This window comes from Choloepus didactylus, chromosome 3, assembly GCF_015220235.1.
Source record: "Choloepus didactylus isolate mChoDid1 chromosome 3, mChoDid1.pri, whole genome shotgun sequence".
Taxonomy (NCBI): domain Eukaryota; kingdom Metazoa; phylum Chordata; class Mammalia; order Pilosa; family Megalonychidae; genus Choloepus; species Choloepus didactylus.
The window spans coordinates 150,338,048-150,482,226 of record NC_051309.1 but is presented as its reverse complement, the minus strand read 5'-3'; the positions used below and the strand labels follow the sequence as shown (position 1 = coordinate 150,482,226).

The 144,179-nt window shown below is 35.1% G+C and overlaps 1 protein-coding gene across 3 annotated transcripts; it reads left to right on the top strand.

The window, feature by feature from the left end:
* The first annotated feature begins 28,681 nt into the window (after positions 1 to 28,681).
* PCDH18 (protocadherin 18) lies at positions 28,682 to 97,533 on the top strand. 3 transcript variants are annotated; one of them, XM_037830672.1, is made up of 4 exons: positions 28,682 to 31,680; positions 32,498 to 32,586; positions 32,676 to 32,839; positions 97,447 to 97,533. In XM_037830672.1, the coding sequence occupies exons 1-4, from the start codon at positions 29,203 to 29,205 to the stop codon at positions 97,452 to 97,454; spliced, it is 2,739 nt and encodes a 912-aa protein (XP_037686600.1). In that variant the 5' UTR covers positions 28,682 to 29,202; the 3' UTR covers positions 97,455 to 97,533. The 3 variants fall into 3 exon arrangements, with proteins under 3 accessions (XP_037686600.1, XP_037686599.1, XP_037686598.1); XM_037830671.1 differs by lacking the exon at positions 97,447 to 97,533 and adding an exon at positions 39,852 to 41,233 and having other exon boundaries at positions 32,501 to 32,586; XM_037830670.1 differs by lacking the exon at positions 97,447 to 97,533 and adding an exon at positions 39,852 to 41,233.
* The last annotated feature ends 46,646 nt before the right edge of the window (positions 97,534 to 144,179 follow it).

The window sequence follows — 144,179 nt, the reverse complement described above, 5'->3', positions numbered from 1 at the left end:
TAATACAGAGCACATGTAGCAGTTAGCACAGTGCTAAGAAGCGTATTAAACATTAAGTAAAGGTTATAAACTCTCCTTACTTAGTAGCATTGTTAAATAAGAATTTATTATTGCTTTACACTTATGATCATTCATTTGATTTAAAACAGGGATCCTAGTTATGAAGCCCAAGTTTCCCAGTATGAGCTTTATAGTCTTAGGCAAGTTATTTCTTAAATCCCTCTTCTAAAAAACTGTATCAGTCATGGGACAGCCTCTCAGGCAGAGAAATGGGGACAGAGAGGATCTGGAGGCACAAAAGAAAATAATCAGCATGAGGTCATTATCTCAGTTTTACAAATGAGAAGACCATGGTGAGAGATTTCACATAATTAGTAAATACTAGAGTCAGAGTTCAGACCCAAGCACTCTGAAGCCAAAGTTCATGATAGATCCTAATTATATAACTTCCTCTCATTGCCTGTGCATCTTAACACATTAAATTCTCCTTACAGTAAAATTTAAGGCTAAAAACTATATAGCTGACCCTGCATCCAGTTAGAAAACTTTGAAAGTTGTCCACGTTTTAGGGCAGCAGTTTTCCACCAGGGGTAATTTTGCTCCCCAGGGGAAATTTGGCAAAGTTTGGACACGTTTTTTATGGTCACAATTTTGGAATCTAGTATTTAGAGACCAGGGATGTCGCTAAATATCCTAAAACATTCAAGATACCAACCCCCACCCTCCATACACAATAAAGAATTACCTTTCTCAATATGTCACTTGCACCAAGGCTGAAAAACCCTGCATTAAGATAATAAGGTGATAAATATTGTATTAATGATAGAGGAAGTAGTATATGAAACAACAACAAATTATAAGCAAACTGAAGGAGGTGAGATAAAAGGATTCAGGAATATGTAGAAAGTAGTTTCTTAAAACATAATAGATGAAAGTGTGTGTTTTCTCTGGAAGCTATAATCTATAAGAATGGTAGAGGGATGGCCTCTATAAATAACTGTTTTTTGATGTAACTCACTCTTGGAAATACAATATTGCTTTCCAGAAGTCATAAGAGGAAGGACATAAGTTTTAAGACCTAGATATTTTGCAAATCTGCAGTTCTTATGAAGAATTTTTGAGGTATATGATGACAAGTAAATGACAGATCAATGAGTTCTTTTTCAGGAATGAGGGCTAAAAAATTCAGAAGGCCTACATTAATCTTATTGATATATGTGTTTCTGATTAGGAGTTTGAAAAATGCAGTAATTCAAAATCTTGTTTCAGTCCTGCAATGGTTTTTTGTCAGTGTTTTGGATACCCATTATTTAAAATTTCTTCCTATGCCCTTATATTTTGGCAGGACATCTTTTGGAGAGATCCATCAATTTCAGATTGTTGTGGACTATTAAATGACAGAGGGTTGGGTATTGAAAGTTGATTGACTGTACCCAAACTTGGAGTAATAATAATCTGCTTAGGTTTCTGGCAGAAAGTAGAAAGAGACCCAGTCAAAATGAACATCAGTTCAAGTCATATTGAGGCATGGTTGAGAACCTGGGCATAGGAGCCAGATTTTCTGGATTCAAATCTAAATATAGACTTTTACTGGCTGTGTGTCCTTGACTTAGTCACTTAAGACAGTTCAGCTTCAGTTTTTTGAATACTAAAATGGGCATTAAAAACAGCACTTATCTCATAGAGATTTTGGAAGGAATATAGTATGTTCAAAGTTACTAAAAGAGGATTCAATAAATTTCATAGTATTATTTTTATGTAGGAGTGAATAGTTGGCTAATTGGACAACCGGTGTATTTCAGGTGTATTTCCAATGCAATAGCCCAGGCTGAAGATATTACTCCATATATGGATGAATCCAAATTAAAGTTACTGTATATGTTACTTTAAGAATAGCTAGTCTGATGAAATTCAACTGCATATTTATTAATCCAAATAGAAAATTTTTTCTAACCCATGGAAAAAAAAGTATCGTTAAATCATAATTGTTCTTGCTTTGATATAATGGTTACTGCCAAGAACAAAAGTACTATGGTCATGGCTGATTTGAAATCTAGGGCCCTTAGAAGGAATGATACCATGGGCAAAAAATGACCAATAGCAAACTGTAATATGGACTCTTTTGTAGGCTCCCCTTGTGCACAAAATGTAGAGTTCTTTCTTCTTTGAATAGAGGATATGAATTTGGCCAAATAACAATCATGTTACAAGAGACGCCTTTTGGAAAGGTATTGGACTCTTCCTCACTTACAGGTAGGAGAGATTATGCTTTGGAACAGGGAGAAGAGAGCTGTCTTAAGAGGCAAAGTCTAGAAACACTTGGGGTGGAAAGGGTTAAAGATTTATTATTTCTTCTTGATTTGGGAAGCAATTTAAGTTGTTCACAATAGTTGAGTTGGGTGAATAAGTATTCCAGTGGTTAAAATGCAGGAGTTCATGGTTAGCCCCCTTCTTACTCTTTCTTCCTTTGGAAAGGGTCATGGAAAATTTGTATTTTAGTTTCCTTGGCTGCTCAAGCAAACACCATGCAATGGATTGACTTAAACAATGGGGGTTTATTAGCTCACAGTTTGAGGCTAAAACAAAATCCAAATCAAGGTGCCATCAAGGTAATGCTTTCCTCCTGAAGACAGGCATCCTGGGGCTGACTGCTGGTGATCCTTGGTCCTTGGCTCATCTGTCACATGGCAATGCAAGTGGTGGCCTCTCCTGGCCTCTTCATTCTCTTCCAGGTTCTGTTGAATTTCAGTTTCTTGCTCCTTGTGGCTTTTTCTCTATCTGTCTGAGTTTCATTCTGCATACAAAAGACTCCAGTAATAGGATTAATAACCATCCTGGGCCATCTTAACTGAAGTAACCTCATCAAAAAGTCTTACTTACAATGGATTCACACCCACAGGAATGGATTAAGTTTAAGAACATGTTTTTTTTCTGGGATATATAAGCTCTAAACAACCACAGCTGATCTAGGAACCTAGGATTTTAACTTGACTTGGACGATTATAGAGCATTGGCTCTTTAGTCTTAGTTTTGCCACCTGTAATGGGAGAATAAGATTTTATCCAAAATGTGAATCAAAGTGGCTAGCAGCAGGATCAATAAGAAATTAGCTGAAAAGGCAGACAACTGAATTCTGAGAGGAAATAAAGGGACAGGAATGTGGGAGAGGTAGGTTTGTATACAGCTTGTTAGCAAAGGTAAGAGCAGAGAATCAGAACCAGTCCACTGGATATGGTACAACAAGGCTACATGCTTGATTTTAGCGTTTACCCGGTGCATTGGCTCACATCTAGGATGAGTGTAAAAGGTTCTGACAATAGCACGGTAATGAGAGTACGACCAATATAATGTAAGTTATTTTTCTTTTGAGTTCCTCTGAAACAGAAAGAAAATAAGAATGAGCAGTCACTCTATGATGAATCACAAAATCACTTCCCATCTGCTAGCTAAATAGACAAATAAATCTTTTAAATGATAAAAACAAGAAAATGAAGTACATATATCAAGAAAAGTCTTTTGACATCTCCTACCAGAAAACTAAGAGGAGATATTTAATTTTTAATGTGTTGATTTTTGTAGTGAAATTAATGCTAAGTTAACTTAAAAAAAAAAGTCATTATTGATTGAATGGAATAGTTCCCCTTTTCTCTAATCATGGTGCTTTCTAGGATAGATATTTTAATGATTGGCAAAATGTTTTTATTTCATGGTTATATTGATAACTGTAAACAATATAACTATTTATTTTTTAATAACTATTAAAAGTTTACACTGCTCCTTTTCTTAATCCACAGTGTTTTTTAAAGTCAGTTTTATTGAGGTTTAATTTCAAACAGTAAATTTCACCCTTTTTAAGTGTATATGTCTGTCAGTTTTACCAAATATATACAGCTGTCTTTGGTTAACATGTTAATACTGGTTTCTAGAATCTTTAGGGAGAAAACTGTCAGTAGAAGACAAGATTCTGAATTCACAGCTTTTTAAAAAATTGACTCTGAGTACTGCTTGAAAATTATTTATGAGAATTTCAAAATCGACCTTGGAGAGATTGATATACATATATTGATGTATGTAGGTTCTCATAGAATATATATGTATATATACAACTTACAAATATTAAAATCATGATAGGAGCACCATCACTAGCAGAATACTTAGTAAATGACCACTAATTATTAGTAGCGATAATGGCTTTTTTGACTTTCAATTTTACTCATTTTTTGAATATTTGATACTGCCAATGCGTGTTATCACATATTTTTATAGTGTCAATAATTTGATGTTTTAGTTGAATACATGTTGCCATCTCTAAGAAAATTGTCTTCTTTTAATTAAGTAATGATCAACATTGTCCAAGTTTACATGCTAAATATTCAATGTATGTATGAATAACAAAATAAAATATTAATGTCTTTCATAGCCTCCTGGTTTTAAAAAAAAAACACATTCTTTATTAAGATCCACAAATGATAAAATTGATAAATTTTTCAAATCTTTTTAGGTTGGTTGCACAAGAAAATAATAGTGGTAATGAAATGATATCAGAATAATGTAACATATTAGGGCAAACTAATAACCTCCAGGGTGCTCAACTTCCATGAAATTCATTTCATATCTCATCTTTATGCAGGATCTATGAAAAATAGTTTACCATTCCCCTTCTGAGACATTTGGCAATTCAGGCCAGGCTCATGAAAGCAAAGTGATTAGATATTGTCATTTTCGAAGGGTAAAATCTGTGAAAACTGTTTTCTAATTCAAGAAATGTCTGAGTGATAAAAATCCCTTTATGCAAATAGCATAGGAGTCATTTTTCTCTGCTTTCAAGATAGATATATTCCTTTCCTTTTAAGCAGCCCACTTATCAGAGAGGCTGTGTATAAATACACACACCGAGGGATATAAGCTCATATAGTTGATGTTTACTTCTTAAAACCATCTTCCCTTGGAGTTGTGCATCCCTTTTCAGATCAAGGTCTTAATACTTCACACAGCCTAGGAAGTAGCATCACAATTTTAAGTTCGTGTGCTGAGAATTCTAGTTGGTGATGATGAGATTCATATGGCACAAAGAAATTGCACTTTATCATAAAGTTGTACTCTTAGACTCTTTCCTATTTTTGTTGATTCCCCATTGCCTACAAAGCAGGACTCATAACTAGGGCACATTGATGGCTCAAGGCCTTATGTGAAACCCTGCAACAGTCTGCAAAATAGTATCTCAATGTGCAAATGTGTATGAGAAGCAGTAGCTTGCATTCGATCCTCACAAGGGCTTGTAAGCAATACAGTACAAATGACTTTTCACATGGCTTTTAGAAGGTTTTAAAACCTTTCATATTTTGCTTTAGCCTGAATAGTCCATTTTGTATCCATGAATGACACCTGCCCTGGAACTTGTCCTTCATCTTAATATTCCTGGGCTTCTGCTGATTCCCTTCTGTTTCATCTCCTCACATATTTTATATAATTTTGCATAATCCTTGAGGCTCAAATTATATGTAATTTCATCTAACAAATAATCTGTGATGTTCCTAAGAAGAATTAGACTTCTCTGCTCCTATAGCCTCATTTTCCACCTCTGGCACTATGTAATGCTGCGTTCTGTTAGTCTTTCATACAGATCTCTTGTTACAGTGAATGCTGTATGAAGCCTTGTTCATTTTGTTTCTCCGAAAGTACTTAGTTCAAAGCCTTGCACAGAGTAAGGACACGTGCATTGACTGAAATCATACTGACTTTCCTGTTTATTTCAAACTGCTTACACTTCATGTATTTTATAATGCAGTACTGGGAGGAAAAGGAGTAAAATAAGGACCACTTAATGTGAGCAATCCCCGTTTACCAAACTTTTTCATCTTTTTTTCTGTCTTCATCAAACGATTCACTTTTTTCCCTCCTCCACTTTCTCATTTGGGTGATGGTATTGGACAGTTGGTTTTGCTGATTTACCTCACTATTTCCTATCTTCCAGTGTCCTGTGTGGGACAACTTATTTCATGGAAGTTTAATGTCAACAGTTTTGTTTTTTGTTTTTGTTTTTTGTCATTCCTTGAGTTCAAAATGTAGCTACATGATTGAACATGCCATAGTTTGGTTTTGTTGATTTTCTTTCAGAATCCCAGCAGACGTGAAAATATGAAGAAAATAATACAGAGGTGCACAGCCATTTGTGAATATTCTGTCACTTTCACGGTCACAAAGGTGACACAAAAGGTCTTCCTTCTAACTGTGTATTTCTCCATGTGCTATCACTTATGTTTCTGGGCTTTTCTTTCTTTCCATGTTTGAAGATCACCATGTAAAAACAACAGAATACTTCTAAATAAGTAATTCTCATTTGCTCCTCACAATGAAAAATCTCTCCTGAACCAGCTCTTTCTCCATATCATCACTTTATGTTGTGGACTTCCTTCTCTGGCATGCTCTTCCATTTTTTTTTTTTTTTTTTTTTTCCTTTTATCTGCTGTCCAACCCCTCAGCATTGCTCCCTACACTACCCTCTTTATCATAGCCCCCTCCCACCTTACAAGGAAATAGCCCCAGACATTTCATAGGATGATTCATGGACTTCCTTGGCATAACTAATAATTGCCTCTCTCTTAAATTTGTTGATTGTTTTACAGATCCCTTGAGTTTGGAACCCTAATTCTCCTGTTTCTCAGGTACATTTGCATTAGTAGATAGTCATGATATTCTCTTAGATCCCACTGGCATTTCCACCCCAATAGTCTCCCACTTTTGACAATCCTTTCCTTCTTTGAGCTTTGCCTCATTTGATTATATTATAAACTTTTATAATAATGTCTCTCTTTGTTGTTCTATCTACAAATACTCCAGTTGCTTTCCATCATTCACTGAAATCCTCAGTACACTGAACCTTTGATTCTTTTCTGCTCAAATTTCTTCCATTATTATATTGGTTTTTATGTCTGTATGAAGATCCTCCCAATACTAATCTCAAAGTCCCTTGACTTTCGTTAAATCTCTGCTCCACTTTAATAAACTGGTTTCTTCAAACTATAAGATGGTGCTATTCTTCGAGTCCGAGCACCTGTCCTTTCATTCTCTATTCACTGTTGTGGAAGTATATATGATTTTAGGTGGTTCATTGAAGAACTTTGATTTTTATCTCAATAGTTATATGATTAATTTGTTGAAATTGCAGCCTAGACAAATCTAAGTCAATATCAGAGAACTAATCTGAAAGTAATGGTGTCCCGCTATTGAAATGGCACTGCCTGAGACAATTTGGTCTCAGGCATTCTGAAAATCAAAATTCTGAACCACAAAATTACCTTGAAAACCCCTCTCTTACCTAAGAAAGTAGATGAGGCCTTTTAAACACCAACAAAGTATCTCAAAACCATATCTAATTGTCACTTATCAAATCCAAATCCAACACCATCAGCTGTGAGGAAATGTTGACAAAGGAGAAGAGGTGATAACTCTCAAAATTTATAGAAATATGCTTCCCTCAGTTTCTTTTTATTCTCTAATTTATTTATTTCACAAAGTATATTCAGCATGTATTGCTAGGTGGGCCTGATATTACTTGCTGGAAATAAAATGGTATGCATAACCATTCATAATCACAGTCTTCTTGAAACTTAGAATCTAATGGATTGGGCTTAGCTAAATAATCACAAAAAATGTTAAATCACAATTTGACATGCTTTAAATAGGAAAACCTTTCATAGAGCAATTTGATTTATTCAGGGAGGTCAGAGAATACTTTTTTAAAAAAAGAAACTGCAACTAAAATGTAAAGATTAAATAATCAATAACTAGGTATAGAGAGGAAAAAAGTGCATCCAGATAGAAACAATGATATGTGCAAAGGCCCCGTGCCAAGGAAGAGTGCAGGGAATGGATGACATCCAGTTGCCTGTGAAAAAAGAGAGTGAGGGGAAGCATAATGAGAGAAGACAAAGGGCTAACTAAGGTATGAGCTATGCAAGGTCTTATAAAATCCATGATATGGGATATTGGTTTAATTATTAAGTTATTATAAGACATAACATTGTTTTTATTAGATATTATTAGATATACATGTTTTTAATATATGGAAAGTGATTTGATTTTCCATTTGTTTTCTTCTACCACTCTTTATGGCAGTGTTATAATTTTGCCTTTCTAAACTTTTAAGTGAAAATATTTTCAAGTGAAGAAAAAATTGGTAAATAATAGTGTAAGTAGCATCCATATAGCAAAAACCCTAAAGTTGTTATAGGAATGACTAAAGTTTGTGAAACACTATTTTAGCCTAATGTTTGCTTTTTGAGAAGGGCAGAATTGAGATTTTCAGAGAATGCTTATTATTAGGATTGGTATTTTCATTTCAATTAGGCAAACATGTTGAAGTAAAAGAAGATAATAACTGTACTATTAACACTATCTTAAATACTGTTTTAGAACTTCAGTTTTGTTTTGTTTTGTTTTTCAGAAATTTCATGTCTAATGACATATGAGCGACGGGAACAAATATAGGCTATCTCTGTGTTCTTAAAGACACCTTTTTGCGTAACGTACGTTCCAACAGGAGATATTTGACAGAACTCTCATCCGAAGGTTCTTGCTTAGGACAAAACTGAAGAGCAAATTTGATTAGGTATGCTACTCCTAGGAGGGAAAAAGAGTTCACAGACTTCTGGACTCTTCTTTAGAGCATAAGTGGTTTGGAAAATAATTTTTCATACCTACCAATTATGTTCATGAAAATAATGTTTCATGCCTACTAAATCCAAGTAAACAAAGGAAAACAAATTGAGGTGTCTCCTCAAAAATTAACCTCCTTCTCCAAGTATTCTCAGACTCTATATTGTGCTCTCTAGTCATTTATTAGAAGAAGCCATGAACTAGAATATTCATCCTACTTTACCTGTGGTATCACTTGCTGAGGGCTGACAAGGTGCCAGAGACTGTGCTAAAGTTTACAAATTCATTATTTCACTTCAAACACACAACAAGACAATAATGCTGGAATTTTATTATCTTCATTTTAAATATGAGAGAATTGAGGATAAGTATCAGTAACTTGGCCAAAGCTGTATGACTATGTATGACTAGTAAGTACCAGAGCCAGAATTGGGAATCAAAAGCAGGAAAATGTGACTCTGGTTTCTTTCCCCTTAACCACTGTGAAATGGACCTCCTGACTTGCCACACACACACACACACACACACACACACACACACACACACGATTTCACAAACTCACATAAGCACATAAAGATACAAATCATCATGAACATACTCTTATAGGCATTTATAAGAATATCTAGAAATGATACAAAGGAATGTATTATAAACTCATAACCTCAGATGATTAAATGAAGAACATAAGAAAGGAGATTGATAATGAATACGCTTCAGCTATCATTTATCATTCAACCCTCTTTTATAATAGTTATTATGGGATCTATTCCTCATCTAATAATTATACAATATCAAACATTTATATTTCTACCTGACCAAAACACAAACATGGGAACCAACAGCCTGGAGATTACTTAGTAACATATAAATCAATAGGAGATTTTAAGTTTCTAGTACTTTCAAGTTGTATGTCAGATTCAGGAAGGAATTGCCAGTTGCCAGAAAGCCACATTGCTTGGAACAATTTCTGAATTACTGGCACTAGATGTTGTCATATTGATTTATTGATTAAAACAGCAACAAAATAACCTACAGGCTTGAGGTGCATCTGAAATAAGTGAAAAATTTTTGTTGTTAATTGTGCATGTGGAATTTTTAAGTATAAATTTCCACACATTATTTAATTATTTTGGGGTGCTTCTTAGAAAAACCCTAAGGGTTGAAGTGATGATTGATTTTTAATTTTTCTAAAGAAGAGTCTTTAATTAAACATAGCCAGTATACCCTTATCAATCTAAAAAAAGTAATTCTTTAATATCACAAACATTTCCCAATTGCTTTATCTTTTTTTTTTTTCAATTTTATGTTTTTCATTTGAAATGTGAACCAAAATAATGGTCATACTTTATGAATGATTGTAATGTCATTTGAGGTAGAGTTTCCTACTTCATCTCCTTCCTTTTTTTCTGAAAATTTTACTTGAATAAAACAGGTTGTTTTTTCCTGTAGAGTTTCCCACATTCTAGGTTTTGCTGATTGCATCTCAGCAGTGTCTTTAGCATGATTTTCTTCCCCTGTAATTGCTAGTTAGATTCAAATGATTGATCAGATTCATTTTGAATAGTTTTGGCAAGACTACTTTCTAGGTGGTATTGTATATTTCCATTAGGAGGTGCATAAGGTCCCTGATTGTCTTTATATATATAAATATAATATATACATCAACCATCGATGATCATTGCCTGGATCCTTCATTTCATTATGGACTTAATAATGGTGATATTCTAACTTAACATCCTTTCTCTGCTAGCATAGTTCTAATGGAGAAAAGCCCCCATATCAACTATTTGGTTAACTAGGGGTATAATCTCTTTAGCGTATGTAAGGTAAATACCATAATATTTCCTTTAATTATAAGCTATTTAGTTCTCTAGCCACCTTAATTTGCTTTTTAGTTGTATCATTTTATTACCATTATGAATGCAAACATAGTGTTGTTTTAATGTATTATAGTTATTACCCTTAGCAGTGCTCAAATAATTCCTTCTTTGGCCATGAGAGTGTATTCTAATTTGCTGTTGAGTCCTAAGGACATAATCCTTTTAGACTGCCAGCTTTTTGCTTCTGAGTACTTTGGACATAATCCTTGTAGGATTTGCTGACTTTTTTTTGCTTTCTGTTATGAAAAGATGATCCAACATAATCTTACACATTCCCTACCTCAGACCTGATAGCAACCATTTCTCCAACGAATCCTAGACCCTTTTAATGGAAAATGATATTGAGAGACTACAATTAGGGCACTAAAGGAACTCATCTCTATTGGGCTAGTTATGAATTTAAGTCTTTTCAGTGGCAAGAAATAGGAAATACATGTATGAGTGAGTGTCTGCATGCACTTTTTAGAAATAAAATACCTATTTATGCTCATTTGTTTCATGTTAAGTTTCATTTTTAGATATTTTTAACATTTATTTTGTTTTATAATTACATGGATTTTTTACATTTTTTGATCCCAATTGATACAATTACATGATCCCAAAGTTCAATTTATAAATAGGATATATGCAAAGAAATTCAGCTTATTTCCTTCTCATCTCCATCCATTCTCTCCTTTCTCAAGTAAGATTTTAAGAACTATATGGGTTATCCTTACAATATTTTTAAGATAAACAAATACACCTTCACATATTCTGATAGCCAACCTTCCTTAGATATCCTGCAACATATTTTATATAGTTTTCCCCACCCTGTTTTTTTTCCATGTAACAGTATGTCCTGAGGGTCACTTCATTCCTAGAATGGCTACTCTTTCCAGCTACATAGTTCTACATAGCATGATTTTTTTCTATAGTTTATCCAAACAGTGCACTATTGATGGATATTTGTTTTCATTTTAAAAGTTTCTCATTTTTAGTGACCATAAATAGTGCTGCAATGAACATCTTTCTCCAATTTTTTTTTTGCATATTGCCATTCAATTAAATGATTTTTATAATAAACTCCTTAAGATGAATACTTTGTTTAACAAAGAAAGTTCATAAGTCAGAAAATGAAATGCTCAGAAAAGAAGTTTGATCAACTGATTAGTCAAGCCAAATAATTGCAATACATACTGGTGAAAGAATCTGGGATGTGGAAAGGGTAAGAACTCTTCCCATGGAATGTGCTGACGGTCACACTCCAAATCAGTGGCAGAGCCAGTGACACCTGAAACCGCCCTCAGGATGGCGTCCATCAGAAGGCTCCCTGGCCAGACTCCTATCTCCAGTCGGCTGGTATTATGCCTGTTTTCATTGTGTTCATCCATTTTTTTCTTTGTTTAACACTTGCCCCTTGCCCTTTCCTGTCAATTGTAGTCTACAATATATCTTTTAAGAGAAAAATTAATGTTTAATAATTTCAGTGCTTGAGCTATAGAATGAGATATTCAATTTCACATTACTCAAGTAACTTGGCACACATTTGAAGTATTAAATAGTCTTCCAGGCACTCCCCAGTAGTGATGGGAAAAGAGAAATCTCTTTAACTCTTTATACCACTACCTCTGCCTTCCCTGTTCACCTGGCCTAGCCTAGATAGCTCATCCTCCCGACAGGGATAATTCAATCCACTTTCCTCAGAAAACCATTGAGCTTCAATACCTGTTTGATAGGCCCATGTTACTTCCCAGTTCACCTCAGAGCATCTTTATTTGTTCCCTTTCACAACTTTTAAGATTATTTAAAGGATGATATTTGTATTGCAAACCATCTATCAGTATTCCTCTTGATTACTTTTCAATTGACAGTTCATAATTCAGAGAGAGTGAAGGTGACTTCTAAGCCAGAATCAAGGCTCCCCTGGTTCTTATACTTTCTGTTTTTTTCAGAGTTGCTGAATGAAAATGTGGGAAATCATATATGAATCTCTGAGCCCTGACTTCTCCTTGTCAAGAAGCAACTCATTATTTCTAGAGAATCACCAAAGGCAGGATTTGTTTCCAATTCATAGTTTGTTTGTTATTTTTGTAAATAAAGCAGCAATATCTGTTTCAATGCTGGTGTTTTGTTGTTTCTCCCCTTCTAATATGCTTTCTTTTTGTACGTAATTGGTAATCTGATGTAAATCACATGAAGATAAAGAATTGAAAAGTAGAAAAAGGTTGAGGTAAATGCATTTATTCATCCTATCCCTGCCCCTCTCATTACACACAAGCTCTCTCTCCCCACTGCTCTAGCCTAGATGCTCAAGCCCCACCCCCTTCAGTTTCCTCACCATGACGTTTCCTGGATGAGCCTCTTTCATTGCTAATCTCAAGTCGGGAAACAGATATGCATAATTTTTATAATCAAATCATAAGTTGGTTACTTTATGCATAACACAGATATATTCTTCTTCATAGTCAAATTGCATGTTTTTAGAAAGATTCTAATAAAGTGACTCTCAACCTTGACTACATATTATAGTCACTGGGCGAACTTCTAAAAATGCCCAGGATACACTCCAGACCAATTAAACAAGAATCTTTGGGATGGTTCCCAGGCATCAGTAGTTTTGCATGTATCCTCAGGTGATTCCAATGTGCAGTCAAGGGAAGAGAACCAGTGATAAAATATATTCCTCTTAGGATAATGCCTTTGCTGTTGAGAATCACTATTCAGTGATTAATGAGGGGGGTTGTTGGGACCCTAAGCAGAAAAACTTATTTAAATCAAGGTCATCAGTTCTGTGAAACAATTACTCACCAAAAACCTCATTAACCAACATATTATTTACAAAGTAGCTAAGGTCAAATAATATTTTGAAGAATAAAAAAAAAACTGTCTCTAGATTTTTCTTTTAAGTCAGAGTAAAGCACCAGTATTTCAACTACGTGCTCAAGTTACAGAATGAGATTCAGTAGGAATGATATTAAGCTTACCTGAAATTTTAATAGTGTAGAATTCACAATAGTTATCCTCTAAATCCATTTAGACTCATAGTCCATTTTATAGAGTTTTACATTTATTCACATATAAACTTTTTAATAGAAATTGCCATTATACCATACAATGCATAGCTGATGTATTTTACATTTTCTTAACAGCCTTATTCCATGATTTAAAGGGACTATTGTAAGGGCAACAGTCAAACAATATCTTAATAACATGATGGTTTAAAAAGGGCATTCAAAGGTAAAATGTGAATATGACATTTTAATATTGATTAGTAACATGAGTATCATGCATATATTCTATCTGAAAACAAAATTCAGCACATCAATTTTGTTAGTGGCATAAACCGATTTTTCCTTACTGAGTAAAGGGCAAGATTTTACTTTTTATAAGGAAAGTGATTTTTTTAGCACATGAGGAATAATTTATATTTATATGTATGTGTAGAGTTTAAAAATTCAGGTAATTTTCAATTCTAATCATGAAAATATTAAAACTTGTGTATTATTCAATTTGTAAGAGGTGATACCAGATGCTTCATTATGCATTGTGTATACTCAGGGATTTAACTCATGTGCCTGGGAGCATATGCTTTTTAGAAAACATTTTAGTAAACATTTGGATGGTGTCGTGGTTATAAACCTGGAGAGTAAGTGCATGCTATTATTTTAATTATATTATAGAATGTGGTTGTACATCACTATATTAACTCAAAAAGTTGTGTTGATATCTGGCTACTATATATAAATATATAATGATGGTATATATGTATAAACACACACATATATATGCATGCATATATACATACATATCAGTGTTCTTAGAGGAAATTATAGCAAATATGTTTTCTATGATGGTTATGCCCAGTTAATAATTTCTGTACCATAATAATGATTTAACCACTAATCAAGTTGAGTTAGTTGAAATTCCCCTACATACATATATATCATTACATATATATAATGATACCTGAAACTTCATTGATACGATTCACAAAGTAAAGCCATAATTCGTTACATTGGGAGATCTAATTACATTAATAACATATATGCTTGTTTTCCACTATTTTAACAATATTCCATGTAATAGGTTTCTGCAGTACCTGAAATAGAATTTAAGTAGTTAGAATGTGTTCACTTTCTATGACGATCACATTTTCTGTAATACATTAATAAGCAGAAATACTACTAAATCTCATTTGTATTACAGGCACAGGCATAGACAACCATGACAAGCAAAGCTTGGTTAACTGCATGAGACAGCAAAGGCAATAGGGGACAGTGTCTGTAAACAAAATCTCTTGCAGAAGGAGAGCAAATGCTAGGAGACTCATATAGAAGCATTGAAAGAGGGATCAATGTAGTGGGTAGAACATTAGAGGGTCTGGCAGCGGAGAACAAACTATCACTCAATGAACACTTTAAAGAATAACATGTTATTAATAACATCACTTAACGAATACTTTAAAGATCAACATGTTAGTTGATCTCATGGATAGGTGGGGCCAAACAATGAGGTTTCCAGGGGAGATTCCAAAAAGCAAGTCAGCATTACAGAATTTCACCAGATGGTCTAAGGGAAACAGTTCAAAAATTTGGAGTAGGATTGAGAAACTTAGAGTTGGAATGGTGGGAGGAAAAAAAAAAAGCTATCAAAACCAAGGATCATCTGAGGATCAGCTATTGGAATTGTGACAGCGGATGGGGATGACACAGAAGGCAAAAGGAAGAAGTGCAATTAGAGCTATGGAATAGACATAGAATCAGACTCAATGAGAGCACTGAATCATCCTTCCTGACTCAGATCAAGTTTGGTTCCATACACACTAGGGCAGAGCCCTGAGAGGAGAAAGAGGTGGTTCCAGCGTTCTGGGATGAGAGAGATACAGAAGTTGTGAATCAGCCAGGATTTAATATGGGTGCTGAAAATCAAGAAACAAGCAGAAAAACCTTTTCATCCCTATGGACTCTTCCAGAAAAATCTGTAACCATACCTCTACAGAGTAAGGAGCAGTCAGGATTTGGGTTTTATAGACTTACTGCAAGAATCCTTGTGAGCACAGTAAATAATCAGAGATGATTATACTAGAGCTCTAAGATAAGAACCTAACAGAAATAACTTCAAGGTTTTGTTTGGTTTGTTTGGCTTTCCTTAAGCTCCCAAGTAATTCTAGGTGCATGGAGTCTCTTAATGAAGTTGATCATTTATATGAAAACAAAGTGATAAAGAACTCAGATATCCACCTTTATTATATCAAAAGCAGCCTGTGAGCAATGCATTTTCTGAAGATTTAAATACATATTTCCTATCCTCCAGGAATAAATTATAACAAACTATAAGCATCAGAATCTCTAAAGTGAAGTTTTCTTTTTTTTTTTTTTCCTCTAATCACATGTTGGTGAGTTTGAATTACATCACATCCCAAACATTTATTTTATTTTCTTCTGTGTTTCATTGAGAAAATTTGTATTTTCAAGGGCAAAATAAAACTGTATATAAAATTCGGTATTTTAAAACAAGTCATAATTTTACAGATAAAGTCTTTATTCCTAACATCAAATTAGCAAAAACATTATTAATGAAACTGTGTGTTTTTGACTTATGGAATTCAAAGGGAAAACAGTTCATCAGAATGAATAAAATTGTCTCCCATTTCTTTGAAAATATAAAACTCAATAAACGCTAAATTTTCATTAGAAGTATCACAAACATATCTTTTTCTCACTGTAGTTATTGGAGTAAAGTTTTACTTATTGTAGAGAGGCAGTTTCATGAACTTTCTCTTTCATGACCTAATTTTCTCATGAAAATACTAATTAAAATTTTCCAGTCTTTACCATGTAGCACTGATTCCCTAGCTTTAAACAGTCTAATCATTCTTGCTATTTCAAATAAAGAAGCCTTATTCCATTTGAGCCAGATTGTTTTAAATGTTTCTTTTTCAAAATTTAGTTTTATCTCTAAAAGAAAGTGCAGTTTTTATAATACTTATTTACTAACAAGGAAGGAGGCTTTTTCTAAAACCTCTTTGTAGTCTACATGTCAATAAATGACAGACTTCTGCTATGTAAGTTAGAAAAAGTCATATATTACCACCTCTCTCTGGTTCAACATAAACCTCGTAATAACTGCAGAATATTAATATTTATCATGGGGTAATGTGGTTAAAGAGAGAGTATAGCTTTAACTTTCAGGTAATATTTAGTTTATGCGATTTAACACTGATCAATCAGACTGATTTGGGCTTTAAAAATATAGGCCTGCACAAATTTATGTCCTTTTTAAACCTTCTCCTTCTTGCATTTTCAAATGCTGTTTAATTTCTATTGAAAATGCCTCAAAACTCTTTTGGAAACAGAGTTTCAGTCTTGGCCAAAGCTTCCACAGGATGCAAAATTGGAACTGGAATCAATAAGATGGTGTAAATAACTATTTCTATTAACTGACCATAGTCTTGACCAAAAATGTTAGAAGACCAATCATGTGCCTTTGAAATATGATAGTCTTGAAAGATGTGCAATGCTTTTATAAAATAAAATAAAGTTCCACATTCCAGAGACTGAGTTCCTTTCAGATGTTGGTTTTAGGTCCTTAGCTACTTTTCTGTTCCTTCACTCTTCATATCTAGTGCTTTCCTATGAGTGATCTATTTTCCTGGAGAAAACTTTCCACTGAGCAAAAGCCTGAGAACTCTTAAGTTCAGATGAATAAAATGAGCATTGTCAAAGAGGCAGTAAAACTGAGTCCTTGGTTCTGGCTGCTGAGCTGAGAGCCACAGGAGTTAATTGTGTGAATGGTAATGAGACCAGGGAAGCAGCAGATGCTCGCGTGCCTTTACAATCCAAATCCCACCAACAAATTCCTCCCACAGAAACTTTGAGGGACATCTTGGCACCCTGGAGATGGAGAGAGACCCAGACATAGCCACATGCCACCTGCTAGACCTATTGTCAAAAAAAAAACACAAAAAAACAAACAAAAAAAAACTGATTACAATAACAAAGTTGTTTGCTGTCTTTTGCAATGACTTTATGGCACTGGTTTTACCACACTAGAAGAGTTGAAGAAAAAGGAACATCTGATTCTTTATAGAAAAACATTTGCACCAAAAACAGTTAACCACTTACATGGGAAGACTGATGTTCAGTATAGGATACTTATTGTTCTAATAAAACATGCCTGCCCTTTTCTCTTACAACTACCTCCCCCCCCCCCCAAGGCCATTTCATCTGCAGCATATTTACAAGACTGTATTTCTGGTGACTTTAGATAAAGGGGGACATTTTTGTCTTATAGAAAACTCAAAAGAGGAAAAATATTCATTTTTATTTTATTCATTTCTAAATAAAAATAAAACCTCTTGAACTTTTAAGTTGTGTTAGTCAAAATGCTCTGTGACTGATCTGTTTTTGTCCAGCTTCAGTTGTGTTGCTCTGATCGTGTTGTCATTTTACTTTTTAAAATATCTAAGGTCAGAATGCCCTGTCTTAGGAAAATGAATTATCATCATGGAGTCAAGCAACATTAGAAGTGACCATCATACCCTGATTGTTTTGGGTCTGTGTAGTAGTGCTTCCCATATGGCAGTTTAGGGCTCTCCATAGGGAGAACAGAATGGAAAAAACAAAACAGAGCAACCTCTGCTATTATATATTAGTTACTTACATTTTTGAAGATGCATATGTCTGCTTTTTAGAAATCCTGGTATCATGTGTTCCGGGAAATTTTATTGTAGGAAAAAGTGAACCTATTTATACTATCAGAAAATATATTTTGTTTAAATGATGATCACATGTATATTTGTTATATTTGCACTGCCTCAGGAGAGACGCTTGATGTCTCAGTCTAGTTTAAACAAAAGCTGCTTTATCCCGCACTTTTTGTTCAGCTTGTTGACCCTCATTATTTTAAAAGCAATTAGTGAAGCTAGAATTCCTGAATTCATTGTGAGCAACCTTTGATGAGTCTTGTATTAATAATACAGATTTTAGATAGAAATATTTGCACACTTGCTAAGTTTATATCATTATTATCAGTTCAGGTTTTGGCTGAATAAACTCTATGTGCTGGATTATTCTGTTTGTAAAGACCAAAGATTCTATGGTAAATAAAAAACATGTTCTTTTCATAACAATGAAATATGTGCATCTGACTTACTGTGAAGTCAGATATGGAAGCATGTGGGAACAATACGTAAATGCCAAGCAAGCTGTTTATACGGGGATATGCTTCTGCATAATAATCATAATCCAATCCCAGCAGAAACCTTTTCAATTTAAAACATTGTAGAGTTACAACAAAAGAGAAAGACCCACAGCAAATGCTTTAGTTGCTGATTATTTGTGAGAAAACTCAAATATGTTTTTGGTTTCTTGTGTTGGTTTTTTTTTCAAAGCAGGGATTTCTTTAAGTTAAACACCATCTTGTGAGTTTATTTTTAAACTATTTGATTTTGCGTTGGTGAACCCCTCTGAAAAATAAAGGGAGAGGGAAAATCAATCTTGAGGTTTGTTTTTCTTTATTGCTGTTATTGGAAGAACACATTAAAACACGCACACACAGCCATTTTGACTGAGAAAATTCGTATTTGGAGTTGTAACAGAAATGAATATTGTTTTATTATTTCATTAAATTCATGTTAGAAATTCTGAAATGTGGTGCAGACTTAATGCTGTGCAGACTTTATATGCTTTAATTCATATTTCTTAAAATTTTAAGGAAGTGGTTTTAGTTGTTCATTTGAATGGTTAAATTTAATACTTTTGCCTGAGCAAGATAAAGTGTGCTCACTTAAATTATTTTGTCTTGTTTGCCAGGAATGTTAGCATCTCTCATTTAGATTCAAAACATAAAATAGAGCTCCTAGAAAAGTTTGTCAAAATAAATACTATACCCTTGATTACTCAATGTAAATAGGATATCCAGGTGCACATTTATGTCTTCCTCCCAAACTTAGGAGTCAATCTTTTATGCAAGTATACATTTGGGGCAAGTAACTTATTACTGTGAAGACTGGTGATGGTACAAAAAAAGATAACAACATCAAAGTGTTGTTGAGTGGGAAGTAGATTTCTTTGATCTCAGGTCAGCATCCCTTGTACTGCATCATGCTACTCCCTTGTGTCAGTCCCCTCCTTGGCTTTTGCTCAGACTTGCAAATGTTTCTGATTATAACGTAAATACTAATCTTGATGTCTATTCTCTATGTTTCCCACTGACATTAAATTTGCACCTTTTAATCTACGGATAACTCAATTTTGTTTCCTTCTAGATGAGCCTGAGTCTCAGAACAAAATCGCATGTATGTGATTGTGTCCTGAGGGGTCTGAGGTATTTACAGCCAGTGAGAATGTACATCTACCTGTACCTCTTACGTCTTTCCCATCCCTGCTTGGGGATCACTACAATTAACTTTGTAGCATTAGCAATTTTCAATGGCATCACCCAAAGGACAAAGTAGAGATGGTTTTTGTTGTCGTTCTTGCATAGGTTGCAATATTTTTCCACAAGACAATTAACCTTGATGTGTATTTATGTTCTTTCCCCATAACATCAGAATTTAGAATTCTAAATGAGACAGTATTTTTAACGTAATACCTAAAAAACAAATGGTTGCTACTATATTTGAATTACATTTAGAGGCAGACATAGACATATAGATTTAATATCTGCTATATATTAGTGTGTGAAAATCTGTCTTAGTTTCTTTATATGCAAAACAGTGCTAGGATTAATGTGGCAGACACTTCTTGCTGTCTACCCAAAATCCACTTTACACTCCAACTTGTTAATGAGAGCCTGGTGTTTTAGCACTCTGTGCAGCCCTAGCTGAAGAAAAGGAATTTTTCTCTTGGCCTTAGACTAAAACTTTATTAGTCTAGGTCAATCATGATAATGCCATTCCCCAAGATAGTGATTGGTTAAGGAATGGTCATGTGATATAATTTAGACCAGTGAGCCCTAGGAGGATTTTAGGGGGGAGGCTCTTGGAAATCATTTTATTTTTGATGAAAAAGGATCTATAAAGAAAGTACTGCCTCTTTGCTGTCTGTTCTGATTTGCTAATGCTGCCAGAATGCAAAATACCAGAAATGGATTGACTTTTATAAAGGGGGTTTATTTGGTTACACAGTTACAGTCTTAAGGCCATAAAGTGTCCAAGGTAGGGCATCTACCATAGGGCACCTTCGCTGGAGAAAGGCCACTGGCATCCAAAAAACTTCTGTTGGCTGGGAAGGCATGTAGCTGGCATCTGCTTGCTCCCAGGTTGCATTTCAAAATGGGGTTCTCCAAAATGTCTGTGTAAGGTTCCAACGGCCATCTTCAAAGTGTCTGTCTCAGCTGCAGCTGTTCTGAAGTCTTTCTGTTTGTAAGCCCCTTTATAAGACTCCAGTGAACCACTCAAGGCCCAGGCTGAATGAGCGGGGCCACACCTCCATGGAAACATTCAATCAGAGGTCACACCCTAACCAAGGTGTCACTCACAGTTGGGTGGGTCACATCTCCATGGAAAAAAACCTAATCCAAAGGTTCCAACCTAATCAAGACTAAATACATCTGCCCCCATAAGACTGCATCAAACAATATGGTTTTTTCTGGGGGACATAACATATACAAACCAGCACAAGATTGCATCAAAGAATATGTTTTTTTCTGGGGGACATAATATATACAAACCAGCACACTGTCTCTATATTCATCTTGGTAGGGAGATATTTCCCAGAACTGTTATAGCTATCTTGAGATCTTACAGGAACCCAAGCAAGGAGGAAGAGCCTACAGATTGAAGACCCAGGAGCAGTGGCTGGGAGGAATCTGGTTTCATGATGACATTATTGAGCTATTAATCTTAAGCATTCTTGGAAATATCCTGACTCTGTGTAGCTTGTGTTTTGAGATAAACACCTTCCTGTTGACACTTTTAGCTGGGTTCTGTTTCTTGCTGCCTAAGTGTTTCCAACAATTATAAACCTTTTATCAAGAGTATAGTAAGAATTAAGTGGGGAAATATATGTAAAGCACTTGATACATAATAGGTGTCCAATAAGTGTTAGTGCCTTTATTTTTATTGTGTTTCAAGATCTTTAAATTTAAGTTCTATGTGAGATGTAATACAATCTTAATGCAAACTCTTAAATTTACCCTCTTAATTACATTTTTGAGTAGATATTTTCTAAAGTAGTTTTATGGCTTAAATGAGAATCTTCTTTGGAGATTAAATTCCTTTGGCTACGGAATATCAGATATATTTGGTTAATTTAATATAACTAAATTGATTTAAGCAAATTCAAAAATAAATACTAGACTGTAATAAAGGGATTCTATAGCTGCCACAAACAGCAACCTGTTCTGCACATTATAAGGAATAGGAATTATTTTCAATGAAAGCCTAGCAACTTTCCTCTGTTTTTGTTCCAAATGAAATATTTTATATACAGTTCATATACATTCAAATATTTATTATGTAGAAAGTATGTGCACACTGTTTATTTCCCTTGTAGGTTGACAAGGGAATATAAGCACAAGCATATGCAGACATATCATGTATGTATCTAGATATCTGCAAAATATTCTAAACCCTTTAATCATTTATTTCCTTTATTTTGTAAAATTTTAATTACTTTTGATGAAAACTACTGTTTGATTGAATATCTTGAACTTTTTCTGGTCCTTCTAAAATTAAGCATCCCTCAATTTGAGAACATTGCTGTTTTAGTTTCCCAGCTCGTAAAACAAATACCATATAATGGGTTAATTAGAATTTATTGGCTCAGGGTTTCAGAGGCTAGAAGGCTTGCTTCCTCCCAGGGTCTGTATGGTCTGGCTGACCGGCAACCTTTGGGGTTCCTTGGCTTTTCCATCTCATGGCAATGCACATGGTTATGTCTTCTCCTTTCTTCACCAGGAAAAGAAAACTTCTGGTTCCTCCCTGTAACTTCCCTTTCTGTGTCCACTTTTCTCTGTTTCTAAGGACTTCAGCCATATAGGATCAAGGCCCACCTCATTTAATTTGTGCACACCTAAACTAATAAGATCTTCAAAGCTTTTATTTACAAACGTGTTCAAACCCACAGAACCAGTGGTTGGGAACTGAACATACCTTTTGTGGGTGACATGATTCAATTCTCAAGAACTTCTATATCTGCAAGCAAATATCTTAGACGGCTCCTTATTCTAAGTGGTTCAATTTGTGGATGGTAACTGTAAAGTTAGTAATTTCCTGAAAACTGTAAGTAAATAAGCAATTGGACCCTGAAGTCACCAGTTAACCTAGTGTGTTTACTAGCAGTAATTTTTTTACTTAATTACAAACCTAATAAATGCTAATTATGTAACATAATTAATGCTAATGTTCAACTAACTGATTTAAACTTAACTCCTCTCAAAAGGTTTTAATCTAATATGTCCTAAAATATTGTTGACTTGACTTTCATTATTTAAGTAAATGCTCATATTTCTATGTCATATTAGTCCATTTTATCTTTAGAGTAGGTACCAGTCTATGAACAGTGGGAGGTCCTTGCTAGAAAAATGGTTGAGTAAATTACATATTTATTAGGTGCTTCCAGAGTTATTGTACATGAAATGGATTTTAACATAAACACAAAAGACTGAAGGATTGGTGATTAAATTTTTGCTGCATTTCAATTTGCTTTCTTTAATCCTGAACTAGAAGTAGTTAAGGATATATGAATGGTGTACTCAAGATTTTCTTTCCCACATCACTGCATGATGAAAAGGTGTTGGCATGAGGAAACCATAAAGCAACATTGTGATTTATATATATAAACTTGACAGATACCAAACACTTATCCAGAGATTCCTGAACACATACATACATACAAATACACATATATGAAATGGCCCTGGAAATACTTTCCTATCAGAAATAGCTCTTCAGGAAGAATTAGATCTCCTTTTACGAAAATTATTTCCCTCCCTAATGAAAACTGGACTGCATAAAGAGAGGAGAACAGGGTGAGAGCTGGTATAAAATGTCAGATTTAGGAGGAAGGTTAATTTCTCTTCTCTTTTATGAAGTTAGCTAAAAAGAGAGGTTTTCTTATATCACTTCTACTTAGGTTCTTGAATTAATGATAGCTAAGCCCAAGCCCTTTCCCTAGCAATCTTCACCGTATGTCATTTGTCTCTAAACTCCCTGAAGGAGCAAAATCTTACAACACATAAGATTTAAGTGCCATCATGTTAGAATTTCTACCACTTCAGACAATTGATTACTTTTCACAGCAAGGTGTCTCAGACTTTTATATGCATAGGAATCACCTGAGATTATTAAAATGCAGATTCTATGTAAGTAGGTCTAGAATGTTGTCTGATGCTGCATTTGTAACAAGCTTCAAAATAATCCCAATATTGCTGGTCCGTGGACTATATATTGAGTAACAATGTTTTAAGCTAAGAACTGAGACTCAACTCACATAATGGCTTACCACCCAAGTCCCTCAAATCTTCTCAGCTCAGACTCTTGAAGTAGTAGTTGTAAGCTTTGTTTTCTGCCTCAGAATATTGTCCTGATCAGAAAGAATTTAAAGGATTCTATAATAGTTTGGATGGTTAAACTGCTGCCATCTACTTGGACTTGGTGATCTGGTCTCAAATTTTGATTAGGTTCCTAATATGTGCCCATGTGCAAATCACTGGAATTCTAGGTACCCATCATGTTTTCCCTATTTGAATCTCTAATTTCAAAAATCATAGGGCTGTGATGGCTTGACGCCTTAACATGAACCACAATTCACCTACATGCCTCTCATCTGGAGCTCAGTAAATTTCCTGTTGCCAGGCCCTAAGTGACCTGCCAGAAACTGGCCTGCTACCTTTAGCAGGACCTCCCAGATACTGTCTGCCCACTCATACAAAATTGACCAAACACCTGTCACTATTTCATGGACTCTGACTCTTCCCGATCTCTTCCTTATGCTGCTGCCTGGTACCGAACAGCAGTGCCTCCGGGCGTGAGCCCCTTCTGTAGGTATTTGGCCCTTTCAATTTTGATCAGAATTCACCTGAAGTCTATTTCAGTTCTTTAAGTCAAAGGATAAGTTGAGATCCATTCTCATTTCCCAATCCTTGATCTTGTGTTGATAAATTTGTTCCAATATAGTGTTCATATTGTTGGGTGATTTTTCATCATCACATTCTTGAATAGATTAGTAAATGGAATACAGAGAGACAACAGCATAGAGAGATGTGATGTGATTAATAAAGGGTCTAATGGTACTTTCAATGAAAACTGTATTTGAAGTTTTATCTTTCCTTGTCATTTCCAAGACACCATATCAAATTATATACTTTTTGTCTTCCTATTACAGTGCAATGTGGTGTTTAAAAAAATATATATTTAGCTCAAACTCTTTGAGAATAAGCAAATACTCAATGCAAATCCTCCCAAATGTAAAAGACAATCAAGAACCTGGCAGAATTAACTACTAGAGTAGATCTCAGGGAATTTTCTTCAGTGAAGTATCAAGATTCCTGGGGCATCAGATGTCAGTACTATTAGTTTTGTCTGTTATGTTTCATGGGTGGATTTCATAAATCAAAAATGGAAAGAGTGTCATCCTTCCAGCATAAAAATATATACACATCTAAACCAAAAATCTGAAAAGCACCAATCATTGAATTCTTGCAAGAGTTCTTTGTAGTAAATTATTATTATTCCCTAGTCACAGAGGATTAGATAGAATCAGAGAAGTTAAATCATTTGTCGAGGGTTACAGAGATACGAGCTGGTGGCCCCTGCATTCATACACTTGTTGGGCTCATAATAAAAAAAGTCAAATTCATCTTAAGCAGTTCTAGTACATTGGGATTCCTTTGCTTAACCAGCCTTTGTCTGGTAAAGCTTTTACCATTATCTAGTTTTCCAGGGTACAGAGTAGAGTAATTATTTAGGCTTGCTACAACCATATGATGCCAAGCAGAACCATGACTTCCCACTACAAGACATTTCACAACAAATGCTAAGAAGGATGTCCATAATGTGAGGCTACCTTCAAGAGCATTGTGAGACCGGAATTATTCTTTTGATGGTGGGAAGGATATGATATTGCGACATGGAAGAGTATATTAATTCTTCAATTTTGTTACCTTTCATAAGTCTTAATAAAATATATATTAGAAACTGAGAATTTTTGAAAAAAAATCATGCACCTGTTTTTTAAAAAATTTTAGTGGTTTTAATTTTGTAGTCCAATACCAAAAGAAACACTATTTTCCATATAATGGAGAGCTATTTGAGGTTTACAATAGGGTACCAAATTTCTTCCTCTTCTGTGGGAAGGAAAACATTAAAGATTTAGAATTATAAACCTTTATTTTCCTAAAAACAAATGTAATAAAAATAAATTACATAATAAAAGCATTATGAGGGGTGACAGGATGTATCACAAATGGCAGCTGGTATCTTTTCTCTAGGTTTAGCAATTCTCAGCCAAATTAGGCTGAAGTAGTAAAGGAGCTTTGTGGATAAAATATGCACTACAAGATGGAAAAAGCCAAGTTTCTCCTCCAGAAGCTTAGAGGCACTTTGCTTACATGCCACCATCTCCTTTCTCTGTCAACAAAGACTGCCACTTTAAAGGTGAATGGACTTCAAAGAACATTCAATCAATACTCCTTCACTGTATATCTGAGAAGTTGTTTAAGAAGATCTGCCACTTCACGACTTTGTAAAATTCCAGAGGAATGAGACGGTTCAATTAAATCACCACGCGATGACAACCAACATACGTTTATCAGGCTTTCCTCTTGATACAAACCCAGTCCCAAATGCAAATAATTCATTTTTTTTTTTTTAATGTCTTTTCTTTTTAGGGCCACCAAATAAGAACATTTTTGAATTGCTGGAACTAATCAAAGGTGCAGAAGAAAGATTTTTCCACCCTGTAATTTTTTTTTTAAGTGTGAAGAACGGAACACTGTGAACTAAGCAGACATCAAAAACATAACACAATCAAGTAGGTAAACGTAATTTCTTCTGGAGAGTTTGGTAAATTGAAAATGAAATAATTTTTGGTAAGTATGCTATTACAAGTAAAAAAAAAAATCCATTCTTCTTGAAAGTAGTCCAAGTTCTTTGGAGACTTTCTCACAGAAACACATTTTGAATGAGTGTATATTAATTTAACATCTATTTTAAATACTTCAGTAAGTTACACTGAAGCTCTTTATCACAATGATTAATGCACTTTAAGTTCTTATTATTTTTATTATTTCTAGCATCAAAAAATGTCCTCTACATTAGGGTACTCAAATCCACTGATCTTGGAGTTTTGGGGGTAGACTTATCAAATTCACAATGAAAACTCTCCTACAACAAATGCAATTATATTACCTTTGAATGCTCACCCCAACTTTGAATAGTCACCAATTCCTTTGCTCTTTTGGTATTTGCAAACAGATTCACTAAACCCTGAATTGTTATAACTATTGGCACAGATCGTTAGAGATCTAGGCCAGATGGCTATGGGTTTCTAAAGTCCCAGTTGCTTCTGGTAGTTTTCCTAGTTTTGCCTATAGGGTTTGAGGACCATCAATTAAAAAGGGCTACAAACTTGTAAAACCATATTATTCACGGGGGCAGAACGTTTATCAGCGTGACCCAGTACTAAATACATTCATTATAGGCATTTTCATTCTGTACAATTTGCCACACAGCACTGGTTTCTGGAAGGGGGAAAAGACAATGGCTTATAAAATGCTTTGGAATACCAAAAATGAAAGTGAGTTCAACACTGAGACTACTCTGCTTTCTTTTTTGGAAAGAAACATCTTGCTGACTTTGGCTAAGCTCTGCTGAGAGTAAACAAAGTAGAAAAATCACAAAATTGCTTTCTTAAAATATACTTCTGGGGGGCAAAAAAGGGAGTGGGAGAAAATGGAAAAAAAAAAAATGACTGAGATTATGTGAAACAGCAAATATGCAAGTGGCTGAAGACAGCTGAGGAATAATGCAAAAAGGTATGAAAAAGTCAGCAAGCATAGAGCCACGATGATGAACTAAAAAGGAACTGCAGAGCAGAAAGAACATCATAAATAATCATATTATTCAAATAAGAATACCATATCAGTTTCTGTGACCTGGATTGAGCATGAGCTTCCCATGATATTTCCTTACATTATGATGCAGAAAAAAATGCAATTTTCAGCTCAGGCATTTTATTCTGCAATGTAAACAAGATTTGGGTTTAAAAAATACATATCTGAAAAGTCTTTCCATAAATAATGCATGTATTGCAAAAATTTCACTTGGTAACTATTGAGTCCATGTCCCCCCGGTATTTATTGTGAAGACTCACCATATATAGAAAGTACCCTGTGGTAGAAATTGGCATGCTAGAGCATGAAATGTCTTTTACCCAAGATAAATAGGAGTTTTTGAAGTGCAAAAGAAAGAAATATAGACAATTGAACCCAGACTCAGGGAGTGATAGAAGGCAGAACTATATTGTTAATTAGCTCCAAATCCTGAGGTGTTCCTTTAAATCTTAAGCTAATTAAGAGAAATGAAGAGTGGGAAATAGCCTTTTTCTTATCTTCAAATAACAAAGATGAAAGAAAAACAGAAAGGAAATCTTTTTACTCGTTCTGTTCTTTAAAACAGCCCCTAGAAAAGCCCCTTGTACTCATAGGAGAAAGACCCAAGTACTTATTGGGGGTGGAGGGATGGGGGGTGGGAAGGAGGCGGTTTGAGAGGCATAATTAGAAGCAAGCTTCAAATTTTATTAAATTCTCCACCAACAAAATGCACTTAGAGGTATTTTAGGTTAAACCACTACTTATAGCCTATGAAAAGCAAGATGATTGCATTTTGTGGAAAAAGAAAACAGCAATTAAGAAAACAAGAACAATTTAAAGTGCCATATAAATAAAAGCTACCAGAAGTTGATTTAAAGTTTTTCTTCTGTAATTTGTCTCCCCTTTGTCGTGGCACGCTCAGAGAAAGTGAATGTAGTAGAATGAAACAGGGGGGAGTCTGTGGGGAGGAGGAAGGGAAGGGCGGTAAAGGAACTGCCCCCCATCCGCGTCCCACAGCCCCCACCAGCCCTTCCCCCATTCTCTCCCTCTCCCGCCCCCAGACCCCGCCCTCCTCCTCCTCCGTCTCCTTCCTTCTCCCACCCTCCCCGCTCTCCCTCCCTCGCTTTGGTGACTCCAACAGCTTTTGATTTGGACGTACACTGATTGGCTGGAAGCGATTCAACACACGCCGGGCAAGAGCTTTGTCTGAGTTAAAGTGAAGTTGTGCAGATTTTTGACCGGAGTCAGCGATCGCGAGTGTTTAGTCTGCAGCCGAGCAGAGAAAGGAAGAAAGAATCGCCCAGGAAAGCTACCCTGCAGACTCCGCCGGCACCCTGCGATAGATGGCTTCCAACTACACGAGGGGGAAAACGCGGAGGTGACACACTTCAGCCTGGAAAGAGGACGAACAGCCAAACGAACGCAAGGATTGGATTCCATGCTGATAATATCTGGAAGCCGTGACACGGTGTGTATAAAACAAAAGTTTGCGAACTGTTAATTGTTGTGCTGTGTTATTAAGAGACGCTTTCAAGTTTCAAGTACCAAATGCAGATTAGCTTTAAGTTGTCAAAGGAAGTTGGGAGAATTGCTTTGCTGTTTTAACTTGCTCTGTGAGGGGAATCTCATTAACTGACCACTGCACCAAATGGATACTAAAATGCACTTTATACGTGTTTTTGCACTCGTGATGGTATCTTTCAACCTCGATGTACTGGGCAAGAATTTGAAATACAGAATTTATGAGGAACAGAGGGTTGGATTCGTAATTGCCAGACTATCAGAGGATGTGGCTGATGTTTTATATAAGCTGCCTAATCCTTCTACTGTTCGTTTTCGAGCCATACAGAGGGGAAATTCTCCTCTAATTGTGGTAAAGGAGGATAATGGGGAAATCAGCATTGGGGCTAAAATTGACCGGGAGCAACTATGCCAGAAAAACTTGTACTGTTCCATAGAGTTTGATGTGCTCACTCTACCCACTAATCATCTGCAGCTTTTCCATATTGAAGTTGAAGTGCTGGATATTAATGACAATTCTCCCCAGTTTTCAAGATCTCTCATACCAATTGAGATCTCTGAGAGCGCAGCGGTTGGTACTCGTATCCCTCTGGATAGTGCATTTGATCCAGATGTTGGGGAAAATTCCCTCCACACGTATTCTCTCTCAGCCAATGATTTCTTTGATATCGAGGTACGGACGAGGACTGATGGAGCCAAATATGCAGAACTGATAGTGGTCAGAGAACTGGATCGGGAGATGAAGTCAAGCTATGAGCTTCAGCTCACTGCCTCAGACATGGGGGTGCCTCAGAGGTCTGGCTCCTCCGTCCTTAAAATAAGCATTTCAGACTCCAATGACAACAGCCCTGCTTTTGAGCAGCAGTCTTATATAATACAACTCTTAGAAAACTCCCCAGTTGGCACTTTGCTCATAGATCTGAACGCCACTGATCCAGATGAGGGCGCTAATGGGAAAATTGTGTATTCTTTCAGCAGTCATGTGTCTCCCCAAATTATAGAGACTTTTAAAATTGATTCAGAAAGAGGACATTTGACTCTTTTCAAACAAGTGGATTATGAAATCACCAAGTCCTATGAGATTGATGTTCAGGCTCAAGATTTGGGTCCAAATTCAATCCCAGCTCACTGCAAAATTATAATTGAGGTTGTGGATGTTAATGACAATAAACCTGAAATTAACATAAACCTGATGTCTCCTGGAAAAGAAGAAATATCATATATTTTTGAAGGGATTCCTATTGACACCTTTGTTGCTTTGGTTGGGGTTCAGGACAAGGATTCTGGGCTGAATGGAGAAGTAGTTTGTAAGCTTCATGGACATGGTCACTTCAGACTCCATAATAGTTATGAAAACAATTATTTAATCTTGACTAATGCCACGCTGGATAGAGAAAAGAGATCTGAATACAGTTTGACTATAATAGCTGAGGACAAGGGGACACCCAGCCTCTCTACAGTAAAACATTTAACTGTTCAAATCAATGATATAAATGACAATCCACCCCACTTCCAGAGAAGCCGATATGAGTTTGCAATCTCAGAGAATAACTCGCCAGGGGCATATATCACCACCGTCACAGCCACAGATCCTGATCTAGGAGAAAATGGGCAAGTTACCTATACCATTTTGGAGAGCTTTATCCTTGGAAGTTCCATAACTACATATGTCACCATTGACCCATCTAATGGAGCCATCTATGCCCTCAGAATCTTTGATCATGAAGAAGTGAGTCAGATCACTTTTGTGGTTGAAGCAAGAGATGGAGGAAGTCCAAAGCAACTTGCCAGCAATACCACAGTTGCGCTCACGATCATTGATGAAAATGACAATGTCCCTGTGGTTATAGGGCCTGTACTGCACAACAATACTGCAGAAATTGCCATCCCCAAAGGGGCCGAAAGTGGCTTTCATGTCACAAGAATAAGGGCAATTGACAGAGACTCTGGTGTGAATGCTGAACTCAGCTGCTCCATAGCAACAGGAAATGAGGAGCAGATCTTTGTAATTGATCCACAATCATGTGACATCCATACCAATGTGAGCATGGAATCTTTTCCTTACACAAAATGGGAGCTCTCAGTTATCGTCCAGGACAAAGGCAATCCTCAGCTGCATACCAGAGTCCTTTTGAAGTGTATGATCTTTGAATATGCAGAGTCAGTGACAAGTACAGCAATGGCCTCTGTAAGCCAGGCATCTTTGGATGTCTCCATGATTATAATTATTTCCTTAGGAGCCATTTGTGCAGTATTGTTGGTTATTATGGTGCTGTTTGCAACCAGGTGTAACCGAGAGAAGAAGGACACTAGATCTTACAACTGCAGGGTAGCAGAATCAACTTATCAGCACCATCCAAAAAGGCCATCCAGGCAGATTCACAAAGGTGACATCACATTGGTGCCTACATTAAATGGCACTCTGCCCATCAGATCTCATCACAGGTCATCTCCATCTGCATCCCCTACCTTAGAAAGAGGGCAAATGGGCAGCCGCCAGAGTCACAACAGTCACCAGTCACTCAACAGTTTGGTGACAATCTCATCGAACCACGTGCCAGAGAATTTCTCTTTAGAACTCACCCATGCCACTCCTGCTGTTGAGGTAAGATCATAAATTGCATCAATTCACTGATAAAGTCATCTGTTAGTGTTATGAAGTTGTGTATGTATTAGTTTAAATGTTTTCATAAAACTAATGTTTGCATACTAAGGCTATGCAAATGAAATACACAAGCTACAAGTTAAGTTGTACACATGTAGCAAGTGTACACACATTAGCATACTATTTTCAGTTTTTCTTAAATATCTTACTTGCATGTAGCATGTATAATATGGAAAAATAAAATGTTATGCTTTAAAGGGACTATCTGAATTAGAATCTTCTTACCTCCCAAATTAAGACTCTGGAAGCCAAAATATAAAGGCTTTGTCATGATAATTACAGTCTCTACTGACAAGATCAAAAACTGAGGGCTCCAGAATCTCATCTCAGTGCACATTATACTTACTCAACTTTTGAAAAGTTTCTGTTATTATTTTAATTACATGTGTTAGGATGTTGTATTTTACAGCATTTTTCATGTATTTTTTAAAACTGATCACTTTAATCTTCACTGTAAACTAAGGGAAACAAATGTTTATTCAAAAAGGAATTCTCTTTCAAAAAGACCCTGGTTTTGTTAGTTTCAGGCTAATTATCAGGCATTCTTTAAGATCTTTGTCCTCACTGGGATATATTTCGGTTATATTTGGTGGCTGGCTGTGCTGTTTGCCATGGACCAATCTATATAAATCTTTAAAATTGAGATAACATGTCCAGTTGCTTAGGGTGAAATAACAAGTAACTGCTTCCTGGCTTAAAGCTTGTGAGTATTTGGGGGGTTGTTTTCAGGAATCAGTTCTCTCTATTTGGTTTCCAGCAGGTTTCCCAGCTTCTTTCTATGCTTCATCAGGGGCAATATCAACCAAGGCCAAGTTTTCGAGGAAACAAATATTCCAGGAGCTATAGGTATGAATTATCCTCATGTTCCCTCTTAAGTCCCAAATAACTTGAATACTGAAGAGAAAAACTATCATTTAACTGATTTATCTTTCTAGATATGCCCTTCAAGACATGGACAAATTTAGCTTGAAAGACAGTGGCCGCGGTGACAGTGAAGCAGGAGACAGTGATTATGATTTGGGACGAGATTCTCCAATAGACAGGCTGCTGGGGGAAGGATTCAGCGACCTGTTTCTTACAGATGGACGAATTCCAGCAGGTAAGAAGGTGGGGATAGAGAAGTCTTTATTTTCAGATATACCATGTAAGTAAAGTGAACAATTTCTTCTGTTACATTTCTTGTTTGTCTTCCACACTTAACTATTTGTGATCTGTACACTACTGGCCAAAAAACATCAACTGATAGACTTTAAAGCTATTTTCTAATAACTCCTATTAAGCAGTTGTTAGAGAAGGAGGGTAAGCATGAGAACACAATAGGAGAAGAAGGAAGGGTGGGGAATGAAGAACAGAAAACCAAACCACTTCCCTCCCCTTTCTAGCCATAGGACACTCTGAGCAGCTTTTTATAAAATTACTAGGTGGCTGTTTTTCTTCAGACTGCCTGTTTTGCTGCATAGTGGTGAACTGGGCTATAATTTGGAAGACACATTTCCTGTAATGGAAACCAACTCATAGAATCAGAGATTAAAATACTCTAGAGATGGTATACTTTAAGCACTAGAAATAGGAGGAAAGAATGCAGGTGGTTTAAACACACAGGGTTTTTTGTCACCTTATAGTGGAAGAGGAACAGGAGGGAATTTATAAAGTATACAGCTAGATGGAGGAGATCTTATTAAGTTATGGGCCACATTTTCCTTAGTGTCTATTCCCTCTAATGGTGCAGTAGAAACTCTCTGAACCAGCTGGGTAAATACTTGCTGCATTATTTTAGAAACCCTATTACCAAAGAACTGTAGTATTAAATTGATCCTTATGAACACATAAGTGTTCCTCTGACTGCTTATATTTCTAAATTCCACTGAATGTGGATCAGAGGACTGGCATTTGAAAAATGGAAGAAAGGTGGAACAGCACTGAATTACCTGAGTTCCACCAAACATCTGTTTTCAAATACAGATAGGTAAGAGGGTTTAGGAAATAGTCATGAGAGATCCTCTGAAAGCCATGATATTCAAAAGAAATTATAAATAGAAACTCCAGCTCTTGTAAATAGTAGTGGTGACAGTGGTATCACCAGGAGCTGTCTTAGTATTAGCAGCAGTGGCAGTCACTAGCGATGTCCCAGGGCTTACTCCAAGCCTAGCCCCATGCTGAGTTCTGAACCTCCATTGCCTCATGTGACATTTTGACGTAGGTGTTATTTTTAGTAGTGTGGGGAACTGAGTCTTCCATGTTGCCTGAGGCATATCTGGGGTGGTGGCTTAGAACCCTGAGCTGCAGGCCTGCATAGAATGCCATGCAGGCCCGCCCTGTAAAGATGTGTGTCTTGTGACTACCATTGTCTTAAACCTAGATTGTATACACCTAATGCAAATTATCCCTTCTGATATACACCTAAGAACCTTTAGCATATACACCTGATCTTCTGAAATAAATAGCTGGAGCAAGGCTGCATTGTTGTCCACTTAGCACGAGATGCAAGTGGGCCCCCTGCTCCCTTAATTCTTAGCTTTGTGTCCGTGTCTCATTCCTGCGTCGCCCTGTCAGCAATATGGTAGTAGTATTAGCAGTGTTCACATTTTCTCAAAGGTAGAAACTTACACAGGCTAAGATATGTATCCAAAATCACAGAGCTTGTACATGGTAGAGCTGAGATTTGAACCAATCTTTACACTTTTAAACACTAATCCATCAAGAGTAATATGAAGCAATCGTTTTTTTTGGTGGTGTTGTTGTTGTTGTTGTTTTGTACTTTTTAACAAATGGCGCAACGAATCTGTTCTTCTATTCTAAAGAAAGGACCTCTAGTGGCATTACAGCCTAAAGTCTACATGACAGTCTATGTTTGCGCATTCATCTGCAGTATCTTCTTTTTGTTGTTTTGTTTTAATTCCTAGACTCCCTAGACCCATTTTAAGAGAAATTGCTGAAAATCTAATGATAGTGATATCCTCAGTCAACTCACTCCTGTGCAAGGAAGGAGCTCTCTGAATTTCTATAATTCTATGATATTGAGGAAAACCTAGTTTTGAATACTGATCCCTAATTTTGGATAATGTAATTTCTGTTATAAAGCAGAAAAATAACATAATGAACATAATACCGATATAGTAATAAATATGTAATTTTAAAAATGTATGTAATCCATTCATTGACATTTTAATATGTTAGCATAGTTACCAAGATAACAACTTCCCCCATTTAGATTATTTTGCCATTTGTGAGACTAAATGATGACTAAATCCTTTTAATGCTGACATTGCATAATCCTAACAGCAAATCATGAATCTAATTTTTGAAAAAGGTCAAGACACCTCTTTTATATTTTCCTATATTTTAAAAGTTACCACCACCAGATATGTTCATTGCAGGAGAGTTATCCAGCAGCTTTCACTTTAAAAAAAATGTTAAGGAATAAAGACACTGAAGGAAAATTAGGTAGAGATGGATAAACTCTAGAAAATAGTTGGGGAAGCTTGTTTTATGAATGACTTGGGGCCTCTTCCGAGTTACATTCCTTTTAGTTGAAGCTCAAGTCTGTTCTTTTTCTTATTCTTAGTAACAGTGCTTAACCTGTAGACAATCCTTTAAAAACTGCCTCCATATTTACACGCTCATACTTTATCCAGGTGTATGGTGGGGCAAGCACAATGCCATGTAATACATGTGGCATTGTATTACAACAAATTGTACTACAGTAAATACTTTTCAGCCTCACCGCTGCCTGCCTCTGTGGTGGGTATGGTAGGAGCTATTCTAGAGGCATAGAGCACCAAGAAATCACCAGTGATCCATCAACTATTTTAAGCTGTATTCATATCTACTGTTTGGCTGATGTAGACTGAAATGTGCATATATGACTATCTGTACAGAGATAACAATCCCTGAGTTATGAGTGTTCATTTGAATGATGCTTTTTCTTATATTCTGTTTTATCATTCACCCTGGCAGCTTCTGCAGGCACAACAGGGTCTAAAACTTGTGCTCTGTAAACTTCTATTCCCAGGAAGTATTTCAAGTAGGAAAAAAAAAAAAAAAAAGTCCACATCTGAATGCCATTAAGAGAAAGCAGCCCAGTTTTCTAAAGCATGTATATTTTTAGGATGTAAGTGACTTATTCCAACTGGTTTCCTACATTAGTCTCTGATCAAATATAGATTATGTTATGTTGCATTGCCTGCCAACAGGGTCATTTCTGGCCATTCGTTCTGTTAATTCCCACACAAATATCCTGTGTTTCATTCTGAGCAGTAAAATCAGCATGCATTTTCGTCTGTTGGCTCATGTTTGTCAAGATACTTTCTTCCTTACTCATTCAACTCTGAACTACAATACTACAGATATGCCAGTAAAAATCTTCCTTTTTCCAAAGTATGAGTTTCACCAGGATGATTTATAGAGGCTTTTGATTTTATTTTGTGATACTCCCTCTTCTTGAGTCCATTCTATTTTCATTGATCTGTCATCTGTGATTATTTATTTATACACAGCAATAAGTTTAATTGTTAGTTCTCTCAATTCTCATTGCCAGTATACTAATTCTGGCCTTTATTTCATTAGCCGGTTTACTGTACCAGCATATAAGATAATATTTGGTCTAATATCTCCTCTCGTCATCAAATAGTTCCATCAAACATCTGCAGCAGCAACTTTCTTAAAATATTTTCACTTACACTCTTTGGCTCACAAATTGATAACTGGCCTTTGCTGTCCACCAGCAGCAAATTAAAGTACTTATCTTGGCATTCAAAGGCCAGTGAAATCTTCTCCTAGCCTATTAATGCTCAACTTTGGCATTTTTGTACCTTTTGCATTAGGCAGAGCCATCTCTTCACCAATCCTTTGTTCATGCTGGTATTCCTACCTGAAAAACTGGCTTCTCCTCAGTTTTTCTATCTAAATCCCATTCATCTCTCAAGGTTTGGCTCAAGTTGCCCCTTCTTTGACTACTGCAGCCTCCACTCTCGACTCTTCTCCTAAAGTGTCCCCATTATCATATAGTTTGGCATTTTAAGTAGTCATTTATGATCACACGTGCTACCCCTGACTCTGAACTGGACCTTAAGTCATTTGAGGGCAGGGAATCACCGTAATACTTCACATATGGCAAGCTCCTATTAGATAATCGATTGATCAGCCAGTGTCTGGTGGTTTGGTAGAAGCTAAGCATGTGTTCTTCTCCATAAATGCAATGTTCTACTTCCTGCCTTACCTATAAGGTATATAGTCGTGTAGTGGGACTCTCCATATCTCCATTCCCCATTCCCTGGAAAAACTTAACCACCTGCCAGAGCTTTTGGGCAGCTACAGAAAGGTTAGTTACTTGTACCTCTTGCCACCTGGCCTTGGTCACTTGAAGATGATGTGTAACCTTTGCAGCAATGAATTACATATACATTGAAAATGTTTCAAACAGTTGAGTCTCCAGGGCCAATAAGCAATGAAATTGAGAGAAATGCCCTCTTCTTACTATTATTCTTCCTTCATCTCCATTATTTTTGCCATCCATTAGTCTTTACTTTCTTTAATTTTTCATATTTTCTTAATCATTTTGTTTAAAATACATTATCATCTATACTTAATGTCCTGTTTATTTATTGTGGTGAGGTTGTAAAAAATTCTTCACAGTTTAATAAATTCTTGGTGCCAAATTATTGTTTCTTGCCTTAACTGTCATTTTAGTTACCCAGATTGTATTGATTATATAATATTCAGATTTCTAGAAAATTTGATTGTGGCTGAAGACTAGTACAACCTTAAGCGCTTTTCCTTATTTCTCTTTTATTAAATATTAAAACAAAACAAAGCCAGTCAAACAATCAAGCAACAAGTGAGTCTTTCCTAGTAGAAAACCACAGAATTAAGGGCCAGAAAACAGATGAAGAGGTGTCGGTGTCATCAAGTCTATTTCCCTTCCTTCTGACAGGATGTGAGTAAGACATTATAGGCAGATACCTTTTCCATTTTCACAGATGTAAGGAATTAGAAAAAAAGAAATCGTTACCATTTTGATAGTTACATCACTGATGAAAAAATACCTCATTGCTATTAATGTACTCGTTTCTTTCATCTACTTTTTGATTTGCCTACATTAGATGAAGAAAAAAATACTTGGAAAATATTTCCAAGAAGTAATAATGCACGAAATCAGCACCTGTAAGCATCCTTTTATTCTTAAACCATGCCTACTTCCTTAAATTTAACCTTTCGTCATAGCAGAATTACACAATGATTCTCCATGTTTGCCCTTTTTCTCTTATCCCACGATCCACATGGCATCGTTATTTGCCCTTGTCTCTGTTTTGGCCAGTACTTCCTTCCCATGTCTAGCTCTCCTAACAATCAGACTTTTGCCCACTTGCAGCACTTGCTCTCCAATTTGTTTCTCAGTTGATCCCCATCTCTGTTAAGATTTGAGGACCAGAATTGATGATTTGTAAGAGAATTATCCTAAAGGTTCAAGCCAGAGGAGCAGTGATTTCTGCAAGTTTAAACAAAGACCATTCCTTCTCATTTTCTGAATGCCAACATTGATTTCTTCATTTTTCATTCAGAAAGTATGTAATGACTGCTACTCTGTGTAGATACTTTACTGCATGCTGGGGATTCAGCAATAAACACAATAGACAACTTGTTATGCCTGACAAGGGAGTTGGCATTCTTTAATGAATGGGATTATCCTTTTTAGGCAGCAATTTAGGAGGAAGAGAAATCTTTCTTAATTACCCAAATCTACAGAATTAACTCTGAGTATATAGGTGTGACTGATATGAATCCTCTTTGCTTTCCCTTCTAAGAGAATTACTTTGCATTTTCTGCATTCTGTTGTTAGATCCAAATTGAAATCATGATATTGAAGAAGCCTAATGCTCACTGAAAGAAATAGATGCTTTGTGGAATATATTTTACATATTTCCATTTTCTGGTTATTATGTACTTTAGTTACTGTATTTGCCAGATTTAAATATTTTTTCCTTTGTATTTTGCTGTTTTTCTCATATCACCTATTATTTTCTCTGAATGTGGCCACTCACATTCCAATAGAGCATCATAATATCTGGAAGAATAAAGCAATGGATTTTTCATATCTTAATCTTTTGATGATTTTTCCATGTATTTGTGTATATTTCAACTCTGAATGAAGACTTCTTAACCAGATAACTGCAGATGCCAAGTACTTGAGGATACTTATCACTGCTATTTTAAGTAACAAGTCAATAAATAATATATAATACCTCTAAGAGATTAATGCATGTAATCACCTGATCACTTATTACATTCTCAGTGCTTCTAATAAAAGTAAAGTAGGTCTGATAAACGTTAATATCAAGAAAGTAACACAAAGGAATTACTCAAGGATTATCTGATGGCATTCTAAGGTTATGGATTTCAACTTACAACTCTGTTTTTCTATTTTTACAAATTAATACTTTATTAGAGCAATTTTAGGTTTAGGAAAAATAAAGCAGAAAGAAGAGAGAATCCCCATATTGTTCCCTCGCAACCCTCCAACCCCCAGTTTCACCTATTATTAGCATCTTGAATTAGTGTCATATATTTGTTAAAATTGATAAATTATTGATACATTTTTATTAACTGAAGCTCGTAGTCAAATTAATGTTCACTCTTTGTGTCATACAATTCTGTGAGTTTTGACAAATGTGTAATATCATGTATCCACCATTATCTTATCATACGGATTAGCCTCACCAGCCCTATTTTTCAGCATTCATGGTTGGCATTTATTTCATGACTCACACCCGAGCTCTTTTTCTATCATTTTCATGTCTGTGTTATCCATTTTCTCTTTACTTGGGTGGCAGTCATCATATTTCTGAGGAGTAGGTGAGCTGATAACCCTGCTTTCTTTATTCAATTAAAACAAAAACAAAAACAAAAAAAGACACCAGGTGAAACACAAAACTGGTATCCAAATTAATACCCATAACTGTAGTCTTTCTAAGGTGTATAATAGATGGGTTTGCATCATGGCAATAATTTAAAACTGTCTCAATCTACTTTCTTTTTAAAGGAAAATTACATTTCTTCCATCATTTTGAGTCACGCTAAGTATAACAATAGCCCATTTTTTTCCTTGCACGTAGCTATGAGGCTTTGCACGGAGGAATGTAGAGTCCTGGGACACTCTGACCAGTGTTGGATGCCACCACTGCCTTCACCATCCTCCGATTATAGGAGTAACATGTTCATTCCAGGGGAAGAATTCCCGGTGCAACCCCAGCAGCAACATCCACATCAGAATCCTGAGGATGACACCCAGCCTGCAGATTCTGGCGAGAAGAAGAAGAGTTTTTCCACCTTTGGGAAGGACTCCCCAAACGATGAGGACACTGGAGATACCAGCACATCCTCTCTTCTCTCAGAAATGAGCAGCGTGTTCCAGCGCCTCTTACCCCCTTCCTTGGACTCTTATCCTGAGTGCAGTGAAGTGGATCGGTCCAACTCACTGGAACGTCGGAAGGGACCTTTGCCAGCCAAAACTGCGGGTTACCCACCAGGGGTAGCAGCCTGGGCAGCCAGTACACACTTTCAGAATCCCACCAACATCTCTGGGCCCCCGGTTGGAACTCACTCCAGTGTGCAGCCTTCAAAATGGCTGCCGGCCATGGAGGAGATCCCTGAAAATTATGAAGAAGATGATTTTGACAATATGCTCAACCACCTCAGTGATGGGAAGCATGAACTCATGGATGACAGCGAGCTAGTGGCTGAGATTAACAAACTGCTTCAAGATGTCCACCAGAGCTAGGAGATTTTAAAGAAGCATTTTTGTTTCCGTATATATGGAAATAGGGGACACAAAAATAACCCTGAAAGAACTGGCATTGCCAAATAGTTGCATTTATCATAAATGTGTCTGTGTATATTGACTATTAAATACTGTATTTTCATATGTACACAATGCAAGTGTGGTTATTTTAATCTGTATTTTAAAAATACATTTGTACCTTATATTTATGTGTAATTTAACAGACAAATTTTATTTTTTTACTCTCATGACAAACATGTCTTTCCTAATCATTTGGAAACTAGCCACTATTCAAGTCTGACAAACTATTCTACCACAAAGTATAAAGGCACTGCTTAGATTAGTTACATTGGGGAAATCAATGTTATGCTGTAGGAACAGCCCCACTAAATCATTATACAATTATTAGTTCCATTAAGTGATCCAACTTCTTTTTCCAGTATTTTTAAAATTAAGCACCATTAAACTGTTAAACTATTGTTTATTATTATTATTTTCCCTCCTCTTTGCTGCTCAACTCTAACAGGCAAAATTGAAAAATGCAGGAAAATTTTTGTTTCAGGACTGGGAAGTACCTCGAAGGATATTTATGACCTTAAGTTCTCAAATGACCTTTTTACTGACAATTTAAAAAAAAAAAGACTAGTGTCAGTTCCTGAATCCCAGGCTCCTACAATTCTAGGGCATTACACTGGCCTGTTCTTGAGACTATTTCCCCTAAAGTATTCTTGTTTATTTTAAATTAAGGTGAACAATAGATTTCATTCCATCCCTAATAATAAGAGGTGTGCCAAGAAAAGAGAATCTGTCCTTTAAAATAGATAACAGTATGCATTCTAACTGTAAAATATATTAATAGACAATTATGGTTATGTCAGCGTCTTTCCTGAGGTAGTAAATATAATTGATTTGTTCTGAAACCATCCTATGAATTTTTCCCTCTCCTCTCACAATACTTGAACATTCTTATTTTTTGCAATGTTTTTATTATACCTAATCACTTTTAGCTTTAGTCTCCAGCGCATGACCTCATATTTTTGCTTATATTTTTAGTATAAGATCATTTATAAAATCACATTTTTGTTGTTGCAATTCTGTTTTACTTTGTTGCCTGACAAACGACAAATTCTTTATTTATTGTGCTATCTCTGTGTGGAATGCCTTGGTAAGGGAGTTCGTTATTATGACTGTTATCATTTACAACCAAGTTTCTCTCAATGTTATTTCTATGAAAACACTATCTTGATTGTACTCTCCAGAAAAGTTTACTGTCAATGAAAATAAAAGGAAAATTAAAATAAAGCTAAAGAAACGTCCCTAATTCAGACACCTTGTTCCCACATACATGTTCAAAAGCTTTTCACTCTTAACCTTTGTGACAATGATTCAGTGTTGGGTGTCAAATGATAGAAAGGGAGCTGGCTTGACAAAAAAGAATCAAATGGAGAAAAGAATGATTTTTTTAATGGGACAGAAAGTAGTCTACCATATTCCAAAGAAAGTAAAGATTTTAAATGCGTTTGGAATGTAATGGAAAAAAAAAAAATGAAACAGTAACTGCTTGAATATTTTCCAAATTAAAAAAAAAAAAATCTTAGAACATTTTGTCTTAAGTTTGCGTCAGAAAGAAATGTATCCTTAAAATGTTCCCAAGGGATGAAAATATTATCCTCCTTGGCTTCGTAGTAGGGAATTGAAATATGGGGAAAGTTAAATAACTTAAAAGAGTCTAAAAGTCAGATATTTAAATTCCCAAATGAGTACCACATTAAATAAAATGTGTTATCTCTTTCAAAAAGCACATTTTCCTTTATGAGAAGGATTGTAATTACAAGTGAAATTTCAGTTTATTTTTCAGTAGATTACACACACAAATGCTAATCTCATTTAACTATATTTTGCTTTTTCAACTTCACTTCCTTTTAGTATATATTATCGTTAAGAAAAAGACTTCCTTACCCTCACTGTTTTTAATTTAAGCATCCACAGTAATTTACAAAGCAAAGCTTGAAAGAAATAATTTGAATCATTTTAAGTAAATAAAAATGTGATGCTCAACACCCAAACATCAATGGTCCATAAACTGACCATCCCATGTCTCAGACTTCTTGCTTCCCCAGCCTTCTCCACTTACTACTGCTTCCCCTGTCCATTAGTTAAGTCAATACTAGCATAATATAACTTCTTTTCACTCATATTGTTCCTTTCCCAATTAATGTCATCTAACATTTCTGGAATATCTGGTACTATTAAAGCAGCCCAACCTCTCATTGTTTATATCTCCTCTTCTTTGCTACCATGTACCTCCTCAGATTGAAAGAAAAAAATAGACACTTAAATCAAGGAGATTTCTTTCTCCTTTCATTATCTCTTTGTCACTTTGGCTCTATTGGATTCCTTTAAATGTTCTTCCATGATTATCATCTATTAAGGGAATCATCTACCAAAAATATAATTTAAAAATAAATCTGTTTCTTTACAAGTACTCCTTTTAAATTTTTGGTTATAGGAGGATTAGAATTGGAATTCTCCAACTTCTTATGAGTTATTAGCATTGATATTCATTTCTCCTTTGTTTCTTGTGGCATGAATGGCTACAATAGTGCATCATGGGAATACAGATTCAGGGCACACAAGAATCTTTTAGCAAAAGATCTCTTTATTCCTTGTACAGTATACAGAGTCCAGAAAAGCAAATAACTGTTACGTTCACAGTACAAACAGTCTAAAATAGCAGGAAAAGAAGTCCCATCATGGCCCATCTCCCAGGGTGTCCAAAACTGCTCTGGGTAGGGTTTAGTAGATGGCAGCTCTGCACGCCCCATTTTGTGGGAGAAAAGAGAGACAACTCTATACTGCTTGAGCACGGTGTTATCCACCTCTGGGGGAGGGAGCCCTGTCACTGAGAATTCCTGTTCTGATAAGCATCTCTGGCAGCTTGTTCCAGGTTTCAGATTTAAGGTCTGCCCCAGGTTGTGGAATGGCATACGACACCAAAGGAGGTGGGGGTGCCAAAGGCCACCAGATGGCCACTTAGTGTGTGTTCATGACTTCCCCAGAGAAAGAAATGGGGAAGGTGAGGTCAGGGCAATGGCCACTTACCAGGTATCTGTGACTTCTTAACATTTTTTCCTTAGTATTTAGCAGGTAGGGCCTACAATGCTGTTAATTATTTAAATTATTGCTTCTCCTGTCACACGTATTCACACATACATCAGATTTACCAGGTAGCAGTAGATATCTATTAAGGCAAAAGAGAGGTAAGTTATTGTCACTTTTGAAAATCAGCTCAACACCCTGTTTCATTACTTTGATTTGTTTAATGTTAGAAAGTATTTAAAGTTGAATTTGAATTATTGGCACATTAAAAATTCAAATTGTGAATCTGTTTTAAAAACAAGTAATTTCATACTGGATTAGTTGAAGGGGTAAACAAATGCACTGTCTGACATGGCAGCTTTCAATCCTGCAGGAACTCATAGAACTGATCCAAGACAATTTAGGCAATTTTCCAAACTATTGATAGTATTTTATAATTTCTGCTACAATTCAGTTTCTCTTAATAATGAATCATCACTATCCTAAATATTAGGGATATACTCAAGGTGAATAGATCATAAACATTGCTATAGAAAAATTAAATAAAAACAACAGGTAAGTTTTACAGACTTAAAAACTTGATATCAGGTTTTAAAAATTAAGAACAGTATAGGCATTTCAAAAGCATGTTAGAATTTCTTAATTGCAGCAAAGTTCATAAAACAAAGCTGCCTTATACCTATAAGTTTCCTTAGACATTGTGAAAGTTTAAGATGTCATACTGATTGTAATCATTCATAATATATTAGAATGATAGAAATAATTCTATTCGGTTATATAAATTGAAGCTTTTATTTGGTAAATTATATTATTTGGGTCACTGAAGATTCATTTAAAACATCTGGTTTTTAGAACAAACAGTAAGTCACCTTTTTTTTTTTTGAAATAGCCAAGTGATATCGAGAGCACTGCACATGTGACTGAAAAAAACTTTATTATCAATTGTGGTTTCATTCTTCACCTATTTAACTGATATCATATCAAGTGTCTACACTCTGAACACCAGAAATAGTAGGGACTTTTCATATACTATAAACCAAAAAATCATTGAATAGATAGGCACTGAATAATAAACTTGAAAATGATAGCCAGATACCTCCCATTAATTGCTAATTTTAATTATGTATTTGCTTGTACAACTTGTAGAGGAGTTAAAAGAATTTTATGGGGAGCTGGCATTGCAAAAATTGTGAACAAAATTTACATAGTTCTTGATTTTTAAAAATGGCAATAACACATTGTACCCTGGCACTTTAAAATAATAGTTTTCTATTTCCTTTTATGACTTATGCAAGATGACTTTAATTCTTGTTTGCTTTCTCAGATTTTATCTCTTCAATTTATTTATTTTATGGTATTCCTCCTTGATAATTCATCTAACTGTCCACACTTTATAGCACTCCTCTCCAAATTTTCACATGTGTATAGCTCCTTATGTAACCATCGAGACTGTATCAGCTTTTCATGTCTTTTCTTTGTTATTGAAACAACAGGGATCACATTTTTGGGATATGAAGCTAATTTATTTTCATTCTCAATAAACCTTATTCCTCTGTTTCATTAGTTTAACGGAAGGATACATTCATACAATCCAGAACAAATGGGTCATTTCTTTAGCTTCTTAAGTAATAAATTAAACTTTTTGAGTGCCTAGAAAGACACTAGTATAGAAACCTTGGCTTATTAAGGGGGGAAATGTTTTTTTCTAAATATAAAAATCTTCTCTTTAGGTATTAAAGGTCAGGATTGGAAAGTGAGCTCATAATTCTACTATAACCCAAAGTGAAGTGTAGGAAGAAAATAGAATATTAAGGAAAGTCCCTTGCCAGAGAGTAGGAAAACTTAGCAAATTACTGGGAGCATAAAACTCTCAGAGTGAATAAGTTTTGAAGGGTAAATATCAGCTTTTAATTTCTTCTTTATTCTCCCTCCAGTGATACTTACAGGAAGTTGCAGAAGCAACAAAGATATGCCCTTGGGAACGATCCCAAAGACCGTTGCCTTCATTTTCCCCAACCACTGCTGCACAGGGGTGCAGACATGGAAGGAAGTGAGGCTCCGGGGTGCATGCCTCTGGGATACCACCTCATGTCCTCGCTGCCTTTGGATGGACTGTAGAAGATTCAGGCTCCCCTACTTGCCCAAATGGGGGAGGGGCCATTACTGCATCACAAAGTACTTTTATCTAAATGAAGGCAGGCTTTCTCAAAAGCCCATGTACTTTCTTGTTTTATTAAAAGATACATTCTGCAGCTTAAAATAGCTAACCACTAAATATTCCAGACAGAAAAAGCCTAAGACCTTTCCCTTGGAAGTACAACTTTATGTTAAACAATGTTTTAGGTTCCAAATAATCTATGCAATTTCCAGTAAATCTTGTTACATGAGATGTAAGAAATCCAAAAAAAAAAAAAAAAAAGTCAATTAAGAATGTTTTATGAATCCTAGCTAGAAAATATTTTGCCAACCCCTGCCCTGCGATTTGGATCTCTTCTGCAACATTATACTTAGAGGCTGTTAGGGTGGATTTTGTGAACTTTTTCTATAGATTGTTGGTAATTGCTAAGAGTGGTGGGTGGCAAATACACCACAGGGCCACCTGGTGAGGATCTAAGTGTCATTGTAGGAAAGGGCTGCAGAGGACTAGCTGCCACAACTGACTTAGTCCCTCACTGCTTTTTCTCCCCCTCCCCCCCTTTCTCCTTGGGTGACATCTGAGCAAAGGGTCAAACATGTTATCATTTATCCAGCAAATATTTATTGTGCACTTACTATGTGTCAGACACTGTTTTACATGTTTGAGATACATTGATGAACAGAAAAAGAGATGAAGAACAAAGACAGCAGGAAGTAAGCACCAAGCTGTATCTGGGATGACAGAACAGGTCATGTATTATGACTTGAAGGTAGACACTTCACATCAGAGGCAAAGAGGAACAGAAGGACAGAGGACTTTGCCATGGAGTCCCAGTGTCCAAAACAGTACCTGGCCTATTATAGACACTCAGTAAATAGTTTTTGGATACATGAATGATTGTATGCTTCTTTTTGAACTTACATGTCATCTAGGGAGAAGAACTGACAACAGAGACTGCATTTTTACCACAAAAATGAGTTATTACCTACACATGGTTAAGTGAAGAACCAAGATAATAATAACTATTAACTGGTGACATTCAATGTTTTCTGACAGCAGCAAGAATTGGAAATCAAGAAAAACAGAGACCAGTTATATGTTTGTATGATTATTTCTTTTTCACTTTTTCTAAGGAGCATTTAGGTACTTGGGAATATTTTGTCCTTTTCCTTGGACATTTTATTTTTTCTAGCTCAGATGGCACAGTCAAAGTCTCACAGTTGATTTCCCATGCTCCACCTCTCTGGCGGTCTCACTAAAGTCACAATCAAGTGAACAATTTGGTCTCCATTTGTACCACAATGTTAATAGTAGTAGTAGCACTTTATTTACCTCAGAGGATTGTTGAATGGGTCAAATCATACAAATAGTGAAACCTTTAAATTACAAGATGAAAACATTTATAACAGAGACAGCCTGCTTTTCTTGTGTTATTTTTTACAGAAGGGCTCATCAGCTCAAGTGGATAAATAAATAATAAGATTATTCCCTATATGATTCTACCAGCTGGACTGGAAGGAAAGAAACAGCATCACAAAAAAGAGAAGTTATGGTCCATTTCTGAATAGCTGGGGAAGGTTAACCATTGTGAAAAACAGACTGAAAAGTAACTTCCCAATTAAAACAAAAGTTATTCTCTCTTCACATAACAGTCTTAAGTGAAGGTCAAATCCTGAGAGGGCAGCCCTCCTCCATAAGGTCATTTGAGTGCCAGGCTCAGGGAGACTCTACCATCATTAACCCATTGTTTTCAGGGTTACTTCAGGAAGGACCTCCTTTCTGGTCAGAAAAAAGGAAATGACGATGGAGCAACTCAATGAGGAATTTGTTTGGGACCAGGCCTGGAAGTGTCACATGTCACTTCCACTGATAGCTGATTGGCTAGAAACAGTCACATGGCCTTAACTTAACTGCAAAAGAGGCTATGGAATGCTGCCCATGTATTTTGCTGAGCAGCACTGTCTCGGCCACACAATTTTTAAGCATTCTAATACCCTCCATATGTCACTCTAAGCCATGCATATACTTTCTACAGTAATTTTCCCTTTACTTCTCCAAATTCCACTCTAGAATAGCTATACCTTGACTGCAGGGAGTGTATATTTTTATTTTAAATTTATTTTGTGTCTCCAGAGACTAGTATGGTTTTTGACCTGTCAAAGTTACTCAATCTCTGAATAAGTAAATGTATAGTAATAAAAAAGAGAATGGCATTTAAGACCTACAAGATAATCCATAATTGCTAGGGGTTAGGAATATAGTACGGAAGGGTTTGTAGATACAGTGATTATCAGAATCTATCTTTATAGGTACCCTCATTTGAAAATAATTTCTACTCCTCATAGAAATGTACTGAATCTCCAAGATATAATGAAAAAGTCTTGATTTGTAAGCAACAAAATGGCTAAGTTTAAATACATAGGAATAAATTTAATGAAAAAATATGTATATATATATCTATATATATATATACTTAAAACTAAAAATCTGTAAATTTTTAAAAACCTATTAAAATTGAAAGAAATATATTTATCAATAACAACTACAATATTTTTCAAATGTCTTTCCCCCCAAACTTATCTATCAATTGAATCCAATTGTTCCAGTTTGCTAATGCTGCCATTAAGCAAAATACCAGAAATGGATTGGCTTTTATAATGGGGGTGTTCTGGTTTGCTAATGCTGCTGGGATGGAAAACACCAGAGATGGATTGGCTTTTATAAAAGGGGATTCATTTGGTTACACAGTTAAGGCCATAAAGTGTCCAAGGTAACACATCAGCATTCGGGTACCTTCACTGGAGGATGGCCAATGGCATCCGGAAAACCTCTGTTATCTGGGAAGGCACATGGCTGGCATCTGCTCCAAAGTTCTGGTTTCAAAATGGCTTTCTGCCAGATGTTCCTCTCTGGGCTGCAGTTCCTCAAAAATGTCACTCTTAGTTGCCCTTGGGGGTGTTTGTCCTCTCCTAGCTTCTCTGGAGCAAAAGTCTGCTTTCAATGGCCATCTTCAAACTGTCTCTCATCTGCAGCTACTCTCTCAGCTTCTATTCATTCTTCAAAGTGTCCCTCTTGGCTGTAGCAAAGCTTGCTTCCCCATCTGAGCTTATAATGCTCCAGTAAACTAATCAAGGCCCATGCCAAATGGGCAGGGCCACACCTCCATGGAAATCATCCAATCAGAGTCATCACCCACAGTTGGGTGGGGTGCATCTCCATGTAAACAACCCAATCCAAACATTCCAACTTAATCCCCACTAATATATCTGGTGCACAAGATTGCATCAAAGAACATGACCCTTTCTGGGGGACACAATACATTCAACCTGGCAGAGGGGATTTATTTGGTTACAAAGTTACAGTCTGAGGGTCATAAAGTATCCAAGGTAAGGCATCAACAATCGGGTTCCTTCATGGCAGGATGGCCATTGGCTTCTGGAAAACCTCTGTTAGCTCGGAAGGCATGTGGCAGGTGTCCACTTGCTCCCAATTCGTGTTTCAGAACGGCATTCTCCAAACTGTTGCTCTTGGGGCATTTTGTCCTCTCATAGCTGTAGCTGCTCTCCAAAATGCCATTCTTAGCTGCTCTTAGGTCCTCTGTCTTTGAACTCCTTTATATGACTCCAGTGATCCAATTAACACCCATCTTGAATGGGCAGGGTAACATCTCCATGGAAATGTTTCAAATGTTTCACTCACAGTTGATTGAGTCACGTCTGCATGGAAACACTCAATCAAAGAATTCCAATCTAATAAACACTAATACGTCTGCTCCACAAAATTGCATCAAAGATAATGGCATTTTGGGGGACACAATACATCCAAACTGGCACACCAATCCTAATAAGAATTTCAGCATCTTGTTTTCAAATTATATATTTAGAATATATATATATTCACATGTATGTATATTCAAAGGACTTAGAAAAGCCAAACACATTTGAAAAAGTCAAAGAATTCACACTACCAAATCTCAAGCTAATTTGTAATGCTACAATAATGAGGAAAGTGTGGTACTGGTGTAGGTTTAGACAAGTAGATGAAATAGAAGGCAGGAGAAAAGAAGGTTCAGAAATACACCTATATTGATTTTTGGCAAGAGCTCCAAAATAACTCAAGAGACAAAGGATAATATTTTCAACAAAATGGTCCTGGAACTGCTGGATATCCATGTGGAAAAAAAAAAATGAACCTTGACACCTATTTCACACCCACCACACATAAATGTTAATTCAAGATAGATCATAGACTAAATCATAAAAGCCAAAAGTACAACACTTATAGAATAAAACATAGAATAATATTTTCATAACCTCAGGATAGACAAATATTTCCAAGAAAGGAGTCTAAAAGGACAAAACATAAAAGAAAAAATAGATAAATTGGACCATATCAAAATTTAAAAGTTTTGCTTCTCAAAATAAATCATTAAGAAAAACAAAACTCAAGTCAACATCTAGGAGCAAACACATAGATCTAACAAAGGACTTGTACTCTGAATATATAATAAATAATAAAATGGCAAGCAACCCAATAAAATGGGCACAAGAAGAGCATTAGTCATCGAGGAAAGACAAATTAAAACCTCAGTGAGACACCACTACACACCCACTAATAAGGCTAAAATTAAAATGACTGACTCTAAAACTGGAACAACTGGAGCTCTCATACATTAATGTTGACAATAAAAAATGGTACAGCCCCTATAGATACTGGATAAATACTCCTAGGTATTTATTCTAGAGAAATGAAAACATGCCCACAAAAAGACATGCACAAGAATGTTCATAGCAGATTTATTCATAGCATCCAGAGACTGGAAGCAACCCAAAATGTCTATAAACGAGTCAGAGTACAATAACAAATTTTCGTGTATTCACACAACAGAATGCTGCTTACAAATAAAATTGAAGAAACTGGTGAAACAATAACATGGATGAATATGAAAAGTATCATGGTATGATGACTAAATGTAATATCCCGAATTGGATCCTGGAACAACAACAAAAAAAGACTTTAGACCTAAAACTAAGGAAATCTGAATAGTTTATAGATTCCAGTTAAGGATCATATATCAATATTTGTTTGCTAATTGTGATGAATGTACCATAGTAATGTAAGATGTTAATAGTAGGGGAGACTAGATATAGACTATATGGAAACTGCTTATAATATCTTTGTAGTTTTTCTGTAAATCTAAAACTATGATAAAATTAAAAGTTTATGAAAAACGTTTTGCTGAAGGAAAGAAGTAAGACACATAGTTTTATATACTGTATGAATTGTTTTGTGACATCTGTGAATAGGAAAAACTAAGCTACAGTTATAGATATCAGAAAAGCACTTCCCTGGGTGTGGGGTGAAGGGTGATTACCTGCAAAGCAGAGTGAGGGAACATTTTAGGGTGAAGGAAGTGATCTCTCTCTTGACTGTGGAGGTGCACTACATTTGTCAAAACTCATTAAAATGTACATTTAATACATATGTGTTTTACTGTGTGTAAACTGTATCTCAATAAAAATGGAAAAGATCAAAGCCGCAATTTTAAAAATACAACTAAAAAGCAAAAGTTTAGAATGATATGGGGGCTGCTCTCTGAATCAAATCAAGTCTTTAAACATTTAGCTTCTCTAATTAAACAAGTGAGTTCAGGGGAAAATCTCCAGCAAGACATTTTCCCTGATGTTGCTTGCATTGACAGTGACCAAGTTCTGTAAGCAAGTCTTTGTCTCTCTGTTACAACTTAGGTTTCTTAAGGAAGAGAGCATCTAATTGGGCCTGCAACATTGACCTCTGCACCATCAGTTGTACAAGGGAAGCAGGGCTGAAAAGAACTATCATGAGCCCTGAAAACTAAACTTTATTTAATTATTTAGATCCTTAAAATATTTGGGAAAAACCGTGTGATGTTGTTTTGTTTTGAAAGAAACTAAGATTGGTTCCTGCCACATGGGGGAGATGATATCTGTGTGCATTATTATCAGGGTAGCAGATATTTTGGAAAAGTATATATACACACACACACACACACATATATATACATATATATGTATATCTATCTATATATATATATGCTTTTTATTCTTTCATATATATGTGTGTGTGTGTGTGTGTGTGTGTGTGTGTGTGTGTGTGTGTGTGTATATATATATATATATATATATATATATATATATATACTTTTTTTTTTCTTTCTGAGTTTTCTGAAAGCTCTTTTGGAATATTTAATGTCTGCTATAATATATGACAAACCTGTGACTTATCCAGGAATATTCTATGGAGATTTTGAGGAGCAACAGGAATACTGCCCCCAAATTATATTAATGAAATAAACTGAAAAGCTGTCGTTTTGAGCAGCACACTCTGGCCTGTCAGTTTAGAGCTTACACAAGGTGTTAGGCATGCAATTAGCCTGAATAGAATATTAGAGATGCTACTCAAAAGTGTAGCATCTCCACACTTATTCTCCATTTTGGAATGACTTATTGAGTGAGTCAATGCTGAAGGTTTATGGCTCACAACATCAGTTCTTTTATGAAAACAAACAAATAAACAAATGGAAAAATAAAACAGATCAAAGCAAAACAATACAATCTCCATCTCCATAGCCCTCATTTTTATTATAATGAGTCCAGCCTGATTAAAAACAGACATTCCATACATGAAATGAAGTTCCCACATGAAAGAACACATAAAGAAAATGACTTACTGAATGTCTGGCCTTAAATAGGAAGACTCTCTCAACTCCATAATTTCTTTTAATATGATCAGATGCCTTCTGCTCATTTAGCACTGAAAATCTCCATTGACAATTAATCCTCTGAATTTTGAAACATCGAAATACCAAATCTATTCATTACGTTCTCATAGTTTTGATGGTGGTTTAGAATGTGGCTCAGAATAATCCATTTTATTCCATAATAGAACAACTTTTCTTAAAGAAGTTACGGTTTTCATTCATTGTTCTTTTTCCTGCTAGTGTGTCTTAAAAAAAGTTAATCACTCTTCAAAATCCTCATATACTGAATATTACTCCCTTTGTTTTAATCCTACTTTTCCTCTACTCTTCACACTTTCCTCATTTTATTTGGTCCTAGTTTAGGAAAAATACTGCTGCTGATAAATGTTTTCCTTCATATGATATATTTTTTTGCACAGTTCTCAACTGTTATTTTGCATTAAAAAATCTTCTGACTAAACTATGTAAATACTGAATTATATGATTCTGAGCTTTTGGTTAGTTTCAGATTAAATAAAATGAATAATAATAATGTAAAAAGTCAATGCCTGTAGTGCTTATAGTGAATCAACTATCTTCTCTTCAGTATCATGCTGTTTTAATCACTGTAACTTTAATATTATAGGGCTGAGGAAACATAATTCTCTCTCTCTCTTTCTCTTTCTGTCTCTATTTTTAGGACATTTCTAGCTATTTTATTACTATTTTAACTTTGGAATCAGCTTGTCTAGTTTCCAAAAATATACTGTTGGTATTTTTACTGGGATCACATTAAATTTAAGAGACTATTGACATTCTCATGATGTTGCAATTTCTTTTCCAAGAACGTGTCTTTTTTTGTGTGCTAAAGCTTCTTTTGTGTTTCTCAGTAGCAAGTGAACTTTTCTTCACAGAAGATTTATGTTTCTTGTTGTTCTGTATTTCAGCTTTTGCAGTTTGATTTTTTATCTACCTATTGTCCATATGCAAAGTCCATTTTCCTATGTATCAGTTTTGAACCAGCCCTGTAACTGATTTTTATTATTATTTATAAGTCTTTCATTGGATATTTCTGAATATCCCAAGGAAAACAATTGTATTATTTTCAAATAATGATCCAATTTTTATTTTTCCAATATACTTCTCAAACCCACTGTTGAATAGCTCTGGAAAAATTAATAAAGTAAATGTTGATTTCAAATTTTGTTGCTTTATTATTAATTTTAAGGAAAATGTTTCTACTGTTTCCTCACATATATATTGCATATACTTCAAAAGCATAGTCATGTTAAAACTTTCGTGTTTTATTGTGATTTTAAAAATCATGAGTAGACAATGGATTTTATTATTTTCATTTTTTATTTTTATGTTTAGAGAATTTATGACTTATGGTCATAAGTCATAAAGGTTATGACTTAACCTTTTTGATTTTCTAGATTTGTTGATTTCTATTTATAGATATCCTAATATTCAACCATTCTAGGAATAAATACTTGGTTTGTTATGTATTAAATGTGCTGAATTTTACTAGCTATTTTTAATATTTTGGTTTAAATATACTTGAATAGCACTGTTCCTTAGTTTTAGTTTCCTTCTCTGTGTGTACCTTTAACGGGATTTTATCAATGTGGTGTAAATTTTCTAAAAGACATAGGAACTTTTTCTTCTTTTTCAAACAATTGAAATTCAAATGCAGTTACATTTTACATACAGTTTTAGAAGAATTCCCTGATGAAACCATCTGAGTCTGGTGCTTTTTTTGGTAATAGCTGTTGGACAACTTTTTCTCTTGAAGGGTTAAGTAGTCTGTGTAGTTTCTGAGACTTACCATCTGGAGTCAGTTTTGATACCACACATTTCATTCATGTTATAAAACCGACTTGCAAAGATTTTAACAGTTTAATTGTCTAGAATTCTACTAATTACTAAAATATCTATGGTTATTTTATCTTTATTGCCATTGATAAGGTTAGAAAACAGTTTGAGTTTTTTATTCATATTGATTTTATTCTGGAGAAAGAGCAATAGAATTTATTTATTGATAAATTCACCTTGAACTGCTTATTAATAATTATTTTTTTTTATTTTACCATTATTATTAACTTCTTTCCTAACATTCATTTTATCCTTTTACAACTATATTAAATTGGATGCTCACTGTATTTGATTTTATGTATTGTTTCATATGAGCACTATTTTGGTTGCATATCTCATAGGTTCAGAAATGTATGTTTTAATTGACATAATTTTATAGATAATTTGAAATTTGGTTTGATTTTCTCTTTATCCAAGGGATTTATAAGAAAGAAGTCTTAAAATTCCAGTGGAAAATTGTTCCCCCTTTCTTATTATTAATTTTTAATATGTTGCATTATGCCAGTTTGAAGCTGTTACAGACCCCAGAAAAGTCATGATTGTTTAATCCAAATTTTTTGGGTGGAAACTTGGATAAAATTATTTCCATGGATGGCTGAACTCGCTCATTCAGGGTTGGTCTTAATATCACTGGAGTCCTTTAAGAGAGCTCACAGAGGGAAGGAGCTCAGAGAAGCTGAAAAAGATATTTTGGAGAGAAGCTAAGATATGAAATTCAAAGTTTGCCCCTGGGAAAAGCTAACAGAGACCCAGATACTTGGAGATGCAGATAGAAAGATGTTTGGAGATGCTAAGCTAAGAGATGAAGCCCATAGTGTGCCCCAGAGAAGGTAGGAGAGGATCTCCAGATGCTTAGAGAGAAACACCCTAGGAGAACAAGCTTCTGTACAGAAGCTGAGAGAGAGAAGCTAAGAGAGACAGAAGCCCAGAGACATTTTGGAGAAAGCCATTTTGAAACCAAAACCCAGGAGCAAAAGACCAGAAGATGCCAGCCACATGCCATCCAGGTGACAGATGTTTTCTGGATGCCATTGGACTTTCTTCAGTGAAGGTATCCTCTTGTTGATGCCTTAGTTTGGACATTTTTATGGCCTTAGAACTGTAAATTTGTAACCTAATAAATCCCCTTTACAAAAGCCAATACATTTCTGGTACTTTGCATAATGACAGGTTTAACAAACCAGCACAGAGTTTGGTACCAGAAAGTGGGGTGCTGCTGAGTTTGCAAATACCAGACATGTTGGAATGGCTTTTTAAATGGATAAGGGGAAGATTCTGGAAGAATTGAGAGGCGTTTGATAGAAAGGGCCTAGGCTGCTTCGAAGATGCTGTTGGTAGAAATATGGACTCTAAAGATATTTTCAACGAGGCCTTAGAAATGATGAATGTGTCATTGCAAACTGGAAGAAAGGTTTTAAAGTGACAGAGAATTTGGGAAAATTGAGTCTTGATGTCAGATGGAAGGCAGACTTTGAATGTGATGAGCTTGAATACTTAGCTGAAGAGATCTGAAAACTAAATGTGGAAAATGCAGCCTGGCTTCTCCTTGCAGCTTATAGTAAAATGCGAGAGGAAGGAGATAAGCTGAGAACTGAACTCTTGGGTACAAAGAAAACAGAAACTGATAGTTTGGAAAATTCTGAACCTTTGGAAAATGAGTCCCCAGAGAATAGTGCTTCATGCGAGGGTTTAAGGAAACCTAGAACCAGCCCACCATTTCAGTACAAGCCAGGACTGATGATTGAGTTATCCAGGAATGATTTGTGGAAAGTCCTGTTGTCTGATGGTTTTGACCCCTATATGCTGCATGCCAAGCCAAAATTTTCTTTACAAGATCTGTATAAATGGAACCACTGCCGGTCTTGACTAAAATGTCAGGAAAGGGACAGGTTGAAGGAAAAAGTTTTCACACAGAACCACAGAAGCCGAGGTCTGGAGTCAAGAAACTTTGGGCCCAGAAAGCAAACCCACACCTGCAAGTGCATATTGTGAGTTTAAGAGTGCCCTGTCCTGGAGTTTAAGAGTGCTGCTGCCTAAGGGTTCTCAGATGCTTGGGAATTGAGAGGAATTTGGCTGCTCTGTTGCTTGGAAAGAATGTTGGTGCCCCAGGCTTCAGAGAGGATGGAGCACATTCGCTGGGGATTACAGAGAGCCTGGCCACCACCCCACTGTTTGGAAAGGGGAGAGCCTTTGCCCCAGAGATGCAGAGTCGGTGGTACCCTGATGCTTGAGGAGGGTGGGGCTGAGAAGAAGGTGGTCTCCCCAGTATATGTGTATGTTGGAGCAGTCACCCCAGTGTTTGGAGAGAACAGGGCCTCTGTAAAGACCCTTTGAAAGGGTGGGACTCCCAGTCTCTCAAGCCCCAAGGATAAAAAGTCATTCTATAAATAACTCTCAGACTTTGAAATCTAATGAAGTATGCCCTGTGGATTTTTGGAACTGTTTAGGTCTGGTGACTCCTATTTGCCTTTGAACTTTTCCCTGTGGCAATGGGAATGTTTATCCTATGACTGTCTCCATTTTATATATTGGAAGCACATAACTTGTTCCAAGTTTCACAGCCAGAGGGGAATTTTACCTTAGGACAAACCATGCCTGCAACTGACTTTGACAAAACTTTGCATTTATCTTTTGTTACTGAAATGATTTATGCTTTTGTGAGATTGTGATGGAATAAATGTATTTTGAATTTGGAAAGAACCTGTCTTTCTGGGGTCAAGAGGGTAGAATGTGCCAGTTTGAAGCTGTTATAGACCCCAGAAGAGTCATGATCTTTAATTCAATCTTGTTGGGTGGAACATTTGATTAAATTATTTTCATGGATGTGTGAACCTGCTCATTCATGGTTGGTCTTAATTAGATCACTGGACTCCTTTAAGAGAGCTCACAGAAAGAAATTGCTCAGAGAAGCTGAGAGACATATTTTGGAGAGAAGCTAAGATACGTAATCCAGAGTTTGTCCCTGGGAGAAGCTAAAAGCTGACACAGACCCAGATGCTTGGAGATGCAGACAGAAAGACATTTGGAGATGCTAAGCTAAGAGATGAAGCTCAGAGTTTGCCTTGGAGAAGCTAAGAGAGGCTCCCCAGATCCTTAGAGAGAAACACCCTGGGAGAACAGGCAAGAATACACAGAAGCTGAAAGAGAGAAGCTAAGAGAGACAGAAACCCAGAGACATTTTGGAGAAAAACATTGGGAAACCAGAACCTGGGAGCAAAGGACCAGCAGATGCCAGCCACATGCCTTCCAGCTGGCAGAGGTTTTCTGGATGCCATCAGCCTTTCTTCAGTGAAGGTATCCTCTTGTTGATGCCTTAGTTTGGACATTTTTATGGCCTTAGAACTGTAAATTTGTAACCTAATAAATCCCCTTTACAAAAGCCAATCCATTTCTGGTATTTTGCATTATGGCAGTTTTAGCAAACCTGGACATGCATTAAGTGATCTTACATTTACTCTTTGGAATTTATTAAGCTCTTGTAGGGGGCCCAATATATAGTAAATTTTTGAATATTAATACTAAATAGACATTGAAAAGCAGACATCTTTTTTCTTTTATGTTTTGAATATATATATGTATGTATACATTTAGTAAAGAATATATAATAATATTCATATTATTAGACTTTAGAAATTATATTATTTAATTTTTTGTTCTTGTATAGTTTTGGTCTTCTGCATATTTCCAGAAGTCTGTCTAGATTGAGAAATGGCTCCTAAAGTTTGCTGCTATTACTATGTTTCTATCTATTTCTCCTTGTCTTTTCTATAGATATTGCTCCATTACTAGGTATACTGAATGCATAATATTTTCCTGGTATGCCCTTGCTCATTTAAAAAAAATGTATCCTACATAAATATGTAAAAATATCTTTGCATTAAGAATATTTGCTTGTTACAACAAATTGTGCTGTGTAGTTCAACCTGGGAATTTTATTCTTTTAATAAATGAATATAGTTGATTTACATTTTGTGATTTGGCATATATTTTGGTCTTGGCTTTTCAAATTTCATGTTAAATTGACCCCATGCATTATTTCTTTTTTATGATTTTTGATATTGTTTAGTTTTATACATATTTTCCTTAAATTGTGAAAGATTTCTGGTTTTTATATATTTAAAATTCTAACTTTATATAAAAATTAAACATCCATCTTTAGACAGAGTCTATTTACTCCCTGCTATAAGCAATGGCATAATTTAATATTTCTACTTCCTCTTTTCCCTTTTTTATTCCCTGTCCTTCCTAATATTAGTTGTCATTTTTGTTGCTTAGCTTTAAACATTAAAATATATACTTGTGACTTTTTTTATATCATTAAATGGTTTCATTTCACTTTCATCTATAAAAGATCAGACAATCATCATACTCACCATACTGCTCCCATTGTTTTCCTCATCCTACAATTTTATTTACATCATATCTTCATTTTCAGGGGCATTTGATATTTTCATTACATAAGCATAATTTTCACTTTTTTTGTGTGCGTGTTAGTTATTCAGGTAAATTGATTCAATGCCCTCTTTTTCCATAGTTGCCTTGATACTTAAGTGAACGGACATAAAAATACTTGGGTCATATGTTCTTTCTTTGAGGACATTGTAAGCACAGCTTCTGGTGTTAAATAATACTATGAAGAATTCAGAGCCCAGTGTTCTGGTTTGCTAATGCTGATGGAATGCAAAACACCAGAAATGGATTGGCTTTTATAAAAGGGGGTTTATTTGGTTACATAGTTACAGTCTTAAGGCCATAAAATGTCCAAGGTAATGCATCAGTGATCAGGTACCTTCACTGGAGGATGGCCAATGGTGTCCAGAAAACCTCTGTTAGCTGGGAAGGCACATGGCTGGCATCTGCTCCCAAGTTCTGGCTTCAAAACAGCTTTCTCCAAGGACGTTCCTCTCTAGGCTGCAGCTCCTCAAAAACACCACTCCTAGTTGCACCTGGGGTATTTGTCCTCTCTCAGCCTCTCTGGAGCAAGAGCCTGCTTCCAATGGCCATCTTCAAAATGTCTCTCATCTGCGGCTCTTGTGCTTTCTTCAAAGTGTCCCTCTTGGCTGTAGCTCCTCTTCAAAAGTTCACTCTCAGCTGCACACTGAGTTCCTTCTGTTATGTCAGCTCAGTTATATGGCTCCACTGATCAATTTAGACCCACTCTGAATGGGCGGAGCAACACCTCCGTGGAAATTATCCAATCAGAGTCATCACCTACAGCTGGGTGGGGCACATTCCAAAGAAACACTCAAAGAATTACAATCTAATCAACACTGATAACAGCTGCCCACACAAGATTACATCAAAGATAATGGCGTTTGGGGGACATAATATATTCAAACTGGCACACCCAGGATAACTTTATTGACATTATAGATGATTTTTGCCTTGAGATAATTTGTTATAGCAAATTATCAAGACATTTTGCCTTGATACTCCAAATATTTTTTTTCTTTATTATAAGTAAGGTAAAATTTATCAGGCCATATTTCAGTATTTGGTATATTTATTGTTCTGTGCCATTTTTTCCTTTGAAAGGTGTCTTTTCTTTATATAGTCACATCTTTTATTTTGGGCAAGTTCTATATAATTTCATTCTGGAACATATGATTTTATTTTATTTTTGGAAATTTTTTTATTTTCATATTTTCAAGTAATCAATTTATTTTCTTTTGGGACACCAGTTTCACAAAAATTGAATATCGTTTGCCTGTTTTTCTTATCATGTTTTTAATTCTTTGGTTGTACTTATTTTCTATATCTATCCATTCCAAACTTGTCCTCCATCTCAGTTACTGTGCTGTCAGCAGTATCTAATTCATTAGTTGCTTAATCTAACAAGGTTTCACTTCACTGATGGTTTTGTGTGGATGCATGCTTGTGTTTGCCTAAGCTGTCTTCCTGTAATTTTCCTGTTCATACTTCATTCATTTCTGAATTCTCACCATAACTTCACTGAGCTTCCAAACTCTACTTTGTGCTTTTGTTTTTGTTAAGGTGGATGCTTCAGTAAGTTTGAGAATGCTTTCTGCAAATATGGCTTGTGTTCATGATTTCTCTTTCAGCTCTTTCTTCGATGAATCATGAGGCGTTATTCCAAACCAGCTCCTCTATCGCCTTGCTGTCTTGATTAGTGATTTTGTTCCCAGGGTGGATGATTATTGGAAGACTGTTCTTTGACTCTTTTTCTGAGTTTTGTAACTAAGGGGGTCTGTATTAGTTTCCTAGAGCTGCTGTAACAAATTACCACAAACTGGGTGGCTAACAAAAATAGAAATTTATTATCTCACAGGTTTGGAGGGTAGGAAACCTGAAGTCAAAGCATCAGCAAGACTCCACATTCTTTGAAATCCCTAGGAGAGAATCCTTCCTTACTCCTTCCAGCTTCTGGTGGCTGAAGACGTTCCTTGGCTTGTGGCAGCATAACTGCAGTCTGCCTCCAGCTTCACTTGGCTGTCTACACTGTCTACTGCTCTTCTCTCTAAGGATACTCATGACGGGATTTAGGGCCTGCACTGATCCAGAATGATCTCATCTTGAGATTCTTAACTTAATTACTCTGCAAAGTCCCTGTTTCCAAATATATTCCCATTCACAGCTTCTGAGCAGACATATCTTCTTGGGACCACTATTTAACCCACTACAGGATCTTAGTGTCTTCCTATTTGCCTTTCTGACTTTAACTAAAATGGCAACACTTTCTTCCTGACATATAGTTTAAGATTACAAATATCTCCATACTTTATTGAAAATGGGGTTTTATTTCTGTTTCTTATTACTTTTTGTTAACTTTTCAGTGATAATCAAAAAAATTAAAATAGGAAAAACCTTCTGCTTTTATGCCACTATTAAAAATTCCAGTCTCCATTTTCTTTAACAGTAGTTCATCTTTGCAGAGGAGATATAATAAATTGACTAGACATACCTTATTTTGTGCAACTCTATTGGCAACTACATCCATAATTTCTACTTCCCTTTTATTAATGATGAATAAGATTTTCACATACCACTTTTCTGAAACCCATCGTATCCTCCCACCCCAGGCATATTGCCCTATTGTGTTTTTTCCCTGATATTTTTCAAACTATCTATTTGTCCTCTCCACATGTCAAATCCTAGATTGTTAATTCATTTTCTTGTTTGTTATATCTTAAATAGACCTCTGTGGAATTCAGGTACTTCTCTAGTTATTACACTCTCTCCCCCCTATAATCCAAAGCCAAATTTCTTAAATAAATTTATCATGCACTAGAAACATTTTCTGACTTTTTACTCAACAATCTCTAATCTGAGCTCCATTGCTACCTTTCTATTCAACTGTTCTGACCAACACCACAAATAACCAACAAGCTGATAGAGAAGTGGATGCTTCTTGTTCCATAATTTACATGACCCTTCTGCCACATGGCAAATGGTACAAGGTTTCTTTAAATCTTATTTTTCCCCTGACTCTTGTATTAATTGTTTGGTGTGGATAACAAATTACCCCAAAACCTTATAATAACAATATCTTATTATCTCACAGTTTCTGTGAGTGCCCTGGGTGGTTCTGGTACAAGATCTCTCATGACATTACAGTCAGGATGCTGGCAGGAGCTGCAGTCGTCTGAAAGCTTGATTGGGGTTGGATAATTTGCTTCCGTATGGCCAACTAACATGGCTATTGGATGTCTGCCTTGTTTCCACACTATGTGAATTTCTCTGCATAATGTGACAAATGGCTTCCCTCAGGATAAGCAACCCAAGACAGAGTGAGGGAAGAGGAAGAAGAGGGGGCTTCAGTTCATTTTATGATCTAGCCTTCCAAGCCCCACACTATCACTTCACCTTTATGCTATTTATCAGAAGTGAATCATTAAGTCTAGTCCACACTTAGAGCACAGTTCAGCATTCTAAGGGTGACTTTATGTATTCCCTGGATGTTTCTTTTCCATAACTACCTTTTCCCCATTTTTCCTTTTCTACTCACTAATGGAATTTTGCAGTACCTCAGAGATTTGGCCCATTGTGCTCTGACATTCTATACATTCTGTAGAATCCATTCTGAGTGGTATGATATATAGATGTCTAAAAGGAGGAAAACACAAGTTATCATTGTAGTTTATATTTGGATACCTCAAATGAGAACACAAGCAAATAACAATCTTTACAACAATTCTGTTCCTGGGGGCAGGGGAAATGCATGGGGCAGGCAGAAAAGTTGGGGAGAGTACAACACATATTTTAGATTCAACAGCAAAGGTATACTTAGTTATCAAAAACACATTCCAGGATTTATTTCCTTTAATTTGCTGTTAGTCACAGTATTTCTTTTTCTATTTAGACATTCCAAAGAGCATTGTAAAAGGAGACTATTTTATGTTTTATTTTTGTTGTCTGTTTTTCAAAGTGAGACTTGGACCAGAACAATTTAAAAAGCACTGTCTGAAAGAATGTTGCTTGCCAAGGCTAATTGCTTTTTGAGAACACTACCCATTGTGTAAGCAGCAATATTTTGAATGAAATAAAAACAATATATTATCATACAGGATTCTTATTTTTTGCTTAGAGAAAATGGGTAGAGCTTAATGACTTTACCCTTTAGAATAGGATAGGAAATGTCTGAAGATACTAATTATCTAACAGTATAGAAAAGAGGAGTTAGCATTACGTGTCAAGGCTTTTGCCTCCCTGCTCCCATATCTTCATGCTAAGGTCTCTGGAAAATTTAACCTTCTTCCCCTTAGGTGATATTTTGTCTTGATATTCTAAATCCCTGAAAGTGTGTGAAGAGATCACTATCCATTCATCTCATTTCAATAAATTTTCAAAAGAACACAAGTCTGAAATTCATACTTCAAACCAGCCCTAGGTCATCAGTTCTCTCAGTTTTGCACTTCTAAGCTGCTGCACTTCATCGCTCAAACCACCGTCAGCATATTACTTATCTGAAAATGTCTTTTATTTTCTCAGTGAGTTTATTTTCCTCTGGCATAAATACCCAGGCAAAAATCTTGATTCTATGAACTGATAGCTATTTTTAACTTTCTCCTGTTAGAAGAAATATTCAAGATATATGCCCAAGTAGCTCTAGCAAGAAAATAAACTTTCCTTTAGCCATATGTTTCATGTATTTTCACTATAGGAATATTAACATTTTTATTTTCTTCCAGGTAAAGAATTAAAAATGGCAAGAGATTATTCCAGGACAGATTTTTGGAGAACAATTTGAATTAGCATAGAGTTAACATTTCCTAAATGATTATTTCAGAAACTAGAACATTAACCTTTAGAAAAGACAAAAAAATATTGGAACTTTGCTTGACTATGCTTGGCTTCAGACAGAATTTGGAATAAGAAGCATATCTCTTGCACTTAAAATAATATTGACGAGAAACTAACAACATTTCATAAAACACTCCTTACTATAAAGGAACCTCACTCAATAGAATCTATTAAAAAGTATTATCTATAGTTATGAAAAAAAGCATGAAAAATTAAAGGTATATATATATTTATTTTTTTCAAATTAAATTAACACATTTCCTCGAGGAAAAAATTGGGGGTGGGGTTCTGAGTAAAGGGATAGAACTTAAAGGAAGTTATAATATTTAGGCGATTAAGTAACAATGATATAAAAGAAATATTAAGAGTTCCAGGTTGGATATTATTGATCATATGAAGTCTTCTAAACTTGAACTAAATAAATGGCTTTTAAATTGAACTCAAATCCATGGATATCAGAGAACATGATCTAGCATTGCTTTAGCAATGTCAGCAAATTGCTGGCATGGATTGATATGGTAAGGCTTGCTCAGGGAGTTAGACAATTGAGACCATTTTTTGCATCTAGGGTTTTGACTCAGGATTAAGGATTAACTTGTCCAAGAGGGAAGCAGCCTTGTACAGAATATTTGGAAATAGAAACCTAGTCTATGGAAACTAGCTGTAGACTTAAGTATTCAAAGACAATCAATCCTAGATAAGTGCTAAGAAGATGGATCAGGCTGGAAGTCACAGCACATCACACAGTTGCAAAACCGAGGCTTGGCCTCCAGGCCCCGATCAAATCAACTGAGGAGCTCCTGCGTCCTCTAATACAAAGCATTACAAGCCCTATAGCCCAGAAGCACAGGTCTCTATTCCAGAAACTGAATTCTTGTCCTGATGTTTCAGAGAGAACCAGAAGTACTTGGGAGTTTACACACTCTGAAGATGACTTCAAGAATGTAAAGGCCCAGGTCTATTACTTCTAGTAGAGATAAATTCTGAGGTGTTATTATATAAACAACTTTTCTCTCCTCTGGGATCAAGCTGAGGCTGGGACTTGGTCTGAAATCTGTGACATTGCTTGGACTCTTCTTCTCCTCTTTCCTGCTTCTTCCACAGCCTTTGTGGGTTTTCCTGGACTCCATTTCCTTAATATATTAGCTATATATGAATGTCCACCTTGGGTGCTGTTTCTGAGGAAGTTGCCCTAAGACACAAATCACAAGTAGAATACTCTGCTTTTCCAGAGCCTGTCCTCTTCTCTGGATTTAAGTAGGTCCTGCTATAAAGTGAAAAGAGGGTACTGTTTTTCTCCAATTAAAATGTAAGCCCCATTACAGCAGGGATTTTGACTGTCTGCTTCAACACTATATCATAAGAGGCTACCACAGTGCCTGGTACATAGAAAGTGCTAAATAAATGTTTTTTGAATGAATGAAAAGCTCTGTATAATGAAAACTTGACTAGTCATAAAAGCAAACTAATAGATTAAAAGGCAAACTAATATTAAAATGGAAAAAAGGACATGATACTGTATGTTCCTATATTATTTGTCTAATACCAGGTAACAAATTACCCCCAAATTTAGTAGCTTAAAAACAATAATCTCTCATCATTCTATCAGTCTGGAACTCAGACAGGACACATTAAAGATGGCTTGTCTCTGACCGGGTCTTCAGCAAGAAGACTCAAAAACTGCAGACTCGTGTTATCTGAAGGCTCACTCACTCACATGTCTGACAATTGATGTGACCTGAGGATCTAGCGGGGCTGTCAACCTGAACACCCACTCATGGCCTTTCCATGTGCCTAAGGATTCCTCAAAATATAGTGGTTACAGAGAGAGAGAGAGAGAGAGAAAGAGTGAGACACCGGCGGACATTATTAAGTTATATTGTATCAGATGTGGTCTTAGAAATCATGCAGCACAATTTCTTTTACATTGCTTGAGACAGTTAGAAAGTCCACCTAGGTGCAGGGGAGATAATATAGGACTACAGACCCACCTCTCAATGGGGCATATTAATGTCACTTTGTAAATTTGAGGATATGGAATGATATATATATATTGCCATCCTGGGGTGTAAAATCTCCCACATTCCCTCTAACCATAAAATAAATATACCTATTTCAATAGTAGCTCTTTCAATATGTATTAACTATCATAGTTAAGATTTTGCCTTGAGAATCACTACATTTCAACTACGGATAATACCGAAAGAGAAGGAGCGGTCATTTACTTCTGATGGAGAAAGAACATTTTTAAAAAGCCAAGACCTAAATTAATAAAATTTACAGAATAAGATTAAATGACTAATTCTAGAGAAGAAATCCAAACTCTTGTCTGACTTCCAAGCCATTGCTTTTTCTCTATCATAGTTATTATTGTTATATAAATGTTATGAATTGTTATAATTAAACAATTTACTTGAGTATGCACCATTGTATTGGAGAAGAGAAAATGGAACATGACCTTTAAATTTATATATAGAGCAATAGAGCAGCATAAGTAGTGACAGTCGATCTGTCATTTTAACTTTTAGTACACGGGGTGGATTGCATTGCGTTCTCTGTTTTCTTGCCCTAGGTGAAACTGAGGGCAAGCAACAGCTAACATTTAATTTCACAGACTAGTAACTGAATCAACTAAAGGTTTTGGATTATAGCCACGTGTGCCTATCATTGGACCCAATATAAAAACTAGAATTTGGGATATTTATTTGGCTCAAAACACAGCCACTAAATTGTTGTTGGTTTGGTAAGTCAACAATAACAGGCTGTGAGGTGGGCATAGGACTATGAAGGATACAAGCTGCCTTAAATATGACCTACTTAAGACATTTTAATGTTCTCCAGAGAAATACTGCTTTAATTAAACAAATTTTATGTCACCATAAGAAAGCCAAATATTTTTAAATATGTTTCTAAACTGTTCTTGATACTTCTTTCCCTCCAAAAATAAATTGTTCTGCCAAGTATATATGACATCTTTAGTCTGTAATTAGCTATTAATGTTGCTAGAAAAAAATGCATTTCAGACACCAGGTGAGTGGATATTATGGATTAGATTTTTTTTTTTCAGTATTTTTTTTAATAGCAAAACCTGGCATAATACAAATATCCAAAAACAGTAAAATGGTTGTGTAAATTATGGCATGTCCATGCATGAGTATGTTATACAGCCTTTTAAAATCATGTTTCAAACAATTTTTGCAACATGGAAAATGTTCATGATATAATGCTAATGTGTAGTTATATAATATATTGCATGTTATATTAAAGCAACATATTACATGATAATATATTATGTAAAATTATATATAACTTTTCTAAAGAACCATTATTTTCATAAAAAAGAGGCTGGAATGAAGTATACCAAAATATAATCATATTTTTCTCTGGATGGTGAGATTATGGATAATTTTTATTTTCTTCTTTATTCTTCCCTGTATTTTCCAATTTCCTACAAAGAGTTTTGCCTTCATGATCAGAAAATAAAATGCATTTTTTTAAAAGATAGAAAAAGAAGACACAATCAACTTCTGATTTACATTTCATGTATTTATCCTTAAAATCACCGCCCTCCCCTTGTCCTCACCTACGTGGCGTCCACTGCCAATTAGAGTCGGGCATATATTCCAATTCTTCTCCATTGCTGGATAATGAGCTCCTTAATAGTGGATTCCATGTGTTGTTCATCTGATCCTACTCCCTGTCCTGCCTTGCCCACATTTGGAAGCCGAAAAACATTTGCTGAGTTTAGATGCAGGTGTGCAGCTCATGCTTGACTTTAAGAGAAATAAAGAGACACAACGGAACGAAGTTACCTTAAAAGAAGGTGGTGATCTCCAGGCAGGGCTTAAGAACATTTTGCTTTTCCTCTCTGAGGCTCACATTACACCTCTGTAAAGAGGAGATGATAACAGCTCCCACCTCTGAGCGCTGCTTTTGAGGATTACGTGAATTAACACAGGTAGGGACCTGTAGAGGTGCGGGGTACATAGAAAGTGCCAGAGAAGCATTTCTTCATCCTGTGATTTGTTCTGGCTCAGAGCCTGGCTGTTCGTGAACGCCTCCCCAGTCCCACGGTGGATGCACCTTCTCCAGGCTCTGTTCACTTCCAGAAAGTCCATTGTTCTGCCTTTCATCTGCTGCTTTGCAAACCTCTTTACTCTTGCAGATCACAAACTCCCAAAATATCGGGGATTTACTGAACTTTTTATTCCCTACATTACATTAATATGTCTTCTTTAATAACACAAGGTGTTAAAGAAGACATATTTAATTAAACTTTAAAATGATATGCTTCTTTTTTCTCCAAGGTGCCCTAATTTTCTTTTTCTTTTTTCTTTTTTTAATGATTCTTTTTTATTTTACTATAAAAATATTTATTACAAATTAATAAGAAAATGGTCCCAAAAATGAACAAGCAAGAAAATGAAAATGACTGGTGACTTTATGGAAAGATGTTCAATATTACTAGGGTAATATAAATGCAAATTAAAAGAAGTCACCTTTGAACCCATTAAAATCATAAAATTTCATTGTTTTAACCTTTGTTTTTTAAATTCAGTATTATTGATATACATTCACATACCATACACTCATCCATGGTGTACAATCAGCTGTTCACAGTACCATCTTATAGTTTTGCATTCATCACCCCAATCTATTTTTTAACATTTTTCTTACACCAGAAAGAATCAGAAGAATAAAAAATAAAAAGAAAAAAAGAACACCCAAATCATCCTCCCCCCCTTTTTTTCATTCAGGTTTTGTCCCCATTTTTCTACTCATCCATCCATCCATACATTGGATAAAGGGAGTGCAATCCACAGGGTTTTCACAATCACACTGTCACTGCTTGTGAGCCACATTGTTATACAATCGTCTTCAAGAGTCAAGGCTACTGGGTTGGAGTTTGGTAGTTTCAAGTATTTACTTCTAGCTATTCCAATATATTAAAACCTAAAAAGTGTTATCTATATAGTGTGTAAGAATGTCCACCAGAGTGACCTCTCGACTCCGTTTGATATCTCTCAGCCACTGAAGCTTTATTTCGTTTCATTTCGCATCCCCCTTTCAGTCAAGATGTGTCAATCCCACTATGCCAGGGCCAGATGCATCCCCAGGAGTCATAATGGATTAGATTTTTGAACCCATCATCATTTATATTAATATTATTAATACATTGTATCTTACTCTCTGCTTGTTCAAACATAGAAGAAAGACTTGATGAATGTTGCTACTACACTCATGCAACTTGTAGTTGAATTTACATTATTTTCAGAGGCAATTAGTAGAGTTATGAACTCTGTTTCCAACAGCCCTGAACAATTTGCTTTCACATAAAAATAAGGTTAGGAAACCAAATTGGCTACAGAAAACCCATTTGTTAAAATGAATGCAGAGGCATTGCAGTAGTTCTCTTATGTCACATCATATCTTAAAAACAACTCTTTGGAATAGGCTCTAGAAGAACAAATTTCCAAATCTCGTTTCTGACCAACCTTATTCTGGAAAGGGTCTACATGCAATCATGTGAAAGTACTCTAAGTCATATTTAGAAGTGAATGTGCTGTCATAAATTCTTCAGTGTTGTTTTCAATTCATTATCATAAAAAATAAACTGAAGCTTGGTATGTTCTTATATCCATATTTTATGTGTGATATAACAATAAAAAGAGTAGAAATATTTTTTCTGGTAAATATGGTAAAAGGTACATTATATGTTCAATAAATTTAAATAACAAAAAACATTCATGTACTTGTGTTCATAGTGCACTTAAAATAATTTAGCATAAATATGTTCATGCAAATTTTATTTTTATGGCATATGATATAAGATAACCAGTAAAGTGAAAAAAATTTTACATGAAACAAATTTTTTTTTAAATTGTAACAAAGTCACCTAAAGATATCCTTTTGGATGATGTGAATAAGTTTCTTTCTTTTTCCTTTCTTTACACTTTTCTCTATATTTTACATTTTCAGTATTTTCATTAATAAAAAAAATTGCCTTTTTGAAAATAGGGATCCATTCTGTAACTCAAATAAGTTAGATATGAAGATCATGTAAAAGTTTATGAAGTACAGAAAAAAAATTAGGAAAATGCATTTTTCAATAACATTAACTGAAGATTTCTGTTGATCTCTTAGATTTTCAAATCAATATATTCTCTTTGTTTTTTAATAAAGGGGTTAACTTTCTCTAATATCGAAGTCATATGTCTTAAGAACATTATGAGGAATATATCCATTTCAGCATTTAGGTTATTTTAGAAAAGTAAAATAAGTAAAAGAAATGATATGGGTCATATTGGGCCAATGACATAACAAAGTCTCATAAATATTTCATACACAAGAATAGATCTTTATTTGGAGGGAACATGGATCCTAAAATCAGTTAGTTAATCATAGTCTTAACCCAAATGATAAGGACCACCTTTTTCCATGCTTAAAATTGGGAATGCCATCAGAGTGTTCTCATAAGACTATATCTCTGTTTTTATTAACCAGTAAGGAAAAAAAAATCACTATTGACAATAACTTTTATCTATCCTCAAGGGTCTGCCATTAGGTTGCCTTCATGGGTGTTATAATGCATTAACAACACAAAATGACTAGATAAGAGCAGTGTTTTACAAAATTATTTCAGTCTGATTTTCCTTTTTGTTGAAACACATGCTTTTTGAAAATTGGATGCAATTTATGAATCATCTCTCAGAAAAATGCATAAGTTCAACTTAATATTAAAATTAAATATTCAATTTCAACAGAGGCACTTCAAGAATTATCCATGGATGTTTGAGTTAAAAATTCTTGTCCCTGGGAGACATGCTGTCCAAGCCAGTAAGAAGTGATTGCTATATGACTGCATAGCCTGTGGTTGCAGCTGTCAAACAAAAGGGTTTAATCAACCTTAGACTGGAATGAAAGGTGAATCATACAGAGAATTGTTGACACCAAGAAAGATTGCTTTAACTCAAGAACTGCATCTCCCTTTTGTTGTGATGGATATATGGGTATTCTTAACCTGATGTCACAAAACATTTTTATTATATAAACAACTTTATTTGTGCTCTTGGGATGTATATTCAACAAACAAATTCCTGAATTAAGCAGATTTGCCATACAGATTGTGTGCATGGCTCTAATATACTAGTGATCAGTTACATCCCCTTGGAAATTTACAGCTCTAGAAGTTTGTGTATAAATCTTATCCTGACAGTTCTTGCATGTCTCATAAACAGAGATTAAACAAGATTTATATCAGATAGAAAGTTGAGGTAATGTTTTTTCCAAACCATCTTAAAGCTTTTCAGTCTCTGTAACCACTTCCTGTTCCTCAACAATAAGTTTAGAACATTCAGGCAGATGGACCTGGGCATTTTCTTTAGAGTTGTTATTAAAAAAGATAATGTGAACCCTCCAGCAAGATTTTTTTATATATTAGGAACAGGAATTTTTATGGAAAGTCACTTTGGAAACACAAGTTGGCTTAAGAAATTCACTTTTTATTCAAATTGCTTTGTTTAGAAAAGACATCTGTACTGCAAAGACCTATATATTTAGAGTAACACTTCAAAATATTAACATTGATATTGATAATAAGGAATCGAATAAGTTATTCTCTAGAGGCAGAAAAGCATTAGGGATAAGCATAAAGACTCTGGGACTCTGTGTTTGAATTCCAGCCTAGTAGCCACATGACCTAAAGCAAATTACTTTGCTTTAAAAAACCTCCCTGTGTTTATGTTTCCTTTTGGGGATAATAATAGTACTTACAACATAAGATTGTTATGAGTACATGAGTACAGCATATACTAAGTGCTTAGAATAACTTCCAGAACATAGCAAGTACTCAATACTTGGTTGATGTGTAATTTTGCAATTTATCCAAAAGTAAAATACTATGTGAAAGAAAAAAATCATGAAATCTACTAGAGGATTTACAAGTGTAATTTTAGTTATGTTTTTCATTTGATGTTTTACTGTATCAATGACTGCTCACTTAACAAATCTGCATAAGTAATACATAATAAATAAAAATTGCCTTTTTATAAAACACCAGGTTGACCCTATGTTTATTTGAGATTTTCCTAATTTTAAATTATTTTTTTCCAAATTTGTTCACACAATAAAATGTAACATCTCAAATATTTTGTATATATTCTTGGAATTTTTAATATTTCTGTCATCACTGAATTTTGAAATGGGGACATAATGGGGATGTGCCTCTTCTCCTCATTCTTTTCCATCTTGGAACCAGATTATACAGTTTGTACATCCTGCCCTTAAAATCCTTTAAAAACAAAAATCCTTTTGTCAAGTCATGTGTGCCATGGTTTTCTAACATTCTAAACCAGCTATGGCTGCTAGAATAGTTTATCATGAAAAGAAAAGAAAGGCCTTTGACATATCAAAAAAAAAAAAAAATTGGAAAGAAGAAAAATCGTGAGCTCACAAATAGGCCATTGTGGAACCAGAGCTTAAAGAGGCACTGCTATTAGGTATATCTCATAATATGAAAAGACAGGCTGATTCTGGCCTCTTCACCTTATGGGATCAATCTTGTCAATGCCATTTATTTGCAATCCTTCATGATTTCTGTGTCCCACAACCTTTTTGCATGAAAATGAACCATAAAGGCAGTGGAAACACCTGCTTTACTGACAAGACCGATTAATGCTTTGATTTATCCCTCTAAGTGTGAGCTAGTCTGCTGCTACAAGGGCCTTGAGTTGGCATATAATTCATCAGACTTTGAAGGTCTTCTTTTCTATGTCCCAGAGTTTCAGCTGTGGGTATCTTTTGTACATGCTACAAAGTTCTGTTAACCCCCAGTATACTCATCCCAGCTGGAAGCCAGAGTTTTTAATAAATATTGGTTCAGGCATTTTAAGTTAAGTGACTGTAAATTATTGAACTTATTTGAAAGTCTCTGATATACTTAGGTCTGCATTTCTCAGGAACTCATGCAGCCCCTAGGACCCCAGGAAAAGAAAATAGAATTATATTCTACAGTTTTTTTCAAATTTGTTCCTTGTGTAGTCATTTTTCATCTATATTATAAACAGATACATTTGGAAATAGTGTTCACATTATTGAAGCAGACATAGTCCCTCTTTATTTCTGGGACTGACAATCTCCTTTGGCTTATTCATTCCTCAGGAAAGGGAATGTGTCTGCACTTGCATTAAAACTGGTATACTGACATTGCAGAATATCATTGAAGAATTCCGTAAGAACAGCTAATCTTGAAAAAAATCAGTCAGTATACCTGAGATCAATAGACATTACTTGACAAGATGCCTCTTTCCACTGTTGTGTTTAAGAATGAACCGATTTTGTCTTTCCTAATTGAACTGTTTATGTATATTTCTTTTAATGAGAATTGGGAAAAACTATTTTTTCCTGATTTAACTCTGAAACCTTTCAAGTCTCAAGGAATTTGATACTTAAGGCCATATCACTTCAGTTTAAATAGGTTTTCAAGACTTTTATGAATGCTCTACAAACTTGAGTGCTTTCCTTGCTGTAAAAGAGGAGCCTTCTGTTCAATGATGGTGCAAAATGATACAGTCATTAGAAAGACAGCTACAGAGGAGGGCAGTCTGTCTCTGGAAAAGGAGAGAAATCTATAGAAAGAGAAAGGTGTTTTAAGCCTTTTAAAGACATGAATATCTTAAAGGACCACTTCTGAATACTGGTACTGTGAAGTGTTCAGCTTGAAGATGATGATAAAACTATTTGTTGAAAATCTGCTCTATTTCAGGAATACACACACAAAAAACCATTAAAGTGAGATGAAGCTGAGAATCAGAGGAATTCAATGATTTGCCACAACTAAGTGGCAGACCAGGATTGCAAAACCAGTCAAGCTCCAGAACTAACTGTCTTCCCCTCATACTCAACCGGAGTGAATTGTTCAGGCATAGGCATACTTAGGAGATTTCTACATGCGCCTTTGGAGAAGTCAAGTAATTAAAGTTCAGAGATTGTCTGTATTTTTCAGCTTTTTCAAAGTGCTAGCTAGTGCTCATACTTTCTCAACCTTTTGCAGCTGCTCCTATTCTGGCAAATGTGTGCTTCTGCTGAGAATTTGGCTATAGTCCAAGCATATGTATAGATAAAACCAAAGGCCTGCATACAGTTTTCACTTCAAGTCAGTTCAAAGGCCTGAGGGGACATCCAATTTGTGCTGTATTTATGTTTACTTAAAATGACCTGGTTTAAAGTACCCTGCAGCTCCTAGCAGGATGAATTTTGTGAGGATTAGTAAGTCCAAATAAAAGAAAAAAAGCTTTCTGACTTTTTGCTTTGTTTCGATTTGAATTACCAGTAGACAAATAGCAGAGGTCTGCTACAAAATAGTTTGTGTGATTTCTTTGTATCTAAGACAAGGAAAAATATGAGTAACCAAAAGTAGAAAATTGGCTGCATTTATAAATCTCTCTGCATCTGACAATCAAAGGAAATCTTTTGGTGGGAAAGAATCTAGAGCTAATCAAATTCTGGCGTCATTAGCATAAGCAAAACAGAAGTGTTAGCAGATCAGTTGTGATAGAAAAGCCAAACTGAGTTTCTACAGGAGTAAGAGGCGATATCCATAGTTGTTACAAGCTTGAACTCAAATATCAGACTGTCTGGGTATCAATCCCAGCCATGCCCTTACTATTTATGACCTTGGCCCACTTATTAAACTATTCTGATTCTCAGTTTTTGCATCTGTGAACAGAAATTCTAATAGGACTCATTTTAATTAGATGCTTTTCATAGATTCAATACCTGTCTCTTAGGGAACATTCAACAAAGATCAGCTATTTTTGTTACAAACAATAAATAATATTTAGTTAGCAATAAAAGTGATTTTAACTCCAATTTTAAAGATAAAGAAACTAAGACTCAAACTTTAGGAATAACAAGACAGATATTAAAGTTAATCAGTTTACTCCAAACCTCAGGCTTTTTCTGAGATCATTTACTACCCCAGTTAAGACTCAAATGAGGGTGGATTACTGCTTCTTCATGAACACACTTTCATGCTTATTAATATGCTTTACAAAACTAATTGCCACCAACAGACTGGTGAGTATGACACTAGAATTACTTACTTATGATTAAATTAAATATATAATATATTCCCGTATTATAAAGGAGAGTTATACCATTACATTCATGGCTTGAAAAATCAGAAGATTTAGATTCTGTTAATATGTATTTCTTTTCCTAAAACTACTGGCAAAAATAAAATGTTATGAATTGATAATATTATTTTCCAACAATATCATGGTGTGCAATTGAGATTAAACTTTAATGTGCAAATCTTTCAAAAAATCAAATAACTTTTTATCCTTTTTTATATAATAAAGCATAGTTTATAGAACAGGCAATGCGTTTTCATTAAAGTACATTCAGAAAAGAAAGAGATATTAAAAAGATAATAAATGCACCAGTAATCCCACCAAAGAATGAAATTAAAATATTGATATATTTCCTTCCAGTTGTTTCTAGAACTAGTTGTTTGTTTATGTCATCATATTCAGTTAGGTTTGTACAAGGAAAATGAGGCTCAAAATATCCCAAACAATATTATTCACACATTTCTCTCCTCTTGTGTTTGTACATATTCGCACCCTGGGGAAACAGCATAAGGTGAAAGAACTACATGAAAAATAATTCAGTTCACTCCTTTGACTATTTAAAAAGATATATCAGAAAATTTCTCATCATTAAGTTACACAGCATTTTTTTCATTCCATAATCAAACTTTCAAAAAGTAATCTTTTTGAAATCACACACCTATTGTATGATTAGATTTAAAAATGCTATTTTCCTAATCATTATTAGTTGAACTGAAATAGATAATAAGATTACAAGGTTACAAACATAGTTTAATAATACAGTTCATATTAAAATGCAAGCCTTTAGAATTTTACCAGAGTGGTCTTTTCAGTACATTAAGTTGATTATTGGACAAAAGACAAGTTTTTTAATCAAATGGCAGGGGATGGAATCCTGGCTCTGTCACTGTGTGACTATGGGCACATTTTGTGCCTAAGTTTATCTAACAGTGTAAAGATATAGTGTAGAAACACAAAACATACTAAAGAAAAGGAATAAACTAATTATGCTTCAGTAATTTTATAAAATATTATAAGCAATAAAGGAAATTAGACTGTTATTTCACTTTGATGGGCTATATGTTGGGCAAAGATGTTTTGAGTGGGGATGAGAGACATCACTATCATTTACAATGTTAAGTCGTCTTGAACTAGGAGGTCTACCCCAAGAATTACCAATGCCTACAAGTAGTCTTACTTATCTCAGTGAAAAGCAGAGCTGGAAAAAAAGTGGTGCTACTTTGAAGCCATTGATATTTCCTTCTTTTTCAGCTTTTATAACTAATCCATCATCACTCTCTATTATATCCTTTGAAGAGCTCTCCAATCAGTCTGGATAAAGTTACCAGAATATTTCACTTGACTATTATGTGAAACTAGCCTCCCACTAGCCTATCTGCAGCTATGTTGTCCCCTTTGTGAAAGTCCCATAATGGTATATGTGATATTTGCTTTGTTCATGTTGCATCCCCAGAGTCTGGCAGTATACTTGACAAATAGTAGACCTCCCAGTACACATCTGAAGAAAAAACTAGGAAATTCAGCAGCAGACCCATGTCCCAAAATAAACTATTAAGACATTCAGAAATAGAGGGTTTGGGAGAAAGAAGAATGAGTAAGAGAAAAGTAAAGAAATGTATTCCAAATATTGTTTTTAAAACTGTTGCAGCCACTTCTCTCATTTAATTATCTTTTTTATCATATTGTAGAATTCAGGGTACTGTGTTGCTATCATCTCTGTACACATATGAAATGAACTCGTTTGATATAGCACATATCCATTTGATACTGTGTTTATGTACCATTTCTAATTATGCAGATTTTACATCTATAATATATAGGAATAAATATTAGCATACATATCACAACAGAACAGACTTTCATGTGCCCTCGCTCATAGTTAGTGCTTTATAAATTAAACTTTGGAAGGGTTCGGCTCAGTTCTTTCCAAGCATCATAACGCTAGAAGCTAACTTCAAAGAATTGGGTAGTTTGAGTTTAATGTCTATCACATGACATGTTCCAACAATTTCTTTGGAACAATAACAACAACAACAACAGCAGCAAAAGCACTAAGAATTCTTTGTGTTTGCAAGACTTCAAAAGCTGATGAGGAGAAATAGCATAAGACCAAAAAGGCATAAAGAAAGAGCAGCACTTTTATAAATACCCTTCAGTTCAGGAACAATGAGACAATTTGGTTCCTCAAGGCACTAAACTGTCTGTCTGATTATGTTTATGTCTCATCTTTTTGTTGTTTCTTTGCCACTTTAACAGTTTATTCTTTATCATGTGACATTATATAAAATCTACAAGGTCAAACTAGTTGGAAGTAGGAATCCCACACCACACAGTTCATTACAATAAGTTTATCCTCTGAGGACACACTTTTATATACAAATGACAACATCGCTGTGCACCTAGGCATACCTTTATTGGCTTACAATTTCTAATAGCTACTACTTGCCCATAGGAAGTTTACTGGCTCTGAGAAAATATTCAAAAGGCTAGAAGTACAGTTCAGATATTAAGATGAATTTCCAAAGAGCATTTGAATTCACTCATGATTTAGAGGTGATTTCTTTTAGAAAATCAAAATAGGGGAGAAAAAAACTGGTTATGTTAAGAAATTGCACAAAAAAGGGAAACAAGATTTAAAGACTCTTAAAAAAAGTTACTAGTTTTCTTAATTCAGTCTTATATGGTAAAAGGAGTGAGTTATATTTCCAATTAATAGATGAAATATGGTTTTTTTCCCTAGAAAATAGTAATTCTTGAAATCAAACCATAGAATAATATGAAAGCGTTGTTATACCTTTTACAGATTGTATATTCCAGAAAAGAAAACATAGATATCAGTTTGAATTCAACTTTATACTTTCAGTATAGGGCTGTATTTCATAATACTGAGTTATAAAATAATCTTCGGGGCCAGTTTGGAAAGAAAATTAAATTAAATAAATTTTAATCAATGTATTCCTAAAATTCCAGTGGTTAACATCAATTGTCTTCTGTTTTCACATACCGCAAGTTTTTGAGGCTTCTTTATAAGTAAAGTATCTACTCACCTTAGAACTTTTATGTTTAACTGACAAACACACCAAAAATCAAAAGTGTCAGTAAAAATTAATTTGCTTTTGTTACTGCTAAATGCCTTCTGTTCTTATTCTTTCTAAAAATGTTTAAAAATTCTAAAAAAGGAATGCCTTTGTAAATTACTCCCCAGGTCAATGGCGATACTCAGTTGTTATTTAATAAGGAAAATGTAAAAATGCAACAGGCAAACAAACCAGAAATCTGATCAGAAGCAGAACAATAACCTAAATCCCTGGCAACACTAACCACAAAAAGGTCGATTTCCATTTAATGAGTTCCATGTCTCTAAGTCCAACAGCATTTTTTATTGCCAATCTTACTTGACATTTAAACTGAATTTTAGATTGTTAACCACCCCTTCCTTGAAACTGCTTTTAGCTTTGCTTTTACTGCCTACCCTTGGTTTTTTTTCAGACTTGCTTTACATTAACATCTCGAGCTGCTTTTTGTTAAGGTGCTTTGTTGGCTCATTCTCCTCCACCCAACATTTTAACTAGACAGGCACAGAAACATGGGTACTCTTGATAAAGCAAGGATTCTGCTGTTCTGCCTTATTGAAAATTAGGTCATTGGACTGATTTTATGTTTTACAATGTACAATCTGTATAATAACATCAGTATGTAGCATTTTAAAGAAAAAAATTCTCTCAAGACTGTCTATTTGTCTTTCTATACCAATTTCACATACATATTTATTTCTTATGTTATCGAAATCACATTTTGCTTTCATTAGTTCATGTTAGTTCATAAATATCTTCATAACTGTTTTCAAGTTATCATCATAAGTATGATTGATGGTTCAAAACATTTATTTCAATTCATATATAAAATATTAAGGCATTTTCCTATTATTGACAGTTAGGATATTTAAAATAGTTTGAAATTACATGTAACATTGTAATTAATATTTGTAAATTAAATTTCCCACTGTTGAATTATTTACTTTAGTTCCTCAAAGTGGGTAATTAGGTGATATTCTTATCACAAATATTTTTTAGGTATTAGCAATCTCCTTCTCAAAGAGTTAAATAATAGCTTGTGCAAAATTTTAGTGACTTAGTGCATAGATGAATAGAAAAATTGCGAACTGCACATTCACATGGTTTATAAAAGCATTCTTAGAGAGTTGGGTTCTTAGTAAGACATATCTCTGGGGTATATTTATAGACCATTGAGGGTAACTTTGAGTGATCCTCTTGAAAAGCAATTCTAGAAGAATGGCTTTTCTTGAAAGTATTAAATAAGTATCATCAAACCTAACTCAACATACCAGAATGACATAATAAACATACAATGGCAAATACAGAATATTCAACATATTACCAGAAACAGTGTTAAGCTAAAGAAAAAAAATTTTATTTCTTGAGTTGACTTGGCCTTCCTAGGGTATGAATAAGAGCTTTGGACTCTAATTCCAAGCTATGCAATCAAATTATGAATCTTTGTCTGGGTGCTTAGAAATCAGTGAGAATCAAATTCTCTCCCATGTCTGTTGATGGTACTAGACTAAATCTTGGGGGTGTTTTTCAAGTCACAGGTGACAATCACCTCAGTATAGTACCTGATCATTTTTGATTTGGTAATGTTAGAGCTTGCCCATTTTCACTTGGAATTTACAGGAAATGATGTCATAACCCCCAGTAGAACTTTGGTGTGATTTAACTGAAAATATTTACCAGCATTGTCTAAAGTGTCTCAGATTTATTGTTAGGTTGCATTGAATAAATGTAAGTACAAAGGGTAAAGCTCAGAATCTTAAACCAAAATGTTATATAAAAAGCCAAAGTTTTCTTGTTAATGCAAGATGTAATCTCTCCTTCAGTGTAATAACACTTTTCCTTTAAAAATAGATTTAAAAATTGAATAGAAGATTGTTTTCTGATGCATGTGAGGGTTTAGTTATGAATTTTAAATCACTTTTCCAGGTCATATAATAAAACCAGGAAATGAAACACAAATAGATTGAATAAAATATTTGTTTTTCCTCTCATTCTTTAACATGTTACTTAATTTACATGGTATTTTCATAAGCATGTTCTTCAAAATGCAAAATTAATAGGGAGCGTTTTCTTTTCCCACAATTTATGATCCACCTATATTAACTTTATTCAAAGACAGTGTGCCTTTTCACCCACCACTGGCACCATTATTAAAAGAAATTCCATACACATTGAATTTTGGGGTTTTCCTGTAATTTTTGTTAAAATCAACTTGGCTAGATATGAGTTTTTTCAAATTCCAAAAACAAATCCTTTTCCCTTTTCTCTATTTCTTAAAACCATTCTTCACTTTCTGCAATCACGTTAGAAGCCCTCACTATTACAATGCTCCAGCTATAAAGGAATCAATTACATGAAATCCCAAGTGAGATATTTTTTAGCACATCCTCTCCAGCTCTTCCAAATCTCTTCTCCTATAGTTACACATCTCAGGTGGAACTCCTCTAGGGATGGACAAAGGTGACAAGTATCCATTCAGAGATTAGTTGCGAAGGGAAGCTTTTCTTCTTACTAACCCCGAGATGATATGTGCTTGATTCTTCAAAAGTTGGGAAAGAGAGAATTATTTCATGTTTATTATACATTTGTGACTTTGAGCAAAATGTTTAATCAAGTTGATTTTCTATTTCCTAATCTTGCTATTAAAGCATAACACTTACTCTGCTCGTGATAGAATTGAATTTTTAGAATTGCCCTTGAACAGAAAACCTGAAGAAATTGATTTTAACCATGAATAAAAATGTGTAAGTAGTGGACTGGACTTTAAAACTAATAACATAGTGCTTGATGGAAATAAGGAAAGCAAAGAGATTCATGGCAAGCTTCAGATTTGAGGACATACCCAAACAGGTCATTCCAATTTTTGGACAAATTATGTTTTTGTTGTTGTTGCTACTATTTTCTAAGGAAATGGCTGAAGAAGCATAAAAAATCATTAATATAGGAAGCAGCAGGGTAATATAGGCTTCTGAGTTTTAACTGTATGCTTCATTAAATTGAAATCTGTTTTTTAAAAAATATTTTATAGGAAACAAAAAAGGGATTTTGAAATTGCCTGAGATTTTCATAGAGAATCTGGCAAAGAAGAACATGACTAGGGAGGGACAATTAGGATAGTTGAAAACTAGAAATCACATCAAAAGAAATATGTTAAGATAATGCATTTACTTATTATTCCAGAGGGCAGAAGCAAGGTTTGTGCAGGAAAAAAAATGACATTGAGGTTTCTTTTGACATGATTTGAATGTTTAAGAAATGCAATCGAATGGGACACCTTATTAAACAATGAGCTCCCCATTCCTAGCTATTTTTTAATCAACAGTCAATGATTATTAGAAAAAGGATGTTTCATATGTATTTGATACATTAGATGGAAAATTTGACTATCTGAAATCTTAGTTCTTTTCCAAATTTAAGAAGGCATTTTTAAAATAATTTGTTTTTTGAGAAAGTGCTTTCTAAAACTGCTATCTTGGTAAGGTTATTTGTTTTTACAGAAAGTATCATCATGGTTATTACAAGATAAAGAATATGCTTTTTTTATTTTTAGCTTTTGTTTATACTTCAGGCTATGAAATATAATATTGTATTCAAGAAACAAAATATTCAACATTTTCTTTGTTCCAGAAATAATTGAAAATAATGATTTAAGGTAAAAAATGCATGTAAAACAGTTAAATCATCAGAAAATACAAATGTGAGACAAATATTAACATAATTTTACTTTAATATTGAATCACATTATAATATGTTTAATAAAGTTAAAAATACGTATTCTGTAAATCTAAGTGGTTGTTTGCGACTACATAAGACTCAAGAATAAGGCAGCCCTGAGTAACCTTAATTGTAAATATTTTAAGAACTACTTTTCTTTAGTTTGAAAGGTATAATTACTCAATGGGGTTCCTGAGTAATTCATATTTTTAATATTGGAAGAGGTCTTGGATATTAACTGTTCATTCTTTCAAGAAATGTAAACAAATTCCAAATTAATACTAACACCCATCTTCCATACCTTGTCATCATAACATTAATAGCTAATGCCTGATATATTCATCATCTGGCAGGTATCTTTCAAAGTACCATACATAATTAGCTCATTTATTCCTCATAACAACTTCAGGAGAAATATTACTCCATTTTGCATGTGCGAAAATTGAGGCACAGAGAGACAAAGTGACTTGCCAAAGGTCATTCAAGCAGCAAGTAGCAGATGTGAGATTGCAATCTGGGGCAGTATGTTCACAAAGTCCACAAGAAAGTACTGTATTATAGTGCCTCTCAAAATTGATGTGTTTTGGATCATCCTTTGTTTTATTTATTTATTTATTTAATTATTTATTTATTTAAATTAGAAAACTTATAGGTTTATAGAAAAACCATGTAAAACATAGAGTGTTCCCATACATCCCCACCCTATTATTAACACTTTGCATTAATGTGGTACCTTTGTTACAATTGATGAAAGAATATTATAATTGTACAATTAACTATAATTCATCAAGTAAAATAAGGGTCACTGTTGCACAGTTGTGTGCTTTATCTTTTAATATTCATGCTATTAATGTATATATGACCTAAAGTTTCACACCAATCTGACCTTCTGAAGAACTGCCTGTCTTCCAAAGTACCTGCACAATCTTAAATTGCCACAAACAATGAATGAGGTTTCCTTTTCCTCCACAACTTGCAATTTCTTGTAATTACTACAGCAGCCACTCTAGTAGGTGTAAATGATATCTCATTGTGGTTTTAATTTGTATTTCCCTAATAACTAATGATTTTGAGCATCTTTTCATGTGCTTTTTTTTAGATTCTTTGGATAAATGTCTATATAAGTCTTTTGCTAATTTTTCAATTGTGTTGTTTGTCTTTTTACTGTTGAGCTGTAGGATTTCTTTATATATTCTGGTTATTAAACCCTTATTGGATATATAGTTTTCAGATACTTTCTCCCATTGAGTAGGTTTTCTTACTTTCATGATAAAGTTCCTTGATGCACATAAGTTATTAATTTTGATGAGGTCCCATTTATCTAATTTTTTGTTGTTGTTGCTTGTGATTTAGATATAAAGAAACTATTGCCTAACACAAGATTCTGAAGATGCTTCCCTATATTTTCTTCTAGGAATTTTATGGTCCTGTTTCTTTGATCCATTTTGAGTTAAGTTTTGTGTATGGTGTGAGATAGAGTTCCTCCTTCATTCTTTTGCATATGGATACCCAGTTCTCCTAGCACCATTTGTTGAAGGGACTATTCTTTCTGATTTGGCAACCTTGTCAAAAATCAGTTGGTCCTGTAACTGCAGGTCTATTTCTGAACTCTCAATTCAATTCCATTGGACTATATAGCCATCCTTGTGCCAGTCCCATGCTATTTTGACCAATGTAGCTTTGTAATATGCTTTAAAGTCAGGAAGTGTGAGTCCTCCAACTTCTTTCTTCTTTTTCAAGATGATTTTGGCTATTCAGGGTTGCTTACCCTTCCAAATAAATTTCATAATTGGCTTTTCTATTTCTGCAATTAGGGCTTTGGAATTTTGATTGGTATTGCATTGAATATGTAAAACTATTTTGGATAGAATTGACATCTTAATGATATTTAGTTTTCTAATCCATGAGCATGGATTGTAATTCCATTCATTTAGACTTCTTTGATTTCTTTTAGCAAAGTTTAATAAGTTTCTGTGCATAATTCTTTTACACCCTTGGATGAATTTATTCTTTGATATTTGATTTTTTTAGTTACTATCATAAATGGAATTTTTGGATTTCCTCCTCAGTTTGCTCATTACCAATACATAGAAATACTAATGATTTTTTCATGTCAATCTTGTAACCCACCAGTTTTCTGCATTCATTTATTAGTTCCATTAGCTTTGCTGTAGAGTTTTCAGGAATGTCTATATATAGGAGCATACCATCTGCAAATAGTTAAAGTTTTAGTTCTTCCTTTCCAATTTGGATGCCTTCTATTTCATTTTGTTGCCTAACTGCTCTGGCTAGACCTCCAGCACAATGTCAAATAACAGTGGTGATATCAGGCATCCTTATTTTGTTCCAGATCTTAGAGGGAGTTTTCAGCCTTTCACCATTGAGTATGATGTTAGCTGTGCTTTTTCATATATGACCTTTATCATGCTTAGGAAGTTTCCTTCTATTTCCAGTTTTCTAAATCATTTGATCAAGAAAGAATACTGTATTTTGTCAAATGCCTTTTCTGCATCAATTGAGAGGATCATGTATTTTTTCCCATTCATTTTATTAGTATGGTGTATTACATTAATTGAATTTCTTCTGATGAACCACCCTTGCATATCTGGGATAAAACCTACCTGATCATAATGTATAATTCTTTAAATGTGCTGTTGGATTCAATTTGCAAGTGTTTTATTGAGGACTTTGCGTCTACATTTATAAGACAGATTGGTCTGTAAATTTATTTTCTTGTATTATCTTTATTTGGCTTTGGTATTAGGGTGACGTTTGCCTCCAAGAATGAATTACATAGTCTTCCCTCTAGTTCAACTTTTTGGAAGTTTGAGCATGGTTAGCATTAATTCTTTTTGGAATGTTTGGTAGATTTCACTTGTGAAGCCATCTGGCTTTTTTGATGACTGATTCAATCTCTTGTAATTTGTCTGTTGAGATCTTCTATTTCTTCTAGAGTCAGTGTAGGTCATTTGCATGTTTCCAGGAAATTATACTTTCATCTATGTTATTTAATTTGTTGGCATACAATTGTTCATAGCATCCTCTCATGACCCTTTTTATTTCTGTTGGGTCCACAGTAATCCCCCCTGTCATTTCTGATTATATTTATTTTCACCTTCTCTCTTTTTTTCTTTGTTGATCTAGCTAAGGGTTTGCCAATTTTTTGACCTTCCAAGGAACCAAATTTTGGTTTTGTTAATGCTCTCTATATACAGAAACAAAAATGAAAAAGGGATCAGTTAGATACATCACAAAAGTTCAGCTATATAGAAAAGGAGTTTGCAATAAAGCCCAAGAGAAACAAAAAATAACATATGACATAAAACACCAAAGAACAGAATGGTTGAAATGTGTACTCCCTTTACTATTATAACACTGAATGTTGATGGATTAAAGTCCCCAATCAAAAGACACAAGTTGGCAGGATGGATGAAAAGCATGATCCAAGTATATGTTGTTTACAAGAGACACACCTTAGACCCAAAGACACAAATAGATTGAAAGATTGGGAAAAAATATTCCGTGCACATAGTAACCAAAAAGGAGCTGGAATAGCTATACTATTGTCAGGCAAAATAGACTTTAAATTAAAAGCTGTTCCAAGAGAACAAGCTGGACACTATATATTAATAAAAGGGTCAATCCACCAAGAAGAAATAACAATCATAAATATTTATGCACATAACCATGGTGCCCTAAAATACATGCAGCAAACACTGACAAAACTGAAGGGAGAAATGGATGCTTTTATAAAAATAGTTGGAAACTTCAATACACCACTCTCATCAATAGATAGAACATCTAGGCAGGAGATCAATAAGGAACAAGATAACCTGAATACTTTAATAAATGAACTAGACCTAACAGATAAATACAGAACATTGCATCTTAAAAAAGCAAGATATACATTCTTCTCAACTGCCCATTGATCATTCTTCAGGATAGATCATGTGATGGGTCACGAAAAAGGTTTCAATTAATTTATAAAGATTGAAATTATACAAAGCATCTTCTCTGACCATAACGGAATGAAGCTGGAAATCAATAACAGGTGGAGAACTGGAAAATACACAAATATATGGAAGTTAAATAACATATTCTTAAACAGAAATTTAAATTTAAATTTCTTAAAAGTTTCTTCTTCTAAATTTTGAAGAAGAAATTACAAAGGAAATCAATAATTATCATGATAAGAATGAAAACAAGAACACAGCATATCAAAACATATGGGATGCAGTGAAGGTAGTGCTGAGAGGAAAACTTAGAGCCTTAAATACTTCCATTAAAAAAGAAGAAAGGGCTAAAATCAAAGACCTAACTGCACACCTAGAAGAACTAGAAAAAGAACAGCAAACTAAATCAAAAGCACACAGAGGAAAGAAATAAGAAAGATTAGAGCAGAAATAAATGGAGAATAAAAAAATAATAGAGAGCATTAACAAATCCAAAATTTGGATCATCCTTTAAAAATGTTATTCGTAATATGTTTGAGGATACCTAAAATAATTGGGAGTTAGGCTACAGAATTTATTTTGTGTTGCTCAAATATCCTGGATAAGAATTAAGAATTAAGACCTTTCATCATCTTTTCTTGCCAAATGCTCTGTGGAAATCCTGGAATTTGGAGACTAGGCTGCACACAAAAAGAGAATAGACCCCTAAGACTTTTCTGAGGAGCTGTCTTCTAAACAGAAGACCCTGGAATGTTCTTACCAATGTAAACATTGTGCTGGCTATTCTGGGAGCCAAGAGATGCAAGCGGAATGGCCAAGAGAGAAAAGAGAGCGAAGATCGCAGAATTAGTCAGTGTGTACTGGTATCACCATGATGGGCATAAGTTAGAGTTAGCATTACTAACAAGAAAAAAAAATGCATGGACACCTCGCCTAGTCTAGGGCTTTTAACGTGGAGTCTGATGTGTCCTTTTCCAGGTCCAGGACTCAGAGAGGAATATAAGATTATAGAGAGGGCAAGGAAGGTCTTTCAAGTTCAGCAAGAGCAAGAACAGCAGCAGTAGGGGGTTAGAATTCCTGATTGCAGTAGATAAAGAAACACAGAAAGAGATGAGGCTCCGTTGGTTAGTTTTCCAGAAAAAAGATGGGACCCAGTTCTATGAAACATGGCTCAGAGTATATGAAAAGGAAGCTAGGACAGGTAGAGCGGTGCACCTGGCTCCAGGGAAACCAGTGTTTGGAGAGGTAAGCTGGGTAGTTCACACTTGTAGCTTGTTTTTTTTGTTTGTTTGTTTGTTTATTTCTTTTCATTATTGTTTTTACCTAATGGCTTTTGTTTAAATTTGCATCTAAACAATTTTTTTTTTTGTTCCTGTATATACTGCATACCAATGGTTATATTTTTCTTCCCGTTAGCTAATTATTCTGTGACTTTCTAGTGGCCTGAGTTAAAGAGCCCCTGAAGATATTGAACCTGAAATACCCACTGGGGATTCTAGGTATCCATTTAAAACTTGCTTAATTAGCACCCAATTAGGGAGGCACGTCAACAAAATGGGAACTATGTACATATATTCAAATTGTGCTGCAATAGAGAATATTTGTGACCTTGGACTTTAATGCTGTTGACAGAATGATTAATTCTATGAAGGCTTCAATATCCTAAATCATTTCCAGTCCTCACCTTTTCCCTCCCTCCTTCTCGTTCTATTGTATTTTCAGAAACTTGGCTTTATGTAGGGATTGCAGGAATGTTTGTTTTATTTTTTTCTATTACAACTGAAGACCTATATTTATAGCATTTTCTCGGTGGTTATTCATTTGAATTATTACTGTAAAGGTTGTTGTCAGAAAGAAGAAAACAATAGAGAATGATTCAGTACGACATGCTCTTTTGTCTAAAAAGAATTTGCTTCTACATGACTCTTAAGGTTGTAGCTCAGAGAGAGCAGCAGCATGTTCAATTATTCATGTTTTCTAATTAAGCCCTGCTGATTGTGTCTAAATGGAAACTTTCTTCTGGAAAGAATGTGTTCTTAATGCTTTTTTACAACAACAGTAATTTGTTAGTTGGCCGCATAAGTCTCTTTTTGGGATCTTTAGTATTCTATTCATTGGCTTTCTGGAATGCTTTAGAACTCATATATAGGTATTGTCTACCATGTCGAAGGTCCCTAAATTGTTTGTTTCATGTCTTGTTTAGAGATGACAACAACATCTGATATTTGCTAATGACCTTTTAGTTATTGTCTACATTGGAAATATTGGGAAATTACAATGCTATTTTCTGTTGCTATGCAGTTATTTAGCAGTTGCTACATGTTGCACTAAAATTGGGTTGCTTTCCAAACCTGAGTGAAGTGCTTCAAATATCATAATTATGTACTTGTCTCTTCTTTTTGGTTTCTGAAGGATAAAAAGTTTGTCATACATAAAATGTGGCTAGCCCTCATTCCTTTTGGCAATATTTATCTTCTAATAAAAAGAATGTTTGTTTTGTGCATGAACATCTCCCCATTATGTCTTTCCATTAAACTCTCCGAAGGTAAATCTTTGCGATGCTTCAATCGATGCATGTGATTCTTCAAAACTCTGAAATTTAGATTATGCCCTTAAGATAAAAATAACTCTATGAATTTCTTATAATTCCATTCTTGACTTTCCTTTCTTTTAAGGATATTCTTATTCAGTGTAGTTCCTTATTTTTTCATATATTGTGTTTAACTAGAAAATATAGAAATTGGATATATTTAACTGTGCCAATCTATTTAAAGTACTTTTATAAATATTGTATATGATTTGTTGATAAGACTGAAAAGAATATTCTAGTTAATCTGAACAATAAAATAGTGACAGGATAAAGTTCTGAATAATCCATTTTGGCTAAAACTGTTAATCAAATCATATAGGAAAATGGTTGCTCACTTTGTTACTTCATGAGAAAAATCCTAAATGTAGTGTTTTCAAAACATAAATTCTCTTTACAGACTGTGTTTTTTTGCTATTATACAAAGAACAATTTTTTTTCTTATTTTCCTCTATAGAATTTACAGGGATTAAGTGCATCTTACACAAAATCATACATCTTTATTAAAAATAAAATAAAACATGTAGACATTTGCAACACAGATATCTGTGAAAATTACTATAGTTCCTCAGCTACATAGTTTTATTGATAGAGATAATATGGGGATGTAAAGTAATATAGAAAGACTGTATATGGAAATGACTTGGAATTTATCTAATCTTGGAACTAATATTTGAGAGTGAATATTTTCTTCATATATTATTTTTCTGTATAATGTAGTATTTGAGCTTCAAGCACAATATTAATCATTTCACTTTTTATGGTAGAAACACAGTGTGAAGAAAATCATGTCAAGTTTTGGACAGCTCTTTATACATGACCTTCACTAATTAAATGTGAGTTTTTAAATGATTATATTATATAACACCTTTTGAGAAAGGAATTCAGATAATGTTATGCATTCAGTTAAATTATAACTAAATACAGTAATAGTCAAATGTGAAAGCATATAGCATTATAGTTGGAAATGGACTAGTTTCAAGAAAAAGACAGGATAGATTTTCTGACAATATGTTTAATTCATGCTCCATATCTAAAATGACCCTGTAATTAAGTTCTTCAAATTAGCCATGGGATAATACTCACATAACACCACTTAAGAAAGAACTGACTCCCTAATTGCTAGGTTGACAAAGAATTTCCTTGGGGCAGAACCATTTTTTAAAACTTTATAGAAATTACTTATTTATTAAGCACAGATTTGGCTTTGGATGATTATGAAGTGAATAAAATACCTTGTAGAAACATCATTATACTTTATGGAATTATAGCACATCCTTGAGGTTGAGACTTATTTTATTGTACATTGCAGAGCTGTTTACAAACAATATTAAGAACAATTTTAAAAGGGCTAGATGATGACAATCATTTACTCTATGTTAGAATGTCTTACAGGGAATTAAATATCTATAATTTAATTTGAACTTGGATTCTGGTTATAGTAGTTTATACTCTTGCAGATGAAGTAGTTTATAAATAGATTTTATGAATTCTGCCAACCTTTTCACATGGATCTGATGATGTCTTCAGAAAGTTTTTGGAATCCACTCCTGTTATATTTTCTATTAAGAGGTAAATGAAATAGTTTTTATAATATTATTGTTAGAGAAAAGTTAGGCCAGCATTTTTAACCTTTCTTAAACATCAAAGTATTAAAGTGGATTCAGTTTCCACAAAATATCTAATATAGACCAAGTAATAAAATAACTACTTTCATTTATACTTTCTTATTTAAATCACATAACTCTGGAAAATAGAAGTTATTACCTCCAATACTTAGATGAAGAAACTAAAGAAATATAAAATTACCTGAGTCACACAGGTAGAAAGTAAAATTCTTTCATTGTATCTTAGCTGTCTTCCAAATCTCTGTGATCTCCTCACCCCGACCATGGTAGACTAAATTTAGATATGTTTTGAATCTGCTTTCCTGTAGGTGTGAACCCATTGTAAATGGAATATTTTGAAGATGCTATTTTAGTTAAGGTGTGGTCCAAAGGAATGAGAATGGACCTTAAGCTGGCTTACTGGAAAGCTTTAGAAGCAGGAGAAATTCAGGCTTTTAGTCAGAGAAAGCCTTGGGGAGGAGCTGGAAACTGAAAGTCATCAGATCAGAAGAGGAAGAAAAGGACATTGCCACATGACACAAGGCAGAGATGCAAGACACGGAACCCCAAGGATTGTCTGCAAGCCAGCACCAGAATGTTACCGACTTTGAGGGACAAAGCACTGCATTGCTGACACTTTGACCCTGGCCTCTCCTAACCTCAAAACTTTGAGCCAATAAAGTCCCCTTGTTTAACCACCCCATTGTGTGGTATTTGTCATAACACCCAGGTAAACTGAGACACCTACCCTTCAAAGAAGCCCATTTGTTAGGTGATCTGAACTTTTTCTTTCCTAAAGGGAAAGTTTGGGAGCCCTAAGGAAATCCAAGTAATATATACTGTCCATGGATACAACTTGGCCTTCACCTATATGTTCTTTGAAATACATAGCTCATAAATGGACTTGGGGAATTCCAATGCCCATCAGCAAAATTTTCTTCCTTTTGACACTTGATATCCCACAGGATTTTATATTACTCTTAGCTGGTTTTATTCTCACCACTTTGTGCCATCCATGTCTCCTTCATAGGCTTCCCTTATACTGCCTTTCCATGGTATAATTATTTTCAGGGCACCATTCTTGGACTTCTCCGTTTCATTAGATAATTCCCCTTTGGCTATCTCATTAATGACACTGAGGCATTTGAAATGCTTGTTGTTAACTCAGACCTTTTTCTTAAGCTCCAGAATAACATTCTAACTGCTTTGGCATGTCAAACATATTGTGTCAAAAGCCAAATGTAGTAATTTCACCCATATTTCCTTATGCTTCTGTGCTTCCTACTCAATAAATACACAGCTACGTGCAAATTTCCAAGTCATAAATCTTAGAGATAACTTTGAATTCTTCTTCTCCATTATTAACTTATTAATGTATTATGATTAAATAAGCATTTATGAGCTTTTTATGTGACATGAATTCTTCTCTGCTTTAAGGATACAGTGGTAACACTCCCTACCTTCCTGGAGATTTCAATCTAGGTAATGAAAAAGATATTAAAGAAGTAATTAAAAAAAAACAAAAACAAAATAAGTGTGATAAGAGGTTTGAATGAGAGGTGCTTGGTTCCAGGAGAGTATATAATGAGACATTTCACTCAAGCAGGAGGATCAGGAAAGACTTTGCAGAGAAAGGAAAACATGAGCCAAGCTAAAGGCTGTGAGGCCACAGGAAGCGCAGCAAGCGAGAGTGGACAAAAGAAGGCCGGAGGCACTGAAGGGAAGTGAGTGAGAAGAGTTGTGAAGATGAGGCTGGAATATAAGAAAGGAGAACATGCACTGCTTCACAGAACATTCAAAGATTCTATGAGAAATGGTGAACAATTTGTGGGTTTTAGACAAAAGGGTGATATAATTGATATGTTTTTTAAAAACTACCCCCTCATCTAGTTAACAGATCCTATATTTTTTCACTCTTAAATATACCTTGAATTTATCCCCCTCTCTCTAAACCCTTCACCATTACCTCAGTATAGTCCCTTCTCGTAACCTGAAATACAGCAACAATATCCCTCCCCGTTTACCTTCCTCTGTTCTATCCCACCAAGACATTCTCCTCATTCTGTCTGGGAGGAAATAACTAAAGCACATTTTTAATAATATCATTCCCATGCCAAAATTTTCCAATGTTTTTCTGTTACATAGAGTTGTGTTTCCCAAAGTGTGTATCATCCTATATCAGTCCTGGGGATGTTTTAAGAAGGAAGGGTTTCATGGTCATGTAAGTTTGGGAAGTACTCTACAAACTGCCCACCACATGGTAGAAGGCAGTGCAAATCCTAAAGAAAAAACTTCATTTACTTTTGTTTAGTCAGGTATTTCCCAAGGCTAATTGACCATACTCCTTTTTTTTTTCTCTTCTAAGAATTAATATCCTTCAGTACAGGTGTTTTGTAGAGTGTCTTTTGAGATCATTGGCTACAACATGAAGTCTAATTTCTCCAATAGAGGTCTACTTTTAGAACATTTCCTTCTTCCCTTTGTAGGTTCCACCCTATGACACCAACCCCTAAAACATGCTCAACCACAGATCTGTAGAACTGTTCACACTTCCCTGAACTACCGTCATGCATTTCCCAATATTTTTTCCACTGTGTGGAATGCTCCTCCATCATTTTGTACTTGTGCTAATTCCTTTTCAAGACTCCACTCAGTTGCCAACTTCGCTGATATTCCCTTTTTCTCCAGCCACACTTGAAGTCTTACCCTGACTTTAAGCTCATCACATTTTACTATTTACTTTATAAATATGAAACTAAATAGCAAACTCCTTGAGAACAGAAACTACCGTTCTTTTCTTTGCATCTCTATTACCTAGCGTAGTGCTTGAAACATAGTAAGTTGCTCAACAAATGTCTATTAAATAAACAAATAAATGCAAGGAACCAATGTGAAACCAACAACAAATAAGGGAGAAGTAAGACAAAGTTCCATTCATTGATAAGCTTGTAATTTAGTGAGCGTGGAAGACAAATGGCTATAACAGAAAGGAAGATTATGGAAAGTTGTCTGAAAAAAAGAATAAATGTTCACATATTTCTTTGGATGAATTGGAAAAAGATTCCTACAATAGTGTTATATTAGATGTGCTTGTAATGTCATACAGTATTTCTGTAGGAGAAAGATTCCTACAATAGTGTTATATTAGATGTGCTTGTAATGTCATCCAATATTTCTGTAGGAGAAAGATGAATATTCCAGGTGGAAACAGGAGAGTACAAGTGGGGCAAAGCCTAGGTCAGTGTATGTGGTACATTATAATAGCAGGATCAGAGTCAGGTATTTTAGTCTGTGATTAAGTATGAGGTTTTTGAGAGTTCTGAGCATGAAGCTGACATGAATGTCATTGTTTCAGGATGATTCAGCCAACCAGTGGTATGATGTGAAGATTAATGTTAGATGTATCTGGGGATGAAGATACCAGTTAGAATGTTTATAACCATATTCTGCATCAGGGAACAGCAAACCTTTCTATAAAGGGCAAAATATTAAATATTTTAGGCTTTGTGGACCATATGGTGTCTGTCACAACTACCCAGCTCTACTGTTGTAAGGTGAAAACAGCCATAGACAATATGTAAATGAATGAGCATGACTGTGTTCCAAGTTAATTTTAGTTACAAAAGCGGGTGGTAGACCAGATTTTGCTTGGGGGACGTAGATTGCTAGGTGAAAGTGAATGAAAATCAAAACTAGATTGATCATAGTGAAAATGGAAAAGAAAATCATAGAAGTGGAATATATCTTTATTAACTGATTTGAGGTGAGTGGAAAAGAAGAAAAAGGCCTTAAAAGTGATACCAAGAGTTGAGACTGAGTGACTAGGAAACTGATGGTTCCATTAATGGAATTAGGCACGTTAGGAAGAGAGGGTGTTTGGGGAACGAAGATGATTAACGGTGTAAAAGAGAAGCTGGTTAACAGAGGAACATTATGCAGTGCTAGCAGCAATCCATTAAGCTGTGAACAACATTGAAAACTCCAAAAGCCTGCACCACTTGGCAACGCTTTTCAATAAATTTGTTCCAACTTTTCAATTTTTACATTATAAGTGATGAAGAGCTATGTGAGTTTTCTTAATATTGTAGCATGCGCAATGTGGTTTTATTAGATTTCTATATATTCTGCATTGCTCTTTCACCCATCCATCTGGGATATAAAACAAGCGGCGCTATTATGGAAAGCATTTGTTTTAGAAAATAGTAATCTATTTCTTGCTATAAATACATGTGCAATTTATGTTGTTTGGCAAATGTGACCTTATTCTTTTTTCTTTATTCAAACTTTGAGAGGATTTAATTTTGTTTTAAGCAGCCAAACTGAAATAAGATTAACTATAAACTGTTTTTCTCCATTTCTTTTCCTGGACAGGAAAACTTTACTATGCATTTCAGTTAGAAACATAACTTGTCAGGTGGGAAGGAAGAAGGAATAAAGCGAGTCAACAGTGGAACAAGACAGACTTCTTCACCAAGTCTGCTGCCTGAAAAAACAAAGTTCGAGGAATGAATTATTCAAAGTCACACTGAAACCAGTCAGCAACACTGACATAGGCTTAATACAACTGAAACATGTTTGAGGGAATTATTTTAACTTCTACTTCTTGGACTCCTGTAAAATTTCCTTGTTAAAACAAGAGCCAGAAGACTTGCTTTAAAATTCCACTTCATTATAAGGAATTTGCTAACGCTGTTGCTATTATTATTCTTTATTGCATGGGAAGCCTTACCATGGTTTAAAAAGGTGCTGCTAGCTAAAACTTAGCAGAATCTACCTGGGATTCAGCTACTCATGGATTTTTATGTTTTCTATTTCTCATTTTCTCCATAATCATTACAATCCCCCTTTTACTGATCTTTCCCAAGTATCTAATTGAATTTCAGAAACAGTACAGAAGTACTATCCCAAGGATTTCATTGATCTGGAATGTTTTCTTCCTATTCTGAGTCAAACTGAATGGCTTCTCCAGGAAGATCTGTTATACTGTAAATACTCTAAAGGAAATGTGTCCTTTTTGGAATTTTTAAAGGAAAAGTATGAAACAACTGTTTGCTGTGCATTTGAAAATCTACTCCTGGGCCTGTGTAGTGAAGTTCAAAGCACCATTTTAATTATGCCTACCTGTCCTCCTGCTTTGTTTTATTGCATAAAATAAAATTAATCATTATTACACTGTGATAATGTTTACTCTATCATTTAAGGCCCCATTGTGCACATTATTCCTACTGCCAAGGTTATAGATTCCAGTTATATACACAGGAGCTGGGGAGGTTTGCAGAAAGGGTTGACCAACTATGAACAATTCTTTAGTCAGATCTCTATTTTATACCTGGCTCCCTTATGCCCATAATCTGACTTTGTGGGTGAGAGGTGGTGGGCTACATGAAGACATTTTGGGTTCCAGGTGTATTAGTCAGGGTTCTTTAGGGAAACAGAACCCACCCAATTGTGGTGTTGGGCAAGTCTGAATTCCATAGGCCTGGCCACAAGTCGAAAACTCTGATGAGGGTTTTCGATGAATTCCCCAGGAGAAGCTGGCTGGCTTGAGTAGAGATGGAAATTTTTCCTTCTGACTGCTGAAATCAGCAGGTCATCCTTTAAGGTCTTCAGCTGATTAGATGAGACTTCTCTCATTGCTGAAGCCAATCTCCTTAGTTGATAGTAAATGTAATCAGCAGAGATAAAATCAGCTTACTGATGATTTAAATGCATGAAATATCCTCACAGTAACAATCAGGCCAATGTTTGCTTGACCAAACAACTGGACACAATAACCTAGCCAAACTGATATGTGAACTTAACCATCACATCACACAAGGTTTCAATGGCAAGCTAGACCCATGTCTTGCCATGCTTGAAATACCTGGGTATTCCACTTTCTACAATTCACAGTCACCCAGTTGGAACTAAATGGCTATAGGTCCCTATGGGGAAAGACTGTGGAAAACCTTTATATTATATACTTGTCACAGTATTGCCATTTCCTAACTCTCAGGGAGCTGAGCACTTCTCCATTCAGTCAGTTCCAAGTCTGAAAATAGGCCTACGTCTGGGATTTGAGCAAGAGTTTGTTAACTTTTTATTGGGGCAACTGCTTCAGTATTCTGCTCCTTCATTGCTGTCTCTTCCTGGATATAGATGTTATGAAACTCTCTCATGGGCTGCCCATTTATTTTGCCATCAGTATACAATGTTCTATTAACCTTCTCCACAACTCCCTGAGGATCAGGACTTCCTAACAGCAACTCCAACTTTGTATGGTGATAAAACTATTGCAGCCCTTTGGTTTCTGCCAGTTTAATACTACCAACTGGACACTAATACTTCCTTGCTCCCTCATCTCTATGGATGCTGTCAGCAAATGAAAATCCACAAGAAATTCGTTTTTTGGATCCCACAGCTTCATTAAGTGATTCGTGAATTGAGCAGCATCCCATCCATAAAATGGAGGGGTCAGTAGGAAGAGTAAGAGAAATGGCAAGTCTTATATAAGACCATATCTCAGAAGTCTTAAAGAAAATAATCCTATTGGTTGGTACAAGATAGTCTTCCTTATTTGACTTAGCCTTGAGTTAAATTGAAGGAACTGGTCATAAGAAAAAGGGAGCTAGAGAGTTATGATTGGTAGTTCTCAGGTTTCAGGTTTTGGGAGAGCAGAGCATTTACCATAGGTAGGAACTTGGTTAAGTCTTTGCTGACTTGGGGCTCATCTTGGCCCTAGTTAATTTAGGGCCCAACCATGTGGCCACCTCACCTACTTTCCTCCCGGTTTTCAGAGGGGATGCCACCACTGATCATCCTGATGATGCTAGTGCCCTTCTCCCCGAGCCCTTCCTGTGGTGTCGGTGAATGGTGTATCCTCTGGGCCCTACCATGCAACGTAATCCTCTAATGGCTCCTATGGACTCATATTTCTCCACTTGAGCATGCTCACTTTCCTCAGCCATTTTCTTCCTTCCTCTGCCATCTGCCAGGGAAACTGCAGCGTTTCTACTTCATTCAGTGCTGGCTGTCATTTTCTCTAGGCTTTTAAAATTTATTCTAGCAGTGAGTTTTCCCTATATCTATGGTTCCTTGCCAGTGTATTAAATCCCATATCTCAAGAAAGTTCCTTCTAAGAAAATGAATTATAGCTTACTGATCTTACATTATGATCCCCTTGATGCAGCACCCTCAAAATAAAATCCCAGAGGAACTCACTTTGCTCTGCTTATACATGCTAGCAAGTCCTAGTAGCTCCTTTGGTGTATAATCTCTCTCTTCCCTTATCAGTTCCATCACTTCTCCATCTGTATTAGACTAGAATTTAATACTACTTATTATCCTGGAAACCAAGAAAGCAGGGTGGCCTATCTGCTGGGGACATCTGTTTCTTTGCAGTGGAGAGACCTTGGCAATGCATGGGGAAAGTACAAACTCTTAGCAGAGAAGGATAAACCAGTTCTGTATGTTCTGATAGTACAAGAGGTCTGCAGAGCCAGAATATGTAGAGGCATTTATCCAGATATCCCTATGCCATATTTCAGAGTCCCAGGTTTTTTCAACCTGGATCCTGACCTGAACATTACAGACCTGCCTTTGTTGATTATTTTAGTGCCTCTGGAGCTTTGCAACTCTAATTGTCAAACCCAGATTCTGCTCCTCAGCTATGTGCCCTCATCCATGAAAGGAGGTATGGGCCTCTTTGTAAGGTACTAAAGAGGACCTCTGGTTTCCACATTTAATCTTTCACAGTTTGTTAACTGTCATCACTTTATCATTTTCCCTCTGCAGGGCATTGATAAGACTTAGTAATAACCAGCCCAGAAGACACCGCTATGTGCATGGCCATGTGACAGAGGAGCCAAGAATCACTCCTGCAGCCAGCCCCAGGATTCCAGTCTCCTGGAAGAAAGCATTGCCTTGATGATGCCTTGATTTGGACTTTTTCCCAGTCTCAAACTATGAGAGAATAAATTCCCATTTTTTAAGTCAACCCATTCATGGTATTTGCTTGAGCAGCCTGGGATATTAAAACAGCCCCCATGGAAGACTGGAAACACTTTATAACCTGGAACAGCATTCCTGCCTTGGTTTTTACTGGAAATGGCAGTGATGGCAATGTCAGTAAAGATATCTCCCAAGATGAGTGGGCAAAGTAGCTTAATAAAAGCATCTTTCCCCAAGAAGCCTTGGCTGTAAGCTCCTGGCAAAGGCAGCATCCCCACTTGTAATTTCAAAGGGTCCCTCATTATTTCTAAAGTGGCAGTGGTAATAACGGCAGTGGGATCTCTGACAATGGAGGCCAGAAAGAGTTATCATTATGGTAAAATCTCTATGACAGTGTGTTTGTTGAAATTCATCTTAGCTGGCCCTAGTGGAGAGGGAAAAATCTGTAGCATTCACTACTGTAAATCTCTAAGGCTTGAACTAACTTGTTACGAGATCTTCTCATTGCCCCCATTGTGGATAAATATATTTTCCTCCTTAGTTCAAAAAAGCAGGGGGCATTCCAATTGCTACAGCAGCTGGAGTAATGGCAAAAGACTTAGGAGCAGAATTGCCATTTCAAGACATCTTGGTAGAATGGACAGGCCTAGTTTGTGTAGTCCCAATAGAGTCACAGTGAAATTGAGCCATAAAACCTCCAGGTCTATAGAAAATGAAATTACTTCCTCAGATTGTTGGAAATATTTAGGAAGGACTTTGTTATAATATTCTGGGCTTTCTGGAGCTGTGCAAGTGGGTGTTCAGAGCATTAAAATGTGGAGATAAAGGATCACATGAATTGTTTACAAGCTGGGAAAGCCTGTTAAATACCAAGGCTCAATCACAGTATATTCTTGCTACGGCTCTTAAAATTGCTGATAAATTTCATGAGAATGACCCGAAAATATAAGGGGAATTCCTAAATATCATAATTATGGTTATTAGCATTGACATATAAGCTCTCAATTGAATTTTGCTTGGCCACCATAGAGAATGACTTTAAAAATGTTATCTTTTATGCTGCATCAGTTTCAAAGGATTGCAAATTTAATCTGTAGATGAAGAGATTAACCGATTATATCATGGATGTGAAAGTGGAAAGTCTCAGGAGTGAATGCCAGATAAAGGCTGGCACTAGAAAGCCTAGAAGCAGGACCCAAAGGGCACTAGTATCTAGAGCAAAGGCTCTAGGCTGGTAGCATGATCAGGAATAAGTTAAAGTGCCAGCAAGCAAAAATGTTAAATCCAAAGTGTGTGTGTGTGTGTGTGTGTGTATGTGTGTGTACACAAAGGATATGCTACTGAGTTGAATTACAAGGACAAGAGAGCTGATTTTAAAACAGAAATGAAAATATAAAGAGGAAAAAATAAAATAATAAATAAAAGAAATTCCTACGAGAAGTTAAAAAATTGTTTATCAATGCTTGAGTGAGTTGAGGACATGAAAACAAAAAGACCCAGGCAAAATTCCAAAGATTAAATAGCAGTTCATCTCTCCTGGTAACCATACAGTGGCTAAGGGAAGATATGTTTCTGTATGTTTGTTTCAGAGGAGTTTCCATTTCTTGGGAGAAATCCAAATTTCTGTTTCTTGAAGATGTGATGCCTGTCTTCTGGGAGAGTGAGACTATTAATAACATAAATGCTTTATATAGCAATGATTCATTCGATTTGAAATATCAAATCCAGAAATTAAAATAAAATTATGAATAAAAAGAATAAATAGGTTCATGATAAAAATTCTTTTTTTTCCTTAACTATTTGGTGCATCTTTTATTGTTCCTTGATTGGCAACACAGTCTTCTATTATTCCTTAGGATAGGTCTAACATTTCAATGTCAATAATTATTTTAATAAATATTAGCCATATTGTTAGTAACTGGTATATCTAAAGTTTCAAATTTTAACATGGGAAAAACAGAAATGAAGATGTAAACAAACTGAATATAAATATGGAAAATGAGAATGAGTTCAAAAATCACTAAAAATTATTGCAATTAATGAAATGCTTTTTAAAATATAAAGATAAAATGATCATATAAGCAGGCTACTATTGTTTTTTTTATTTCCACATTCAGTTCTACAATTGATGGAGAAACTTAAAGATTACATTTCCATGATAGTAGTGTTTCAGATCATTTGAAAGTATTTCTATTTTTATAATGAGGAAACCAGATTTTTTTACGGGGGGAGAAAGGAAACAAGCATATTCATTTAGAGAGATGGTACACTTACAGATAAAATTCTTCACCAATGTTTTATTGTTTTGTTGAAACATTTGTTCCCTCTTTTGACACCATCCTTATACTGAAAATGACATTTCATTGTATAGTCAGTAAGAGCACTGCAATATACTTACAAGTAAAACACCAATGATTTTTTATGGTTCGTTTTTCTGTCTAAAGCAAACTGGCTGCCCCTATTTATCTAGCTATTTATTTCTCTTTAACTTTTTCTTGATAGGATCAAACTAGGGATGAATAATCAATCAATTCTTCTACTATAGCATTACTTCTGTAGCATTAAAAAAAATCCACCAAGTGTCTTAATGAGTAAAGTTTTTACCAAAAGTTGTAAAAGTTTTACAAATAAAACTATGCCTGCCAGACAGTTTCACATTTGGAAACTCAGCTTTGCTTCACATATCCTGGCATGTGAAATAACATTTCCACATTTCCAGAAACCTAATGGTAATTCCACATTGCTATTTCCCTCTGGGGGTTCACAGTGCTTGGTATCAAATTGCAACTGCTCTCTGAATTCATGTTCATTTAAAAACCTTTCCTCAGCTTGAGCTTTGTTTTCAGTCCTAATGTCATATCATATGTCATGAGCTCAGTAGTTTATAGGAAAATGATTTTCCCCTTATATTATTGATTTGCTAATTACGAAAATCTCTGATCTGAGATCTATAAGTGAAATTGGCAGCTGAGAGTTTATAGAGATGTCTCAAAATGCAGGAATTAATATGGGACTTTAGATCTGAATTAAAAGTCTCTCCACCTGTTGGGGATTGAATTGTGTTCCCCCAATAGATATGTTCTTAATCTTAGTCCATGTTCCTGTAGGTGTGAACCCATTTGTAAAGAGGTCCTTCTGAAGACAATAGTATTAGTGAAGGTGCAGCCAAATTGCATCAGGGTGGGTCTTAACTGAAATTACTGAAGGCCTTGAGAAGAGAAGCCAGAAGCCAGAGAACATCGCAGGAAGAAGCTAGAATGTAGAAGGCAGCAGATACTAGAGGAACAGACTTCAGGACAGAGAGCTTGATGTGTGAAGGACTGTGCTCACCAGAACACTGCCCACCTGGGAAAGCATGTCCTTGATCTTGAACTTCTGGCTTGCAAAAGCAGGGGAAAATAAAGCTTGTTGTTTAAACCAACCCATCGTGAGACACTTGTCATAGCAGCTCCCACACACTGAGACACCACCCCACAACATAGTGCTCTGATTTTAGTCTTCTGTTTTCAGAAGAGCATTTCTAAGTATGAAGCATGTAACTGAGAGGTAAAGTAACACCATAACTCTTTATAGATTAGAGGCTCAATTATTTCTGGTCAGTGTGAAGTAAGGATATAAAATTGGATATTTAAAAAATTATTTTGATTTGGTTTACACATGTAAAGTCAAATGTTTTGGTCTAAGCATTCTGCCTATATTGATAAGCCATTGGAAATCTGCATTGAAAAATTCCTGATTGCTCATTATGTTATCATAGATTTTTATTGTTATTATAGATTTTGCCATTAATAATCAATAATTATATCTAATCAAATAGTATGTACAACAAACTATAATGAAGTTAAGTGGAAATATGTTTCAATTTAAATGCTTTTTGATGATGATAATTGTGTGATGATGAAAAAGTAGCTGAATTAGCCAAATTTTCATTTTAGCAAATTCAAATTAGTTTAGGTAAAATTAATTAAAGGATTTCTAAATAAAACCTGTTATCAAATCCTAGATACATCATGGATCCTTCCATTTATATCCAGAAATGTGCTAATATTAAACAGCTGGAATTAAAGGTAAATGTACATTTCTCTGATGGCCTCCAATTATCTAAGTAAATAGAAAATGGTCAATCACTGAGACAGGATTTTGTCCACCAGAGCCAATTGTCATGAGTCCCTTATACATTTAAAGAAAAAATTTGGGCCAAAAATACAGTGCAAAGAATTGAACAAAAATGCTTTTTTATTTATTTTTTCCCAAAGCTTAAACCCTTCTAGTGGATTTATATTCCAGTAGATTGCATTGGGTTACTTATGCATTCTTTTATTTGTTTATTTATTCCCTGTCATTCTACTTCTCTATCAGAAGAGGTTATTGCCTATGTGCAAATACTTTTCTAACCTTTTTCAGGTATCAATATCAGTATTGATAAACACAGTACTAAATATTTCAGTTCAGGTAAGTAACATTTGACTGAACTATTGCACTATGAATCAATAAAACATGTGTTTTAACCTAGTATTTTCTCAGGAATGCTGCTGATGAGCTTTCAGGGTAATGACATTCATGAGAAAATTTTATTTTCTTGTTTATTGTTTTTGTGGCATGTGTTTATGTATTTAGAACACTTTTTTCTTGGCTATAAAGGAGGATTTTAGTGTGGTTCATTAATTAATGTGAAACATGTATGTTGTTGACAGATATTTATTTTCTCATATTAACAGAGGGGAGACCTACCAAAAGACAGTCAAAATGCAATAATAGAAGTCAAGTCAGAGGTTTCAAAAAGATAGTCTCAGTTTAGCCCCATTGTTATCCTTCTCCCAGCCATCTGTGATGCAAAGTAACTCATAGTCCACTGTGATTTACTCTCTTGGGGCACTTGGGGAGTGAGCTCAGAGTTCTCCTTGTTCACCTACTACATGGGATCTCTCCTTGCTCTGCAGCATTAACTGATCAAATAAACAAGCTGAGTTATATTTTATATGTAGTAAAATCTCTTTGCCCAGTTTAAAGAAAGACAAAGGTATATGCTTGTTAATGAATAGTAAAGCCTCTTCTGAATAACAGAACAAAGTGGAAGTCAAGTGTCTATTTCCTCTGTATGGAAAATATGGTGGTTTGGAGCTGTATGGACCCCAGGAAAACATGTTCTTATATCCATTCCTGTGGGTGTAAACTCACTGTATATAGGAACTTTTTGTGAGGTTACTTCAGTTAAGGTGTGTCCTAACTCAATCAGGATGTTTCTTAGTCCTATACAAAAGAATGGAATTCTGACAGAGAGAAATGCAGAAAAGCAAGAAGCTGAAATTAATGAAACCCATAACAGAATGGCAGGTGGGCCACAAGCTGGGAATTCCAATGATGGTTTCCAGTGAATTCCCCAGGAGAAGTTGGCTGGCTGACATAGCATTGGAAATTCTCTCTTCTGACTGCTAAAGGTATCACTTCTCTTTTTTTAAGCCTTCAACTGATTGGTTGAGACTTCTCTCATTGTTAAAGGCTATCCCATGGCTGATTATAGATGTAATCAGCACAGATGCAATCAACTACTGATGATTTAAGTGAACAAAATATTCTCACAGTAACAATCAGACCAATGCTTCCTTGAACAAACTGGACACCATCACCTGACCAGGTTGACACATGACCTTAACTATCACAGTCCACCCCTTATCAACTTGGCTCCCAGGCACATGTCCTTAAATCATACTTAATCTCTAAATAAAAACAAGAACATTCATATTTTAATCTAACAACCATGATTATTTTGTGCTCCAACTGAACTATATTGGACCAGTTTGTCAAGTACAACTTGGTATGATTCATGATATGGCCCTGCTCTTTTGCCTCCTCCTGCCAGACTTCTGGGTGGGATTTTAAAATCTGCATTGGTTGTGGTAACAGTTCTCGGTAATTCCTGCTCTTATTTATTATAATTTTTAAAATAAAACTGTACAAAATGGGGGGAAATGTGACTTGGAGTACTCCCAGGCAGCTGTCTTCAGTAGCCACAATGTGAAGGTGATGCTCCTATGCCACTGGGAGTGTGGAGGGGCAATCCAGATGGCACATGCTGCCCTCCACCATGGCTGTCTGGGGCCATCTTGCCTCACTGACTCCTGAGCTTGTGACCTGTTCCCAGAACCTTGTATTTCAGTCTCTGTCTCATGTATCCTGACCAACTTTCAGAGCCTGCTAAATGTGCATGGAGAGCATTTTTTAGGACAAAGACTGTGGCCTTTGGAGTAATTAAGAGTTGGGTTCAGACTCTCACCTGACAGTGGCCTGGGCAAGATACTTAACTAGTCTGAATCTCACTTTTGTTGTTCAAAAACAGGCACAGTCATATCTGTTTTATAGATTAGTGATGTGGTTTAAATAAGATGGCTCATGTAAAGTACTGACTGCAGTGGCCAAAAACAGCCAACACTCAAGAAATGCTCCTTTCCTCCTCTTCTTTCTCTGAAATCAGACTAAGAACAAGACTTGACAGACAAGCTAGTTAGGGCTTCAGGCTCCAGAATTCATCCTTGACTATCCATATCTTTACTAGGAGTCTTAAGATATTTTCTAGTTTGGCTCCTTTTAAAATAACATTATTTACAAATCAGTTGTTTTGTTTTTTTTTTGTTTGTTTGTTTTTCAATACAAATTTCTTCCTTTGCTGGGATCCCATCCATGCCAAAACAATCCCCACAATATTCAACTTCTCAGCCTTCATATGCCTTATCTGATTCAGTACAGCTTTAAAATGTAATCCGTACAATGCACCAGTGTTCATTTGCATAAATGTAACTCATATGCAGCAACATTTTAAGTGGAACCCAAGACAGACCTTTAAAAAAGTAACCAAGCAAAGGTATTCTACTACTTAACAGATGTTATCACACCTAGATGCCCTTGGTCTAAGATGGTGGTGCTAGGAAACAGCTCTCTTTATCTTTAGTAATTTCTTCAGATTTCCATATATACAGAACTTTTCTTCATAGGCTAAGTGTATTCTCTTAAATTAACCACGAAGTCAAAATATAAGTACTAATTAAGGTGGATTTCAGGATGTTAATCAGCATTAGAATGGGATGCTTATGTAAACAGGAAATAAGCTCAAAATAGACCCTTCCTAAATTACCAAGCTGCTTGCTGAATGTTTTATTGGAGCATGCATTTGTCTTCAACTATAGATGAGGGACCAGTATCTAGTCGCAGCATGCATGTTGTGGGAAAAGAGATGTTTCCACTCTTAAGATGAGTGAGAATGTTGCTCTGTGGCTCTTCAATAGCCTGTGCTTTCCCTTATTACGGGAACCATCAAGTACACTCCGACATGCTTTGGGAAAAATCTAAACAGAATTTATCTTTTTTTTTTTTTTTAATTCCAAAAGTGATACATGCCCAATATAGAAAATAAAGAAAAACACAATAAAGGCTATGGGAATAAGCCAGAATGTAGCCAACATTGGTGCTGACGTCTAGGGAGAAAAAGTGCTTTCTGGCTCTTCACCATGACTCACTGCTCAGTGCTGCAGAGAAGTGTGCATCTGGCTTGGCCAGGTTCTTTTCGTTGCTTGGGCCATCTTTCCTTGGATTGGAAAGTTTGGGTTTGGCCCCAGTAACCAAAGCAATAAGTACACAGGGTCTGTTCTTTCAGGTGGTTGTGGTTGTTTAATGTCCGTTTCCCCAGTGCATATTTAATGTTCAATAAGTATTTGTTGAATGAATGATTAAAACAATTAATTAAATCTCACATATATTTTCAGAGATCTAATTAAATATTGTGTTAGCAATTATTTGTTCAATATATGATAAATGCATTAACTACAGTTATTGATATGTCTACATCAAAACCACTTGTAATAGTTTTATTATATTAAAACCATCATCTATTTTTTATAATTGACAAATTAGACATGTATCTGAGTATCCACTACATTGTATTGTACCTTTTATCAAATGCCTTAATGTCTTTATCTAAAAATTCTATGGTCATTTTTCTTTATAATTTATTTGTTTTTGGAGTGTTTATATAAAAGACAGTCATATTGGACTTTTACGTACATAATGTATTTAGCAAATTGGGCGTAAGTTGAACAAAAATAACAGAAATTTCCCTTATTTTCCATCTTTCATTTTAAAGGAGGTTTACATTTAAAAATAGAAGATTATGTTGAAGTCCATATAATGAGAGTTGAGACTTCCTGTTCCCTTCTTCTCTTGGCTATCAGAATGTTCATAGACAAATTTAATCCTCATAGACAGGAGATGGATTGTTTTGGCATGGATGGGATCCTAGCAAAGAAAGAAATTTGTATTGAAAAACAAAAACCAAAACAACTGATTTGTATATAATATTATTTTAAAAGAAGTCAAACCAGAAAATATTTTGAGACTCCTCTTAGGATGAATTCTGGTGTCTGCAGACTCTGACAGGTCCACAGTTTCCATAAGTCACACCTATGCACAGATAATTTACATTGAAGTTTTTAGTTCCCTAATCATGAATATTAGTGAACTATTATGAATCATTAATTTGAGGAAAGCTCTAATAGGAAACAAAATAAAGAACAGGTAAAAGTTAAAAGGACTTGGAGAAAATAGATTATTAAGGGGGAAATAAATTAAAATAATTTATTTTTAGCATGGTCACATAGACAAGATAAAATATTATGTCATGAAACAAATTGAGTATTCAGAGAGCTAAAAATATCTCTTTGGGGAAAATTTATATACATTTGTATGTGTGTGTGTTCAGAAGTTAATAAACAACACAAAACATTCAATGAAGGGTTGGAACACAAGGTTGAGGAGTCTCCTAGAAAACTGAACAAACAGAAAAATTGATGAGAAATAGTTTGGAGACATCAGAAGATTAAACGGCCAGTATTATAGTATCTGAAAGCAATATTTCCAAAAATGAAGAAAAAAGAAGGGTGTAAAATACCAAATAAGTCATTCAATAAAAATTCCCAAAACAGTAGAACATGTTTCCAACCTCCCGTTGCCCTGCGCCATTTGTACCAATGCATATTGCAGTGAGATTTCAGAAACTGAAGTTGGACAAAGATAAGTTCCTAAAAGTCTCCAGAGAGGGAAAACACATAGATCACTTGAAAAGTATCAGGAACCAGAATGGTAACAGTGAAATTGTTTCTAAAATATATTTAAAAATCTCAAAAACTATTGATCAAATATGGAGGTAGAAAATGTCATATTTATTCAGACTTGAATAATCTAAAAATTATCTTCATTGCTTCCTTTCTCAGGAAGTTACTGGTTGATATATTCTGCCAAATGGGGAAGTAAATCAAGAAAGGAGAAAATAAATCCACATGACCTAGGCAGAGTTTGCAATACAAAAAGAGGTGAAGGGAATCTCCAGGGTGGGGGAGAAAAGTCGACTCCTTAGAGCTACTGAGTCAAAGGCCTCAGGAACAGTCAGCCCAGATTGGACATGTTAAGCAACACTGGGGAAAGGTTTCTCTTTTTAAGTCTATAGAATATTTTATGTATTAGAACAAGTTAAGGGGAAATTCACACTTAGAGCAGAGATTTTGAAGTAAATGACTGATATTTCCCCAGATGTTCAAATGATAATAGAAGCCAATTGTCTTGAAGACCAAAAATTGTTACAGAAGAAAAAAAAATCTTTTATATACTAAAGCTAGCCTTTAGATAATCATAATATAAATCTTGACTAGTAATTAACCTAATGAAAGTGTGTTATCAATTTATTTTGAGAATGAGGTGAGAAGTGTGACACGTGCGCGTGTGTGTGTATGTGTGTATACATACAGAGACAGTGGTTTACAGTGTGAGGAATAAAAAATAATTTAGTTCTTAGTTTTCATGGCAGGAAACCAATAAATATTGCCTAATACAAATAAAAAATTCAGCACTAACAATGTAAGCATATTATTTATAGATATGAAGATAAATGCCAAAAGAAACAGCTAAAAGAATGGGATAAGTGAATGGGACTGCTATTGCACTTAATAGGCTTTGTAAATCCATCTGATTGTGGAAACCATGTTAAAAATAAAAATTAAATTAAAGAAAAAGAATGGCTATGCTTCAATATTTGGTACTGCTAACATTTTCAAGTTATCTCTAAGGCATTGCCCTTACAGAAAAAGTTTCCTTAGATCTAGGAAGAATTGAACTTTACAGGAAATCTCCTGGCACCTTTTTTAAAAGAATCTATATATTTTTTAATTGGACCTTTCCTTTTGTGTTTGACACTGACTTTAGGCTGCAGCAACAGTTTTCATAACTACGGTGACTGTCAGCTTCTTAATTTAGATAAAAGAATTTTAGATGTAAAAGAAACATTTGAAATTATATCACCAACTCCCTCATTTCAGAGATGAAGAAATGAATCCCAGAGAAATTAGTGACAGAATTGGAACTAACTTGTTAATTATCATAAGAACATGTCAACAGAAATGAACAGAAAAGGTCATAATATACAATCAGACTTATAATTCTGACCCTATCCCTTACCAGCTGGATAATTTCAGGAGAATTAAATTTAGTCATTTTTTTTAAATGAGAGATGATAATTTATTGGATTGAATGAGATAATGTGTATATGGTATATGGCTGGTATAGAATGCTCACTAAATCATAGTTTTGTTACCAACAGAGTTACAGGGAGCATATCTATGCTGTGCACAAAATATAAGTGGGCTGTGTTAGAATCAGGATGACAATATAATTTATCTTACAAAGTAGACATTCTTGGGAATGAAAGAAGACACTGTCGGGGATTGACTCATGCCCTGCACAAAAGATGTGTTCAAGTTAATCTGCATTCCTTTGGATGTGAACCCATTTGAAAATAAGACCTTTGTCACATGTTATTATTACTGTGGCCAAAGTAATTCGGGATGGGTCTTAAGCCATGTGACTGGAAGCCTTATAAAGAGAGAAGCTAGAAGTCAGAGAAAGCCACAGGAGGAGACTAAGGACATCACCATATGAAGGATCACTGTCATCATCACAATGCTACTGATGCTGGGACTTTGCCAACATCTTGATTTTGGGCTTCTAGTCTTCAAAACAGTGAGACAATAAATGCTTGTTGTTTATGCCAACCCATTGTGTGACATTAGTCAAAGCAGCCCTGGCAAACAAGGACAGGCACTATTAATAATAATGCCAGGCAAAGTGGGATGCAAGGCATTCTTGTTATGATGTAGTGCGATTAGCGCATAAAGTGTGTTGGTTGTGGTAAGAGCATCCAGTCGACTCACTCATGACCTTTGGAGGCCATCTGAGTGGTACATGAAGCACACACAGGACCTGGGATAAACTGGCAGCCCAATCCCAAATACTTCATCGGTAGTGTTCTTGGAAAATGTCCCAGTAGAGGAGAAGGCTGTTGAAAGTGAGATAATTAAAGCATTTGAAAGATATAGGGGAATAAAGCCTGCAAAGTCAGCAGAGTTGGCTCATTACTACCAAGTAGTATTTGATGGCCTACAGTGGCATTTTGAGAAACTGAGGACAAGCAAGTAAAAGCTCAGGGTGGTAAGAGTCAGAGTGCCTTTTTGATAGATTAAAAATAGACTCATATCTCTCACAGAGGAAGAGCAGATACAGCCAAGCAGCAAATTAAAAGTCTGGTAGAGTTGTAGAGCTCTAGCAACATTTAATGCTCAGCTAAAGAAAATTGTTTTATGCTGGCATCAGGGTCCTGGATGGAAGAACTTGGGACCCTAAAATATGAAATGAAAATATTTATATGGTTGCCTAGGGATGTTGCCACTGCAGACTCTTCTGATCCCTAAGACTTTGAAAGGTGCTGACCCTTCCCTAGTTGGAGCTAATACAGCCTCTGCTAAAAACCCAGAAGAGTCTTCTTACCCTCAGGAAAAAATTAGGGAGCGCTCCCTGAGGATTTGTCCCCAGCTCCTTTCCTGGATACTAGACCAATTATTTAGTATGTAATGCCAGCACAATCTGGCTGGGTTTGGGCTGACAATAATAAGGGAGGAAAAAGATTGTACACTGTGCTAGTTTGAATCTGTTATGTACCCCAGGAAATACTATGTTCTTTTAATCCATGCTGGTGGGTGCAGACTTTCTGTGGGTGGGATCTTTTGATTGGGTTGTTTCCATGGAGATGTGACCCACCCAATTGTGGATGGGACCTTTTGATTAGATTATTTCCATGGAGGTGTGACCCTGCCCATTCAAGGTGGGTCTTAATTGATTTAATTAGTTTATGAGAGAGTAAAAGGCAGGGACAATTTGACTGAGCTGGTTGCAAGTTTCTGAATATGAAGAAAATTTCAACACTAGTACAAATATTTATGGCAATGAGTCCTCCAGTCATTGCCCAAAGGAACCTTTGGCCATTTACTTAAGTAACTACACTGTGAAAAGCGGCATCTACACATTTTGAGGATGGTTGCACACCAGGTTTGAGTTGTCATTGATGCCTGGAGACTCAAAGTGCCATATGTTCCTAATCTTAGAATTGCCCCATTCTTAGATTGGATGCAAAAGGGGATCAGGTAGTAAATGGAGTCTTGGTTGAAGTCAAATCAGAGTGGGCCACATTAATCTGCATACTTTCTGAGTGGTCATTTCCCCACATCTGAGTGTTTAATTGGAATTGATAAGCTAAGCATGTGGAATTAACCTCACATTGTGAACTTGGTCTTTGGGGAAGCCCTCTGGGGAAGATCAAGTGGAAATCTAAGAAAATGATCTCCAAGATACTAAATATAAAATAGCATTACATCTTGGGGGGCATGGCAGTGATTATTCCCATCATTAAAGTTCAAATTACGCAGGAATGATGTTCCCAGTCATATAATTAATGTAGTCACTAGTCTGGCCCTTTCCAAAACTGGTTTGAATTGTAGAGGGCAACTGTAGACCACTGCAAATTCAACCAAGTGATAGTCTAAATCATAGTTGCTGTGATAGATGTGACATTGTAGCTATAGCAGATTAATAAGTCCCTATGTATATGGTATGCAGGTATTTTGAATAGCCAAAAGGATCAGAAAGTTTGCACTCACCTGAGATGGACTAAAATATTCATTGAGAGTTTTCCTCAGTTCTATGTTAATCTACTATTTGTCATAATATATTCTGAAGAGATCTATACTGCCTGGACATCCCAGAGAATATCATTTTTATCTACTACAACAATGACAGCATGCTGCTCAAAGAGGATTATCAAGAGATGGCTAAATCATTGAACGCCTTCATGCCACATATAGGTTCCAGAGAGTGGAAGAAAACTCTTCGAAGATTCAAAGGTCTGTCATTTGAATTTTTTAGGGGTTATGGGCAGGTAAATCCCCAATCACAGTTAATGAAGTACTGCTCTTGGTAGACCTCTTGGAGTTCTTAAGGAAGCACGTTCCACACCTAGGGATACTGGCTCATATACTGCGTTACATAGAAGGCTGCCAGATTTGAGCAGAGCTTGGTGCACAAAAGGGCTTTGGAACAGGTCTAGGATCTGGGGGGAGCTTCCCTACCACTTGGGCCATCTGATACATCAGACCTTGTGGTGTTGGAAATATTAGTGATGAAAAAATATACAGTAAGGAGTATTTGGCACACCACTGTGCGAAAATCACAGCACAATCTCATAGGAATTCAGAACAAGGCAGGACCATCCTCAGCAGAGAATTATACATTTTTCTAGAAATATCACTTGGCATGTTACTGGTATGCTTGATGATAAGCCACAAAATGACCATACATTTGGAACTGTCCCTATGAGCTGGGTTATGTCAAACCTTCCAAAGCATAAATTTGGATGGTTCAATTTATTTCATAAGATGGAAAATGTATGAGAAGTAACAGTGGGAATGCCTAGACTGAATGAGCAGGAAGCTTGGGCCCCCAATATCCCCACTACAGATGCACTATAGTGCACACCCCAGTTCTCACCTGTGACTATATTGGCTGCAGGAGTAATCCATTTCACTAACTGTGGAAGGAAATGCCAAAGTGTGGCTTATAGATAGGTCAGCTTGAGATGACGTTGAAAGCTATAAAAGGATGGTGGCTACATTAAAGGAAATTCAGGAGTGATTTTGAAAAACTGCAAAATGAAAAATATTTTCCCAATGGACAAAACTGTGAGCACCTGGGCATCCACTTACACAGAAGTAAGACTATGTGAGAATATGTGTGAATTCCTGGCAGTGGCCAATAAAGGTTTGGCTGTCTAGTGACCAAAATCCTTTATGAATGTACATGCAAAAATCCTCAACAAAATACTAGCAAATAAAATCCAACAGTTTATTAAAGAATTATACCCCATGATCAAGTGGAATTTATCCCAGACATGCAAGGGTGGTTCAACATAAGAAAATCAATTAATGTCATACAACACAGTGATAAAATGAAGGGAAAAAACAATCATTTTAATCAAGCAGAAAATACATTTGTCAAATAAATTCCAGCAAACCTTCCTAATAAAAACCCTCAGAAAACTAGGAAAGGAAGGGCAGTTCCTCAATACAATAAAGGGCATATATGAAAAACCCACAGCTAACATCATACTCTATGGTAAAGACTGAAAGCTTTCCCTCTAAGAGCAGCAACAAGACAAGAAAGTCCACTGTCATCACTGTTATTTAACATTTTCTGGAAGTTCTAGCCACAAATATTAGGCAAGAAAAAGAAATAAAAGGCATTCATATTGGAAAGGAAGTAGTAAAGCTTTCCTTATTTGCATGACATGATCTTATAGATATAAAATCCTGAAAACCCCACAACAAAGCCACAAAAGATAATTAAAAAATCAGCTGAGTGGCAGGGTACAAGACCAACATGCAAAAATCAGTAGAGTTTTGATACAGTAGTGATGAAAACTCTGAAGACGAAATTTAAAAAACACATTTACAGCAGGAACTGAAATAATCAAATATCAAGAGTAAATTTAACCAAGCATGTAAAAAAATTGTACTTGGAAAACTACAAAACTTTGCTAAGAGAAATCAAAGACTTAAATAAATGGAAGGACATTCCATGTTCATAGATTGGAAGAATAAATATTGTTAATATGTCAATTATACCCTAAGTGGTTTACAGATTCAACTCTATCCCAAAGAAAATTCCAACAACTTTCTTTGTAGAAATGGAAAAGCCAATCATCAAATTAATATGGAAATGTAAGGGGCCCCAAATAGACAAAAACATCTTGAAAGGGAAAAATGAATTTTGAAGACTCACACTTCCAGATTTTGAAACTTATTACAAAGCTACAATAATTAAAATAGCATGGTTCTGGCACGAGGACAGGCATATAAACATATAGAATCGAACTGAACATTCAGAAATAATACCTCACATATACGGCCAGTTGATCTTTGACAAGAACACCAAATCTACTCAATGGTGAAACAATAATCCCTTCAACACATGGTACATGGAAACTAGATATCCAAATGCAAAAGAATGAAGATGGACATCATGCTTCATACCAAGTACTCAAATTAACTCAAAATGGATGAAGACCTCAATTTAAGAACCAGGACTATAACATTCCCAGAAGAAAATATAGGTGAGGGAACATCTTTAGGACTTTTTTTTGGCAATTACTTCTTAGACTTTTTACCAAAAGCACAAGGAAGAAAAGGAAAATTAGATAACAGGACTTCATCAAGATTAAAAACTTATGTACATCAAAAGACTTGAACATGAAAGTAAAAAGACAACCTACAAAATGGGGGAAAATATTTTGAAACCACATATCTATCTGGTAAATGGTTAATATGCAGAATATACAAATAAACCCTGTAACACCCAAACAAAAAGAAAAATAAAGCAATTTTAAAATGGCAAAAAGTTTGAATAGACATTTCTCCAAAGATACACAAATGGACATTAAGCACATGAAAAGATGCCCAATATCATTAGTCCTCAGGGAAATGCAAATCAAAACCACAATGAGATATCATTTCACACCCACTAGACAGACTACTTTTAAAAAAAAAACAGAAAATAACAAGTGTTAGAGAGGATACGGAGAAATAGGAACATCCATGCATTGTTGGTGGGAATGTAAAATGGTGTCACTGCTCTGGAAAACACTTGACGCTTCCTCAGAAATTTAATTATAGAATTACCATATGACCTGGCAGTTCATCTACTAAGTATATGCCCCAAAGAATCGGAGGCAGGAATTCAAACAGATATTTGCACCTTGATGTTCATATCAGCGTTATTCACAATTGCCAACAGATGGAATCAACCCAAGTGTTCATCAACAGATAGATGGATAAACAAAATGTGGTATATACATACAATGGACTATTACTCAGCCATCAAAAGTAATGAAGTTCTGATATATGCAGCAACATGGTTTAATCTTATGGATCTATTGAGTGAAATAAGCCAGACACAAATGCACAAATATTGTATCATCTCAGTGATATGAAATAATTAGAACAAACAAACTCATAGTGACAGAAATTGGAATAGAGTTTACCAGGGGCCAAGTTGGGGGTAGCAAATGGGGAATTAATGCTTAACTGGTAAGAGTTTATTTGGGATGTTGGAAACGTTTTGGTGATGGGTGGTGTTGATGGTTGCATAATGTTGTGAATGTAATTAACATCATTGAATTGTGTATTTGAATGTTGTTAAAAGGGGGAAATTTTAGGTTGCATATATATTGCTAGATAAAAATTAACAAAAATTGTTTCATCAATTGTAGCAAATATACCACACTAGTTCAAATTGTTAATAACGGAAAACTTTTTGGGTTAAGAGGGTATATGGGAACTGCATATTTTCTGCATGATTCTTCTGTAAACCTACAACTTCTCTAATAAAAAATAAATTAAAAAAGCAAATAGAAAAACACCATAACAAAAAAGGAAAGAAAAGAAAAAGAAAAAGGAAATATACCCACATGTAGGAAAGCCATTTCTTGGCAAGGTTTGTTAAGAGAAAGGAGACAGAGAGGAGAGAGAGAGAGAGAGGGAGAGAGGGAGAGAGGGAGAGAGGGAGAGAGGGAGAGAGGGAGAGTGGGAGAGAGAGATGGAGAGGAGAGAAGCGAGTAAAGCTTGATTGGGGAGTTTGGCAAACACACAGTTATGCAACCACCAACAAAATCAAGATACACAAACTTTCCATCGTCGTGAAATTTCCTTTGTGTCTTTTGCACCACTCATGTCCCCCAACCCCAGGCTTCAGGCAACCACTGATCTACTCTGTCAAGTATTTAAAGAAAATAAATTGACTTCAAGGAATCTATAAATTTAAATTTTAAGGTATTTCTGTTGATTAAACAATTTGTACATTTCTCATGACCAGTTTATCAGCTAATTATTGTGAGGTATAATAGCATGAGTAGTCTTAGGAAATTCTGGATAAAGTTTAGGAACAGGATTGAGGATAATGGGCTGAATCAACAGATTTTTCCTCAAAGCTTTCCAAGTTAGAGAAGCAGGGTTTGAGTCCCATGCACAAAACATGTGTCCCAAGCATTCAGTCTGAAAAGGGCATAAGCATCATGCCTCCTAGGAAAGAAAAATAGGAAATAAGAAAACATCTTTACAATTCTTACATTATATTGTTTGATCTGGTTTAATTGTGAGTCTCTCTCCTCAAGTAATTATAATTCTGACTTCAAAAGGTCACCTCCTTTAAGGCAAAACAAGATTTTAAATGACTCAGTTCTTGTACTATCAAACAATAAGAAACTGCCTTTAAATATTACCACTTTCAAAATTAAATTATCCTTCAGGATAGCATTTTCATTTTTATTACTACTTATTTTTCTTTTAAGCTACATACTGTATCTTAAAATATAAAGAAATCTGACACAAAATGAAATGCTTTAAACAGAAGCTTTCTAGGTTTTAAGATTTTACTTCAAATATATTTGATTAGCATAGTCAATTTTAAAGAGTGACAGTATTAGTTATTAAGTTAATCATAATTAGGAGGAAGCTAAAAATAAAAATAGAAGGGAGATGTAATACAACTAAAGATAGTTAAATACGTTTTCAGGTCCTATATTAACTCAAATTTACAAACCTCAGATCTCAGCAATGGTATAGTGGTGACACCTAAATCACAGTTGTCAAAATTAATCTTGCTTGTAATAGACATGTTAATCTGAAAATATACGGATAAAAACAAGCATACATTTATTGGCATTCTACATGCCGTAAGAATTCTGAAGTAAAAGAATTTCACACTTGCGATACCAACTCCTTAAACTCTGAAATGGGATCTATTGTGTTATAAGACCTTTATTTATAAGTTTAAATGTAAACATATGCTAATTACTCCAATTTCCCCCCGGAATACAATTGTTATCAATTATTTTGGTTTGTACATTCCTCAGAATCATATTGTTAGCCCACTACTACAAAATGCAGCATACCAAAGTTTGTCTATTAATTTGAAAAGCAGTAGTTTTACCTTGAGTGGAACTTTCTCTATACCTAATCTTATGTAGGTGGTGTTAATCCACTTGCCTCTTTAAAATACTGCTATTTGACAACTGTTCTAGATTCAAGTAACTTATTGAATTATTTGTGCCTTTTGCATGTAGATAATTTTCATTTGGCCAAATATAAATTAGCTCCATGTTCTAAAGCTTAAGTTTAAGCACAAAAGGTAAATAAGGATTTAGAGCAGATGTCTCTTACCTGAAAACACTACACAGGAATTTTATTATATTAAATATGAATGATAGTTGTCAAAAGTAATCAATCACGTAGGTTATAAATGCCTTATTTTACTGTGGATTCTGTTTTGAAAATTACATAACTTTATACTTGGAAAGAAATGGACACTTAGGAAGCCCCTCACATTTTGAAAGTTTTCTCTGTCTCAAAGGGATCACCTTTGAAAATTTAGATATATCTTTAAGCATATTTGAAATCTTCAGTTACTATTTGCTGGTATTTTTTCTCTGGGTGTGTATTAGGAAAAAAAATAAAATTAACCCAATTTTGTCCTCTTCTTGATAGAAAAAGACAAGTGCCACAAACCACTGCATGCTTGAATTTCTTCCACTGTGAAATCTAGTAAAGGAAATGCCAGGGTGTGATGGCATATATGTTGCCACCAAATTTTTTAATTACTGCACTTCTTTTTGGAGTTGAGTATCTCCTTGTAAAAACCAAAAGATTAGGCTTGCCTCAACATGCTTAATATCAATTTACTTAATATCGGTATTACTATAATCATCTGAATTTCATCTTTTTACTTTAATTTTCTCATCAATTTGATTTTTAATAGAAATTATCAAAGTAAGTAGCCTTCTTTTCAGACTTGCAGAGTTGACATGCCTACATAGTCTATAAAACAACTTAAGTTTTCTGTTCAGCCAACAGGAAAATCACTCATTTCTTCAAAATATTTCCATCCTCATTGTGTATCTTTCCATACAACCCAATTATACATCACTGTGACAGACTCAGAAAAGCAGATATTTTCACAAATAATGGTTATTTGCTATTTTCTACTAGATATGTGGAATATTTGTGCCTTCTTCATAACTTAACTGCAATAATTCCCATAAGTATTGATATTTTAAGGATTGCTAATACTTTTTGGCTTATGAAACCATTATATTTGAAATTTCACTGAGGGGTTTGTGCCTGGGCAAGCGTTTTTCTGACACAGGAAATATTTTATCACTGATCCTCAATTTTAAGAGAAGAGATTGAAGTAACCTAACTTATCTCCTTGTAGCCATTCTTCTTTCTAAGCTTTCAAATCTACCACTTCCTAATTGAACATCTCAAAAGGTAACTCGTAATTCACTGTCCCAAAGCTTTCAATGTCATTTAATGCATCCTGCTTTAAGGACAAAATTCTTAGCGTGACACTTAAGAACCCATATGAATAACCTCAGCTTACATTTTCCCAGAATCACTTACTATTATACATTAAGCACTTTATGTGAGAGATAAGTGCAATCACTGAGTTGCCCTATTACCAATTCCTTTAAAACCACATGGGTGTCCTAAACCTCTGTTTCTCCTATAGTATCTACCACAATATCTAGAATGCAATGGGACACAGATGTCATGATTTTATGTTTTCAACTGCTTAGAAATAATTACCTACTTTTACACTAACGTACCCAACCTATTGGAATGTAGAAACCTGGAATCCAAGTCACATTTCTTGACAGAAATTCTATCTTATGATTGCAGAACACTTAGGTGGATGATGGGGAACTCCCATCCTTCAGAAAGGGATAATGCATGATTCTGAACACACATGTTACAGAATAATAGTTAAGTCCAATTTAAATAGGAATCACCATTATAATCAGATATTTTATCGGTAGAATTGCCTTGAGAATTGTCTGGAAAATGATGAACAGTTCACAATATTATTTCCATCACAAAAGCATTTGAGTTCCAAGTAGCTAACTTAAAAGAAAATTTTGGAAAGAAACTTCTTTATAAGAAGGGGATTGTCTACATTTTTTATAATACCTATGCTAAAAGGATCATATTTTGATTTATACAATAGTCCTAGGTGATATTTTTGTTGTGGGCAAAATGACAGCCAACTGGAAAGCAAATCTACATGCTAACTGGGAAGCAGAAAGAGGGAGTCTCAGGTTTTTCACAATATGTTGATAAGTATGTATATTTTGAAGATGGTTTATGTCCTTTCCACATTAGCAAAGCATTGCATAATTCCTCACAAAGGTATACGCTTATTCGTTTATTCATTTATTTATTTACCATGCATTTTTGAGTCCCTGCATGCCAGACAACTGGGGGTACAGAAACAAATAAAATGCTTTCTACATGAAGCCACTTCTAAAACACTATATTTGGCAAACAAATATGGAAACAAATGCAATGCAGATCAATATGATAAATCCAGTAATAAAAGGCATGTCCAAGGTGTAACAGTATCACAATTATGGTAGTTACGGTAGGGATTAACTCTATATATGGAAATAAAGAAAATAGCTATCCAAGCTAGACTGATCAGGAATTCACCAAGGAGACAAAATTCCTATGTATGTGTGTGAGAGTGTTTGGTTGTTGGGAAATTATTCCTAGCATAAGAAACATCATATATAAAGGAATGGAGATATAAAATATAGTAGCACATCCATGCTACTAAAATATATGTTTGAAAGAGAGGAAGGTCATATCAGTAAGAATTTTGTGAGTCGCTAAAGAGTTTGGGCTTTACAGTATAAGCAGTAAGAAGCCAATGAGGCATTTTAAGCAGGGAAAACAAACTAAGGTTTGTGTTTTAGAAGAATCAGTTTGGTAACAATAGGAACGATATATTAGAAAGGGAGAGCAAGACTAGAATAAGAAGGCTATGAAATAATATGCAAGAAAGATTATTGGATGTTCAGTTAACACAATAAATGAGAAGAAAATTGGGAAGATTTAATAAGTAATGAGGAAGACACATTGATAGGACTTTGTGACCAATTCGATGTGGGGGAAATGGGTGGAGAAGACTCCACCATTTCTTAAGTTTCTGTCTAAGTTAGAAAGAGACACTAAAAGGGAAGGCAAGAACAACAAATTTGGGAAGATATGATTAGCTGAATTCAGAAATGATTTTGAGGTGATCCTAGAAAATCCAGGTAAAGATACTTAGTAAGTTATTAAATATGCATCTATAAACTCCATTAAATTTAGTATGAGTAGCATGGTTTTAGAAGCTATTGTTGACAAGTTTGGGTCAAAACCACAGAGTATTGTTATTTCTCAGAAAGAAAACGATGATAAAAGATCAGTTAACAACCCCATTAACATTTAGGAGAAAGACAAAGAAAGACAATTAAAAAAAAAAAAAACTAAGTAGGAATAATTAGAGAGGTAGGAGAGGAATTAGGAGAGTGTAGTGTCATTGCATCTGTGGTTTCAGAATGTTTAAAAAGAAAAAAGATGTTAAACTTACCTGAAAGGTCAAGTAAGATAAGCAAATAGAAAGAGTAACAATCACAGACCGTTGTTTACCTTGCCGGTAGAGTTCCTCCCAAGTGGTTACTGCAGATGCTCCATTGCCATGACCTACGAATTGTGGGTAGGGACGTGAAAGCTATTCTTGCAAGATGCGTGATTGAGATGGAAAGGAAAGGGACATCAAGATTCAAAGGAAGGTCATTTCATGGTCCAGACATGGAATAGATTTATAGTCTCACAGGAAAAAACTGGTCTGTTTGAGAGACACAATGGTTCTTGTAGAGGAAAAAAAGGATATGATAAATGGAATACATTTCTTGAGCTTGGAACCGGATTAAGAACATATGACTCAGTCTTCAACTACAAGCAATTAAAAGACAAAAGTATTATATAAATGTATATTTATGAATGTAGTGGGATAGATTTGTAGGAATTTTAATGATAAAAAAAATTTGGAAAATTCTCTAAAGAGTATGGGAACTGATGTTTACCAGAGAGGATTGATAAGCAATAGCATGGATTTAAATAAGTTAGAAAATCATGAATTTTTACTTGAACAATGTTTTTAAATCAATTTTTTTTCCTGTATCACTCAACTTCTCCAGTATAAAATTATAGATTATAGATGTCAGGTATTAAGGTAAATCCAGTGCTAATGAATTGAATTTTGCTTTCAGAAGATTAATGTTCAAAATTGTCTCTGTGTATACACACACACACACACACACACACACATTTAGATATATACATACGTATGTGTATATTCTCTTCCACAAACACAGTATATAAATACATGTGTGTGTCTGTGTATCTTTCAACTATTTAGTTAGCTAATCAATACTTAAGAGTGAGTCTCAGATGCTCAATAATAGATGGAAAACTACTTAAAGAGTATTTTAATAAATATTTTAGTAATATGTGTTTAATTAGCCATGAGGATGGAAGAAAAACAAGTTTTTGGATACCTAGTCCAGGACTATTTCAGCTCTGCTACATTTGCACTCACCAAGTTGCCTATAAAATCACTTCTTGCTATCAGTGGGGTATGATTAATGAATGTTAACTGCAGAATCCTTAAAAAAAGAGGGATACTCAAATAAGCCGTAGAATTTGAAAAGACTCAGCATGAAAACTAGAACATGAATATGTTCATTATTCTTTTCAATCCTCTTCTTTACCTTTTTGGAGATAATTTGCTGAGACCTATTTCAAATGTTGCTTTTGACACTGTAAGAACCAAAATGTCTCATTCAAGATACTGAATGAGTCTTTGATGAATAAAGTCAAAGAATGTCTGCAAAGTATAAAAATATTGCTTACCTTAACAAGCTTATTATTTAATTTTGTTATTATTAATTATTTCTGGATCTTTTACTTTATCATTCCAAATATAATAAATCTTTTGATTTGGATATTTCCTATAGAGAAGGGGAATGATCATAGAATCACAGACATAATATGAAGTTAATGCAAATAATTTAAATATGGATTTTTTTCAGAGTAATTTAATAGCTTTGTTAAAAAATTACAATTTGAGTCAAATTTTGCTGTGGAGGGTATCTATATCTATCTTTCTCATTGGAAATAATGAAAAGCCTGGAGCTGAACTTTGTAGTCTATCACTTTTAAAGTCAAAATACCTTAGGCAAACACAATCATAAAAACCACATATTCTAAATATATAAAAATATTTGTGAACCAACAACAAAATTGCAATAGTGTTGAATTTTCCAAACCAAGGGCTTCTTCTTTTTATAACAATCTACATAATTTCTCAAATTTAAAAAAAGTCCCCAGAGCAGTTCTTCCACAAGTTGCACCACAATTTGCAATGCACCTTTCCTTCCCTTCCCCCTCCCTTCCTTCTTCTTTCTCTTTCTTTTTCTTTTTTCCTAAAAATCCCAATCCATTGTACAGCAATTATTTGTAAATAACAATATGATTGTTACTAATTCCCACCAACTTGCATCAAATCCCCTTTTTGGCCCACAGGGCCTTTCATTACTCCTTTCCTGAAAAGCCATGTGCCTATAATGACCCCATTTTTATCCCCAAAACTGTCAAGGGCTGTGTAGAGTAAGATTTTAACCTCCTTGGGAACTAATGAGCTGTTTGCCACAGTTTCATGGATGCTGGCAGAAAACATGAGACTCTTGAGTCAAAGAAAAAGGAGTTAACTACTCATGGCACACTAAGCAGCAGAGCAGCATATTTATGTCAGTTTCCCTCATCCCAAGTCACACAGGAAGAACACAAGTGGGTTCCAGATGGGTTGTTTTAGAGGTGAGGAACCCTGACCATAGGTAACCTGGGCCTTCTATAATGTGACAGAAGTATGTCTGTGCCTACTCATGAGAGAGGCATTAATTTTATTATACAAGACTTAGGCATGTCTGCTCTTTGCTTCAGAAGGAGTCACTCTCTTTAACTTCCAAGGCTTTTGACTATACAAACATCCATAAAAAGACAAACTAGAACAAAGTCAGTCAGTGCTTCTGCTCACGGAGTGCGAAGAAATGAAAGAGATCCGTGGGAAACTGTACGCCAACAGTGGGTTTTCACTCAGATTCTTTCAAATGATTCCTAAGTGATTGGAATTCTTGCCATCCTCCCTTATTCACCTAAGTTAATATAATGTTTGACATACTTTAATCTCCAAGAGAATTGAAGTTACCTATGAGTATCTATATAATACTTAGTATTTACATATCCTACTATATATATATCTTTTATTTATTATATTCTCTATATATTCTTTATATCCTTTTTGATGTGGGTGAACACACCTATCTATAAAATCTAGGGCACCATGGTTACTTTTAGACAATAGTCAGTTCCATTTGCTTGATTCCATCCTGCGGAGAATGTGGGTGGTGTGTGTTTGTTTTATAAGCTATTCAGTTTTGTTTTTATTAAAGAGTTGCCATATTTGGGCTATTTCTTTATGTTGGGCTATTTCTTTATGCAAGAATGGATAATTCAGTAGGATATCCCCATATGCCTAGATACAATTGTCATGTCTAGCTTTTAGTTTTAGCTTTTTTTGTTCATATATACTTATACCTCATTCATGCTATTTTCCTTTATCATAAGTCTGCCTTTTCTGCTATAAAACCAGTCCCAGTTATGAGAATTTAGTGGAGGCATGCATTTAATTGTATACTGTTTACTTTTTCTATTGCTTCATCTTGTTACATGGCCCTTTATAGGTACTATTATTTATTATTAATGTGTTTTTATTAGTTTTTGAGAAGCAGGGATAAAGTGATAATGGCTGCTTAATTTTTTTGGTACATTGGCTAGTAGAACACACAGTGTATTAAGATGATAAACATTGTTTTGCTATTTTATTATTTACAGCACTTGTAATATTCAGGGAAAGCAGAGAAAGTTGAAAGAATATAAGTCCTCTATTGAGTGCTACAATTCTCATTTCTTTAAAAGAAAATGGTCTCACATTTGCTCGACCCCCCCAAAGGATACACTTTATATGCTAAGCCATCTTAACACTTGGTAGGGCATAAACTAAACACTTGAGATGTTTTAAACTTCAATTAAAATTGACATGTATCACAGAAATTTCCAAATAAACAAGTCATGATAAAATTGAGGTTGAAAAAACAAGATTTGAAATGTGACTCAACTGGACACTACAGATAACAATAACAAATAATATTTTCTGAAAATTGAGTGACACTATTACATTTATTCCAAAAAAATACTTTCTCATTAATTTTAAAAAAATATATTATAGTACAAATTACATGTTTGTACTATAAGTAGTACATGTTAATTTAAACTAGAACATCAATCCAGAGTTTATGGCAAATGTCTTAATTCCTCTCCACATATTGCATAAACCAATAACAGTATGACTTGTATTTTCCACACCTTTATAAATGGTCACACAGACAAGCATAATAAAAGACAGAAATATATAAATATATACACATACGTTGTTACTCTTGTTTTCAAGAAAACATTTAGTCTCACTTATACACACATTTTATACTCTATATAATAACTTGTTTAGTTTAAATATATAATAGATATTCTTAGTAAATTAATATGCACATAATTCATGAGTTTAAAAAGCATCATAATATTTCTGTAGTAAATATTTGACATAATCATTATACAAATCCTCCATTGATACATAGTCAGATTGTTGTCATTTTTTTTCTTTTTGCTGCTATAAACCAACACAAATAAATCAATGTATTAAAAATCCTTGCACATGGGAAAGCAAAATGGTACTGGCACTTTGGAAGACACATTGACAATTTCTTACAGAGCTAACCATAAGCTTATGATATGATCCAGCAATTGCACTCCTAGATACTGACCCAAAGAAGTTGAAAAGTTATGTCCATGCAAAAACCTGCATGTGCATGTTTATAGCAGCTTTTTGTTACAATTACCAAACATTAGAAGCAACCACGGTCCCCTTCCATGGGTGAATGGATAAACAAACTGGCACATCCATACAATGGAATATTATTCAGCAGTAAAAAGAAATGAACTGAAGGAGGAAACTAAGATGGTGGCTAGGTGAGACGGGGCAAAGAAACACCTCCATGAAAAATACTAGATAAAAGCTGGAAAGTGACCCAGAATACCAGTTCCAGCAATGCACCAGCCAGACAAGGTCTGCTAAATCCATAGGGACTGTGCATTTGGTGAAACCGGGAGTCTGCATTCTGAAATGAGTGAGTGAGCTGGCTGAAAGTCTGGCGGCCGTGCTGCGGTGTGGGGAAATTGTGGGTTGGCATTTGGAGACAGACAAATTCTCTAAAAAAAAAAAAGCCGGGAGCAACTGCAGATACGACATGGAGAACCATGCAGTGAAGCACGGCATGAATGGGCTGTACCAACGCCTCGGTGTCTGGTGTGGAGGATAGCCCTTCCCACACCCGCTGCTGATTGTCTCAGGGCCAGGGGGGCAGAGAGGAGTCAAAAGGAGAAAGAAACTGCCCCTCTTGCAGCCATTTCCCCAGCAGGCTGGGGACGCTCCTGCCCAGGGCCGGACCCACAGCCCAGAGCCGCACCAAGAAACAGGGATTGTTTCTTGCAGCACCGCACACATGCCACAATGTCAGCCATGGAGAGTGGCCTTTAGTGCACCCACAGCTAATTGTCCTGGAGCTGGGAAGGTGGAGCTGTGCGAAAAGGGGGAAATTAACTTGCCCAATTCAACCATCTTTGCATCAGGCTGGGAACTCCCCTGCATGGCCCGGTGGCCCAGGGCTTCCCTGGAGGGCCAGCATGCACTTGCAACGTGACACAACCTTCCCTCAGCAGAGGTCCTGGAAGAGCATGGCTGAGAAGGGGGACCCACTCAGAAATCCCAGGAACCCTACACTAATACCAAGGGCTTGTGGGTCAGCGGCAGAGACAATCTGTGGCAAGACTGAAATGAAGGCTTAGACTCTTGCAACAGCCTTAAATCTCCAGGAACACATGGGAGGTTTGATTATTAAAGCTGCCCTGCCTCCCTAGCCACTCAGACACACGCCCCACCTTCATGGTGGACAGCACCAAAAACATACCCAAACTTAGTGCACCAACTGAACCCTACAAGAATCAGATCCCCACACAGCACAAAGACAAAGTTGGGGAGAACTGACTTGAGGGGATTAGGTGACTCGTGGATGCCATCTGCTGGTTAGAGAAAGTGTATGCCACCAAGATGTAGATCTGACAAATTAGAGATTGGTATTTTTTATAACCTGAAAGAACCCTATCAAGTAAAGTAAACAACAAGAGGCCAAAAACAACAGAAAATCTTAAAGCACCAGATGATATGGAGAACCCAAACCCAAACACCCAAATTAAAAGATCAGAAGAGACACAGTACTTGGCACAATTAATCAAAGAACTAAATACAAACAATGAGAGCATGGCACAGGATATAAAGGAAATGAAGAAAAACGTGGCACAGGTTATAAAGGACATAAAGAAGACCCTAGAAGAGCATAAAGAAGAAATTGCAAGAGTAAATAAAAAAACAGAAAATCTTATGGAATTAAAAGAAACTGTTGGCCAAATTAAAAAGATTCTGGATACTCATTATACAAGATTATAGAAAGTTGAACAATGACTCAGTGTCCTCAAGGACCACAGAATGGAAAATGAAAGAACAAAAGAAAGAATGGGGAAAAAAATTGAAGAAATCAAAATGGATCTCAGGGATATGATAGATAAAATAAAACATCCAAATCTAAGACTCATTGGTGTCCCAGAAAGGGAAGAGAAGGGTAAAGGTCTAGAAAGAGTATTCAAAGAAATTGTTGGGGAAAACTTCCCAAACCTTCTATACAATATAAATACACAAAGCATAAATGCCCAGTGAACTCCAAATAGAATAAATCCAAATAAACCCACTCCAAGACATATTCTGATCAGACTGTCAAATACTGAAGAGAAGGAGCAAATTCTGAAAGCGGCAAGAGAAAAGCAATCCACCACATACAAAGGAAACAACATAAGACTAAGTAGTGACTACTCAGTGGCCACCATGGAGGCGAGAAGGTAGTGGCATGACATATTTAAAATTCTGAGAGAGAAAAATTTCCTACCAAGAATACTTTATCCAGCAAAACATTCCTTCAAATTTGAGGGAGGGCTTAAATTTTTCACAGACAAACAGATGCTGAGAGATTTTGCTAATAAAAGACCTGCTCTACTTCAGATACTAAAGGAAGCCCTACCAACAGAGAAAAAAAGAAAGGAGAGAGATATATAGAGAAATTTAACAGACATTTATAGAACATTACATTCCCAATCACCAGGATATACATTCTTCTCTAGTGATCATGGATCTTTCTCCACAATGGACTGTATGCTGGGACATAAAACAAGCCTCAATAAACTGAAAAAAAAAATTGAATTTGTTCAAAGCACATTTTCTGACAACAATGGAATACAAATAGAAGTCAATAACCATCAGAGACTTGGAGAATTCATAAACACCTGGAAGATAAAAATGAGGGGGAGATGAAAACATTCCCAGATAATCAAAAGCTGAGGGACTTCATCACCAGTAATCAGTCCTATAAGAAATGCTAAAGGGAGTTGGGCAGGCTGAAAGGAAGGGACACTAAACTATTGTCTGAAACTACATGAAGAAATAAAGATTTCCAGTAAAGATCACATGGTAAATATAAATACCAATACTACTGTATTTTTGATCTGTAACTCCACTATTTACTTCCTACAGGATCTAAAATACATAGACTGTAATAATAAATCAGTGGTTTTGGACTCAATGCAAAATATGGAATTTTTGACAAGAACTATATAAAGCTGGGGGAATGGAGGCATATAGGAACATAGTTTATGTGTCCTACTGAAGTTAAGTTGGTATCAAAGAAAACAAGATTGTTATAGATTTAGGATGTTAAATTTAAGCCCCATGGAAAGTGTTAGAGAATATGACCATAGAGATGAAAAGTAGAGTATGGGTTATGAGAAATGGGGGAAGGGGCAATGGGGAGTTAAGAAATGAGTGTAGGGTTTCTGTTTGGGATGAAGGAAAATTTCTAGTAATGGATGGTGGGAAGGTGATGGCATTGCAACATTCTAAATGTGATTAATCTCACTAATGGAATGCTAGAGAGGGGTTGGAAAGGGAAGATTTAGGCTGTATGTATGTTTCCACAATCAGAAAAAAAATAAAAGACAGTCTAAATAGGTGACAATTAAATGCCAAGGATGATCCTGGATGGGATCTGAGGATGGAGGAGAGGAGGCTCAAAGGGCCACAAATGGGACATCAGAAAAAAAAAGGAAATATAGAATGTAAGCTTTATATCAATGTTGAATTTTTTTGAACTTCTTAGCTGCGCTTAATGAGACTGCATACAAGAATGTTCTTGTTCATGGGAAATGTATATGTGAATTATATTGTTTGTTCAAGGATGTGTGCAGCTTGCTCTCATATGTTCAGAAGACAGAGCAATAGATGATGGATGATGGATAGGGAGGGAGGAAGGAAGGGAGGGAAAGAAAGAAATGGTGGTGTGACAGGATGTTAAAGGTGGTGGATCGGGGTATTGGGGGAGGGGGGTTGGGGTATGCTGGAGTTCTGTGTATGGGGTTTGTATTGTTTTTGCAACTGTTCCTGTAAGTTTGAATTTATTTCAAAACAAAATTAAAAAAAAAAAGAAATGAGCTATCAAGTCATGAAAGAAAAATGATGAATCTTAAATATATTTTCAAAAATATTTTTAAAATATTTTCACCTTGCTAAGTGAAAGAAGCCAGTCTGAAAAGGCTGTATGCAATGTGATTCCAATTATATGACATTGTAGATAAGGCAAAACTATACAGTCAGTGAAAGATAAGTGATTGCCATGGATTGGGCTGGAGTGGAGGTAAGGGATGAATAAGTGGATCACAGGGCATTTTTAGAATTTCACAATTCTATATAATACCATAATCGTAGATACTCAATGTTATGCATTTGTCAAAACCCATGGAACTATATACAGTAACAGTGAACCCCAATGTAAATCATGGACTTTACTTATGAAAAGTGTATTGATATTGGTTCATCATTTCTAACAAATGTACCACACTAATGCCAGATGTTTAATAATAGGGAAACTATGTGTGGGGCATGATGGAAAGAGAACTTGGTATTTTCTGTGAATTTTTTCTGTAAATTATAAAATGCTCTAAACAAAAAATTTATTAAAAATCCTTGAACATATATTTTATGTGCAGGCTATCTTATTTCTATAAGGTCATTTCAAAATATAGAACTTCTGAGTGAAAGACTATGTACTTTAAATTTTAACAATTATTGGCAGATTTAATTAACCAGGTTAATACCAAAGGTTCCCAAAGTTTCTATTCTAACCATCAATATGAGACTTCTATTATAGATACTGTTCTTATTAAAATATTTTCTCATCTTATTTCTAGAAGGTCATTTCAAAATATAGAACTTCTGAGTGAAAAACTATGTACTTTAAATTTTAACAATTATTGGCAGATTTAATTAACCAGGTTAATACCAAAGGTTCCCAAAGTTTCTATTCTAACTATCAATATGAGACTTCTATCAGAGATACTATTCTTATTAAAATATTTTCTCAAGCTAATATGTTACATGAGTTTAATTCATTTTATTTGTGTTTTTCTGATGAGGCTACTAATTTTAAGCGTATTTTGACTTGTTACCAGCCATTTGGATGTCCTTGTGTGTGAAATGCTATATAATTTGGTCATGGTTATTGGTATTTGTCTTTTAATTAGTTTGTAATTATTATTTGTGTAATAATCATATTAATCCCTTGTTTGCTATTTGTGTTGCAGATTTTTTCAACTTAATATTTGTTGGTATACTTTGTTTTGCCATCTTTGGCCAGAGAATTAAACAAATTACATGCAATGCCATGTCTCTTTCACGTCATTTAAGACAGTTGAGATTATTATATTGTTTAGGATGATCTACTCATTTTTAATATTTTAACATTTTATGTGAATACTTGTGATGTTACAAAATGTGATCCATTAAATCTATAAAACAGCTTGTGAAATCTTGGTGTGCAGGTGAGTAGCTGTGTGAGCTTGGGGAAATTTCACAACAACTTTGTATGTCCCTTTATTATGCTTATTTTTCCAGAACTTTGGATTGATAGTAAGACAAAGCAGATGGTTTAGGAAGCAGTTTGGAAGCTTAATATTTTATTTTCTCCTTGGCTAGGTCCTTTTTAGCCAGGAGAAATTGCTAATGTACTGAGTTCTCTATATTCCCAGGTCCTTGACTGCTCTATTATGTTATCTGTGAAATAGGGTTAACGTACACAAATATTAGGATATGATGTATTAATTGAGATAATATATTGGATAAGTCCAGTGAAAACTATAAAGCAATCTGAAATGGCAGATATTAGCAACAAATTCTCAACTCACAAAAATGCACAAAAACTCAATAAAAATTCTAGCCCATCTCTACTTATCTCTCTATATGTATCTATATCTATATCTATATCTATATCTATATCTATATCTATATCTATATGAGAAACAGCTACTATTTTCCAAAGCACATATGAGGAAAACCCCTTGAATTGTTCATGGATGAATCGGATGAGGAGCCCCACCAACACTGAAGGAGGGGGATAGAATAATGAAAAACCTCACAACCTTCTAATTTTAATCCTTAAGTGTGTGTATTTGATAGAGTAGAACTCACCTACCAGTTAGCAGAATTGCATGCTTTAGGTGTTCATTGATAGTTGAGCTAAGTGTTCTTTTTTTTTCTTGATATAAAGTTAAAGCTTCTGTATCCAGCGCTCCTTATCCCCAATACCCCAGAAAAATAGTCGAATGAGATACAATCTCCTACTGAGTTCCCTTGAACCAGCTGTACAACTGGTTGACTACAGAGCAATAAGTAAACATTTTAACTGTAAATAAATTTCTGTCATTCCCTGTTTAAAACACCTCAGTGGCTTCCTTTTCAGTTTAGAATAAAACACAGACTCCTTAGCTGTGCTTAAAAGACTTTCATCTTCTAGCCCCTCTCCATTCTGTGCCATGTCACTCTCTCACTTGTTCAGTTCTTTCTAAGCACAGAGAGGTTTTCATTCCTCAGTAACACCAAGCTCGTTCCTGCTGAATGGCCTGACATTGTATACCCAGGGCTCTTCCCATGGCAAGACTACTTCTCAACTTGTATCAGTCTAAAAGGCTCCTGCCTCAGAAAAGCCTTCCTTGTTTCTCCAACCTGAAGTAGGCACCAGTTACTTTGCATTGCTTCTGAGTTTTAATTCCCTTTATGCAAACATACTTGTGTATGTTTTCTAATTGTTTCCCTAAAATAAAGCCATATGAATTTTTAAAAGAGGAATCTGAAATATCACTCAGAGCTTCACAATTAAGAGACGGAACTGGGATTCAGACTCAAGTAAACTAAATCCAATGCCCATGTATTAATTGCTATTTGTATGGGTTGAGAAGAAGGGTGTGGTCAAGAATGTGAAATGCTGCCTAGAAGAGGAGACAAATGAAATAAACTCTCACTAGGATTTTTAAGGCTTGGTATAAAGGTCATTGTTTGAAACTTGCAGCAGTTGTTTATTTCCCTGAAATTGTGAGGGAGACACCAAATTGTATTCAACTGAGGATGGAGGGGTGGGGGGGGGTGGGGATATAGTAAGCAGGCTGTGAGGAAATCTATGCAGCGACAAAGTTTGACAATGAAAGGAAACTTGTGGGACAGGTAAGACTCGAGTCTCAAATACTGATTTGAAGGAACCAAAAGGAAATTTTGAAGTTATACTGGTGAGAGGGTTATTCAATTGGGCCAGATATCCCTGAAAATAGAAAGGATGGAAAGGAATGAGAAGCACCAGGGAATAGATTTACTACAGTTTAGAGGAAGGAAAAGAAGCAATTTGGTATAGTGATTAAGAGAGAAGAATTTGGACTTAAAAAGACCTAACTTCAACTTTAATTAGGATCAGTTTCCCTCAGTGGAAAATGCAAGATGTAATATCTACTTTGAAGGATTGTTATACAGATTTCTGAAAATCAGAGTAAAGTTCTCAGTGGAGTGTTTAACACATGGTAGGAACTCAGTAAGTGGTAGCCTACATTATATAATATTTGAACATCTTACCCAAAGTTGTTCTGCTGACAAGACTAGAGTCATGAGTGCGCAGCTCATCTGCTCTACCACCATCTACTCTGCCTTCCAGAAGAAAGTGCTCCTTTGACAACTTCATATGTCTTTATCTTAAAAGAGAGTATTTTTTCTCTTACCAACAAACATAGGCATCATAACACTCCAAGATACTGCAGTGACTGGCTGAGATATTTGAAGAGAAAGAAGAACTCGAGCAATGATTGCTAGGAATGAATCACTGAAGTTGTCTAACTGGATGCTGAAATCCTGTTTCTTTATTATGTGGGATTATTTGGTGTCAGATAAACTGGGGGGAAATCTCTCTCTCTCTCCATAAAAAATTGTGCAATTATAAGCTGTCATATTTGGTGTTTGTAATAAATAGATTTTTGGTGTCAAAGAGATTCACTTTTGAAAAGGAAATATCAATTAAGCTGCTATTAGAGCAGTACATTGCAAATGGGTGGCTTTTGCTCCTGCTTTTTCTATGCCTTCTAAACATACTTGTTTCCTTCTTTCTAAGAGCATGGGCTTTGTAGTCAGTCCCACCAGATGAAGCCCTCAATCTACGCTTATAAATTGTGGGATTTTTGACAGGCTACATAGCCTGTTTGAGCCTCAGGTTATTCCTTTGTAATAAATGGAAATAAAACTTGCATCATAATGTGGCTGTAAAAATGAAATGAAATAATTCAAGTACCATGCCTTATAGAGTTGTTAGGTTGCTTGTCTTGTAAAGAGTTGCCTTTTTCCCCTTTTGTCCATTTCATATAATCATGGGATTTCAATTATCCTCTCAATGAAGACAATTCTAAAATCTGTATCACAAGTTTCATATTTCCAGCTGTCTGCCTATTTATTCTTCAAGGCCTAAAGCAAATATAACATCCCTAAAATGTTAACTCTTCTTAACAAACTTTCTTCCTTTACATCTTCTAGTATATTATATGTATTTTTCTTATCCTTTTCACTTTTACTCTCTTCTCTTTTTCTAGATTTAGCCTGTGTACATGAGAATATATGCCCAAAACATTTTTAATCAGTCACAATTATTAATCCAATGACCATTATCATACCAAGACAGCATCCAAAATATGTTACATATTTTGTTACATAAAGCCTAGAAAAGATATGTATTAATATCTTACTTACCAATGAAAACTAAAATGAAGATTTAACAGTTGATTTTGGCAGTTTATAAATATGTACATTGCATTCACAAGATCACGATTGAAAAGACCTCTGAATACTCCAAAGGCAAATCTTCAAGTGAGAAATCAGACACTACATTTTCAACCACTATTCATTGCTACCAGGGGTTTGTTTTATTTGTTTCAGTGAAAAACACTCACTACATTCATATAACCACATAATTTTGAGATAGAGCATATCTACTTTTTCCATTAGTCACATTTTTTTTCTGGGGAAAATAATCTCTTTTCTGTTTATTTATACAATACCATATCTAGAACTACATTTATTTCTTAGACTACATTCATTTTCTATTCATGGTCTGTGGTTCCTTCATGATCATCTTGTGATTCGCTATCAGCATGTATCACATTTATCAGCTCATTACATTGCTATTCAAAAGAGTTAAGAAAATTATGTTTTCATTTCAGGGACTAAGTAGCACATAACACTTCTTATTCTTAATGGGCAATGCTGTGCTACTTCTAACTACACATATAAAGACAGATAAACTTAAGTATGATAGGCTGATCCTCAAGTCTATATTCCATAAAATGTCCATCATAATATTTTCTGTCCTATACCTCCATTGTAAAATTTGCTCTGGCATGCAGAGTTAATTAATAAAGTGCTATCAATTATACTGAAGAAATGAACTATACACATACATGGCATTTTTGAGTACTTATTCTAAATTGAAAAAAAAATTAAAAAGTAGTGCTAGTGAAATCTAAATAAAAAATTATCATCTGATAAATCTATATATACTATTGATTTTCTATACTTTAATATATTTAGTACCATATATTGAAATTAACTCCAACATTTAATTATAAATATCAAATGAATGAACGGATTTGTTTTTATAAAAATCTTTGTTCAATTCTAGGGACAACTTATATATTTTTCAGGTTAAAACACAAATGTCTAAAAACTATGCTTTACTTTATGACTGCATGAAGTTGGAAGTATAATGAGAAAAGTTTTAAATATTTGCCCCCCATTAGATATAAAAACAAAATGAGTGTGAGTTTCTGACTGGTTTTTGTCAACACATATAACAATAACTTGTTCAAAATGTTCAAATCTGTTTCACCAGATACCTTCCCTAACCTTCAATGTTTATTATGTTTAAAAATGGATCTGCTTCAGAGGTTTCTGTTTCCTTATTTTACAAGAAACAAGGTTGTGAAAAATATATCTGTTGAAAGCATAGAATGTCAGTAGGGAACAAATATTCTTATATGAAAACACAACATTTAAAAATAATTAATTAGAATCTTAATTATAAAAGAAATTTTAATTAAGGGCAAGCTTCTGGCTTAAATTTTCTAAAAATAACACGTTTCCTCTGTTCCTTTCTGGAAAAATAAACTAACAGCTGATGCATTAGGTATTATTTGTTTTGTTTAAAGGAGCAAACATCCTTGGGCTAAATTAAATTTCTGAAATTATCAATAAGCCATAGAGCTGCCTCATATAAAGCCTACCCATGTGGGGTTATCTAGTTACAATATTCAATAAGAATGTAAATAATTATTTAAAATCAGTATTTACATATTTTATTATTATAAATATCTGTTGCAAAGAAGTTTATACTTTTTTTTAATCTAAATGTAATGAGTAAGATAAACTGGAATTATATACCTTATAATTGGATAATAATTCTCTTAAATAATTTCTTGATATTGATAAACTCTGAGATCTGTTACTTACTTTTTTTCACTGTTATAGATCTACCTTATAACATCAATTCCAGACCAAAAAAAAAGATACTTCATAATATATATTAAGCTGAATGTTTTAGTGAATTTGAAAATGACACTTCATTTATTCTCACTTTATTAATTATTTTAATATCATATGCATTATCTGAAAGCCAAATTAGAGCAGCTAAGACATTCATTTAAAAAAAGAGCTTCTATCAGGAGCTTAAACAGGCAAGACTTAAAAAAGAACTATGACTCAAAACTTTCAATATACAAGTAAGTATGTGTCCAGTCTCAAGAACTCAAGATGTCTTTATGGAAGGTATGTAATTAAAAAGGTTTTAGAGAGAAGCACTAATTTTCCATGGAAATAAATTCCACAAAATCACAGCTGTCCAGTTATAGATGATTCCACAGGCTCTCTACAAGGATCTGCCTGTTGAGTTTTCTGCAAACATTTAGACTAAAGTTTTAAATAACACTTTTGCCTCAATTTAAGACAGTGACTGAAGAATCAGAATATTTCTTCAGTTTATGGATATACATTTGCTTCTTTGGCCAAATGCTCATTTCTTGCCTATTAGAATAACAGGGGAAACTGGGAATTATTAGCTTATGTTGACTATTTAAACCCAAATAATTCCTAGCCTGAAAAAAATCCAGTAACACTGCGAAAGTTAATTTAATAAGGGTAAGATTCAAGTTAGAAAGTCACAGGAAAGAGCATTTTTGTCTTTCAAAAATAATTTAAAGAGCTACCGATAACCACAGTTTTGAGATACAACCTCCAGAAGGGCGTGGGGAACTCTTACAAGCAACATGACATCCATGCTTGAATCAACGTCCTGCTCCAGTGCAATTTTGGTAGTAACTTAGTATTCCTAAGAGAAAATACAACATATGATTTTGAAAAATCTCTTTTTTACAAATATGCTTAAATTTACTTCTTTAATAAAGTGATGTTCTTTAAAAATAGACATTTTAAGAGAGGGTCTATAGTTATTCCATTTCACAAATAATTTTGGAATACTTCTTTTATTGCCTTTTCTTGCAAATATGTGAGCCATGCATAAACAAAAATCAATCTTAGACCTATTAAAAATACAGACTATTTGGGAGCTAAAAATGGTACAGCCCAAATGTATCACTTAAATTATTCATGAGTCTTGGTTCCAAATGAGCTCCATCTTTTTTGTCAAATGAAATCCAGATTTAAAGTATAAAATCTGGCATTACTGGGGGAGTCAATAAAATATACCACAGACTGTAAAGTTACATCCAAAGAAGGTTTTCCAAAATGCTTTAAGTGATGGCACCATCACTGGTATGGGACTATAAGCTCCCGAGTGACTTTTCTGCAATGGAGAAAATTTACTTGGATGAAGGATTAAAAAAACAGCCTTATATATATTTAAAATTGCACTCCATATATGATGAGTGCACAATAAATACTAGAATCACTTTCCTTTAAAATATATGAAATAAATAAATAGTATATAAATAACGAAGTGGACCTTAAGAAGTATTTTTAATTTGTGAATCTCTATCCATCTACTGTGAACTGCTCACAGCTTTGAATGAGGCTCATTAAACAAATATCTGGCTCTTCACTGTGCCCACAAGGGCAATCAGGAAGCACAGACTTAGGACAAATAAATGAGTCCTAGCTGGGGTCTGTGCCAGGCTCTGTGACATGGTGTTAGATCCAATTACACAGTTCTAATATGATTTTTCAAAAAAGTCATCTGTGACTTTGATATTAATGAAAATGCCAACATTTGAGACAAACAATCAAAATCTCACAATGAAAGTTAGTCTCACAGTGAAAGTTAAAAATGGGTGGTTTCTTTGTTAAAATGGGCAATGAGTCTTATATTGCAGGATTCTAGCAATGTAAAGAATCCACAACTATCTTCAGAAAAAAAATAACATTAAGTTTTCTTCCTCCTCAAATATTGCTTTAAATTGGAAGTCAAACTAACTTGCAATGTATGAAATACCCTGGCAATTTTCGTTAAATAATAATATTAATTAATTAGAACAAATTATTGATTCTTATTTCCCTCATAAGCACCAAGATCATAGGCAATGCTATTTCTTCTTGTGCATTTTCCAGATTTTGAAATGATTATATTTCCTGAAATTAAACTCTAAATAAATGGGATTAATAAGCTCAACATCTGCCAAGTGTGATCTTATCTTAAACACATTTGAGATTTCATTTTGCCTACTGCATACCATATATCACACTTAAAACTTAGCGATAATATACGAGACTACCTAGTACCTAGAAAACATGGGCAAAATGAACACGTCTACAGTATGAAACCTCATAATTTCATTATTGTATACTCTCTACTTTTCTGCTAATTGATCTTAGAGAAGAACAAAATCAAATGCTAAGCTCTTAAAAATATTACATGCATGAATGCATGAATCATGTAGTCTATCATTAAATATAAATTGAGCACCTACTGTGAGTAGAATCCCACACAGGATGCAAAGAAATAGATCATAGTCTTGAGGATTGCAGTATAGTTGGTTATAAAAGACAAGTGCATGTTTTTCTTTCTGGTAACTCAGTCCTCTGATGCCTTGAGAATATTTAAGTTGCAAAACAGGATCAATATAGCGTTTACAAAGATATTAAATGAATAAGAGAATACTACAAACTGAAAAGCTTTTAAGATTTTTTTTTCTGTTCTAAAACATTAGATATTGCAACATGGTTTTCTGAAGATGCATTCCAACCAGAAAATGATTTATTATAAACTTTATAAATTCATTGCATATTTTTGACTACTTGTGCAAAGAAAGATCAAGGAAGGAAAAAAAGGGTAATACAGAATGATTCAAATTTGGTCCTTGATAACTGTGATGGTTAGGTTCATGTATCAGTTTGGCCAGGTGATGGCACCCAGGTGTCTGTTCAAGCAAGCACTGACCTAACTATTACTGCAAGGACATTTGTGGCTCCTTAATGAACCAGAAGGCTCCTTCATTAAGTCTTCAGTCAATTGACTGCACCTGTTACTGATTACATCAACAAAGAGTGTATCTTCCACAATGAGAGATTGCAATCACCTGGATTTAATCCAATCAGTTGAAGACTTTTAAGCAAGACAGATAGAGGACCTTCACTTCTTCAGCTGACTAGTGAAGCATTGCCTGAGGAGTTCATCGAACACATTCATCAGTTGCTAGTTTGCTGCCTGAGGAGTTCATCAAACATCATTGATGATGAGCTAAAGACTTTAAATTTAAAACTTAAGCACCAACAACTTTGTTGGTAGGTATTTGCATGGCAGAGGATGGAAGATAAATCTGACAAAAATACAGAGGATTTCCACCTCAGTAAAATTTCTATATTTCCAGTGTTGTGGGGCATATCAAAAAATCCCTTTTGAGGTGAAGGATAACTGTTGCATCTGGCCCCTCCTAAGACCAAAAAAGAGGCACAATGCTTATTTGGCCTCTTTGGATTTTGGAGACAACATATTCCTCATTTGGTTGTGCTACTCCAGCCCATTTACTGAGTAACCAGAAAAGTTTCTAGTTTTGAGTGGGGACTGGAAGAAGATGAGGCTCTGTGACAGGCCCAGGCTGCTGTGCAAGCTGCTCTGCTGCTTGGACCATATGATCCAGGTGATCCAACGGTGCTGGCAGTGTAAGTGGCAAACAGAGATGCTGTTTGGGGACTTCAGCAGGCTCCTGTAGGAGAATGACAATGCAGGCCCTTAGGATTTTGGAGTAAAGCTTTAACATCCTCCTCAGATAACTACTTTCCATTTCAGAAACAGATGCTGGCCTGCTGTTGGACCTTAGAAACCCATTTCACAGCAATTGAAGTGAGGGAGTGGGCACATGCTCATGGAATTCTCTGGTTTTACCATGTTCCCCATCATCCAGAGGCAGGTGCATTGATAGAACAGTGGAATGGCCTTTTGAAGACTCAATTATGGCACCATCTAGGTGGCAATACCTTGCAGAGCTGGGGCAGTGTTTTGCAGGAGGCTGTGTATGCTCAGGATCAGCAACCACTCTATGGTGCTGTTTCTTCCATAGCTAGGATGCATGGGTCCAGGAATCAAGGGGTGGAAATGGGAGTGCACCCCTCACTATCACTCCTGGTAATCCACTAGGAAAATTTTTGCTTCCTGTTCCTGCAACCTTAGGCTCTGCTTGTCTAAAGTCTTAGGAGGATTGTTCCCACCAAGAGACACAAAAATAATTCCATTGAACTAGAAGTTAAGACTGCTACCTGGCCACTTGTGGCTTCTTATGCCTCTGAATCAACAGGCAAGGAAGGGGATTACCATACTGGTGATTGATCCTGACTGTCAAGGGGAAATAGCACTGCAACTACACAATGGAGGTGAAGAAGAGTTTTTCTGGAATACAGGAAATCCCCTATGATGTCTCTTAGTACTACCATGCCCTGTCATTAAAGTCAGTGGAAAACTGCAACAACCAACTCCAGAGTGGACTACCAGTGGCCCAGAAACTTCAGGAATGAAAGTTTGGGTCACTCTACCAGCCAAAGATCTATGGCCAGCTGAAGTGCTTGCTGAGGGTAAAGGGAATGTGGAATGGGTAGTGGAAGAAAGTAGTGATAAATATGAACTATGGCCATGTGACCAGTTACAGAAACGAGGACTATGATGACGTGAATATTTCCTCCTTGTTTTGTTATGAGTATGTCTGTATTTGTCTGTAAAGCAAATATCTTTGCTTTCTTCTCTGTCTTATTCCCTTATATGACATAAGCTGTATCGTTCATTTTGCATTATTTAAGTTAAAGGAAATCAATTTTAAGAGTTAGTGTCACCCAAAGACTTGCACCCTATTCTGGAGAGATTTACTGCGTTTCCAGTTGCATGCAGGACAGTGGAATATCGTTAGGTGAAATATATGTCTGTTATTGTTAGAGATAAAGTATGGTTTATGGTAGCGTGTATAACTGCCAAGTTGACAAGGGGTGGACAGCGATGGTTAGGTTCATGTGTTAACTTGGACAGGTGATGGCACCCAGGTGTTGATCAAGCAAGCACTGGACTAACCGTTACTGCAAGGACATTTGTGGCTGGTTAATAAACCAGAAGGCTGGTTTATTAAATCATCAGACAATTGGCTGCAGTGGTGACTGATTACATCAACAAAGGGTGTGTCTTCCATAATGAGAGAATGCAATCAGCTGGATTTAATCCAATCAGTTGAAGACTTTTAAGGGAGACAGATAGAGGACCTTCATTTCTTTGGCTAACTTTGGATGAACTGAAGAGTTCATTGAATTTGCCAGTTCATTGCCTGAGGAATTCATCAAACACATTCATTGTAGTTACCAGTTGGTTTCCTGAGGAGTTCATCAAACATCTTCATTGGAATTTCCAGTCTGCTGCCTGCCCTATGGCATTTCGACTCATGCATACCCACAGTTGCGTGAGACACTTTCATAAATCTTATATATATAAATATCTCTTGTTGATTCTGTTTCCCTGGAGAACCCTAACTAATACAATAAATTAGGTGATAATTGGAAAATCTGTGCTATTGTATAGCTAAAACCCAACCACTGTTACAAAAAAATAATTTTTGGTGCTGTTAGGCATTAAATGACTTTGATAAGCATTAGAGCATTGAGACATATTAAAGAATAGAAGATTTAACTTTTTATTTAGTGCTTATGGGAGAAAAATAGGTGAATGTTTTTGCTTCTGTTTATAGCCCCAATTATCCTAAGTACTTGACTTAATTTGTTCCCCTTCCTGATTAAATCTAAAAATATGAAGATTTGTTGGGAACTCCTGTTCTTGTGAAATGGTGGTTGATAAGGAGGCAGAGCTAATATATGCAATTCTTTTCCTTTTCATTAAACAGACATCTTATACTTTTATTGAAGAATATCAGTATTATCTCCTGTGGCCAAAAATTAAAAGTTAAGGTTAATATGTTACCTACTATGAAATGTTTGTGTCATTATGTAATAAATTGTACATATAGTTATTTTCAGAATTTTAAAGTCTAAGTTGTTCAAAAAAGAATTGATATGGGTCTGTGTAGTAGAATATGGGCCTGTGTAGATCAGGGCACTGATAATTATACTATGAGAATCCAAAGTAAATAAGATCAGTTGGTATAAAGTCTTGTTTATGGTCATTTGGATGGGAGGGATGAGGAAAAAAGAGAAAGCCTATGTTTGTTTTATAAAATTTATACAATAGGACCACAACGTAAAAGAAAACTCCTTTTACTGGCAGACAAGTACTGACCATGAAAGCATTTCAGCTTATAGTCTTAAGAAACTTCATATATTAAGCACCTGAACCCATATGAATGTAGTCCCTGCTTCCAATGAATGACCTTGGAAGTATTTTAGTGAAAGGGAAAAAGCCTTCTATTTCTCATGCAACAACTTAAGGCATGTTTCTGATCCTTAGGTGGAGGGAGGTAGTAAATGAGGTCTGAGAGCCCTTGTCAACTGATAAGACCCCAAAAATCCAAATACTGATTCTGGATCATGGGCTGAGGTCCTCTATAGACCTGCGATTCTCAAGTAGGAGTGATTCCTCCCTCCCACCTAGGGGACATCTGAAAATGGTTGGAGAGATTTTACTTGTCAGAACTTGGTGGGGGGTTGGTGCTACTGGTATCTGGTCAGCAGAGACCAGAGATGCTGCTAAGCAGCCTGGCGCACAGGCCAGCCCTGAACTCCAGTAATTATCTGGTCCAAACTGTCAGTAGTGCCATGGTTGAGAAATTCTGAACAGACCCTTTGTTTTTCCCTTGTTAATAAACAGCTGAAGTTGGGATCCCACCGAATGATAAATTATGGACCAAGAAACGTCTCACTGTAGCCGGCACTTACCTGGTGACAAAAATTTCCTGCGTTACTAATACAGGAGGGAAATTAGAGATGAGTTACATGAGTGAATGTCAGTATTTCTTTTCTGTGTATCAAATTTGATTTCAATTTAAAGGATGTTGTAGTAAGAGTGCTCAATTAATTTGCTCATGTGGGTGTGTTAGGGAGGATGGAGTTCATCTGTTTTCCCCTGCTCATAATTCATGTGCTGACTCAGGGACCCTTCAGAATAAGGAGGAAAGAGATGAGATCACAATAAAAAAAAAGTAGAAGTTACTTGGAGGAGATTTTGGATGAAGAGGTAATTCATACAACAAATGATGTAGAGCTATTCATTTCTATCTCCAGGAACATCAAATTAGTTATTTGTAAAATATTCTGCATTATCATACAGGGTCTTTGTATTCATTACTCTATACATCAGTTGCTTATTTCTTTCCAGGATCTTCCAAAGGCATGAGAAATGTGATAAAGTCATTCAAATAAAGATGTTTAAAGACAAATGAAATGTTGAGCATCGGATAAAGATAGGAACCACAATCTAATTCATTCTTATCAGTGGAACACTACCCCTTTCTTATATTGCAGCTCATAAAATGGTGCTTGCCATGTAGCAGGTTCTTAATAAATATTGGTTGAATTAATGAATGACTCATCTTTCAAAATACAGCTTCTCCTTTAATACATCAACAACTCTCATTCATTTTGTCCAGTTTTCCTCAAACCCTGACTTTTACTTCTTCTTAATTTTTCTAGCACTCATTTCTTATTTGTCTCCCAAATATGATTCCCTGGGAGACAGTTTTCATCCCTGCCGTGGGTTGCTACTTGTTTCGTATGTATTCAATATTACCACCGTTTTAACTAACTAGCTGCCAGATTACTCCTTCTAAAAGATAGCTTTCTGTATACTTTCTTCTTCCTTCTTAAGCACATTCAGGAGTTCTCTGTTGTCTAAAAGAAAGCTTTCACTTTTTACTTTAACAAACATTGGTTTAACATTTTACCTTAATTTCATTAATTAAACTGGAATTTCTAGTTTATTTTAACATTAAATTTTTAAGAAATCATCATTTGGCGAATATGGAAGAAAATATATTATGGTGTAGAATTGTCAGTCAACTAGTGATTAAAGAAACTTTAATTTTTAATCTAGGTTTTGACATCAATTAGAGGTGATCTTTGGATGAACCTCTTTGACAATCTCTGAGATGTGTCTCAGTTATACAATGTTTATGTCCTTATTATTTTGGGAGAGAGAGAAAAAATTTTATCTGATGTGGATTCTAGTGTAAAAATATTCTCTGCCCAATAGCTTAAAGAAAAAAAAAATTAAGAAGAAGCCCTATAATTAAAGGTCTCATAAAAGATTAGGCTACAGAAAATATTAGGAGGATGAAAATACATCATTTGCCATGTTATTGCTGGGAAATGAATCTTTGGTAAAAAAAAAAAAAAGTTTAAAAATGAAACGGTTTTCCCTTACATTTGGCTTCAATTAGTCCAGCTGCCTTTTAGCAGCTGAGCAACTCATTTCTCTTTTATCACTATTACTGTGTCTGAACCATCATGGCCTGCAGATGAACTGCTTGAGGAAAATGGCTTGAAGGAAACACATACATATACTTTGGCATCATTCCTCAGTCTTCTCTTTTTAGTGGAATTGCTGTCAAGTTAACTTGGCTCTTGTCCAAAAAAAAAAAAAAGCAACAGTAAAACAGCTGGTATCAATTATTCCAACTTCAGTGGGAGTACATGCTCTAGTGTCCAAGTAGCAGATTGAATCTATATTATAATGGACTTGTTATTTCATAACTTGAACATGATGCTTAGACTCAGTTTGCATATTTGCTTTTATTTAATCTAATCTCCAGGATTAAGCACATACACTCTTAAAATAAGCAAGTGTTTCTATTTTAGTGTGTTTGAATAAATTCATAAAAATCACTGCTTAAGTGAATCTTATTTTCTGGGAGAAAAAAACAACTGAGAAGACTGGGTATAAAAATATGAATATTTATCTGACAAATAATATATTTGACATTAGCAGAAAGATTTTTAACTTTTGAAATAGAAATACACCAAACTAATGAACAAAATGAAAAGTTCAACACAGATTACTTTCTTCAACAACAAAACAATTAAAAAAAAAGAAACAGATGTTCTCCTCAAGTTTATGTATAGAAAGAATGAGAAAACAAAGTGTAATTGAAATTATTGATTCATCTAAAAAATATTTCACTTCACAAGGACATATCATGAATTTCATAGCTTATTCCTGTTTTTATACTTTATAGTTTGTAAAGTTGCCTCATTTTTTAAGGAGCTTAGGTTGCAACCTTAATCTTCTGAAATGCTATTTTCTAGAACCAGGAAGTCAATGTTTCAATATTAAATGTAATTTGAATGGGAAAAATTCCAATTCATAATTTTAGTCCCTAAGAAATAAAAGTTCTAAATTTGACAAGACATACTGATTTTAAATATGTTCTACTCTGAAATAGAAGCTCTCTTCAAGTTTACTCCAGGAAAAAAAAAAATCTACTGCTCTCCATCAAGGCAAGCATCTCACAAATCAAAAAGAGGAATTTGTAACTAGGCAACCAAGGTCAGCAAGACTGTGACCAGGGTTTGGAGAACCAGCTGAACACATATGCCAGGCAAAATGAGAACTTGTGCTGCAAGGAAGAAAATTAATGTAGCATTTTGAAGCACTCCTTTTTAAAACCAGTCATTCCATAACACTATGCAGGTTTACATTATGAAAAACAGCCGAAAATTTTGCTCAAGAGCCACATTTCAAGTAACAAAACTATATTTTATCCCAAAGATTTACCACTGTAAATGTACCTCATCAACCAAGTAACTGAAAAACAAACAACCCTTAAAGAGATACTTGACTAATATAGAGGATTTTATTGGCATAGTAGATGGGTAATTGACTTTCCTAGGCAAAGATGCATGCTTTCGCTACCTTCTTTAATCAAGTATTTTAATAAAGATGAAATACTTCCATGAGTTCTCAAGAACTATTTCCATGTAACTGATAGTGTTTCGTGTTTTTTATGTTGATACAGAGCATAATGTAGTGATCAGTACTACAAAGTTATGGTAACAGAATTCTAGAAGGCAAAAATTAGACTGAAATCAGATACTATTATTGGTTATAAGTTGATTTTAGAATTGTCAGTTACAAAAGCTCACATTAGTTTTCAAAAGCTCAAAAATTGTTGTAGACCCATAGCTCCAGGTAATAACAACAGAAAATTGTATTGCGTCCTGCA

Coding starts and splice junctions, on each gene's coding strand:
- PCDH18 (XM_037830670.1), top strand. CDS start 29,203: ATGGATACTAAAATGCACTTTATACGTGTTTTTGCACTCGTGATGGTA. Junction 32,587..32,675: donor AAATATTCCAGGAGCTATAG/GTATGAATTATC, acceptor TTATCTTTCTAG/ATATGCCCTTCAAGACATGG. Junction 32,840..39,851: donor AGATGGACGAATTCCAGCAG/GTAAGAAGGTGG, acceptor CCTTGCACGTAG/CTATGAGGCTTTGCACGGAG.